General features: G+C 40.5%; 8 protein-coding genes and 1 pseudogene across 10 annotated transcripts in view; 4 read left to right on the top strand and 5 right to left on the bottom strand.

Moving 5' to 3' along the window:
• The window catches only part of zmiz1a (zinc finger, MIZ-type containing 1a), a 125,870-nt gene extending 118,446 nt beyond the window's left edge, over nt 1-7,424 (bottom strand). For both annotated transcript variants that reach the window (XM_034100637.1, XM_034100638.1), the window contains exon 1: nt 7,280-7,424. The gene's annotated coding sequence lies outside the window, so the exon portion shown is untranslated. The remainder of the gene's footprint in view (nt 1-7,279) is intronic.
• A 42,005-nt stretch (nt 7,425-49,429) lies between these two features.
• On the bottom strand, nt 49,430-53,103 carry rps24 (ribosomal protein S24). 2 transcript variants are annotated; one of them, XM_034101439.2, is made up of 6 exons: nt 53,038-53,103; nt 52,285-52,350; nt 51,963-52,172; nt 50,991-51,104; nt 50,000-50,020; nt 49,430-49,508 (listed from the first exon to the last, which is right to left on the bottom strand). In XM_034101439.2, exons 1-5 carry the CDS (start codon nt 53,038-53,040, stop codon nt 50,015-50,017), a joined length of 399 nt encoding a protein of 132 aa, XP_033957330.1. In that variant the 5' UTR covers nt 53,041-53,103; the 3' UTR covers nt 49,430-49,508; nt 50,000-50,014. The 2 variants fall into 2 exon arrangements, with proteins under 2 accessions (XP_033957330.1, XP_033957332.1); XM_034101441.1 differs by lacking the exon at nt 50,000-50,020.
• A 745-nt stretch (nt 53,104-53,848) lies between these two features.
• eif4ebp2 (eukaryotic translation initiation factor 4E binding protein 2) lies at nt 53,849-58,317 on the bottom strand. The gene is made up of 3 exons (XM_034100834.2): nt 57,999-58,317; nt 56,131-56,313; nt 53,849-55,960 (listed from the first exon to the last, which is right to left on the bottom strand). The coding sequence occupies exons 1-3, from the start codon at nt 58,129-58,131 to the stop codon at nt 55,929-55,931; spliced, it is 348 nt and encodes a 115-aa protein (XP_033956725.1). The 5' UTR covers nt 58,132-58,317; the 3' UTR covers nt 53,849-55,928.
• Nucleotides 58,318-59,558: 1,241 nt separating this feature from the next.
• ppa1b (inorganic pyrophosphatase 1b) lies at nt 59,559-65,066 on the top strand. The gene is made up of 11 exons (XM_034100760.2): nt 59,559-59,703; nt 62,424-62,488; nt 62,877-62,930; nt 63,220-63,339; nt 63,436-63,522; nt 63,637-63,763; nt 63,859-63,986; nt 64,203-64,288; nt 64,404-64,479; nt 64,564-64,603; nt 64,709-65,066. The coding sequence occupies exons 1-11, from the start codon at nt 59,643-59,645 to the stop codon at nt 64,738-64,740; spliced, it is 876 nt and encodes a 291-aa protein (XP_033956651.1). The 5' UTR covers nt 59,559-59,642; the 3' UTR covers nt 64,741-65,066.
• Nucleotides 65,067-65,789: 723 nt separating this feature from the next.
• Nucleotides 65,790-70,147, top strand: sar1ab (secretion associated, Ras related GTPase 1Ab). Its single transcript, XM_034101333.2, has 7 exons — nt 65,790-65,873; nt 67,114-67,184; nt 67,587-67,706; nt 67,805-67,870; nt 67,942-68,045; nt 68,141-68,272; nt 68,896-70,147. Exons 2-7 carry the CDS (start codon nt 67,127-67,129, stop codon nt 69,010-69,012), a joined length of 597 nt encoding a protein of 198 aa, XP_033957224.1. The 5' UTR covers nt 65,790-65,873; nt 67,114-67,126; the 3' UTR covers nt 69,013-70,147.
• A 521-nt stretch (nt 70,148-70,668) lies between these two features.
• Nucleotides 70,669-73,854, top strand: tysnd1 (trypsin like peroxisomal matrix peptidase 1). The gene is made up of 4 exons (XM_034100893.1): nt 70,669-71,992; nt 72,633-72,763; nt 72,867-73,052; nt 73,218-73,854. Exons 1-4 carry the CDS (start codon nt 70,905-70,907, stop codon nt 73,418-73,420), a joined length of 1,608 nt encoding a protein of 535 aa, XP_033956784.1. The 5' UTR covers nt 70,669-70,904; the 3' UTR covers nt 73,421-73,854.
• An 836-nt stretch (nt 73,855-74,690) lies between these two features.
• On the bottom strand, nt 74,691-121,766 carry spock2 (SPARC (osteonectin), cwcv and kazal like domains proteoglycan 2). The gene is made up of 10 exons (XM_034100157.2): nt 121,505-121,766; nt 89,943-89,988; nt 83,041-83,155; nt 82,645-82,750; nt 80,875-80,983; nt 79,203-79,337; nt 78,367-78,585; nt 77,826-77,888; nt 76,382-76,513; nt 74,691-75,802 (listed from the first exon to the last, which is right to left on the bottom strand). The coding sequence occupies exons 1-10, from the start codon at nt 121,691-121,693 to the stop codon at nt 75,657-75,659; spliced, it is 1,260 nt and encodes a 419-aa protein (XP_033956048.1). The 5' UTR covers nt 121,694-121,766; the 3' UTR covers nt 74,691-75,656.
• An 11,406-nt stretch (nt 121,767-133,172) lies between these two features.
• On the bottom strand, nt 133,173-134,975 carry LOC139435173 (E3 SUMO-protein ligase KIAA1586-like; annotated as a pseudogene).
• A 7,251-nt stretch (nt 134,976-142,226) lies between these two features.
• On the top strand, nt 142,227-143,766 carry LOC117460024 (DNA damage-inducible transcript 4 protein-like). Its single transcript, XM_034101230.1, has 2 exons — nt 142,227-142,466; nt 142,900-143,766. Exons 1-2 carry the CDS (start codon nt 142,301-142,303, stop codon nt 143,406-143,408), a joined length of 675 nt encoding a protein of 224 aa, XP_033957121.1. The 5' UTR covers nt 142,227-142,300; the 3' UTR covers nt 143,409-143,766.
• The last annotated feature ends 413 nt before the right edge of the window (nt 143,767-144,179 follow it).

Below are 144,179 nucleotides of genomic sequence, written 5' to 3'. Positions count from 1 at the left end.
ATATATGAGTCACACATGAAGCGTGTGATGTCCTCACGTGTATCTTTAACAATATCAACACATACCATTCAGCATCCACCCAGCTCCCACTGGGGAGTCAAGTAAAGGTTACAGGATGGCTGTGAAAGCAATATGGCAGCTGAGATGTGTAATAAGTGTATTAGATTCTGCTAATATATGTAATCTGAACTAATGGGTGCTTGTTGGCATAGGAGCAGACAGAGGAGCTATTAACACAACCTCTTTCTACTGGATGTTTTACTTGGAAATTGATTAATTCTACTACATTTTCTTCAAAATAAACGTTCCCAATGAGTGTACTTAGAATTAAAACAAGACTAGAAGTCCTCAGCCATGCTAGCGGCACTGAGTTCAGCATCGGGAGATTAAGAAATGTTTTCCGCACAGATCATCTCTCTTCTCTTCTTATCACTAAACAATAGAACTGTTGTTTTGGAAGTGCAAACATAAATAGAGCACCAGATCTGGATCTAATTAAATCAACTGCTCCTGCTCTTTCTACAAAATGTGAAGGATTCTAGACGCACAAAAAACATCCCAGTTCTTCTTTCATTCAAATTCATTTTAAAAAGCATGTGATTATCAGTTTTTCTCGGTCAAAACACATTCTTAAGAACACAACACCAAGTGAGCATTTTGTGACAGCAACCCAGCATCCTTTAAAAATCATAAAACATAAGGACCCTTGCTGTTTTGTCAATAGTGTTTGCCAGATAATTAAAGAGCCCTGGGAGACAATGATAAACATTGTTTAGAGGCTGATCCCTGGCAAGCTCCAAGCAGTGTATCATTGCTGTCTCCGGAATACACACGATTAGCCTGGTCTCATTACTGATATGATAAACGACGGCTTCTACTCTGGCTTTGGTTTGCTGGGAGGACGTACTTGTAAGAGGGGGAGATTAGAAAAAAGTGGTGAAACACATTGCCCCTGTAATAGACCAGGGATAAACGAGGGAGATGGGTTATCTGCAGTGAGATTGTAGATAATGCTTGTGATATTTGCAAAGACAGGTCTGCAGCCAGTTATAGTACTTCCAACCATCCATTATCAATAAGATCACTGTTTAATAAAGTAGACTTGATATTTTGTTACACCCCTCATCAAAGCTCGACCTTCCCTATCCCTGTTAAAGCTGTGAAGTTAATGCTGTAGCTCAGCCCCGGCCCACCAGCCCGTCTCTCTTTTCAGTCGGTGTATCCACACAGAGGTTTAAAATATGCCCCTTTATCTGGGCCGCCCAGGCGGGAAAATGAAAGGGATGTCAGTTCTCAGAACCCTGGGAAAGCGCCTGGCTCAACCGCCAGTGTCAAAACCGAGGGGAGGGCACCAGGCGGCCAAACACACTGCACAAAGTAATAGACTTTTTCTGTCACTGAGCAATGTTGAAAGGCAGTAAGAAAACACTCTTAGCGGGGGCAGTGGAGCTCAAGATTATATGGCAATATGATTTGAGGGGCTCTCCATAACAACCATGGCTGGTTTCATTGACGGACACGACCGAAAAATCAACATCTAGAGTACAGCTTTCCCCCTGCCTTAAAACATATTTGTAATATCCTCTTTAAAAGACAACTGAAATCTACTACTCATCATATCCACCATATTTTAGCCTTTGCACTGCATGCATGTGTAGGAATTAATGTTGTGTGAGAGGAAATACTGCACGACTCTCTCTCCGCATCATAACTGACATCGCAGGCAAAGAATAAACGATGTCCCTTTGCATTAGCAAATCCTGGTTAATTTACTTTGTCAGAAAACAAGGAAGTATGTATCCCTGGAGGTCATGTTGGAAACAATTCGACCGCCTTCAGAGAATCTCTGCCATCACTCTCTCCATCTCCCACGCAACCTCTACCAGAAAATCAACATCACCACGCACACTCCGAGAGACTGCCTACTAGACAAGAGACTGTTTATAGCGCAAATGATATTATAAACATAGCATGTGGCATCTTATCTTTAGAAAAAGGATCATTGTAGGCTATGAGCCAGGAGGATTTGATAACATGCTGTGTAGAGGGTAGGTAAAACTAAGAATCTTCTTCAAAATGCATTGCCGTTGTTTGAAAACACAACAGGTTTTAACGTATTGACTCAACACAGCAGGTACCTCTATTTGCTGGGCTGGTTTGACTAATAACTGGCATGAGCTCAAGCACTGGGCAAGCTGCACGAGAGTGAGCATGAGTACAGTCCTGAGTGGCTGTCTGGCAAATGAACCCATGTGGGATGCTGTGTAAGGTGTGAAGACCTCTTGGAGGAGGCTGCAGTCTGCGCTGGCTTGCAGGCATGCTCCAGTATCAGGAGAGACAAGGCAAACACAGCAGATCAGCGCTGAAACCGTAAACCTACTGACCCAGCATGAAGAGGGAGAGGGGACTAATTAGGGACTGTACTTACAACTCAAAAGGAGAAGCAGAGAAGAGGAGGAAGGAGGAGGGAAGGCACACACAACACACACACACACACCGAGGGCACAGTTGGAGGATGTGGACAATGAGTTTGTTTAGCTTCAACAGGATTTACAAGCCAAACAGACACACGCCAACGCCACTCACTCAGACACATACTATCTCTTTTCTTCTCCATCGCTACCCTTTTCTCTCAGAGGCGCCTAAACAACACAGAGCTGAGACAGACTCTGTGAGGATTTCATCAGCAAAACAAAAAGTGAGGGTAATTGCTTGCGATGGTGAGAAGTCCTGAGTGCAGGCGGCAGCGGTGGGCGAATGCATTGATGGATCGAGGGAACATTTTGTTCCTCCTGTGAGGGCTACGACTCTCATATTGTTCCTGGTGAGGCCGGGTTTCATTTATGATTCAAGGGCCCCAGCCTCGCGATGGATGGGAACGAGACATGGACATTGTGACGTTCGATGCACTCGTTTCGCAAAGAACATCAAATCAAACATGCATGAGGCGGTGACAGGGGTGGGCCAGCAACTTCTCTATTCACTTTCTCCCTCCTTGCACTCCGTTTCACTCTCTTGTCTTGGAAAGAAAGCACTTAGAGGACTGCGTCTCCCTGATGTTGGGAGAGCTCAAGGTTGAAGTGACTGTTCTTCAGAAATAGGAGTTAATTTGATGTTGCTTATATTATGCCACTTAAACAGATAGACCATCTCTAAACAACACATAATCCTTTCAATGCAAAACAATGTTTTGCACGATTTAATGCAAATAACTACACACCAAATCAGCCAATGTCGGTTTTTCACTAGTAGGCAGCCCCACTCTGATTGGCTGTAACTGCTTTAAAAAAAAAATCAGTACAGAAGAAGAGATATAGACGTGGTGCAAAACACTCAGATTCTACTCAGCTAAAGTCAAGACGGCACACACAGAAGGGTCTACTTATTCTCATCGGATCATTTCAATACACAAATATTTTGCAACAACATGGCCATCTGGTCAAAAGCTAATGGTGAGCAAGTGTGGTGTTAAAGTGTCTGCAAACACTGCTTTGATTTAATGTAGGCCCTATGTATTAAAACACAGTTGATTAACCCAGTCCTATGTTCCTGGTTTCCATTTTTATGATACATGCTATTTGGCCAATGGCTGAAGTCTTTGCGTTATGTTAAAGCATGAGTTTGATCAGGTGATGTGAGGCGATGCAACACTCAGCGTCAGTCGCTGCTAGTTCTTGATGTGGCTTTAGTTTCTGGGCCTTAACAGCACTGTCCCCGTTTCACCGACCTGATAGTAGCTCAGCACAGCTACTGTATCGTTTTGTACAGTTGGTGAACAAACAATTCTGTTTGCTGCTTCCTTTGAGGTTATATGCCTTGCTCTAGGTCTGAGCATTATTTACAATGCCTCTCCTGACTTTCTCAGCCACCTCGGGAGTCTCAACCAACCCGCCACAAGCCAAACCACAGTGCAAGGTTTGCAGCTTGAAGGACAGTGGTGACAAGCATGTGGCATTGAGGTTTTTTTATCCCCGTGCCTCACGTCGGCCCACTTTGACTCTCTACACCAAACTGATGTCATAACAGTCAGTCGGCTGTATGAGTTACATCTGCTGGGTGCTTCATATTCTCTTTATTAGTTCCACTGCAATTACCAGATTGAAGAGAGCTTAACTGCAGACTTATGGGTAGAATTACAACAAGGTTTAGGAAGTAGTTAAGTATCTGACACAAGGGCACAACCTCAGCGCAAACTGAATGTTTCAGGTTCTAACTCCCTCTAAGCCCTTTTTCTGAAAATTAGTCTTTAAATTGCACTGAGGCAACACTAATTTTTCCTTATTAAAAGACCAAAATAGGCACGCATTGAAAACAAAGGCTCAGTCCAGATGAAAAGTGCTGCCAAGTCGCACCACAAGTGAGACAGAAAGACAGAAAGACAGAAAGAGAGAGAGAAAGAGACAGAAACAAAGGCTGACTTCTGCTCGGGACACAAGTGGGTGGGTTTTGGCTTATGGCGAGACACCAGTCTACTAAAAATCTGTGTCAAGTGAACAGGCTGCAAGTATTTCACAGCGTTCCTCGAACCAACATGAACAGTTAGATGAAATGTCAGGCTGTCAAAACATTGATTAGCGTTTGCCAGGTTTTAAGCACTTAGCAGGCTGCAGCTGTGCCGACACACAGTAAATAGCAGCAGAGACGGTGCAACTTGGTAAATTGCTGAGTAACAAAAGCTAATTACTCAGACACGAGTAATTGGTTGTTTTTCCTGTAGACACTTCTAAGCAGTTTTAGTGTGGAAGTGCAAAGATAGGGAGTGTGTACACTCACTACTGGAAGAAATGTGAAGAATGACAACCTTGAGTTTGGATAATAGCAGCATGTGTTCGAACCTGATACTTGAATTTGTGATTTAACTTGTTGCAGCCTGATTTATTCAAGATAATTGTTTACTGTAACCATTAATTCAAATATTGTACAACCATATTGGCTTTAACTGAGGGCAATCTCTCCATTCTGTTGCCTTGTTTGGTTTAGGCCACAAGCATACTGTTGCATATAAACATACATCTTATTCCTCATGTTTAGCTTTCACTTGTAGCGCTGCCAGTGCATGTGTTGTCTTTTTGTGTCTGATTATAATTTTCGCTATTTTCCCAACTGATTTCTGGCATCATCTCCTACACATTATGCTGTAGAGGGCCAGAAGATCCATTCTCAGTGAGCATACTTGCTTTTGCACCCAAGCCAGCACTTTCTTAAAGAGCCTAAATTTGATTTGAAAGTGAGTCTACTGGAGCCTTTAGCCGGTTTAGTGAATCAGACACTCTTCTGTCTTGTCTCACAGCCTGACTGGCGAGCTGGTTGCAGAGAGGCCCCAGGAGGGACAACAGAAGGAAAGAAAACTCACATACACACACACAAACACACATACATACATCCAAGTTTCAAACAGTTGCAGATGGCTTTAATTCCTTGCTCTCTTTCTTTCACAATTTATCAGGTACACCACTGTGAACGAGTGTGCCTCCTTTTCATGCTTTGCTGAGATGACTTAACACTGCTTTGGTTTGTCAGGGGAATATTAAAAAAAAAGTTTCAAAGCACTAATTAATGTGGTGCCGCTGACAAGTGTTGCTGCTGAAACAATTTCATTACATCACCAATTTACGTTACCAAGGAGGGAGACACTGGAGGGTGCACCCATCCAAAGATCTGTTTACACACTTTCTTTAACCAGAAGCGGACACAATAATGTGAACACCTGCAATCCAATGCAAGACTCTTGCAATAAAAATGCACTGTGTTAATCCCATAATAACTCATTTTTTGTTGAGACTGTGAGATTTTTAAAGAAACTGATTTCTGAGGCGTTTAAACAGATTTCCTGCGGGTGGTGACAGTATCTCTGCTTGTTATCTCACCTGCATAATGATAACAGGATAGTAGCACAGTCACGAAGATATGGATGGAAATAGATATTGCAAAACTCCACGAGTGTTTAACAACAACAAAGGATTGCTGATTTGCTCCTTATCACGCTCCCTTTAACTTCAGCACCTTACTAACAAGGATAGAGGCTCTTTTTTCACCCCTTCCCAAAGTGTAGCTGTCCTGTGGAAGGGTAATGAAAGAGGGGCAGTCTCCTCCTCCTCCTCCTTCTCAACCTCCTCCCGTCAGGAGCCCCTTTTCTGCTGCGCTCTGCCCTGGCTGGCCTCACATCCAGATGGGAGGAATTTTTACGGGGAGGGTCCGCCAAAGTTAGGGCTGTGCTGAGTCAAGCAGCTCATCCACACTCCCCCTGTAGAAGGGGCTAACAAATGTGGTACTGTCAGGGATTCAGATAGTTGCATGTCAGGGAAACCGTGTGTGTGTGTGTGTGTGTGTGTGTGTGTGTGTGTGTGTGTGTGTGTGTGTGTGTGTGTGTGTGTGTGTGTGTGTGTGTGTGTGTGTGTGTGTGTGTGTGTGTGTGTGTGTGTGTGTGTGTGTGTGTGTGTGTGTGTGTGTGTGTGTGTGTGTGTGTGTGTGTGTGTGTAGACTAATTTGTACTGAAGCATGGGGGGTGTGTGCAGTGAATGTTGCAGGACATTACAGTCACACCTGGGCTAATAGTAATATTCACAGTGCATTAAATTCATTGTGAACGTAAATGTGGGTCCCATTATGAGCCCCTGGGGGTCCCATTGAGCTCTCATTGGGAGCCACTGATCTTTGAATGGACCCTGAGAGGATCAAATCAGTGCTATCAGTGCAGGTCAAGGTGGCAAATGTTGCATTACATGGTGTTGTTTCGTAGAACATAACAGAGTAACAAACATATAGAAATGTATGCTAATTGCAATACAACAGGTAGCCGAGTCAACAAACCCAGTCACACTACTGACTGTTAGCTAAGTGACATGTAGTCTCAGTTTAGCATCAACGCAGCCATCAGCTGATCCAGCGAGACAAGACATTCACCCACACATACACACAGAGACCTGCAATCACAATCACATTACTGTCTAATGTGTTCCCGAAATGCATGCACCTATCATGCAACAATCCTGCGGAAACACTGACTGTTTCGCTCCAGCGCAACTCGTCTACACAAGGCAGGAACGTGCAATACCCAGCACACACAAGCCTGGATATCACGCCGCGTAAACCACGCTCCGTAATCGAAATCTGCCCCCTTTTGACACGAGTTCATCAGCGGCTGTTAAAGGTTTCTAGGAGGTCACCCTATTGTTAGCAGGTAGTATCTGTCCAACGGGAGGCAAGCCCCATCTTGAGCAACCCGCACACACATTCAAACCTCGCTTTCCAACAGAAAATAACCAGGCGCGAAACTTACTTTCAGCTCGGACCTCAGTTGCAAATCCGAGTAATGTTTCTCCAAACCTCGTGTTTACGGTGCTCCTCTCTCTCGCTCTCTCCACTTCACAAAGACGACATGAGAGCCCCGGAGACGGTGTGAGTGACTGACTGAATCAACTACCGTAGAGCACGGCAAGTTGAAGTGTCAGATTACACTGGCTATTCAGTTACCAGAGAGCCGTGCTCCGCGGTCGGTGTGAAAATGCGACCTAGATTCCCGCGGAAGGACACCGAGTGTAAAGGTGTAAGTACAAGCTAATGGACTGCTAACAGAACGTTTCACACTGGAGCGGACCGCAGCACACAGCTCCGGCTATTGTCTGCTTCTGCAGCATTACAGCCGTGTTGAACACAGTGTCGTCAAAGCAGCGCCTCTGTGTTAATTCAACAGTAGTTTATATGTTTGTTTTGTATTATTAGTTTAAATAATGGTTAATGATCATTTGAGTATAAATATATTTGGAATATACAGACAAGAGCGTATTAATAAAAACAATAATATAAATTAGACGCAATATCCTATTACATAATTAACAACACAAACAATAATATTGGCTACATCCACGGCAGTATCATATCAATAACATAGTAAACAACATTATGTTCTTATAATGATTAAAATAGGTGTTAGTAATAGTAATTATACATTATTGTTTTATGGTAATGTGAAAATAATGAAAAAAGTGCCCAGATTTTTTTTCTTTACAATTTTTTCAAAACCAAAATATATTTAAGTTTGTATTTTTTTCAAGTTTGAAGAATTATTTGAAGGATTTATGTATTATCAATGTTGTTGCAGGTTTATTTTCGGTCAATCAACTAATCAATTAAAGTGAGCTCTAAACAACAGTAATATGTTTTTATGGTTAATGGATATTATTTGTTCTTATTTTATAGTTAACAAATAAACTACTAATAACTTTATTATTATTATAATTATCATTATTATTATGGTTTTAAGAACTAGTAATATGAACCTATTACACTGTTCTTTTCTGCCCTGACTTGATTGACAGTTCACCAACAGCCTCCCACACAGTGTAAACCTCTGCACCCGGCGCGCCGCTCCAGCAGGTCTGCAGGCGGGGCTCCGTGTTTTGCAGATGGCCGGTCTCCGGTGGAAGAATAACAAAGACGTGTTTGAGAGCAGCGGCAGGCTGGGCTGAGCGGTGACGTCAAGGAACAATGTCTCCCCTCCCGACACGCACGCACACGCACGCACACAGCACACACACGCACGCCAGCACACAAGCTCTTCCCTCTCCCCTCTCTTCCTAGTCAGGCAAGGCTGAACTGCCCAGAGGGAGGGCCGCTCAGCTCTCAGTGCATCAGATAGAATCACTCACTACTCATGCTGTGCCTGCACACAGGATTTCTCCACTGTGTGTTTTTTTTATTTGTTTTTTGGAAGAAGTAAAACAAAAAAACAATGGGGTGGCATATCAGTTACTGCAAATAAACCATCATACAAACAAAAGCTAAAGTAGACCTCTGTGTGTGCTCTACAAGCTTATTTCCTGTGGCTGATCAATTTAGATCATCAAGGAAAAGGTGACGAGATTATGTTTTGCTGAAAGGTAATTCCTGATTTCCCATCACATAATGTTATCAGTCCTGGGGTCAAATTCCTGTCAGTAGCACTAGCTCCTATGGCCCAGGCTCTTCTCCTCGTGGAGAGGAAGGAAGGGGCTGCCATCCTTTTTAGCTTCCTGCCTAAAGGGCTCCTGACACTGATGCAGCGAAGGCCTGAGCAGGGTATCAGCAGTGTGGTGGGGGGGGGGGGGGGATGTTTCTATCAAAGTGTCTCAAGGACACCCCAGCACCCTGGTCGAAGCAGCTATCCGCACTGATGGGGGACAAATGCGGACAGTGACATCACCCACTCCGGCAGTCACTCATTTTTATTTCTGGGTGGTTGCTATTTATCAGATGGATATTAGGTGAGCAGTCAAAGTCACAATGCAGGAGCTGGTGATGAAATTGTTTTTCTCTCGAAATGGCTTGTCAGGATGACCCTGTCTTTGTTGTAGTGCTTCTTCTGATATTGATGTGTATCGATCTGCCATGTTGATGTTGACACTGCGATTCATGAAAGACACATCTCATACTCCGGGTGTTTCCTTAAATCCACCGGGCTTCTTGTTGTCAGGAAATTTGAGCCTCACTTCGGTGTAATAGGAGTCAAGTATGTTTCTCTGTTACTGTTCCCATAGAGCTTAGGATCAACTCCTGACAGATGTATTGTTGCCTTTTGCCCTTTAGGTTTCAGTCCCATCATAATCTCTTGTGTTCTGGATCATCCATCAAGTTTTTGTTTAATACCAACCTAAGGTGACCCGGCCTGTTACGGGTGTCAGGGCGTCCGCAGCCGGTCGGGTCACTCCCCAGTTCAAAGAGTGGTTCGTTGTCAAAAGTCCTCGCTTTCGTGACAAGGCGTGCGCCTCGGCCTCTCAAAAATAATGTGGCCAGATGGCTGCCAACAAGATGGATGGATTATAGGTGGGGTGACTTCAGCTTGACTTAGCTCTGTGTATAATTTCATACACGCAGTATTTTAAAGGTCTGAATGAATGCATCAAAGGAGAACAAAGAGTGCTCTGAATGAAGCACGCTCCGACTAGGTTAATACATATTGCATTGTGTTTGAGCATATTAAATCAACATGTGATAAACAGTTTGGACCTTAGAACATTAGTGACGATCAAGGCCAGATTTGCCATTGAAACGATGTACATGTCTCTCGTTCACGTTGCTGTGGGCTTTCTGCTGGTGGCAGGAGGAGTGATGGATGCTGCTGGGGCCTCATGTAGCTACATGATGGAGGGAGACTTTCAGTCGTGCTGACATCAGCTCTCCCGTTCACACAGAGGTGTGATGGTTGTTTACAGTGCCACCCTGTTGTCGCCGCCATGAGGCTCCTGCTGCTGGAAACACTACACTGATATACTAATAAACACGTTCCTTCTTCAGTAGAGAGTGACTGAGCGACTGACTGAGTGACCCAGAGAAAAACAATGTTTCCTGTTAGCGTAAATGTGTTTGCAGACCCTGTCAGTGATAAAGCTTCTGACCAGGTTTTTACAAAGGTCAAGCAGTGTTGCTAGCCTATTAAAAGGGTGTAATAGAATTACTATGGTAACCAAATGATTGCTAAATGGTAACTATTTTAAAATTGTAATATTACCAAACCTATTTTAACAAAATTGACTGCTATTTTTGAAGCTATTTCTGGCACAAGACTCTTCATTGCACTATTAAGTCCGCATTTTTGAATACATTCCATCCCAGAGTACAGCTGCACAGAGAGATTATTTTGTCAAAGATTTCTTGATTTATTTTTGAGTAAGGTTTAGTTTCATATATGAAATGCCAGATACAAAGTACAAACACCCCCAAACCTTTGCTTTTTTTGAGGAATATTTGCTTTTTAAATGACTTCAATTATGAAGCTATTATCAATTTGTATGGAAACAACACACTATGAAAACATCATCACTTAACGTTTACAAATGGTTTAATGTGGGTCCCATGTCATGGCCATTTCTACTGATCATAATTCCATTGTTGAGGTATACTATAATAGATTTACATTGTGCAATTTTCCAAACTCACATTGGGTTTCTCATACAGCATCTCTGTATAGTATATGTATTCACTAAATGTCACTCTCTGTCCTACACGCCTTGTTGGAGCTCCTGCCCCCCCCCCCCCTCCCTGTGAGCCCAGTGTGCTCTGATTGGTCAGCTCGCCCACTGGCTCGCTGCTGCGAGGAGCTGACAGTGTGAGCTGGCTTACTGGTGTGGTTTCCTGCTCGCTGCGAGACATCGCGAATGGACGCGGGAAGGGGGGTGCTGAGGGAGCTGCAGCAGCCCCATCTGCGAGGCTCCACTAGCACCCGCATTCCCCCCAGCACCCCCAAACGTGGCGCACCGACAGTGTAAGCGCGCCACAGTTTTGCCGCGCTGCGAGGCTCCACTAGCACCCTAAAAGAGTGTGTGTGGGTGAGGAGCTCCACAGATTGGTCCATTTGGGTATGGGCACGTCACTATACCCAGGAAGAAAACAATGGAAAAAGAGAAATCTCCAACGAGGCGTTCTGGGGCATCATAGACAGGTATTTTCTGTGTTAGTTGTACTCGCTACAGGGTGTACTTTGAGGGTTTGTGACTCTGCAGACCGTTTACATGCATAAAAACCTTCATAACACAAGGGGACGGGTAATAACCGGAAAAGCATGACATGGGACCTTTAAACTTGGGTTGTAACTGAAGGAAGAGGAGGGAAAACAAGGGTTAATATTCAAGACAGGCAGAGAAGATGTGGGGCAGTAAATGGATCATCTCCTGTGGAGAAAAGGCAGAAGAGCACTATTTTAAAACAAGACAAGAGGAGTCTGGTTGAGTACACCATTGATTGTCTCTGGCTGCGAGAAGAACAAGGAGCTGAGAGAGGGAGAGAGGGACAGAAAACAGATGACACGACTGCTGGCTTCTGGAAGCTTGGACAGCCTTTCATTTCTCTCTCTCTCTCTCCATTTGTGTACCTCTCTCGATCGTTCTCTCTCCATTTCTCTTCTGTTTCCTCACAGTGTATGTCGACTGAGCAGTGGCAGATAAGGCAGACAGCCGGGGCACCATGCTGACTGGCCCGACTGGCTGTGGGGAGCAAAGAGGCAATCAATGAGTGCTCACAATAGAGCGCCAGCTTCCAGATAGCTAACAGCTCCCTGAGGCCATGGGAAGGAGGTGGTGAAGAGGGGGATGATACAAGAGGGGGAGAAAAAAGCAGAAGAAGGTGCTTGAAGAGATTTTGCACTTTAACACATGGGTGTCAATGGTTGTTTCCGCACCATATAGAGATAATGAACATGCATAAAGCGCTAAAACACATTTTGCTTCATGGCTGTTCATACTCACTAAAGCGTAACATGAGGTCAACATTCAGTTCAGGAACTCTTGGCTGCTTATGAAGCAGGAATCTTCAGTTGTGAGATGTGAAGTGAAGAGTGGTGGTCCGATGCTTGAGGTGATGGCTGCAGTGATGGTGCTATTTTTAGTTGGCTTCTTCTTCGCCTCATTGTTGCGTGTTTGCATGCAGCGTATGTGTGAGCCTATTTTTTTTAATATTATTATGCAATGCAGTATCTGACCTTGGGAAGAACATGTGCCAGGGGGATAGGGAGAGAGCAAATGTAAATGTGTGACCACTTCAACCTCTGTGTCATCCTTGACTGCACAGCTAGCTACCTCGCTAGTCACAAAGCAGCTCTCACGAGGACTCAACATTATTAATTCAGCTTATTCAGAACCATAGGTTAGATGCTTGTTCTGCTACACTGATCCCCAATGTCTGGTGCACAGCTGCAAAGGGGGAGCAGGTTACACTTGTTGTAATATGTTCAATATAACCAATATTTATCATTAGCTCAAACCTGACCATGTTAAAAAATGTCAAACTTCCACTCACCTGCCATTTAAAAACAGCCTTTAGTCAATGTTTGCGTTGTAACAAGAATCTTGTGATTGGAGTTAAAAAGGAAAACAAGCTGGCAGACAAGCCACCTAAGCTACAGCCTATTTCTCAGGATGACATTAATATAATAGCGCTGGTGCCCAAAACAACTTTGTATTGATTCACATAACCTTTTAAGCCAATCGATTGCAGCACTCCAACTCAGAATGCTTAGGCACGGGCATGTTTTCAAGCAAGGATTTGTTGCAGTGTTGCATATTAAATATTGCGTCTTGAGGATGTGCTTATGTGTGAGTAATTCATCTTCATTCATTGTTTTTCGCTTTCTCATGCAGAATAATATGCAGTAACTCTGTTAAAAGTCAGCAATTAATCTCATCTAAGACTCATCTTTATCTGACGTATTTTTCTGTTACTGGATCATAATGTTAAATAGTTGAAAAAGAGGTATAAATATTTTGTCATGACCTATGTTGTAATGGGCTTTCATCCGTTAAATGCTGACTCATGCTCCCCAGGTTTTCAATTCTTTCCAAACATACTGGTTACGGTGACTCATCCTTTCACACAGTTTCTTGAGATGTATTTGCTCATGCTGGAGTTCGTTTTTGATAGCTGAATAGCCACAAGAGTAGACACTGGGGACTTTTGAAATGGTACATTGGCAGTAACCACTCGAGTGTTGCTGCAGGTTTTAAAGTAAATGAATTGTATTTTAGTAGGGTTCAGCCTTTTGTCTGTACTTGCACTTAAAACATTTAAGGTGTACATGAAAACAATGCATGTTCTGAACATGAGATGGTAACCGCCACCACTTTGTTGATATTCCTGTGTTTACTTCTTACAGATGTCAGAAGAATATTTGTGTGGTTGAAAATGACATCCTTTAAAACTGTGAGTGAAACCCTTTCCGCAGTGTGTCTAGTGAGATTTTCCAAGCAGATGTTGGCTGAAAGCCATTTCCCTGCTTTTCACATTTTAGACCATATGATGCGGTTGATTATATTCATCAAAAACATATATTTGAAGGATAAAGGTCGTAAACAAATATGTGCATGCTTGTATCTCGGCCTACATGAGCATATTAATGCGGAAGTTTCACAAGTGCTCTATGGATGTCAAGGTATCACTTTTTAAAGCTTTCTGTACACCATTGTACACGGCTCACCTGTGGAGTAACTACAAGGCTAGAAGCATGCAAAAACTAAAAGTTGCATACAACGATGCTTTACGGTTGCTGCTGAGGGTACCAAGATGGCACAGTGCCAACCAGCTGTTTGTTAACTTGGGGGTACCTACTTGTCAAGCCCTTTTAAGAAAGTTAATGTACAAATTCATGTGTCGCCTTGAAGACTCGGACAATCATGTTATCTCGATTTTAATTAACCCTGTGAAGAGTTCTACCCGGTTCTCTTCCATGATTTGGAGACATTGGCGCAATAGCCTATACAGACAGTGAGCATGTGTGGCTAGCTGTGATTGGACTGATTTTATTTGTTTGTTTTTATCTGTTTTGTGTTTAGCTTTTTATCTTATTTATTGATGTGTGTTTTGTCTTTTTGTATGTGATATGGACCTTGAGTCTGGAATAAAGATTGGATAATAGCACTTTAAATACATTTAAAATGTTCGGAATATAATAACAGTATTTGTTTTGCATGGTTTAAAATCTGCTGTATAACTTATCTCTACATTTAATTTAATAAGTTAGCTTATTCTTTACTATTGCATGTCTTTTTAGACCTGCTATACCACTTTTTCCTGTAACTACATTTACCCGCTGTAAGACTAGGACTAAATCTAAAGGATTTCTGATTCTGATTCTGATGACGAATAAACCCGTAAAATACAAAGAGGTTCTTACATATACAAACCATATGGTATACATAATCCAGAAATGATCATGTTGGGGAAAACCTTGCATGGTCATGTATACGAATTGAAAAACAAAAGTGTTTCAAGACTCCTTTCATATGGATATTGTGGGATTGAAGGGGACTAGAGAGGAAGAGGACATTCATAACACCAACCCTGCAAGGGAACAGTAACAATGACTACTTAGCATTTTAACAAGAGAAACACAGCCTGTAGCCTGGGTAAGAGCCTTAGCCATCCCAAATCTTAGTGATTATATACATTAACAATGACTAATCATGTTATACAACCTACAACTCTCCAGCACTCTCCAAAGCGCTGCGACTGAGCTCACTGCCTCTCTGGAGGGCAAGTGCTTTGTGCCTCAGAGTTCAGGACGGAGCTCTGAGCCACGGAGCAGCAGGAGGAGGTATTGAATCTCCTCCAGAAAAAATAAATAACGCCCTTGTCTGCAAGTGACCGGCGCTTACTCCCAGACTTTCAAGGCGGTTCGAGTTACTGTGGCCCCTGACAGGAGCAGACAGGTTGTGTCTGAGAGAAATACCTTCCCACAGATGACATCATGGTGCCGGAGAGAGAGGCGCACAACAAGACACGAAAGTCTCTGCCACAAGGTCTCAATACTCAAAATCAAAGATCACATCCTGATGTTGAAGTTGGACATTGAATGAGGACATTTTGTCTTCTCATCAGACGGTTTGGCTGCTTGTTCAACAGATCAGGACCCTGATTAGACCTGTTATGTGTCCGTGAAAGGGAAAGCTTCAATGTGCAGTTATTAGTATTCGAGAGGCTTTAAAACATGACCTTAATTCCCCAGAGTGGCAATGCTCAGACAGCACAGTTCTCCATTTAATAATACAGACACACACACTGAGACGGAGAAATGGTGTGATCTAACAAGGCAGTCTTAGAGATGATGAGTCTATTGTGTGGGTTGAAATTAGCTCCCCACCACCCTGCTCCCAATGAGGGTGGTCTCCCCTGGGCGCTGTGGATGACATTACAGGGATTTGTCCGTGAAGATCTGACTCTATTACTGCAGATAATGCTCTGCTAGACAACCGCAGAGAGATCAGAGAGACAGGCGTGTTGCTCACAACTTGTAATCATGTGTATCTCAATTATCTAAAATGGCTTCATCTATTCATCTTCATCTTCGCCGATTGTAGAGCAGCACTGGATGATGGATGTTTACTTTTAAATCTCCTCAGTGGACACATGGTGAGGTGTCCATTTATGGATGGATTTAATGGATTAAAAAAAAAAGGAAATACCACAGAAGACAGTACCACCTGCTGGCTGTGGGCTGTCAGTGTCGAGGGGTAGGAGGGTTGGGGAAGGGCATTAGTTAGGGAATGAGACCCAGCACATCCATGACAATCTCATCCAGATGCATGCTGCTCAACACTCAGTCGCTGTAAGTGTGCCGAGAGTGAATGGGTTCCTAGAGCCATTGAGCCCGAAGGGTGTAGATGTTTGCTTGTGATGAAATAGGCCAGGTTAAATCTCAACTCCATCATATGTGAGCAATGGAAACAACACCCCAAGCGAAAAATGAAAACATAAGGGGTGCTCCTGTTCCTGGACACAGTTTCTCCAGCGGTTATTCATGTCGCTGACACCCCTCTGCGATGTGACGCAATAAGTGGTGTTTTAGCTGTGCAAACATCTCAGTGAGCGGACTCTGGACCTCTATGACCAGCGAGCTGTAAACCTCCCAACCCCAACCACCCCCCCACATGTTGCCACATACGGGACCTACTGTACACAAACACAAAATGACTCATCCTTGTGTAACAAAGGCACCACCCAGGTCCCTGTGAGCGGTATCAATGCGCTGGTATCTGTGTAGCTCCTGACCCCACACTCACCTCACCACTGCTCCCTTGTCCTCATATCCTAATACTGTTTGGAATGTGTTACCGGGCGACGGTCTCCGTAAACACAGCACCTGGCAACTCCAACAGGAAACCTCCATAGCTCTGTGGAAAATGAGATGCCATTACTGCGTGCACACCCATTTGTCCAGATAACTAGATATATGTGCTTTCTCTACTCGTTTGTTTCTACTGTTAAACACTGCCTATCTTTGTAATTGTGAATATTTTCTACCACCGCAGTGATTTTCCTAACAATCAACCACCTAATCTGTGTTGGTTCATGAACTTCCTCCTCATTACTATAAGCAGCCTTTCACCAATTAACTCCCCACTCTGATTTGCATTACAGGGGTGGCCAAGAAAGTGCCATTATTAGACCTCCAGCTGCTTTCTCTGTCCCATCAATTGCCTGTTATTGTTGGCAGTTGAGCTGAAGCCCCTGTATTGATCCCTCACCTCGGGAGAAGATAAGGTGGGGAATCGAGATGGATTCCATATCTATTATCTAATGGAATTCCTCCTCCCAGAAAGGGCTATGGATTTTCTGCCATTGAAGCTGTGAAAATGTGTGTCTATGTGGGTCTCTGCTGTGTCTGTGTGTGTGTGTGAGTGTCCTCTCTCCAAACGCAGAATGACGCTTTTGTAGGATGGATTAATGCGGTAAGCAGAAAACGGTGGAAAGTGGCACTGAGGCTTTACGGACTGTTGAAGCATTCAGGGAAATGTACTCTCTATGAATGTGTATTGACCTGCTGCTCTTCAAATGGCCCTCGCAAGGAAGAGCACATGTATGGGCTCTCAAGTGTGGTGCATTGCATCGAAGACTGACACACAAAGTACTAGTGTGATGGAGATTTTCTTTAGACTGGGGCTTGAATATCAGAGCGATGCTGTTTTTTCCTATGACACATTGCATATAAGCTATAAGCAATGGTTTGTTAATGGTTAAGAAATAAAGTGCATTATGCTTTACAGATTAATTACAAGACATTAATAAAAGCAACGTTTTAGCAGCCCGATTGGGGAAAAAGGCTCATAGCAAAAGATAAGTAACAACATTAGCAATTATTTGGAGGCATGTTTGTGTTCACTTGAATGTAAGTCCAATATTCACTCCACTTTTATCTCTGTTTTGTTCTCTGCCAGCTATTGAGGGAAATATCTGTGTTTTTAGTTGCTAAGTGTTTTACTGTGTTTACCAGATGTCTCCTGTTTAGTGCTGAGCAAGTTGGTACAGTTGGTTTTTAGAGCCTTTTCACTGAAAACAGCTGCATGCTAAAGCTGAGAATGACATTCACATGATCTGCAAGTGAGTCTGTATATCTTTGAGTGACACCTTTAATATTAACTTATCTATTTAATTCACTGGTAATGTAAAAATATTGATTACAGGAATTTAAACAAATGAATTGCAGTCCTTTTGCAGGAGGTAAAAGGTCAAATGGTCAATAAATAATTCTACAAGATTAACCGCAAACTAGAATTACCACCTCACAGTTTAATCATCCTCATCATCATCATCATTTTAATTTTTTAGATTAAAGTAAAATACAAGTATATGAATTCTTGAGTCATGGTCAAATTGTGTTATGTGAGGTCACAGTGCCCTTAAGGCTTTCCTGAGATCAGGTTTGCAACAATGAGACAAGCCTAAGGTCACAGTGGCCTTGACCTTTCTGATTAGTTCACCATTAGTTCTGATTATTGAGTCCAAGTGAACATTTGTACCAGATTTAAAGAAATTCCCTCAAGGAGTTCCTTAGATATCACATTATCGACAATAGTAGGAAGTTGGAACAATCCATCCAAAAACATAATGCCTTAGACCACTGCAGTCACGGTGCTGAGGCTTAAAAAACCTCAAAAACACAAAGTGAAATCAGAAGACAGACTATTTCACAACCAAAAAATCTTAAATGTTGAGGTGAATTTATGACAAAATCAACAAGATCACGGTTTACTTACACCTTTTCATTTTCACTTTCTTTGTTATTTTCTTCTTTTGTTCCTACCGCCATCATCCTATCTTATCAGAGGATCAGATAAGCTGCACAGATCCACCTCTTCACACAAAGGCACAGGCTGACCCTGCACAAAGAGCAGCTCTGATATCCAATAACCCACAAACATTAAGAATTATATCATCTCCCAAACAGCGAGTACACAGGCAAGGCAGAAGATGATGGAACCTATCTGCATCCAATTTTGATATGATCATCTTCTCAAAGAAAAAAAAACGACTCAGTGGCAAAAATGTGTTAGAAATAATGAAGCATCAAGGCCCATCAGTGCAATAGCTGAGTTTCTAGTTGCTCTGTGGCCTCGGAATACACACAACAATATTTCACAGAAGCTCCAATCAGAATGCAAGTGCGTTCAAGGCATGGTCTGGGATGATAAGTCCCTGTGTAATCAAGCTGTGGCACAGTTACACATATGGTGAATACTGTCATTCTGAGCAACTGCTGATAAGACGGTGCCTGCTTTACACCACACAAGGGACGGAGCTGGAGTGTTTTGTGCGTTCAATCAGGGGAACGGAATTGAAAACCTGATTTGATTACTGTATATGAACAGTAGTTTTACAGCAATAGAGTCGCTAGGTACAGCTGGGTAGTGGTGACCATCGTTTACCTTACCCTACTAGACAATATTGAATGGACACACACAAACTAGTCGGCGGATAGATACAGAAGTATGTCCTGTAATGGGGAAGGTGATAGCCTTAGTGGGTAAATTAATGTCAACAGCAATTAGAGGCCAGAGTAATAGCGTCTAACAGAGAGGCCACAGCGCAGCCGGGTCAGGAGTTTACCATGTATCACCAGGATTACATCCACACGGAGGAGACACTTCTAGCCAAGGACGTCTCGAGGGCAGGGAGACAACAGGACACAGTGAGGGGCGACACAATATGAGACAGGCAGACTTACAAAGAGCAGGTGATTAATGTGCATATGGCTGGGGATATATGGTGATATTAAAGCTGGATAATTCCCTAAAGGTGCATGCAATAGCTTGCTGTGTTTCATCTTCAGATAGCCTACAGTGGGCTAATAGTTGTATAAGAGCGCTTGGTGTGTCCATAGGATATGTGTCTACCAACATACAGTGAGTTTGTGGTTAAAATGTGTGTGATGTATTGATCAAATTGTCGAGTAAATAAATTGGAAGATTACGATTTTGGGCCCAACAAGGTTAACCCTTGAGCAACCATGGTGAAGAAGGTAATGCAACCCAACAATCAAACACAATTTCCCAGCTTGTATCTGACCAGGGGCATTTATGTCGTTCCACAATTTAAATGTTAAAAATGCACAAAATAAAAAAGATGTGGCTATTGCAACTGTTAGAATAAACTTCAAATTTGAGTTACACACGTCAATACACTGCATAAATCCCAATCTCATTAGGTTAAAACCTCTTAAGCCCCACGGACCCGCCGAAGGGGCCGAAATCACAACATCTGCAAGCAAAAGTGTCTGAGGGCTTCTTAAGATTGAATAAACTATGAATGTTTCATATCTATGTAACGGGAAGAAACTCAGCTAACTGATCTTTTTTTTTTTTTTTTTTTTTTTAAATAACTCAAAGCTAAGGCTGAGCCTCTAAATTAGCCACGGGCAAAACAATCTTAAGGCCGTTAGCACAGAACTCTAGCTATACCGATCGATATACTTATTGAATCTGCACAAACAATCTTAGATAACATCCTGAGAGTCCACAGATTATAGAAATATAAGGATCATCACTGAGCGATCAGAACTCGTGACAGGGGAAGCAAATACAGACAACACACGAGGTAGCTTTAGATAGAAAAAAACGGAGATATGCTCACCTTAGCTGTTATTCTGATCAAAACTTGTGTTCAATGGCATTAAAACGAGAAAAAACGCGGCTGGAGGTTAATCCATAGGTTAATCCAATGTGTCTGTCACTTTGAAACAATTATTGATAATCCATAATTCAATTTTTATGCAAAAATCGGAGAATCAATGAGCTACTAATGGTAGCCACCAGAGGCTAGCGCAGCTTCCGGTTTTTCTACGCGTCACTATCACTCCTTATTTGGTAACCTGTGTGTATGTGGAACTTTCGGTTGGAAAGAAATGTCAATCATCAAAATCGACCAAGGGGGTCAGAGATATGGAAAATCCACCCAAATGACCCCAGTAGTGTTTTTTTTGTGCTAAATCTCTCTAAAAAAGTCAAATGTCAATTGTTTTGCATCAATCTTGATACAGGGTACTTATTATATGTTGTTCTTTGGATTCCTAAAGCTTTTAGTCTACTAACCCATCATCCAAGGTTAGTTTTCACTATAAGTAAAAAAGAATTTTTGGACGGACACTATAATTTACAGTTTTTTACTATGTTCAATCTGAATTTTCTTTAAAATAAAAAACATCTGTATTAATTCTGACTTTTCTACATCCAGGTTTATCATTACTTTGAGAAAAAAGGTTATTAATTTTCCCCTTTTAGAAGTGTAGTTATGGTCATTTGTTCTGGAAATGTCATTTTCGAGCCTGAGACCTGAAATACAGGCTTGGGAATCCACTGATTACTAGACATCAATCAATCAATCAATGTTTATTTATATAGCCCAATATCACAAATGTTACATTTGTCTCAGTGGTCTTCACAGTGTGTACAGAATATCAGTATGACAATACGACACCCTCTGTCCTTAGACCCTCACATCGTACAAGGAAAAACTTCCAAAGAAAACCCAGTTTAAAGGGAAAAATGGGAGAAACCTCAGGGAGAGCAACAGAGGAGGGATCCCTCTCCCAGGACGGACAGACGTGCAATAGATGCCATGTGTAAATTGAAAAGATAATACATTTGCAACATAGGTAGTCCAAATGTTTGGAAATGCATGTGTGTATAATAGGAAGATGAATCCACGAGGATATCCATCCAGGACCTATGATCCAGGACCACAGCCACGACTCAAGATCCAGCGCTCGCGATCCAGGACACAGGACCGCAGGATCATCCATGACTCCGGATCCCAGCGTATATAGACACCAAAAAGAAAGACATTTGGGGAAGCTGGGTTAATCGGAACATGAGTGTACACGGGTATAGACAGAGAGAAGGAAGAAGTAAGATGTCCCCCGACAAACTAAGCCTATATCAGCAAAACTAGGGGCTGAATCTAATCAGCCCTAACTATAAGCTTTATCAAAAAGGAAGGTCTTAAGCGCACTCTTAAAAACGGATAGGGTGTCTGCCGCCCGAACACAACCTGGAAGCTGATTCCACAAATGTGGAGCTTGATAAGAAAAGGCTCTGGCTCCCATTGTACTTTTAAAGATTCTAGGAACAACCAACAACCCTGCATTCTTGGAACGCAATGCCCTAGTAGGACAGTAGGGTATAATGAGTTCTTTAAGGTAAGATGGCGCCTGCCCATTAAGGGCTTTGTAGGCGAGAAGAAGAATTTTAAATTCTATCCTGTGTTCTATAGGGAGCCAGTGTAAGGCAGCCAGAACAGGAGTAATGTGGTCCCTTTTCCTAACTCTGGTTAGTACACGAGCCGAAGCATTTTGAATCAGCTGAAGCGACTTGATTGACTTCTTAGTACTCCCTGATAATAAAGAGTTACAATAATCCAGCCTAGAAGTAACAAATGCATGGACTAGTTTCTCTGCATCGTTTTGAGGCAAGATATGCCTGATTTTTGCAATGTTACGTAGATGGAAGTAGGCGGTCCTTGAAATTGATTTTATGTGGGCGTTAAAGGATAAATCCTGATCAAATATAACACCAAGATTCCTTACAGTCTCACTGGAGGCCAAATTAATGCCATCCATAGTTAGTATGTCTTTAGATAATTTGTTTCGTAGATTCTTCGGGCCAAGTACAATAACTTCAGTTTTGGTCGTGTTTAACATCAAAAAGTTTAAGGTCATCCACGTTTTTAAGTCCTTAAGGCAGTCTTGAATTTTATTTAGATGATTAATTTCATCAGGCTTGATTGATAAATATAGTTGAGTATCATCCGCATAACAATGAAAGTTTACAGAATGATTCCTTATAATATTGCCTAACGGAAGCATATATAATGTGAACAAAATAGGTCCGAGCACTGAGCCCTGTGGCACTCCATGGCTAACTTTGGTTTGCGTGGAAGATTCATCGTTAACACGTACAAACTGAGAGCGTTCAGATAGATAGGACCTAAACCAGCCTAAAGCAGTTCCCTGTATGCCAACTAAGTGCTCTAGTCTTTGCAATAGGATATCATGGTCGATAGTATCAAATGCAGCACTAAGATCGAGCAAAACAAGAATAGAGACAAGTCCCTTGTCTGAGGCTATTAGAATATCATTTGTGACTTTAACCAGAGCTGTCTCTGTGCTATGATGTGTTCTAAAGCCAGACTGAAAATCTTCAAATAAATCATTGTTTTTTAAGTAATCACACAACTGTTTTGCGACCGCTTTCTCAAGAATTTTTGAGAGGAACGGAAGATTAGAAATAGGTCTATAGTTGGCTAAAACCTCTGGATCGAGGTTGTGCTTTTTAAGAAGCGGTTTTATCACTGCTACTTTGAATGATTGTGGAACATAGCCTGATAATAAAGACATATTCATAATATTTAATAAAGAAGTGCTAATTAATGGAAAAACTTCCTTCAACAGCTTAGTTGGAATTGGGTCTAACATGCACGTTGATGGTTTAGAAGAGAGAATCATTGAATGTAATTGTTCAAGGTTAATGGCTGAAAAGCATTCTAGTTTACTATCTAGTGTAATATTAGAACTTACGATTCCGGGAGCTGTTGATAACACTATACTGGTCGAAGGCAAGAGGTCATTAATTTTGTTTCTAAGAGTAAAAATGTTATCGTTAAAAAAGCACATAAAATCATTACTACTGAGTGCTAAGGGAATAGAAGGCTCAATGGAGCTGTGGCTCTCTGTCAGCCTGGCTACAGTGCTGAAAAGAAATCTTGCATTATTCTTATTCTCATCTATTAATGAAGAGTAGTAGGCTGCTCTCGCTTTACGCAGTGCTTTCTTATATTCATTGAGAGTAATATGCCAAATTAAACGAGATTCTTCAAGTTTAGTGGAACGCCATATCCTTTCAAGTTGTCTAGACTTTTGCTTTATTTTGCGGGTTTCGGCATTATGCCATGGAGCTAATCTATGTTGTTTTATTTTCTTCTTTTTCAAAGGAGCAACAGAGTCTAATTTTATTCGCAGCGCATCTATAGCACTATCAACAACATGATCAATTTGGGGTGGTGTACATTTTGTATAAGTTTCCTCCCCTACATGCAGACATGCTATCGAGTTAAGTATTGGTTGAATCTCTTCCTTAAATGTGGCTATAGCACTAACAGATAGGTTTCTGCTGCAAGAGCTTTTGACTAATGCTTTGTAGTCTAGTAACAGTACTTCAAAAGTTACTAAGAAATGGTCGGATAAAGCAGGATTATGCGGTTCGACTAATAGTTGCTCAATTTCAATACCATAAGTCAGAACAAGGTCGAGAGTGTGATTATAACAGTGGGTTGGTCCATTTACACTCTGACAGAAACCAACAGAATCTAATATAGAGTTAAATGCAACAGTAAGGCTATTTTTATCATCGTCAACATGAATATTAAAGTCACCTACGATAATTACTTTGTCTGTTTTAAGAACCAAAGTTGATAAAAACTCAGAGAATTCTGATAAGAATTCTGAATAAGGACCTGGTGCACGATACACTGTAACAAATAAGATTGGCTGCAAAGTTTTCCAGGTCGGATGCGTAAGACTAAAAACGAGGCTTTCAAAAGAGGTATAATTACATTTTGGTTTAGTATTGATAAGTAAACTTGAGTCAAAGATTGCTGCAACTCCACCTCCTCGGCCCGTGCCTCGAGCAATATGAGTGTTGACATGGCTGGGTGGAGTGGCCTCATTTATGCTGACATATTCTTCATGTCTCAACCAAGTTTCAGTGAGACAGCATATATCAATATTATAATCTGATATTAAATCATTTACCAATATTGCTTTAGATGCTAGAGATCTTATGTTTAAGAGACCACATTTAATCTTCCTGTTTTGTTGCACTGTAGTAGTTGTTACATTTACTTTTATTAGGTTATTATGTATGACACCTCTATTAGGTTTTACCTTAAATTGTCCTTGGGCAGACACACACACCGCTAATATTGGGTATTTTATTTGGTTCGGGATTCCTATGGGTGACTGCCTAGGAGAGAGCGCAGAGAAGCGTGTAAGACTGCGACTCTGCCTCCTGGTCTCAACTAGACATTTTTACAAACAAGAAAATGAAAGAAAGAATGAAAGAAAGAATGTAGTTTTGCAGCATTTTCAGAGGTTTTCCCATGAGTCCGCACCAAAGGGGCTAATCTCATCCAATGCTGACACTGTGTCTACAGCAGAGAGAAGGTGCAGTGATAGAATGAGGAAAGGAGAAGTGAGGCAGGGAGAGGATGATGGGAGGTGTACAAAAAGGGAGGAGGGGTGGGTGAGGGCAAAGAGGTATAGATGAATGGAGGGACAGAGAGAATCAGGAAGGTTGTTAAAGAGCAGTAGCTGATGATTGAGTGGAATGACTGCACAGAGGTAAAATGGCTGAAAGGAGAAAGAAGGTGGTTCAGATGACACATGAATGCTTTCCAAGTTCCTCCCTAATTCAAACCAGGGAACAGCACCTAAAACAATAGAGCACAATGCAAATGCTTTCCAGATGATCAGACACATGAAGGGATGAAAACCTATGGTGCTTTAATTCTGCATTTTCTTTTATTTAACGCCTTGTGGGGTTGTCATCCCAGAAGTGTGTAGCAGGCAGTGGTTGAAGATGGCATCGAGCTTAATTAGATATAATTATCACTCTCTCTGTATCTTTAACCTCCGAGCTAAGTACTGTATACTCCAAACACATAGCACAGCACCCTCTGTTGGCTATAAGTGTCACTGTTTTACTTGCAGTCAATGGGCCATATGGAAAAGTGGAGAGGTTCCCATTTTGACACCATTAACTTTAATAAATCTGTCCCTTGGTGCAAAGTGTCTGAACACACTCCATTCCCTGGCGCCAAGCAGGATAATTTGTCACCTCCCTCAACTTTTAAAGCTGACTGCTGGCTCGGGAGGAGAATACCGTTTGTGAGCTCCAAGTGTAACGAAATGGTATTAAGCTACAAAAGCCAGCAGTGAAGGACGACTAATATGTTGTATACTCAGAGAACAGCCAACCAAATGCCAGAAGGAGGACTTACTAGTGTAAACATGTGATTTGAGAGTTGTAACTCTCTGTAAGTGCTGACAGGCCTGCTGCCAGTCCACATATGACAGGCCTGCTGCCTGTCATATGTGGCCTGCTGCCTGTCATATGTGGACTGGTTTTCATTCATATTTATTACCATACCTAAATGCAGAGGAAAACAGTTGCAACATGGTGTGCTTTGAACTGTGTTAATGAAGCAGATATTATCCCCTGCTTATTATTTATTATTATTAGGATCTTTAGCTCTCATATAACTGAATACATATAATTCGAAAGACACATAAATGTGAGAGAAAAAGCAACCCAGGAAAATGCTTTGCACTGTGCAAGTTGACTGATTGAAGCCATTCATATACCCTATAAGGCTAGTTTAATGGCTCGAATTGAACTTTCCTACATGCTTTCAGATGAAAGTGTTTGCATCCAATAATAATCTTCTGTGTCCATGGCAACTGTGTTTATTCTGGTACCAAAGGGCTCAGGTGCAAGCACACTGTTCCTCAACACGTTACACACAAACACACACACATACACTCAAGCTAACGTCTCCCATGACAACAGAGCACAGCTTGCATGGAGTGAATACAATGATCACCAGAAACACCCAGCAAACTGTTACATCAACCCTTTCTGGCAAAGTCCCCCCCCCCACCACATCTGCTTTTGTTACTGGCTCATGGAAGCGCCCTTCTGTTGGGTTAGTGTTGGAGCGAAATCTGTTTTCACCCTTTTCTATCTGGTTTTTTCTTATCTGAAAAATAAAACATAAAAGACACAAAGACAACCCATAGCCTGACGTCCATTGATAATAATTCCTGTTAGCTATGTTCCGGTCAAATCTGAAGACCAGATGTAACAGGGCATTTGCTGTGAGTACTCCAACACTTTGGGATTAGGTAACCTGAGGAATTTAGTCTAGAAAACGTACTTCCCTCTTTCAAATCATCTCTCAATAATTACTACAATTACTAAGAATCTAATCATTATATCGGTTATTCAATTTATTTTTAAGTTTTTTTTTTTATTGTTGACTGTTTGTTAAGTACTTTGTAACAGAAGTTTTGAAAGGTGCTATATACTTTTTTAATTATTATTTGAATACGCACTTTAATGAGTAAAAGTAAAAACAATTAACCAATCTGTTGTTAATTTTGACAGCTATTCCGATAGTATTACAGAGGATTTCAGGTCACGGTGGAAACAGGACGCTGGTTAGATTGATGTTCTTAGCTAAAAGGCTCTGTCAGAGAATACAGAACCTTTTATTATAATGCTCGTCATGTCCGTTTGCCAATACGACCTTGCCTGTCAAAGACTCCTAAGTGGCATAATTGCTTGTACAACCTTCAGTAGGTTGTGCATGCTTGTCCCCCATTAGATTACAGCATTTCTGGACAGCACATGGACAGTGCACATTAAAAGCAGTGTCTATTCCACTTGTCTCCTCCTCTCCACCTTTAATGTCTCTATCCTTCTCCCTTTTTATGAGAACGGTCACATTCAATCCCCTTGTTCTCCTACCGCTAGTGAAGTCCCAGCCAGCCCAGCCGTCAGTCTTTGCCTCTGGGTATATGATAGAAGAGCTTTCATTTATTAACAATTATATGACTAACACAAACCAGACAAAAGAGCTCATTTTCTGCTGAGTGAAACACAGGAGCAGTGCCGGTCATCAGAGGCAACAATAGACGTTCCCACATGGTTGAGATCTGATGGATTCAGATTAATTCTCTGATCACAGAGGCATTCAGGTCAGAGTCAAAAGGCACACGTTCACTTGCACACTGTGATCTAAATGTGTCAGATGGGTTTTTTCTTGTGCTGATGCATGAGAACAGTCTGACGTGGAATCTCTCAAATCCACTCCAATGATCAGAGGTGGAAAAAGTACTCTCTAGTAATTAAGTAAGAGTACCAGAGTGAGGGAATACTCTGTTACAAGTAAAAGTCCTGCATTCAAAATGTTACTCAAGTAAAATTACAAAAGTAGTAGCATCACAATATACTTAAAGTACCAAAAGTAATAGTATTCATTATGCAGAATGGCCCATTTCAGAATAATATATATTATATGTTTCGATTATAAATATTGATGCATTAAAGTGTTATCAAAGCTGGTAAAAGTGCAGCTAGTTTGAATAACTTTGCATACTGCATGGTAGCATGTGAATGTTTCTCCATGTGATATAAAGTCTTATTTAAGTGTTGATTATATTTCAAATGATTCATCAAAATCTGCAAAGTAATTTAAGGTATGTTTAATAAATATATTGGATTAAAACCTGGATTTACCTCGGAATTGTAGTAGAGTAGAAGTAGTAAGTACAAAGTAGCAAACGATCGAAATGCTACAAGTACAAGTCTCTCAAATTGTACTTAAGTACAGTATTTGAGTAAATGTACTGAGTTACTTTACATAACTGCAATTGCGTTAACCTGTGTTTGTTAGTGTGGCAGAGGTATTCAAACTGACGTATGAGGAAAAGATAGCCTACTACTGCATGAGGTGCATTGAGGTGAAAGGGACAGGTGCCAGCAAGGCCGGTCTTTGGCATAGGCGCCGACATAGGCGGTCGCCTAGGGCGCCAGATCTGGGGGGGCGCTGCTCTGGGAGGGAAAAAATAATTGTTATCGTTGGCGCTCATCCTAATTTTCGTCCTTGATGTAACAACATTCATAATTAAGTAAAGATAACACCCTTTTCACCCCGGTTACACTTTTCATTTGCCATGTTCGATGGGCGCTGTAAGTGATGAAAGTGGCCGTATGTTGGCTTATCAGGCGCCCGCAGCTCACAGCCAAAGTGCCAGCAAGAGAGAGGGCGCACCGGTACCGGGGGCTTGTTGTTATTAGTATCTGGTGCTAGCTGCGCTAACGGATATAAGAATATGTTCTTCTACAAGAAGGTGGAGGAGAGCTCTCTGGAGTTCTGTCAGACTGAGAGGCTCAGTGAGGTAAAGGACTCTCTGAGTGTTTAGATAGTTAACTTTAGTCTAAGTTATCTCAGTGGGTCTCAAACAAATGTATCACAATTTATGTAAACAATATTATTTCCAAGGCACGCCTTTATAATTATTGGGATAAACAGGTTTGAAATCATTCCAATGTATACTATAGGACAGTAAACCAAAAATATCGTTTAAAACTGGAGAGATAAAAAAATAACCATAAATAACTGTTAACTAGGTCAAATAAGATATAAATGAACAACAAATATAAAATACGTTACATATATTTTCTATTGGCTATAGTAGGTTATTGGTTATGTTCACATACTTATTTGATTATTAAAATGTAAAACGATCTTTTTCATATGGGTGTTTAGAGTTGTACCCCCTAGATCAGGTCTCAAGTAATTGTGTGCTCAAAGTGCACCAGATTGAAGCATTTTACTTTAAAATGTTCAAACATTTCTTCCCGGGGGGGCATACCCCCGGACCCCCCTAGAGGGTGAGACGTCCACCCCCAATTATAACATGTTCATACAATACTGAATACTAGGGATGCTCCGATCGCCAATTTTGGGGCCGATCGCCGGAATCAGCCAATCGCCGGAATCAGCCGATACCGATCACCGATCCGATCGAGTGGGTGGGGGCTATGGGGATCTTCCATTTAAAGTGATGTTTAAAACTCAGTTAATGGGGCTCATTCACTGGTGCTTCCACAAACAACAACCAACATAATTATTACATTCAAATGAAGTACATTATTCAAGTTTACATTAACTTTGGATAATAACATGGGAGAAATAACGGGAGCCTCTCTCTTTTCCTCTCTCCCTCTCTCCTGACAGCCTATCAGTATCGTCTCATGCAGCTGACTGATCCAGTAATGAGTGACCCGACAGTGAAGAATAAACATATTTATAACTAGTTTAGCTTGTTCCAGAGGTAGATAAAATAGATAAGTGTGTTAGGTCTAACTCTTAGTGTGTGTTTTGCTCCGCTCACCGGTCCGTCACAGTGGGTGGAACTGCAGGATTTCTGCTTCACACACGTTGCATACCGCTATTTTATTGTCATTTTCGGACACCTTAAAATACTGCCAGACTGGTGAAGCCATTTTGGCGAGCTTGTTTTGCCGCGCACAGAGAAAAGTGTCATGTATTTTACGTCATGTAAGCACCGATCGATCGGCAGAGAGTGAATATCGGCCATTTATTCTTTATATATTCTATTGTGTATTCCTTGGATACTCTATTGATCGTTATCTTTTCTACTCGCCATGGGCAGCAAATTGATTAGAACCGGCCCTGGGTGCCAGTGTCCTCAAAACACATGGAGTAGCATAACTTTATATAGTTTGGCACACTATTTGATCTGTTTACCAAACTGTAAGTAGATGCAGAACTTTGCGTCAGTATCTGTCAGTAGCTCTGAGATATATGTTATAGCGGCTAGAGGCTTTTATGAAATCAGCTAACACCCGATTACCGAAATGTGCGTCTAAAATCGCATTTGTCATAACAATAAACAAATCTGAACACATCAAAATTAAACACAAATTGTTAGATTCAATTGAACTTACCCTTTCTTATGTTCGATCTCATTAGCATCCACAAGTCTGTTTAGAAATAGCATTAAAAAGACGCTCCTTCATTCCAGAACTTGCCTAAAAGCTTCAGATTTGTATTTTTTCTTCAGTATCAAAGTCATCCAGGAACTATTGTACAACCGTTTAATTATTTCAAAAATAAACTGCTAATAGATCATTCGGAATCCTTTTAAAACGCCACTTTGTCAAAATCTCGGCTAAAAGGCCTGAAGTTGTAGTGTGGCAATATTTATTTCCTGTTTACATCCCCCAAAGCATTGTGGGAACTCAAGACAATGATAGTTTTGTCAAATCGGTATAACATTGATTTGGGTTGTTTCATTCTTTAAACAGTAGTATAACATCACTGTCAGTGTCCATTTTACATTTTTACACCAATTTTGGTCCTTTAAAATAAATGAACACCCCATATCTTTCTAATCATCCTGTGTCATACAGAAAGTCCACAGACTGAGAATTCAAACACTTTACTGAAGCCTTCAATTGAGTTCCTGTAACTTTGAGAGGTGTAGTGATTCAGATTAAAATGTAGATGAAACACAGAAACAAGAACTAACCCTGAGCACACATCACCCAGCATGAAACTAATTCCAAACATAACCACTGATGCAAAATGATTATGATGGAGTAAACAAGTGCTTAGTGTTTTGGCGGTCTGTCTGGTCACAATTACATTACTTACTGGGCAAAGGTGCAGCCAACACAAAGACATGTTGGCTCTCTGGCAGAGTGGCTGATCTAATGGCTGCTCTGTTAGTTTGCAGTAATCTCAGCAGCCCTCCATCTGTCATTGGGAAGCTGCAGTGGTCCCCCAGGTGGGAGCGTTGTATCGGCCTGGCAGGGTCATTACTGCGGGGCCTGTGAGGGGCCTCTGGTGCCGCCTGCTCCTCTGCAGTCCCTGCCCAGCTCTAACCCCTGCCAGGTAGCAAGAACTCACACAGACCTAATGTATTCACACTAATTATACTGAGCCAGGCACCGCAAGCGCCCAGCTGCTAAAATAGAAAGACCAACTGTTTGTATCTGAGGTTGGCAATGTCATATTCATGCCCCCAATACCACCTGGATCACCTGGTTCTCAAGGAAAACATAGACTGACATTGTTCTTTTAAACATCTACAAACGTTTTACTGTGTTGATTCCAGTTGTGGGTCCCAAGTGCAGCAAGCAAGCATCAAGGCAACAAGGAGTAACGTCATTGTCACTAATTTTTGCTATTCTGCTGAGTAACAGAGCATCCACGTAGTGTTTGAAGCACACTGCTAGCTAGCAAACAATGCACAAAGATAAATATTCAGAAAGATTACCTTTGCAAATGTTGCTTGAGTATGGAGATGCATCAGACTCACGTAGGCCTCAAGAGAGCACATGCTGTGTTTTGGAAAGGAGCAGTGAGCATAATGTTGTCCCCCACAGGGTGCCTTTGATTTGACGTTGAGTAAAAAAAGTAAATCAGTTCATTAGTGACTAACAAAAGCATAGGCTGACACCACAGGTTATAATATCGACCCATCTTAAAATACTTTTTTGAAATCCCTCAATAGATGATGATAGTTTAAATAAACAGACGATTTCAAAGTACCTGGTTTGGGTTAGTGTACAGTTGAGTCGAGGCAAGAAAATGTAGGAACATGCTTTGGATGCTTTTAAAGGTTTTATGGGCAAAGCAACTTGATGTGAAGTAAACACTGAGAAAACAGGGGAATGGTTTGAGGTCTGAGGAAGGTGAGGAAGGAATGATATGGTTGTGGTTGGAGTGATAGTCGTAGTGGATGGTGAAGTGCAGGTGGGTGGATAAAAAGGAAGACACGGAGCAGTTGCAAACCTGAGTGGTGGAAGTAACGGCCCAGTCCTTTGATCCAAGCCATGTGTGTGAGGAAGCACATCATTTGTAATTGTAGAGTGTTAGGAGAGAGGCTGTTGGTGATGGTCAATTTGCCCCCCTATATATGTTGTCCTGCAAAAGATTTATCAATAACAGTATCAATAAAGTACTTACAAGGAAGGAATGAAGAGGAAGCTCTGTGTCGCTTGGACCCATGCCATCTTCAAATATTGTGTGGCATGATTCATTTAGCTAATCTCTTCATCCACAGAGGTACATTAAGTCATAAAACCCACTCCACTGTGTGATGTTTCCTCCCCATCAAGGAGGATGCACTTCTGTTACATCAATCAATGTGTCTATAGTGAGGTGATTGGGAATAGTTGCTGTGTAGACGTCTGGGTTACACAGAGATGGAGGGAGTTTAATGCAGTAGTCCAATATGTTAGATTGCTTATTAGTGATCTCCTTCCAGAAGTGCTGTACGGCTGGAGAGTGTGCCAAATGTCACACAAGTAATCATCTAAAGTGTTAGGGGAACAAGTGAGCAGGTGTTTGATTGTGAGAGATCCATTAGGGACAGATTCAAGTCCAGAAGTTGGCAACATGCTTGTTTGATGGATTTTTTTCTCATTGTGTCTTCTGGAGAGGTTTGTCTGTGTTCGCTAGTAATATTCTGAATTTATTCTGCAGTTGCAGGCGCATGGAGATCATGTTATGTTAAAACAAATCAGACTTGAAGACCTTTACCATATTTCTGGAGCAGTTAATGTATTAAATGACATAAATACATTACACTTCAGTAACATTTACATTTTTAAAAAGGTTTGTTTTTCCACATATTTTGTTTTACACCCAATTTCAACTTGTATCCTTCAGCTGGTATTTGGTATCGCTGCATCACTGTCTCTGTTGAATTGCCCTTTTATTCTGTCCCAATGATGATCCTACCACATATCGCAGCTGACCCACAAGCCCTTGCCTGCCAATTTGCATAAATCACAGTCTAGATCCGACAGTTACTAGGCAGCACATACGGGACGATTCCCCGTGCAGAAACCAGGCCACCAACCCAGAGAACGGGAGGCCTGCCTGCCAGAATGACAAATGTGTCCACAGCCTACTCCAGCACCTTCTCTTGTGTGTATGTATGTGTGCACGTCTGCATCTGTTGGGACATGTGTGGGTCTGCCCCTTGCATGAAAGACAAATTAAAGGGTAAAAGGTACAAATGATGTAGCTATATGTGGCCTTAATAAAGTGAAATCGACAGGGTTTTTAAGCATTCAGTGTTTTCATGGCTACATCATCACCATGGAATCTAAACAGAGCATATTGTACAAACTATGATAGCGCAGTTTAGCATCAGTCTGTGGGTCTATGAACAATACTGAATAAGAAGAGAGTATCCCAATTGCATACATGGCAGTGACCCAAGGTAACCACCACCCCTAAGGACCTACCTGTGTGGGTCTTCAACCAGAAAGGCTCCTGGTAAAAGAGCGTCAGGCAAATCTTGAACTTTAGAAAACAAAGTGGAAAATATGATGTAAATATTGCATTTATGTGTGCTCAGCGCTACATATTGCTCCTCACCATTTTCATCTCTTCAGTGGAGCAGAAGCGTGACATTTACTCCTTCATGTGCGTCATCATTTATTTTATTAGTCTGTTTCCATTGCATCTTGTCACTTTTTGTTTTTATCAACACACCAACTATTCCAACTCAGCCAAGTGGAAACACTTTTGTTTGCCATATTTCTACTTTTCCCCCCAATTTCTTGCTGCTTTCATCCAAGTTTTTATACACAAATTGAAAATGTGCAGTAAAACAGGTGGATGGAAACAAACTTAACAAGCTCTGGCTCGCAGACGGCATTCCAGTTCATTGTGGTCACGCAGGCCAGTCATGTTCTTTCACACCAAACCAGAAAACAATACTTAGTGGACTTGGCTAAAATATTACTGCATGCCGTACCACTTCCCTTTAATTGGAACAGGCCAAGACCAAACAATAAAATACAGCGCAAAAGCATTGAAAGTTATGCTGACAGGGTTATTCACATTTTTCACTAAATAGTTGCATCAAGCACCAATTGTTTAAGGTTACACATTGCTAAATGCTAACGGCGATTAAAAACTATGTTAATAGCTCATTTTGGGATTGTGATGCCTCATTTTTATTCGAATTAAGAATTATCTTGCCAGCAATACTCACAGATGACTGTCAGCAGTTCAGTTAAGCTATGTTGATGATACTTAACCATGATCTGAAAATGTCAGATGGAGCTAAAGGACTACTACATTGGCAAGTTTAATGAGTTTTTAAGTGCTTAAGTATCTGCATTCTGGGACATGACAGAGCACAATATGTGTCTCTCTTAACTCTCCGATTAGATGGTAGCAGAGGCTCATTGCACTATGAGGCCAATCTAGTGTGACATACAGCGTCTAGATTGAACCAAAATATAAAAGTAAAATCACCAACATTGCTCTGTTTTCAGGAAGAAACCTGATTTGTTTTTCATTATTTCCTCAAAGATGCTTGTTATATTCTATGCCGGCTTGTATTTCTTTTGAACAGACAGAAAACTAACCTGACAGAATACTTGGTCTGTGCCATTTTCACCTTCACACAAAACATTGGCAAGAATATTTCTCCTTAAAGTCCTGCAGGTTATTGATAGACACATCCAACACTCTCCAATCACAACACCAGTACCTGTGAAACCCCATGAGGCAACAAAAAACATCTTCCTCTCTTTTGTTTCCTTTATTTGTTGGCCTTCCTGTTGATTTAAACATGTAGATACCCTCCTGACAATCTTAGACCTCTCAAAGTTTCTTTATACTGCTCACAAGATGGATATCACCATCATCCCACAACAGATTACAATTCTTTGTTGTGCTTGTTTATGTCTTCCTATACAATTATGCACAGGTTCTTATACTGGAGCAAATATGTTGTACACAATTCTATCATAATAATATAGTACAGTTTTCTAAATTAGTTTTGTGACATTCATTCTCAAATGTATTTAATTTCAATGTTTGTTAAATTACATATTTGCTTTACTCCCTGCACTCCTTCTCACACCTCTTTTATTAAATGTCATTGTTGAAAGTAACATTTAATTATATTAGCTACAGTAAACATGTGGTTTAATTTGCAGCAACAACTATTTATGGGGCATATGGGTTTCAAAAATAACATAAATAACACAATAATGAAACATTTATTTTAATCACAAAGCCATGGTTTATGCATCCATAGGTTCAAAACGTAATTTCACAAGGAAAGGTCTTAGTAAGTGTCACTGTGGTTTTCCATGCAAGTCCAGCTATAGGATGCCTTTGATTATTGTGTTATGCTGCGATGATAAAGTGTGGATATTGCAGCTGTTTACACATCCCCTACTGAAGATCACTCTCTCTGCAACATTCAGCCCCTAGGTTTCATAATGTGTTCATATTATGTGAGGAAAAAAAGGGTTGTGGCGTTGGGGGAAGGGGCAGAAATGTACACACTGCTCAAGCTGTGTGCTTGGGCTGCATGATGAGACAATTAGAGATATCCTCCACGTTGATTCTGTTGATCTGATTGTGGATTAATATGACCCTTGGCAAACACAAACACAGCTGTTCACCCTGACAATAAAGGAGGTGTTCTGCCCCCAATTAGACAGTGTACAGCTCTCTGAATGTCTGTAGAGAAAGTGTGTAACCCAATGAGGCACATCCTCTATACATGTAGCAACATGTTCAATCGATCTGTGCTGTTTGGACAGAAACATTATCCAAAAGATTGTTCATCACCTGTACACCAATCAAGATTCAGGTGGAAGTGTTTAGTTGTGGTCCGACAAAACCACCCGCACTTCAAAAGCACTTTTGATGTTTCCTCTCTGTTTTTCCAGGCCACTCATGCATCAGTAGTTTTGTGAAAAACACAGACTCTGAGACAATATTAGAAACGATGCCTGCAGGCAGTTCTTTGAAGCTGAACGCCAGAGCCAGTCGGCCAGTCAGCCCATTGATAGCGTGCTACTCTCCCCACTAGTTTGTGTGATGCTGGTCTTCAGCTGGGCTAGAGGGAATACAAAACAGCTTTTTCCTTCAACCTATATCAGCAGAGATGTTAAATCTTAATATTGCGGTCTGGGCTTTAACAGAGTCCAGGAAAATCTCATAGTCATTTGCTCAACAGAGCATGTAACATTTGGCAGAAAGCAACTCAAGAATCTCATAATGCACTCCTTTCAAGTTAATATATCCAAAATCGACGAGTATCCTAGTCGTTTTGTATTCCTCTGAAGTATTAAGTAAATATTCATGATGGCACTGGTTCACATTCAAGATCAGACTTGCTCTCTTCTCACTGCTTTTCCTTCAGTTCACTAAAAATGCTTAAGAAAGCAGATATATCCCAAGAAGCCGGAAGCAATAATACCATTCAGTGAATAATGTTTCCCTTGTAGTAAACACAAACTCCACAGTGACAATACTGCACCTGCAACACAATCTCTTTTTCCATTTTATTTGATCAAGTTTTATGTGAAGTCTTTGCATCAGATGTCTGAGATTCTGGGTTGAACCTCACTGGGAATAAACATCACCGCTGGGATGCTAATCATAGCTGTTGCTCTTGGAATAGCTTGTACCAGCAGGCGTGAAATCATGCATACGTTACTGCAGCCATTAGGGATTGCCTAGGTGTTCTATTTTATGCCACTTCCCTAACAAACACTCAGAGGATAGTACTTAAAGTAATCTTTCCTCCTGTAATGGATGATAATTAGCCTTGTATTTATATAAAAGACAAGTGATGCCCTGTCAAGACAATTACTGCTGTCCTATGAACATGATGCCAAAGAGAAAGAGAGCATATCAGTGTGTGGTATAGTCATATCAGATGAGTTCAGGCTTTCAGATACAAAAGCACTTCTTAGGGAAAGCTAGGTGGTTCTTGAAGTGAATTTTTCTTGGTCCTACATTGCCTCATTAAACCTATAAATGAGCATTTCCATGTTAACTGTCCTGAACAGCTCCCTTCCTGACATCAATATTTCATAAGGACTTCACACCATCCATCCCCTTCTTCTCCATCCCAGCTCTGTTTTGTGCCAGTGCAGTTGACTGCACAACAGGGAGCAGCTTATATTCTGGGTTCCTCTTAATTATTAATGGGATTCTCAACACGTAGCCTAATACATCTGCACAACTTGAAATACTGACACAGGGAGAAATCACTCTCTCGGAGGTGTCACCTTCCTTATGAGATTAGAGGCTGACCCAATTTCACCAAGTTTTACATTACATACAGTTGCCTCTGGAATTGTAGCAACTTATTAAAATCAGGAAAATGTGAAAATATGTTCGTTATTTATTATAGGGTTATATTTTTTCCGGGGTGATCGATTTTATTTTGAAACACTTCACTTAACGTAATTTAAGGCAGCCAAGGTGAAGCTCTCTTCATTGCTATTCACCTTAAATATATTTAACACATGTAGTCTGATTTCTTTTGTTGAAGTACAGATTTAGGCCGATATGAAATGGATGTGCGTACTTAATAGCACCAGTTTTTTGCTGAATACTAACATAATCATGCTTACAAGCTCATAAAGACAAGTCAACTTTAATGTCAATCTTCCAGTTTGTGTGTACAGACAGAGATCGGAATATTGTTTCCCACAATCCCGAATATAAAAACAATGTATATAGAATATAAAATATGTGTGCAAATATGTATGTATATACACAGTCAGACACATTTTTACATACACACAACCTGTTAAGCCCGAGAGACCCCGGTACCGGGGCCCTCCCGCAACATCTTGCAGGAAACAGTGTATAAATAAACTATGAATGTTTTATATCCATGTAACGGGAAGAAACTCATCTAACTGATTATTTTTATTTATTTTTCAAAAAAAACAACACAATGCTAACGCTGAGCCTCTGAATTAGCAACGAGCGAAAAATGCTAACAGATTTACTGCACCGAAACTCACTCATAAAACCTTATTATTTATCTATTATGCACATCCAACCCATCAATCTGATCGTGAGATGACACAGAATCGATGGTTACAGACATTATCACTCAATGATACGAACTCGCGACTCTATAAACAAAAACAGACATCAAAACATGTGGCGCTAGGTAGCTAAAAACGCTAACATGGTTTACCTGTGTCGTAGTCTAGTCAAACAACCCAGTCTCATGGCATTTCGTGTTCACCAACACGATTTTTAATCTATTGATTCGTGTTCACCAACACGATTTTCCCCTTGTTTTCGTGTTGCACAGCACGATTTTAAAAGCAATGTATTTCTACTGGTAATGTGTTTCATGCCTGCAGCACGTATTTTTCTCCGGTCCGGTCGTGGAAGACCGGAAGCTGTGTGGTTCATAAAAACATGTTCTTACTCAATATCAAGCCACAGTTATTGCTTTTATTTTAAATCGTATAATTTCGGACTTTTGTTGCCGTCTGTGAGGAAAATAAATGGGGCTCAGAGCCTCAGGATACTGAAATCTGTATTTTTTAAATATTTTTTTCCTTCTAATTTGTTATTCTTTTCAAAATAACACACAGTTATTTACTCACCAATAACACACAATTATCATTGCTTTTATTTATTGGTTTAATTCCATAATCTCTGGCTTTTTTGGCGTCCGTCAGGAACTGAATTTCAAAATAAAAATAACCGGAAACAGACGTAGGCATTTCGAGCGATTACCCAAGATCCTCAGCTATGGATTAACCACGCTGATTGGATGTTTTAGCCGCAATGCATGCTGGGATTTGGTGTTTATATTATATGAAATCCGGAAAACATTTTAAAAGAATAAAATAATACTTAATTCCGAGTGTTCTTGCTTTTCTCTTTGAACGTTATCACATAACGGCATTGTAATACACGGTTCGGCTGCATTACATATTACAGATCTTCCGTAGTTCTTTATTTATAGAGCCCTGATGAGAAGACCTTTGGAAAAACTGGAAGAAATGCCGCCGAAACTGAATACTTGACGTGGATCATAAATATATCAACAATTAAACAACATCTTCAATTTCTCTTCACACAATACGTCTCCTTGCAGTATCAACACTAATTCGGCTGACTTTTACATTTGATCTAATTCATAGATAGGTTATATTATTTACACCTTAACGGTGCACAGCTGATATAAAAGGACTTGTAGTTTTTAACGATAATACTGATTTTCTTTGAATGTAAGAATGTAAATACTGAGTCTGAAATAGTATAGCAATATGCTGTAAAATTATGTGAAAGCATGAATAAAACTACACATCTTCAGATGTTGTACATACATAAGTGTCCTACACTAATAATACAAAGTTATTATGGCTGTGTGCACCTTGTGTGCACCTCCTAGTGGTTAAAGCACGTTACTGAATTATTGTTTTTATGTGTTATATTTGATTAAAAAAATATTAAGAGCACATACTTTTATAGGGGGAAAGTATAAATATAGAAATATAGAATATAAAAAATCAAGAAGATACTATAAGTGATCTCTACAATAAAACAGTTTAGTGCAGGATGTACAAAGATATTAATAGGAGGAGGTGCAAAACAGAAAAATGAATTAACCTTTATTTAAACATTAAATAACAGATTAAGGTCTTCTTTTAAATAAGAAAAAAACTTTGGGGGTATCTATCTACAGATAAATATTAAGCCTGACAAAGTACTTAACGTCTAATATATTGCTTTCTTGCAATGTTAACTATGTTGAAGCACTTATTTTAACTGATATTATACACATTAATTATACTCTTATGTATGTAGATAGAATAAGAAATGTGCAGAATATGGCAGTTTAATGGTGGAGGTACACACATATTGATAGATGTCTTGTAATGCACTGTTGAGGAACCTGTGACCCAAGTTTTTCATTCATTGCATAACTACACCGTAGTTATGTATATGATATGTCAATAAACCTTTGAAAATCTTGAAATCTTGAAAGGGATGTGCAAAATAGCCATAATATACAGTCTTTAATTAACTATTAGTAGAGAATAACGAGTAATGAATATACTTTATTACTCGTTTCCATTCATGTCAATTGCAGATACATGTTTAGTCTTCTCAAGCACCAACTGTCAAATATCTCTCCTGATTGTTGGCACTTGACAATCACCTTACCTGCATTTTACTCAGGTGTAACTAAAGTCTGATTTAAGGGTTGTTTATATTTCACATCATTAATCAGAATCTGCAAAGTAACTCAAATAAGTGTAGTGGAGTAAAAATACCAGGTTAACCTCTGAATTGTATGGAGTAGAATTACAAAGTAACAATGAGCTGTCATGTGCGTATTAATGCTGCGCATTATGGACACAAGCGATTTTCACCCATTTATTATGTTTTACATTTCATAACACCAATGTGTTTAATACTGGCAACTTCTAATTGTGGGAAAAACGAAAACGTTCAGTAGAGACGTCCCATAGAACATTTTGCGAAACACAATAGCCAGCATGTGTAGTTCTGGGGGGGCGTTCGATTCCAGTTTTGGATAGTCTGGCGTGGTTTCGTTCCATTTCAAACAGCTGTTTGACGCTCGGCGTAACCTTGGCGCACTGCCACTCCAATCCCAGAGTTTGAAGATTAATCACGGGGACTGTAGTCCTAAACGATAGCTGGGGATTATAGGTAGTGTAGTGTCTTCGGCCATCCTAAACTCAGAAATGTTGACAATCGCAATGATGCTCGAAATGTCCCGTATAGGCCTACGTCTGTTTCCGGTTATTTTTATTTTGAAATTCAGTTCCTGACGGACACCAAAAAAGCCAGAGATTATGGAATTAAACCAATAAATAAAAGCAAGGATAATTGCGAATTGTGTGTTATTGGTGAGTAAATAACAGTGTGTTATTTTGAAAAGAATAACAAATTAGAAGGAAAAAAATATTTTAAAATACAGATTTCAGTATTCAGCATTTATTTTCCTCACAGACGGCAACAAAAGTCCGAAATTATACGATTTAAAATAAAAGCAATAATTGTGGCTTGATATTGAGTAAGAACATGTTTTTATGAACCACACAGCTTCCGGTCTTCCACGACCCGACAGGAGAAAAAGACGTGCTGCAGGCACGAAACACATTACCAGTAGAAATACATTGCTTTTAAAATCGTGCTGTGCAACACGAAAAAAAGGGGAAAATCGTGTTGGTGAACACGAATCAATAGATTAAAAATCATGTTGGTGAACACGAAATGCCATGAGACTGGGTTGGGTCAAAAGTGGTCTTCAATGGCATTAACACGATAAAAAAAAAACGCTGCTGAAGTTAATCCATAGGTTAATCCAATGTGTCTGTGTCCCTTTGAAATTATTTCTGATAATACGTAAGCAATAAAACTGCTTTTCCGTTTCCAGATGTCAGAGCGAGAGATTGGTTCGCTCTGAAGCAAAACTGCATTTTTACGATGTGTGTGTGTGGGGAAATCCCCCTTTGATTCTATTGGCTCTAATGGTCAGAAAGAAATTCCATAAATCGACAAAGGGGGGCCAGAGATATGGAAAATCCACCCAAATGACCCCAGAAGTGGGTTTTTTTTTGCTAAAAAGGTCAGATTTAACTTGTTTTGCATCAATCTTTATACAGGGTACTTATTATGTTGTACTTTGGATTCCTAAAGCTTTTAGTCTACTAACCCATCATCCAAGGATAGTTTTCACTGTAAGTAAAAAAGAATTTTTGGACGGACACTATAATTTACAGTTGTTTACCATGTTCAATCTGAATTTTCTTTCAAATAAAAAACATCTATATTGATTCTAACTTTTCTACATCCAACTCACAGGTTTATCATTACTTTGAGAAAAAAGGTTATTAATTAACCCTTTTAGAAGGAAAGATATGGTCATTTGTCCTGGAATGTCATTTTCGAGCCTGAGACCTGAAAAACAGGCTCAGGGCTTAACAGGTTTTAAGATCTAAATAAAAGCACAACAATCAATATTATACAAAATAACAGTCAATTCAATATTTTGAGAATGTACATTAGTGCAGATTGTCCATTCAATGCTAACATGTTGTATTCAGCAGGCATTGTGTTTATCATGTTACATGTCTTAGTGTAGCATGCTATTATAATAACACCTGAGGCCAATGTAAATGCAGGTATTTGATCATAAACCAAAGTATTGATATAATTACGATGTTATTGATCGACATGATTTTGCTTAACATGTTGGGATTTTACTCAATACCAAAAATATCAAACTGTTGGTAGTCTTGGAAAAGTCTCTTTGCATTTTATTCTGCATGAAGTTTGTATAAAATGTCATAGCATTGCATCCAATCTTAAAGATATTTAATTCTGGACTAAAAAACTTGGACTGACCAACCATCTGATATTGCCCTCCATAAAGTGACGCTGCTTGTGTGGCTAAACTAAAGCAAACTGTTATTTTCGTCAATGTGGAAATGTTTCAATTAAGCTGAGGTAAGTTATACATTTGACAAATGAACTGCTGTGAAACTGGCTAAAAGGTATTATTAACAGGCACTTGACCAGCTGCCACAGGGTTGACTCCTGGCTTTGGTACTTTGGTGTTTGTTCTGAGACGGGGGAGGACATACTGTGTCCTGATGGGGTCTCCGACAGAGGTAAGGTCAGAGCCTATTGATTTTTAACACTGCTCAGTGAGACAGCCGGCTGTACGGTGCAAAAGATACCACTATAGAGCCGGTGTAGAAACATGGCCTCAGCTCAGCTACAACCATTTCATGTAGGTGTACTTTAATGAAAAAGCAATAAAGGGAATCTCTATATGATTGGCTTTCCAACTGGATGCTTTCATCCATTTTTTATCTCTCATATCAGTAATCACCTTGAAGAAGAAAGACAGAAATAGGCTTCCACCACAGCATCATGCAGTACAGTGGAGAAGCAGGGCCCCAGCCTTTATGTGCTCTATCTATATTAAAGGTGGGAGGGAAAGTGGGGCACGGGGTCTTTAATGCACAAGGTGGAATTATATATCCTTTTAATCATGCTCCCCCACCCAGCAGCAGTTTAGGATGAGAGTGACGGAAAGCCAACACAAAGCTAATTCCGCCCCTGTCACATACGATCGTCTCCTACCTTGCAAATGAGCTGCAGTAATGACACTCGCCTGATGGCCCAAGCTCATGAACATTTGCGGGGGTAATGTTTGATAGAAATCAATCCGCGATAATATGGTGGATGGGAGCACCGGGGGGATTTTCTGGAGATGGGTTCTGTGTGGTGCTATGGTTCAGGACTCCGGATGTCTCTTTTTGCTTGGGAGCAATGTGTTCAAGCACGTTTAACCTATAACCCTTCAATAGTCTAAACATATATTCCAATTTATGAAAGTATCATAGAGGAACACTATCCACATTACCAGAATGTATAATTTTTCATATTATTCTTGCAATTTAGGTAATTCACCTGTGAAAATTACATTATAGTATTTATGTCTTGGCAGCAGAGGTTAAAGAACAGGGAGTTATATATGTTTAAATTCCATAAAACCAACCATTATATGGGTTCTTATTGTTTAATTTTTTTTTTTAATCTACTTTGAAAGTTCTATTTACAGCCACACTCAAACAAAGTAATAGTTCATATCAGTGCTGAATGAGGTTCACATTGTTTGTCGAAGAAAACCTGAACTACAAATGTCAATGCTGTACGATTTGCCACAAAATGTACCAGTGATGAGATGATTATTAAAACATGAAGAGAGATAACAACATTACATTTGAATTACCTGGACTAGGGTTAAGAATGGTAAGTAAATCATTAACTTAACATTTTTTTACATACATTACCTCAAAGTTGTTATAACGATGAGTTGATTATATACGGTATAAGCCAAGGTATAAGGTATGTGCAGATACGTTGAGGGTCCCTAACAACACCATGAATTATGCATTTCTCCAGCGATGGAACATATTATGGGATCTGAGAGGCAATATGAGCAAATCTCCCTTTTTATTCATGCCAGTCCTGTTTAATGAATCACTGGGAGATTGCTCTCACTGTTGCCATTAATCAGAGCTCCTCTGCTGCTGATTGAAGAGGGTAATATGAACAGGAATACCAATGAGTGGAGGAATGTGCACAGGCTGAAAAATGGTGGAATAACTCAGCTATACAGACAGCCAAGTGCTGTGTGAAGTCCAAACAAAACCTTGTCCAATCCTTACGAGGAATTAAGTCCATTACAATTTGGCCGTGTTCTCAGATGATATAGAGAGACTATATCAAACTGCTGCACACCCACCAGAGGCTGAGACAATTTGGTTTTAGACTGCTATCGGAAAACCATGCACAACAGTCCTATTGGTGCTTTGGAAGCTGCATGATGCGATGTAAGGTTCTTAACACCATTTTCTTTTCATTGATTGATGAAAAAAAGGACCAGGCTTGTGCTCCAGGGAGCTTTTGTTCATAAATTAAATCTATAAATGTGTCCATATGCGGTTAATGTCCCCACAATAAGGATAAGTTGGAAATCATTTGAGTTTGTTGGATGTAATATCTCGCCGCTTATCATAATTTGTTTATTTTATCATCCCCTGGGTTCACATGGATGTCATTTTAAAGCCTTTACACCAAACTATAGTTGACATTTGAAGAGTGGGACCAAGATATTTAAAGGAATAGTTCCACATTTGGGAAAAAAAACGCTTACTATTAATTTCATTATATATGTTAATATTACACTTTTGCCAAAATATAATATGATCAACACCACTCGCATATCAATGGAGTTGAGCATGTTGATTGGAATAAAAATAAATTGTGCAGCACGTTTCTATTTCAGCAAAAAAAAAACAGTCAGGCTACTCGGTTAATATTAGGCTAACAGTCAGAACGTAGTTAGCTTAGCTTAGTGCAAAGACTGGTAACAAAGAAAACAGCTAGCCTACTCATCGCTAATAAAATATTACATACCACCTAAAAACTAAGATTTCAATCTGATTTGTTTAAGTTTTGTCTGATTATTTGAGCTATCTTAACTTACTTTGGCAAGAAAGTGAAAAGGAAGCCAATGATTAACAATAATATGAATGGTAAGATCATGTCAGGAATAGAGCAGGGCAATACAAGTTTACCAAATGGGCAACATCTTGTGGTGATCATTCTGCATTATAATAGCATTTGAAATTTGAATTTGAATTGCCTGTAAAATGATGTGCATACAATTATTATTTGCACAAACCTAATATCCTTTGTCTAAAACCCAAGGACACACACACACACACACACACACACACACACACACACACACACACACACACACACACACACACACACACACACACACACACACACACACACACACACACACACACACACACACACACACACACACACCGCAGTAGAGTACAGCATGGCTATCACATGGAGCATTCCATCATACTGTCACTCACATCTGTTGGCCTCTCTCATTACCACACCCTCCTGATTCTACCTCTCTCCTTTACCTCCCCTTCTGCACAACCCCCCCTTTTTTCTCCCCTCTCCTACAACCGTCCCCATTATTCTCCTTTTCTTCCTGGTCCACAGACTATCCTTCCATGCCAACCAAAATGAATAGAATTCATGAGGATTCATAGGTCTGGTGGACTGTGGAGGCAGGTGGACATGCTTTCACAGCGCTGTGATGTCCTCGGAGCCTCAGACATCATGTTCGCAGTCTGAAAAAAAGGCCGCAGAGTGGATTCAATACACCTCACATGATTGAAACCGAGAAGTGATTTTTCATATGTGCACACCGGTTAGAGTGCCAGAATTAGACAGCAGGCATGACTCTCTTTTTTCACCTCTCCCTGAACCTGTGAAAATGGATTGGTGGAGAATACCATTGTTGCATTTCAGCGACTATACAGTGTATCCATGGGGGCTCTGTCTGTTTGGGAAGAAGTAGTTTGCTGCAGTCTCTGCCGCTCCCCCCCCCTCTCTATCTGCCGCTTCCAGTGAGGGATAAATGACAAAAACCATGTCAGGCTGCTGATGCAAAGAGGATAATTAGGATTCACGAAACACAGTTTGTCCTCAAAAGCAAATCACTTCCCTGGTGCTCTGGGGCCACCAAGGCACAGATCATTTCATATATCAGCACCTAGCAACTGGCAGATGGAGTGAACTTAGTGCAGGCTGCCAAAGCTGATAGGACACTGCAGGACTGCAAAATGAGCTGTGATGATTCCCCTGCTGAGGCCAACAATAGAGACATACCTCATTAAGATGCAGAGCATCCTCAAATGCTCGGCCACACTTTACAGCACCGAGTTACGCCTTGCAAAAATGTTCACAGTGCCACTGAAAACACACCGTCTGGAGCTCGCAAAAATAAACAGCAGCCAGCTTGGTCATTATACACTTAGTTGTGTTAGAACATTAAATATGAAAGAAATAAAACCCCAAAATATTGTATGCATTGATAAGCTGGCAAAAACACACAGTCAACCATTGGACATTCTGTATGTTTTCTCCTTATAATATCACCATTTCAACTCTGTGCATGGAGAGAGGGAGGCCATTAAAACTGCACCTGTTGTGAGGGCGTAAACATGTGTTCCTCATAACCATCTATCATAAGTCTGACTGAAAAAACACTTTTGTTGTACAAGCAAGCAGAGGAATAATCTCATTACAGAACTCTTGCCTGCCCTAAAGGAAATCAGAGGTGAATATTGTCCTTTATCTGCTTTTATTTGGTATGTACGGGAGTCCCTGCAGGCCCGCACCACAGCCTCCTGATGCTGAAGCTGCAGCTAGCACATTCTGGGAACATACCAGCCTGCTTCACAATTTCACCGCCATACATCATCGTGTGACCAATTATCTCTGATCTCCATCCATCCTCAACCCTTTAGCTTATCGCCCTTCATATCACAAACCCGTCGTCTTTGTCCTTTCTTCCCGTTACTCTCTATAATAATCTCGCGCTTATTTCATTAGCCTGCTACTACCTATCCAACTGATGTCATACTGCTTTTGTGATTAACAAAAACACAGGTGGAGAGAAATTGATTGTTCACTTGTCCAACAACCAAGAGAACAGAGGAGGAGGCGAGATGATAAGAAACGGTAGCGTGGGGAATGAGTGAGACACGGATAAAAGACGCTGCAGGAACAGAAGAGAGAGAGAGAGGAAGCAGAGACTCCTGGGACGGAGCGGCAGGGCTGTGGAGAGGGGCTTAATTTCCCAACACCATCTGTTACCATACCCGGGTTGAAAGCTGCACTTATGTCAAACCTCCCACAACCACACAGCAGTGGAGCTGAGAGAGACCCCACTTCCTCTTTTTCCTCCTCCACACCTATGCAACCCACTCACTGTCGTCCTCCTCAGAGGCACAACACACACTTTAGCTGAGACACATTTTTTCTGGGTCATGGTTGGTTTATGAAAACATAGGTTATAATTATTTTGACGCCAACATGTCATATGGCCCTTTACTTAACAAACAGTATTTGCCTATACAGCATTTCACTGTCAACTTAATCAATGATAGGCCTACAGAACTGTGGTTTCTGTTGTGTTGTAGTCCAAATTATCTTGATACTTTTTTGTTCTTAGCCGGCTAACATCGATTGAAGGGAAGCCCAGAGGCAGCCTGGGTATGGGGCCCTTATAAGAAGGGACCTACAACTTAGAATGTGTCAATGGAAGTGCCTCCCAGCTACTGTTTCCTGGTGGTGTATAAGCACTCAGGAGTGTGACCTACATTCAAGACTTTGTAGAGGCATGGAAATGTGTCCAATACAGGGCTATTTGGCCTTTTAATAATAAAGCTCTTGATGACAGTGTTACCTGAAAAAAAAAGTACAGTCACATGTCATCATTTTGAGCAACACAGTGAATTAGAGTCTGTATTTGTATACATAAACATATAAATGAGCATTATTTCTTCCATTGACATATGTTGATTCTGCTTTTTCACCTTCCTATAGGAAGTAAACATTTCTCCCCTGATACCAAAAAGGAAAATTCCTCAAAGGAAGAGGTGGTTGCAGCTCCTGCATCTACGATGAGGAAATGCTGATATTCATAAAAGAATGGGGAGGCATGCGTGGGGTGGTTGCCCCGAGGACAAACCATACACTGGCATTTTAATCACTTCATTTACACACACTCTCAGGGTACTGGGTAGCTCTATGCAAATGATCTGTAAAGGTCATGATGCAAAGAGGGATATCTATTCTGTTCCAAACAGTGTTTATAAACAGGAAAAGCAATTAATCTACACAGCCAGGCTTATCTGTGTATGAGTACAAGGCAGTCATCAGGGCTTTGCCTCCAAGATAAACTACTGATGAATACCTTATCCAACAGGTGAATACTTACACCATGTGAGGGTATGCAACTAGGTTTGCATTTCAGTGAAGGGAGTCCTCATGTGGCCATTTTGGGTTACTACAGCTACATCTTTTAACTAATTCAAAACCCATCAAATGTAATATGTTGAGATTACATTTGACTGGTCCATGAAAGGAAAAAAGTACCATTACGTGTATAAAAAGTATATAATGTGTGAAATTGGTCCACACATGACTTAAAGATTGAGTAGTAAAGGTCTCACCAGCCAATCAATAGAATATCTTAGTTTTTGGCCAGTGAGTGAAGCAAATCTAACACGGATATGTTTTACAGGCATCATCCCTGATCTTATTTTGATCCATGCCAGTAAATCATAACGAAGCCAAGTATTAAGTGAGGTCACTATAAACGAAGCTCAAGTTTGTGCATTAACAGGGGAAATATTCATAAAAATGAAGTAATTTGAGCAAAAAGTGCATTTAGTCATTTCAATCATACCGATTGCTTACTGACGCAATACGCCCATGTCAAAGCCATGTAAGCTGCTTTAGGAAGGCTTAGTCAGCTGCCTAAAACAACTTGGGATACTTTTTTATAAAAAAAAAAAAAAAGGAAATCCTGGGAGCAATCTAGAGCTGAACAATACAAATGTCACTGAAATGCAGTATAGATCCAGCCACTTTTAAAATGCTAGAAGTGACATTAGCGTTTAAGATCAAGTTTGTTGAGATTAAGTAATAGGGTGCCAGATAGAGGTCCTGCTTGGGATAGGCATTTACAGATCCCCAACATGCCAACCAAATGTCTCTCGAGCCACCAAACCGTACATTCATTTGAAATATAGGCTTCAGAAATAAATGTTTTTTTTAAGAAAATACACTTTGACCAAAACATTTTTTCCAGATTTTATTGGATGACAATATACAAGAACATCTTGAGCACGGAGACCCTCCCTGGCTGTCCGGACTCACTGTAAGGAGACAACAACATTATTAGAAGAGAAAACTTACCGTCTACAGAAAACGCAAACTTATTGACAATATGAAGTCAACAGGGCAACAAATGTTAACACAGTATGTCAGACAAGACAGTTTAAAATCCAACATCATAAATCAAGGTTTTATAAAAACATTGTTATGAGTTGAATAAGCCGGTGTAAAAGAAACACATTTCAGTTCACTGGGAGGCTTTTAGCTCAACACAACACTAAGAACTAAGATCCACATGCTACACTCAGGTTCTATTTACGACAGATCTAAAGCTAAGGGATATGTCCATTATAGCAGACAGGGGTACAAAGGACTGGTGGAAGGTTAACCTGCTAACAGGCTCTTAGAAACAACATGGGAGAGTGGGGTGAACACTGAGGGAAAACTGCAGGGTGACTAAGGTGTGACATGCAGGGCTCAGGACTATTTGCTTTGGATGTGCAACACATTAGCACACCATGCTGTTCTATACCTGCACACTGACACCTCATTTCTGCAAAAGAAATCCATGAGAAGCGAAATCAAGAACAAAACATGAAACAAAATTAAGTTAATGGGACATGGCAAATAAAAGATCTGTGAATTAATTTGTTGTGGCTGTTGACAAAGCTGAACAGAGTCCATGTTTAAAGCCAGTTGGGCTGAAGACATTACAGATGCAGCTGTGTGGTATCAACAGGCTATGCTAGGTGACTTTAGGTTAGAGATCGGTGCCACAGGGTTCAGGTTTTACTTTGAATAAACTACACACATTCTTAGTGGACTAACACTCACAAGATCTTCGGAGCTCATTGATTTAATTGCAAACTATAAAACTGTTTCTCCAGAATCACCTGAAAGCACTACCAGAGACGAGCTCACATTTTATTTGGGTTAAATCATTCAGAATTAAGTTTTAGTCGTCATCTTAAACTATTACAACCAAAATGACCATTTAGCCAACTTGGACTAAAAAGGGGCATTTGGTTTCCAAGACAGGGGTTTACAGAACTAATATTTATCAGCTCAAACTAGTTATTATTAAAAGCCTAGAAAGTATTGGCCAGTGGGTAAAATACTTTCACACAGGATGCCTCGTGTACATCCAGGGGGAGTGCATCGGGGCTTGGTGCGGGGTAAAGGGAGGACTTAGCGGGGATTCAGCACTCCTTTATATGCACACTGGAGTTAGTCCATCTATGAACAACATTTACCTTCTACGGTTCCCGAAGAACATTTGATACGAATGGAAAGATGGCAAAGGAAATTAAAACGGTAAAAGTTGTGAAAAGAGATCAGCAGTGTAGGGAAAAGAATATGTAAGAGATGATAATCAAGAAAGAATAAGTTGGACTAGATGAAGCCTGCTTTGGCTTTTCTGTTCTTTGCTTAGATTAGAAAAGACAAATTCAATGTTTACAAATCATACTATCACAGGAGAGGAGTTTTAGTGACCATACAAAGGATAAAAATGGTTACAATACCTTTTTGCCAGCAGCGCCAACACTGGCCTTCTTGGTGCCTCGTACTTTCTTCATTCTGTTCTTGCGTTCCTTGCGCTGTTTCCTTGAGGTCTTCTTCTTCTCATAGAGACCATGCTAAGAAAAAAAAAATTAGCACATTTTTAATCTAAATACTTAATTAATTGTGATCTATGGATTTTAATTATGTTTTCGCAATGACTTCATGCATTTGTACTACCCATGCATGTTCATGGCATCACAATGTGGATTGATGATAATATGAAAGCTGCATAACAACAAGCACTGAATGATGCGCTTTAAAACTGTAGGGGGGGGGGTTAAAATTTAGCCTTGCCTATGTAGCTTTTGATAAAGATGACCTAAACTGCCTCCACATGAAAGGCCATTTCAACATTACCCACCAAGCGTGTTGATTGAAAATAAGGGAAACCTACTTGCATTTCATGGTACATCTTCTCAATTGTACCCGTTCCAGCAATTTTAACTGATGAGTGTTCTTCAAACTACTTAACATGATTTACATTCAAAAATTGGGTATATTCAGTGGGCAACAACTCGGTATATAAGAAATGTAATCCCAAAAAGGTTTGAAGGGATTTTTCATTGAGAGAAAAGTTTATCTTGCTGCTTCTGATTAAGCTCACAACATGTATCTGCTCTATGCACCTCATGCTTTTGCAGGAGTACCTAAGGGCCTCCTGTTGAGAAAATGGGTGACCCTTGTAGTTTATGTCCCCCCCCCCATTGTCTGATCAGATGAATTCAGGACGGGTCAGTACTTGCCGGGCATTAGGTTGAATAGAAATGCAGCATGCTGCTCTTTTTAAAATAACATAGGATGCAACAAAATGTCAAGTTAAGTGCAACTCATGTTATGCAACTTCCAAAAAGCAGTTTGATTGGGGACAAAGGGGGAAAGAGATGCCTTCTACTAAAACAAACATTGTGAATAAAACTCAAAGCAAAACTCACTCTGGCCAGTCTGTGTTTGGGTTCATTCTTCTTTGCATAGTCTAAGGAGTCGTAAACCATGGCGAAGCCTGTTGTCTTGCCGCCACCAAACTGAGTCCTGAAGCCAAATACGAACACAACATCAGGGGTGGTCTTGTACATCTTGGCGAGTTTCTCCCGGATTTCAGTCTTGGGGACTGTGGCCTTGCCGGGATGCAGGACATCGACGACCTACAGAGAGAGAACAGGCAATGAATGTATGAATGCAAGACAAAAAAAACTAGCTTATTATGTTATTAACACATATACATGCATACAAGTGCAGTGCTGTTTGAAACCTTACCATTTGCTTCCTCTGAAGGAGCCGGTTCGTCATGAACTTTCGGGACCTGACTGTCACTGTGTCATTCTGAAGAGAGAAAGTAGTACAACTTGAAAATGTTCAAACGTTTAACTACTATTCTCAACACATACAACTAACATTTTGATTCAGCCATTACCAGGTACATGCTGTCACAACATTATCGTATAGCTTCTAAGCTAACATACTGGCTAAGATAGCTTACTAACCAGGCAAATGTAAAGCTTTTAGAGCCTCAATGCCGCCTCGTTTTTTTGGATCAACTTTTTACCAGTCCAATACATTTGAGCATAACTAGGGTTCTTTAATGTTCCTGTTCACAAACATGAGGGCCCGGCCATGGCTACCTGTATAGTGAATGCTAACATTAGCCGCTCGGAGCAAGCATTTCGTGATTCTTTATAGACTTCTAAACAAAGCCCAAATACTTAAATATTTCTTTGAGAGACAGAGTATGTTAAAGACATATATTGCTTAGTAAAAGCAAGGTATAAACTGTATAGGCTATCCCAAAGGAGGTATATACAGAGTGTACAACGTCCGGGCAGGCATCAGTTAGGTTAGCATTTGGATGGTGGCTGATTTTATGCTTGGATACTTTTATACCACATCAATATTGACATTATACTGTAGCTAACACTTAAACGATCACATTATGGTCATGATAAGTGTGCAGATAGAAGGATGGCCTCGATGATCAACGGATTTTACTTGATATTTTATCGCAAGACTCACCATCTTGACGCCGGCCTTGCTCAGGGACGTAGAAAAGGAGGAAGGACCAGCAGGCGGCCGAATAAATGCCTGCAGAAAAATTGAGCGGGCACGCAGTTATGTTGCCTGATGTAAAAGCGTAAACAAAAATAAAAAAACTCGCGGAATTAATTGTTCTTAGTTAACGTTAGTTATTTGATGAAATACAATCATTGTTCAAATATGTAACAATGAATTTATAAACATTAGAAATGTCTTCTTTCGTCGCCACAAAAGCAAACATATTTTCATATTAGCGTTCATACTGAAAAATCTATAGATATTAACACACACACTTTAAAGAACAGAATGGGCCGTGTGCCTGGCAAATTGGAAAATGTAAAAAGTACTGAAGGTAAACCGTAGAGACCATGAAACAGGGGTAAACTTGGGGTAAACTGACATTTAGGTGGAAAACACCATCTGCGGTTCCTCTTTATTCCACTAGACGTCAGACAAGCAAACGTCTATTTATTATTACCCAGTCAATAATCACAGTTTTTATTAACAGACTATTATAAGAGGGACATGTAGGTATGACCATGTATAGAGTAATACTTTGCCTAGAAGGAAATCGAACTTGGGTGTGTACTACAATTGAACAAATATAGTCTTGTGATTTGGAAAATTAATTGATGCAATAAGACATTTGCAAAGACATATTTATAGTTAAGTACTTTTGAGGTGACATTTCAGATGAGAATAATGCTCCGCTCTTAAATAGCATGAATCTGTGATATATTTTTGTTACATTCAAAAAAGCAGATTACAATTAAAAACACAACATCTTAACTTCTTTCTTACGGAACTTTATTGATCTTTCAGCAAAAGTGTCCACTGGCATTGGAGTTTCATTTAAAATAAAGTTACTTAAATTCAGAACAGAAAGTTACAGTAAGTTTATTTCAAATCTCTTTCAACACACAATGTTAAGCCCTCATTGTGAAACCAAACGGATTTGAAATAAATCTGCAATATGAATTATGATGCCGTAATAGAAAGCAAAAATGTGCAATGCAAATTGGTTTTCAAGCAACTCCTCAATGTGTTTATCACCAGAAATAACCTGAATGAACTAAAAAGCCTAGAAGAAAAAAAGAAAATCCTTGATAGACATAATTTCAGCCATTCTGTGGTTCCACTCATAGAAACAAACTTGTGGTGGGAATACATTTGAAAATAAAAGGGGAACTTCATGATGATAAAGTTAGGAGTCGCTACTTGGAAAGTGTACAATTAGCAAACTGATTGTGGTGCAAAAGAAAAAAAAATAAACTATTGGGACTCAAACAGCAAGTGGCATTATTTTAGCCACGTTGCCACCTGGAGCTCAAAACCCCAAAATGGCACCATCACACTTTCAAAAACTTCACAGCTGCTTTAGGAAGAAAAAAATAAATAAAATCAAAATCCATAAAAAGACGTGTTTTTCGTCTTAAGTGCCAAGTACAATGTTTCCTGTTCAATGTTACAGTGAAAAAATAAACATCTGTTGGAAAGTACAAATTGATGACTAGGAACCTAGTTTTAGTTACTGCATTTGGTGTAAAGTAAGGCATGGACAGACATTAAAATAATATGGTAATGTATGATGATTTAAGGACACTGGGTCAGATTTGTAGATTATGGGACAACATCTATCAAGCCTGACGCAAACAATGTCTTCTGGTTCTCTGACACTTTTTACAAATCCAAAGGCTTGACAGTGCTGATACCCAAACAAATACCTCAATACTAAGAAACTGTATTCAAAAATAAAATGCATATAAAATATGTGGATTATTTAAAGTTTTTCAAAAATCTTGTTGTATTTTACTTAAAAATTACCATTGGGATATTCACCATTATCACATTAATTGAAATGTGTATCTGGTGTGGACACAGAAGACGTATTCCTCCCTTTCTTAGATTGACCTAACACCAACACAAAGATCTTGTCTACAAACCTAACCAGTTAGGTCAAAGTCACATCAAATCTGGAGAAAAGGTATTCACTTTTCTCAGCAGGAGAGAAACTGTAAAGCCAGATCGTCATAGTGATGAATTGAAAGGCTTGACATTGACTTTTAAATTAATTGTTAATAAAATGCTTGTTTTTCAGTATTATAAATAATTTTACATCATAGTGAGAAATACAATAATTTGATGATTACAAAACATTTAAAAACAGCCTAAAATTCAATTTTTAAAAAATCTAAAACTCACATGGGCTTGTGGTGTTAATGGGAACTAGAGTCTTGGAATGGCATTAAATCTTCATCAAATTGCAAAATAAAAACAACACAGCGTCCCTTTGCATACTATCGCAGGAAAGGTACCAGACCAAACAATTGAGAATATATTATGGAGATTTGAAGTAGAACCAAATAGCAAACACAAACTAAAATCACTTAAATAACATGCGTCTTCAAAACCAAAATATGTGATGAATATCAAAGCTTTTGAATAATTCTAAGGCCAGTACTAAAATTACCACTTCCTCCCTCAAATTATCTTGGAATTGTGTCCGTTTTACAGTGTGCTCTGTTAGAGATCATGACTCACAGAAAGCTGGAAGATGAGTGCTAAAATCTGCGGATTAGACAATGTGTTTGGGTACACCATTTTGAGGCCCGCTCCTTCAATGTGTGTTTTTTTTACAGTGACTGGTATCAATGGAAATCTATACAAATGAACGTAGTTTCCAGAGTTGGTGACACTGTACCGGTTTGGATGATACACTGATTTCCCATGGTTTACACACATTACATCCAGCAGCGAGACAGAGAGCTAAAGAAGATGCCATGAGGGCTCACAACATTGGTTTCTACAAGCCAAGCCACTGACACGGGTGATGCCAGGTCATATTCTTTTGCTGGTGGAGTTCCAGTCTGTTAGATGTCCATTTCAAACTGAGCATCATCACCTTGAAAAGAAGAAACAACACATGTATTGAGAAAGGTATGTTGAAACAGGTTGTGCTTCTTTAATATCATAATGGGTATTAAGTGGAATAATTACAGCTTAACAACAGAGGGTGTGTTGGTTAAATGTTTGAGAAGAAAGATGGTTACTCAGACCTATTGTAACTCTTACCGGTTATGGGCTTGCCATCATGTTTGTTTTTGATGTGGTTGTTGGCTTCGTTCTTCTTGTTCTCTCTCAGGACATTTGGGCTGGTCACTCCAGGAATGACAGGCAGGTGGGCCGGGGGAGTCTGGGCAATGGGAGAGTTACGTCTGTCCAGTAGGAACTTACGGTCATAGATGATCCGGGTTCCTGAAACACAACACGTATTAAGTTACAGTTATCGTGCTCTATCCTGGGAAGCATCTCATGCCGGTGTTATCAAATGAGCCGTGAGTCAAAGGGCTTGTCATCATCAAGATAACCCAGATTAAAACCCTGTCAAAAGGCACCAACATCTTAAAATAAAATACACATTTTAATAAGATGTAACTGCATCTTTTGACATTATTTATCTAGATCTCCATCCTGATGGTTGTATTTTATTCAAGCCCTTTTGCTTAAGGGTACTCTGCATGTTTTGATGTGTTAAAAAATATATAAAGAGATCCGTTTGGCTGTGTTTTACTGCTTCCTGTTGATCTATATGTCTTCTGCAGTCGCTCGAGAAAGCATTGTGTTGCTGTCTTTATATTGTATCGCTGTCTTCTGTAAATATCATCACCTTAACTGGTATATAATATCTCACTGAGGTAACCAGCTGACTAAATACTGGCACATTTACAGACATTTTAATTAATGTCAATTGTCCTTGTGAATAAATGAAAGGAAATGCAACTAAATGGGAACTATAAAAAGCAAGACATGGAGGAAGATAGACCTAACATCGAACTTGATAGCCTTGCTTTCATAACAGTATTTATCGCTCACATTTAATCAGAGTCACTGACCTTTTTCCGAGTACACACTTTAACGTGTCACGGCAGAACTGCACAGGTGGAACTAATAACGATATCGGTGGCACAGTTCCAGCAATAATTGCATGCAATGCAGTGATTAATCTGATATGCAGTATGTGTTTGACAGGTCAAGATGTACTGTGACCAAAGGCCGTTTAGTTTTACTTAATATGTTTTTCTCTGGCTATGAGAACCCTTCAGTGGTCTATTTGCCCCCTAGTTTTTAAACCACAGTTTTAAACAATAATTCCATAACATTCTCAAATATGATGGTGGTTTATATGTGAAATGGTCAGTCAATAAGCTGATTGACATCAAATATACAAGCAAATATGATTGATTCTTAGTTTTAGTCCTTTTCAAGCTAAATGCCAACTAAAAAATGTTGGCTCAAGCTTTGGTAATATAAGATTTTCTGCTTCTCTATTTTATATTATTGTAAACCATGCAGGTATACTTTGGGCTTTAGAATGTTGTTGGAATAAAATAAGATGTCTGAAGAAGTCACCATGGACTGTGATGGATCATTTTCACTAAAAAATAAAAAGCTAAAACCTTTGTCAGAAAGTCTATATTACATTGCTATGCTGAGTGAATCTGTTTATAAAGCAGATGCGTACAGTACAGCATCCTTGGTGGATGTATTGCACATCCTTATCTGAAAGGCCTCCAAACTCTAAGGTAAATACAAATACAGCTATGCATAGCTGACGCACAGTAAATGCCTTAAACTGTAGATTATCACAGTCGTGTTATTCATAAACATAGGTGGCAAAGAAAACATTTCCACCTTTTTTAAATATTACTGCACAATGCCATCATCAGAATCTCTGCGCTGCAAATCAGCCAATCACACAGCCTGGAGAGAGCGAGGGGCGGGGCTTAGCTTTGTTTTTGTTTTGATCGGGATGACACGGCAGCCTATAGGCCACTATTACATGAGCAGTGAAAGGTTTTGTGAGAGTACAAACACCACAAAATGACAATTATCCTCCATTTTCTGAATAAAGACTATGCGTAGTCGGGATATCCCCTTACCTCCAGGAGTGGTAGAGAATAAAGTGCCTCCAGGGGTGGTACAATAGTCATGAGGTAGCTGCGTTGTGTCGTTGATCAACACCGTCCTGGTCGGGATGGCCCTGCTCTCGCTAAGCTGACGACTGGTCGACATCTTCAGTTCCGATTCGATGACAAATCAAACCGTTTCAGAAAATAGGGGTGTTTATTTCCCGACGGACGGTGGAAACCTGGGCCGTTTCCCACTCTAATATCTCCCCAAAGCTTTCTTGTCTCTCCTCTCGTCCTCCCAGCCGTCAGCACCGTCCCCTCCCTCAGCAAAGGCAGGAAGGACGACAGGCAGCGGGCGGATGTGTAGTCAGCATCAGCATGGTGCCTGCCTACTTTCTACACTCAGAGAAACATTAGTGTGTTTACAATATCTGCAGTTTTGGTACTCAGATCCTTTAAAAGTAGCATTCCTGCAGTGTAGAAATACTCAGTTAAGTAAAAATCCTGCATTCATAGTCTTACTTCAGTAAAAGTACAACAGTATTATCAGCAAATAATCATCTGTTAAAAGTAGCTAAAGCTGTTAAATAAATAGTGGAGTACAAACATTAGTTCCCTTTTAAATGTAATGGAGTAGAAGTATAAAGTAGCATAACATGGAAATGCTCAAGCAAAGTACAAGTCCCTCAAAATGATACTTAATTGTACTTGATTACTTTCCACCTCTGAATATCTCCAGGCTTATAGAAAATACAGTAGGCTACATTTAAATGTGCTGATTTGTGTGACCTGTCAGATTGTCATTTCCCCACCACACCTACAACTTTATCAATATATAATTGGTTTATTAAATCCTAATAAAAATGTTTAAGGCATGAATATTTTTCTCATATTTTACTAAAAATTCAAATGGTTATCTAGCCGACTGTATGTACAGCAAACAGTTCAAGTAAATACATACATAAATGTATATACATATAGGTGTATTTATAATATTGAGGTTTGGACTGTTGGTTGGACAATACAAACTTTGGGAAGCTAATGGCAGTTCTCACCATTGTCAGAAAACTTTTTCAAACCATGTTTGTTGAGTCTTTGAGTACCAGGACGGATCTATTACTTGTATTTTCCCAACTTTTTTTTATCTTTAAAGTCTCTCTGATCGGATTTCATGCGAGATCATAGCCACCCTCGGCAGCTTGTAATAATGAAATAAATGGTAGCATAAAAACAAGTATTATTAACTCAAGACATAGACTATGTTGTTATTATTAACATCTTCAGTATTTCACATATAGACAGGCAAATAGTTCAACACATACAGACTATTGCAATACTGCAAAAATAAACTATATTTAGATAATACTTTGATAACTACTATAGATGACATTGTGTAGTGTGGGACATTGACAACAATGATTGTTCCATTCATCCTTAAGCCTTATTCAGTTCTGCTCGATACTCAATTCAAACTCCCACTTATAGTTGTGTAGCCTACATGTTTTTTCTATTTTCATTTGTCGAGTTAGATATTTCCGATAGCTTCTGAAGGCATCATATGCAGACTGCGCATGCGCGGTGCCCTCTCTCTCGACACTACCTAAAGCGCAGACGCTTCCTTCCGCCGCCATCCTCCATCCCAGAGCCAGACAGCAACACTAACCTGCACTAAACATGAGCTACACACTGGAAGAGAGGGGGAACCTGCACTCCCTGAACTACCGGCTGTTCTTCAGTAAGTACAAACTCACTTTAAAAGACAGAGTTGTGTCATTGTTTGCTACTTTTATGTCTTTTTACAAACCCTTCTAGCTGGCTACATTATCCACGTGTCACTTATTCATTCATTGTTGCTGGTTTGTTTAGTCCTTGTGTGTTTTAGTGTTGACATTTGTCTTACTCTGGAGGATTACAAGCAAATCTTAACTTGTTTGAACAGTCATAATTTCTCGGTTTGAGCCTTTACAAGTCGCGGTAGCCAGTTGTGCCCGGTTTCCCCGTTCGATGACTTGTTTTCTGACATAACGTCTCAGTTTGTCACACAGTTCACATTGTATTCTTGAGTGAAATTACTAGAAGGAAGTTGGTTATATTAGAAAATCGTGCAAGCCGTCATAAACACGTCACCCAGCACAACATCATGAAGGCTTGCCGTATGTGAGGCAACGGCCTCTCTGGTTGTAATGTAACAATACTGTCATTGATAAGGCAAAGGTGGGGGTAAATATTGAACCTGTTGAAATCAATGCTCCTTTTCAGTAAGTTTCACAGACCGATTATTTATCATCCTTAATTGTTATATTGCTATGTCATAGTCATAGTTTTTATAGACAAACCCAGGTCAATTTTGGAGCTGTCAGAATAAATCCAAGTCACTATCTTCATCATCAAAATGCAAGAGTTTAAGGAATTTTAATGCAGAACATGTTAATCTCACAGTGAGTAAAATAAGCCTGTGTACTCCGCTAACTTTGGTTAAGTAATAGTGAAACTGCCAGGCCTAAGGCTGCATCCTGCCAGCCTTAGGCCTGGCAGGATGCAATTCAATGTTTCAAGCAGCTGAACTGGCACAGCCTGCTCTATTGCGTTCACTTGCTGTCCGATATGTCATTGAACCATTAATGGGCAAAGAGGTCATGATATACAGACACAAAATCATCAACCTTTAGCAAACAAGAAACTCAATGATTACAGTGTGCGAAAAAGTACACGTCCCACCGTCCGGGACGTGTTATTTACAATATCGGACAAGTAGATCTTTCAATTGACTTGTCCGGCGGACAAGTGACGCTTTTCGGCCTGATTTATTGACAAATTATTGATACATTCAGTTTACAAAAGGCAGAACTCATTCGCAAATTGTACGTGCCCGCCATTATTCGTTTAGAAATGTTAGTTTCGGTTCTGCTTGTCGATTCCTAAGGAAATGCATCTCGCCGCTTTCTGTACAGTTAGACGGGGGCGGGGCGGAGCGGGGTGGGAACAAATAACAATTGTCCGGTACCGGGATTAATAAGAGTTGTGAGGACAGGAGGCGAGGCCGAGCCCCGCGGACCGCAGCTCTCTCTCTCTATGCTCCGTATCAGCTGATCGCTGCGCGGTGCAGCTCAGCGTCTTTCTCTCTCTTTCTACACACACTCTTTCTGCCCGTTTAACAGCCTAATCTTTGTCAAACTTTCTTATGTTCTTTCTCTAACACATAATGAAGGTTATTAAGCAGGGATGTCAGTATTGTTTATGAAGCAGGGTATAGAAAGTACATTATTGAAATGAAAATACTATTTATTTACTTTTACAAACAGTGAGCAGCTGCAGCATGTGTATTGCAGGCAGGGCCGCCCCTGGCCAACTTGGGGCCCCAAGTGACATTGTGAGATGAGGCCCCCCCCCCCCCAACCGACAGGAGTTAACTTTTTTTCTTTTCTTCGAAACAAAGTAGGCTAATATAATAATATAAATATAATTCCTGTTTATTATTATTATCAACACTTTTTTATGCAGTGAGGTAAATGGTTGTGCATGTATGTCGTTCAGTATGCGTTTACAGGTGAATACGTCTGCATTTCCTGCCAAATACTATTCTCAAAAAGATTAAAATATAATTAATGCAAATAAACAACTTCTATTAATAATAGCGGCCCTGATTGCAGGACATGTGTAAGCGTGCAAGCGTCTTTGAGTTGTAGAAAAGCGCTAGGCCTCTAGGCTATACATCTAATGTGTCATTATTATTATTATTATTATTATATGTCCTATGTGTTGGACATGTGTGGTTGGACTCTGTCTCACAGGCAGGTTGCAGTGTAACATCAGAGGAGACTGGGCCAACTGTACATTCTCAAACTGCACCACTTAGAACTAACTAAACAATGCAGAGATTATTTTTATATAATTGTATTCAATAACCGAAAGAAATTAAACAGTATGAAGTGATTTGTAAATAGGAATACAGATTTTACTTAATGTTTTCATAAATATATTTTTCTCCCAGTTTGTCATGGGACTTATTTTTACCCTCTCAAAGAACCGGAATCGAGAAACAAAAATAACCGGAATCGAAAAGCAGAACCGGAATCGTTAAAATCCAAACGATACCCAACCCTATGTGTGATGCATTAAAAGCTTACCGCTCACTTACGTTAGCGGTGTCGTAAAAACCGTGGGAAAATGTAAAATACGATGGCGAAGAAGAAGATTCCAGGGGCCCCACATTTTTGTCCATTCTGGACAAGTGAAAAATGTATTCGGACAAGTAAATTGCCAAACTCACTTGTCCATGGACAAGTACTCTGTAAAAACTTTTTCTCACACTGCAATGGCACACCTACAACCAGGAGTGTAAGTAAGCATTAATGAAAAGCTATGTACTGTCTTTGCAATCCACTGGACACTATGATGATGATGATGATGATGATGATGATGATGATGATGTGTTTTAATCAAACTGTTTTACAGAAAATGCTGAGGGAAAGTACATCTCACCATTCCATGACATACCAATGTATGCAGATGAGAGTCAGGTGAGGCTCAATCAATCACCTTTACCCCAGTTAATATATGAGTATAATATATGTATTACCATTTATCAACTGCTGAAACTGTAGAACTGCCATGGACATTGTGTGGACAATGAACTGGTTGTATTAATGCTCTCTTGAATAACAAGGTCATTAAGGGAGGCCCTGGCCTTTTGTAATAATTGTAGATTATGGTTTATTTTATCTTTATGACACGACAAATCATTTTAATGGAAAGGTTATGACCCAAGCAATGCAGGTCAAAGCAGCCATAATGATGCACATTATATAGGCATTTTTGTGGTTTCATACTGCGTCATCTTCAGTAATGTAATAAACCATTTCAGAATAGTTTAACATATATATAATGATGGCTTTGTGTCTCTTACAGAACATCTTCAACATGGTTGTTGAAGTACCAAGATGGACTAATGCAAAGATGGAGGTATGAGTCTTACATACTTTTGCAGCTTTGTTTTTTGATCCCTATACATTTGTGCAATCTTTCTTCTGAAGAATAAGAGTTTATTTACATTTCTGGCATTGTTATTATTAAAATAATGTGAATATTTAATTTGATTTCCAGTCATCCATAGTATTTTATTGCAACTGGGTTCACATGTGAAGTTTCTCTGTTGCAATAAGAATTTACAAAATGCACTTAAACATGATGAAATTAACTTTTTGTAATTTTAACGCTTATCACTTCTTTCAAAATAACAATTTATTTTCAGATTGCTACAAAAGAACCCTTGAACCCTGTGAAGCAAGATGTGAAGAAGGGTAACGTGAGATACGTTGCCAATGTGTTCCCACACAGGGGCTACATATGGAACTATGGAGCCATTCCTCAGGTATGTGTCTTGAAACTGTGATGGTGTAAGATCAATGCTGCCGAGTGTTTAAAACGTGCCAATGTTGAACTCGGCTTTGTTCTGTGGTGGTTGCAGACATGGGAAGATCCCTCACACAAAGATGAAGACACTGGCTGCGTCGGTGACAACGACCCCATCGATGTCTGTGAGATCGGCACCAAGGTACAAGACTTAATTGTTTGTCATCTCTGTTGTCAAGGTTGATATAGATTTGAAAAAGGATAATACTGCTGATGATAACAGAAAATAAACTGCAAACTCAAACGTTGTCTCTAGGTGTGTTCCCGCGGGGAGGTGATCAAAGTGAAGGCGCTCGGGATCCTGGCCATGATCGATGAGGGCGAGACTGATTGGAAAGTGATTGTAATCAACGTGGAGGACCCTGAAGCCAAGGACTTTAACAGTAAGCACGTCTGTTATTTTTCCCTTTGTCTGAGCATCCGAGCAGTGCTGCGTCAGTCATACTGAACTTGTTTTGTTGTCCCAATCTCTGTTTAGACATCAGTGATGTCCGGCGGCTGAAACCCGGCTACCTGGAGTCCACCGTCGACTGGTTCAGGATGTACAAAGTGCCCGATGGGAAGCCAGAGAACGAGTTTGCGTTCAACGGCGAGTTTAAGGACAAGGTCTAACACACTCTTATTTTTACTCTCACAAATTATTTTTCTTCCCTGTCAGAGTTGTTTCTGTCTGCTCTGCTTTGGAAGGTTAGACTTTCAAGGAACTGCAGTTGGCACACAAGACTTTAAATTAAATGATTTACAGATTGTTCTTGTGTGAAGGTTATTGTTAATCTAATTCCTTACTTTTCAATTTATCACGTGCTGTTTTTTGTGTTTCAGGACTTTGCCATTCAAATAATCAAGAACACTCACATCTTCTGGAAAGACCTCATTGCCCAAAAGACCGATGCTGGTGAACTGAACTGGTAAACACGGTTCTTACTGCTTTGACCCCAGCTAAAAAAATACAATAGAAAATGTAAACTAAAATGTTATGATTCATTGATTCTAAACTATGAATGTCTGTGTCTTGCAATACAGCAAAAACACGTGTGTCTTGCCCAGCGGCAGCCCTTACTTCTGTTCAGCAGATGAGGCTAAAGCTGTGGTTGCCGGGGTAGGTTATTTGCAACATGACCTCTGTCAATTGAAGGCCTTTTAGCTTCTTGATTTCATAACTGATGTTTCATTCTGTTTTCAGACAAGTCCTCTTGGAAAAGAAGAAACCATCCCCTCATCAGGTAGATTTAAAAATAGAAAATCTTTATATAATGACTTGATTGTTAGATTCCTGCTGAATTGTTTCATCTGATGTGAGACTGACTGTGATGTTTTTTCATTTGCAGTGGATAAATGGTTCTATTTCCAGAGGAAGTAAACCAGGAGTGGTTTTGACTTGAGTAGAGTGAAAGGCTCCTCGTATAAATACTTGATCTTACCAATGGGAACCAATGAAGTAACGGGACGTGGATGTTTTGGTTTGGGCTGTCTGTTTCTGTGTAGATGGAGAGGTAGTGGTTAGATACTGTAGAGAAAGAGAGAAAGTGAAAAAAAAGTACTAATTTCTTGACCAACAAATTTCACATATTTAAATCTCTTTTGACACGAGTTGTCATTAACAACGTAAAGGTGCCGTGCCTTTAGATACTTGTGCCATCATGTATGAGACTCTGAACTGCTTTAATAAAGCTTCTCTTTAAATTATCATCAAAGCGTGATATCTTTCTGCATGCCACTTCTATGCAACGTCATTTATTCTAGATTAGGAGAAGAGCATTTTAGTTTCTAATTTAGGAAGTTCAAATTTGTTTTACTTTGTATTAAAAACTGATTTTGACTGACGTTTTCATTGTTATAATGCTGCCACCTAGTGTGCAGTACTCCACACTACTTTTCTTTTGCAATGTAATAATTAGTATACTTATTATTCTCACATGAATATTTGTGATGTGTGTTTGGTCATTACTTTAGATATAGTATTTAGATATGTGTGCACTCTCAGGTGTTCAAATCTTCTCCGATAACATTGGTTGTAAATGTTCAAAAATGTAGGTATAATCAGAGTTTATATGGACCAATAAGACTATAAACCCAGACAAAATGACAAGTAATTTAAAGAAATTGAGAATTTGTTGTAGTAGTGCATATGTGGAATTCTTCAAGAAATGTGTGAGTAAAACCTGCTCAACATGATCTTAAAATATACAATGACATTGGTATTTGGGTCAAAACCATTTTTAATTTACAAATAGAATATTGTTAATATTGTTGTATTATTAAATATAACCCCTTCCAAAGTTAATGAAGTATAACTCCTATATTAGAAGAGTGAGAAGAACAGTATTTTTGTTTAAGAAAAAACATCTGGCATGTGGGCTGCTACCATGGCTGCTACCGCCCTCCCTGTGACGTATTTCCGGTAAACTGTCAAACTCTGCTACATGTCAGTCGACGGGACAGGCTTGGACGAAAAACCAGCGGACGTGCAGCTTGTACATTTGGCAGATCCAGGTAAAATCATACATGTAACAACAAGTTGACTTAGTTACCTTTTCCCACTTAGTTTTAGGTGTATTGTTCTGCTTGTTGAACCACTTTTCTCACATTTTAAAGGTTTAGTTTAGTCATTTTGGTTCACTGCGCGTTGTTGTTTTTTAAATGTATCATTGTTTATTGTGTGACAGCTGATGTCGTTACTACAAGCTACACGTGATAAGCCGAACTGTGTCGATCATTGTAAAATCACTGGAACAAGTATTTCTGATGAGCTCCGTCATTAGTTTACTCTCCTGTCGTGTTTTTATTTATGTATATTTTTTAAGGATTACCGATTTGAGATTTGCGTGCGAAAACAGCTGTCATGACTACGGACATGTTTAAGGGTTAACGCAACACAAAGTCCCTGTTGTGTCCCAGTGTTAAATCCACAGACTTAATAATTAAACGCCACCTTTTATGAATGGAGTTTGTTGTTTACAAATGTCTGAAACATGATTGTATGATAACGTAATTAACCGTTGGGTAATTTCCCAAAGCCCTAGTCACTGCAGGCCTCACTATTCACAGCAACAAGCACATCAAGTATCACGAAGAGTGACAGGTGTGTGTGTGTGTGTGTGTGTGTGTGTGTGTGTGTGTGTGTGTGTGTGTGTGTGTGTGTGTGTGTGTGTGTGTGTGTGTGTGTGTGTGTGTGTGTGTGTGTGTGTGTGTGTGTGTGTGTGTGTGTGTGTGTGTGTGTGTGTGTGTGTGTGTGTGTGTGTGTGTGTGTGTGTGTGTGTGTGTGTGTGTGTGTGTGAGAGAGGGAAGCAGGGGAAGCCTGCATAGATCAAGTGTCCTTGCCACAACTTGCCATAAAAATAGTCAGAGGAAGATCAGTGTGACTTAGTTGAACAGTTCTCAGAACAAACCAGCATCTAAAAATCCTCTAAAGAGTGTGTATTGCTTAGTTTGCCCCCCCTTTCCATTTATGATTTAAAGCTTGTGTGATTAGAAAGTGATTACACATACCAGCAGGGTAATCCAGGGTCATGAATATCGATTAACAATAAGCTTCTGTGCTGGATTCTGTTGTTTCGCAACTGTACATTACTTGAGTGATTGTACATTTATTTGCAAACGTGTTCTTTCTTTGTGCTGTTATATGGGTTTTCATTTACCCGTGAATTATGACACCTTAACAGCAACTCAAACATGAACGTATTGCTGTGCTGTGTTGTTATTTAATGTGCCATAACAAATCACTTTGTTACAGGCAGTCCAGAGAAATGTCTTTCATATTTGACTGGATCTACAAGAGCTTCAGCAGTGTCTTGCAACTATTAGGTAAAGTAATGTTGGACAGAAAATGAGCAGTTTTTAGCCAGTCTGAATGAATGTCAGTCGCTTTGTCAGTAGAAATCAACCAAGCTTTGGGGCGAAATACCTAATCTATTAATACCTAATAAAATGACTACTAAAAAGTAGTTGTAGTGTGTTTCCTGTAAATATATTCACCAATTCCTTCCCAAACACTAACAACTGTGCACATCATTTATTTGTGTTATCTATATTTCTCAAAAACAGTGTGCCCCCCCCCCCCCTCCCCCCTGGTGTTTGTTATGACTGTGGGACCTTCCTGTTCTCTCCTCCTGCTCATCATCATTGAGATACAAAATAACATCCAAAATGTTACACCGTTATTAGTGATTTTATATGACTTATTGTTTGTTTTCTTCTTGTCCTCAGGTTTGTACAAGAAGAGCGGCAAGCTAGTGTTCCTTGGACTTGACAATGCTGGAAAAACAACACTCCTGCACATGCTCAGGGACGACAGGCTGGGACAGCACGTGCCCACACTGCATCCAAGTACATTCACACATTTCACATGTTGTCAGCTCAGCAATTGGCCTTGTGTTACTTGCTTCAACACTTGTCTAAAGTTAGTGCTTCCCCTCTGTCCTCAGCATCTGAGGAGCTGACCATAGCTGGGATGACCTTCACAACGTTTGACCTCGGTGGTCATATACAAGGTAGGAACAGGTCGAAACTTACGCTGACAGATGTCTGTTACATAAACGCTGATGTTGTGTTTCCCTCACAGCACGAAGGATCTGGAAGAACTACCTCCCAGCCATAAACGGTATAGTCTACATGGTGGACTGTGCTGATCATGAGCGACTAACAGAGGCCAAAGTTGAACTGGATGTAAGTTACTTGTGATGATTTCATTTGTGTATCAACGCACAACAACGTTTTTTTTAATGACCTCTTTTATAATATTTCACTCTTTCTGTCTGCAGGCCCTGTTGACAGATGAAACCATCTCAAACGTCCCGGTCCTCATCCTGGGGAATAAGATCGACCGTCCAGAGGCCATCAGTGAGGACGGACTCAGAGGAATGTTCGGTCTTCATGGACAAACAACTGGAAAGGTGATGAACATGATGATAATTAAATTATTTAAAAGAATGATAATGTCAGTCAAGTTTATTTTGTATTTGTACACTACTGAAAATAGTAGAATTTTTATTTTATTTTCTCTGTTATTGCTTTATGACTTGAATAAGTAGCATGTTCCTTCAAGGATTTGTGGAATGCATAATAACAACAACAACAACAACAACAGTGAGCTTCACAAATCACTCAAGGCTAGACCTACATTGCTTTCAGCTCCTGAGAAAATTGTATATGAACTCACTGTTGCTCTGAGATAGTAGAAAACGCTGTGTTTCTAATACAAATCTGAATAGCCATGGGCAGGCATGACAGTGCTGTTAAGACGCAGTTGGCATAGTACTGGCTCATGATAATTTTTCATCATTAGTGTTAATCGGGTTAACCACTTGCTGTCTCTCGGCAGAGGAAACAAGAACAGAGACAGAAAGGAAGTAGGATTCAAAAGTGAGGAATGATTAATGTCATTGAGTCAGACCGCAGCCCTACAAATATCCCACTACAGCATGCAGACATGTACAGGTTTAAAATCGTCCATAGGAAAGGTTATTGCCCTTTTTTGGGTTGTGAATTATAATCTGTGTTTTTTGTTTCTTTTCAGGGCAAAGTGTCACTGAAGGAGGGGAATTTGAGGCCAATGGAAGTTTTCATGTGTAGTGTGCTGAAGAGACAAGGATATGGAGATGGTTTCCGCTGGCTCTCCCAGTATATTGACTGATGCGCGTTCTTTAAATAACCTTGTTTACCATGCTACCTGCGCACACAGACATGTGTTACACAACACTACCTGCCGTAGAGCGATGTTTTGATAAATATACTTTATTTACGACTTTGTTTGTGCCTGTAGGAAATGTGTTTCAAGTAGTGTTTTGTGTTAATATACCATGTATTCTTTATGAGTTTGAAGAAATCTGTATGTCATATCAATCATACCACAGCTAGTCAAACATTAAGTTAGGAATAATCAGTCTGTGTTGTTCAGATTGAGTGTGGAGAGTGATCTTCATGGTGTGGTACTCTTAAGAATGTGTCTGCCATATAGAACATGTCATCGCTGTGAACCAGTTTCTGACCCTGGTTTATTTTTAGCGACTAGTGTAGACTTACAGTGAAGGTCAATTTGGTTAACATTTTGTACTGGGAGTTACTCTTCCTTGGTTGACGATTAATATTATTATTATATCTTTATATTTAGCTGATTTTTTTCAAAAATAATGGGAAGTACTCTAGGTTTTGTCCAAGAATGTAATATTTCTTCTGGAAAATGCTGCAGAGATTTGGTGCCATATTTCCTAATAAGGAACGTGTTAATAGTGAAGCTTGCTACCTCCAAGAACACAGACGGTTCTAATGATAGTAGGTTTTTTCAACCATTACAGGGTTTACCACTACAGGCCATATATGTGACCATAAGTGCATTAACTGACATTTTGCTGTGAGGAGCTTTATCTTCAATGGTTCAGAATATTGTTAAATAATTGCAGTATATCTTAACTGCATCAGCACAGCCAGGTGATGTAACAAACTCATACTTGGATGACAAACTACCTGTCTCATGAAGAGTTAGTTGCTTTGTAACAACTTGAGTACTTTGTGATTAGTAGCTGTTCACAACATGCAGTGATACTATGAGAGTACTTGGGCTGTGATTAAAAATAGAGCATGAAAGGACTTAGTGCAATACTATACATTATTTTGTATATAAGCTCTTATATATATTTTGCAATACAAACATTGGCTTTCCTTATGTTACATTAAGCACTGAAGCAATGTATCTGGTACAAAAGATAGGTCTTATTGTTATTCTATGTGTGAAGTTTGAGCATAATAAATATGTCTGACAATCCTTTAAATCTGTCTCATTTTTAAAAGTATAGTAAATTGTGTGATTCAACCTCAAACCAAACAATACTATTATAACTTTATCATTTTCTAGTTCTAACTGGTTTTAAGTTAAGATTATTAAAATGCAATAAAATGTACTGTTAAACACAATTAAACATTTAATAATAAACGTCTAATCTGTCCTTTTTGCCTGATAATTTCCATCAGCTGAACAGCCCGCCCATCCGTACATAATAAGTACTTTTTGAAAATATACAAAATACAAGTACACGAGCCATTGAACTGACTGGTTTTACAAATTACAGTGAATACAAATGGAATTAAGGCCTCCATCCTTTCCCTTTTAGATATAAACCTTTGGAAATGATTCCCAAACATGTCAAAGTTTAATTTACAGTATCAAGAACGTGTGGGATATGTGTAGTCGAAAGACCAACTAAGTTCCCGCCCTCTTGTTTCCGATTGGCTTAGAGCTGTTTGTATTCACATTCTGACCAATCACAGTAATCGTCAGGGGTTGTTTTGGTGGTTGACCAATGATACTCAACCAGGAAGCTAGAGGACAGAATTCACGTTATTAAATAGAACGATGCAATAAAACAGTAGTTACAACTCGGTGTCAGGTTGCTATTATCCCTGTCAGTATGGATGTTTGTTTTATTGTCTTACCACTGATGTCTGTACTGGATTTCTACGGGTTTTCCCTGTCTGAAAGTTGCTAAACCACGTTATCGACTATATGGTTAAAGTTCACCTGCTAACAGCATGGAGCTAAAGGACATAGAGAAGTGTTGCTGTGTTGTCAATCTGTTTGAGGCATTTTCAGCAAAGAAACATGTGAGCTGCAGCGGAGTTATCGTCCATCCTCAAAGTGGATTAATAATATGCACCGGCGTCCCGTTTTCCCGTTTTGCCACCGACAAAGATCCCCTCTCCGCGGACCACAGGTTCCTGCCACCGCACAGCTTCAGTGAAAATCTGAAAATCCGCGTCAGCTTTTCCACTGAGCGAGATCTGGACTCCAGCCATTCTGCACAGGGAGAAGCGTCCTCCTCACACCCCAGGAGCAAAGCAATAATTCAACGAGAAGTTGCTGCAGAGTTGCTGATGCTGGTGAACTGCCTGGAGTTCAATCAGGCTTTCCAGGCAGTTTTCCAAGATGCTGACCAGTGGCGTTTCCATTGTGATGATGAAGAGGATGAGGGGCTGATAAGAGATGCTCACTTCCTCAGCTGGTTCGCTGTGCTAAAGGCAAGTGATGTGGCAGAATGCAGCCCAAATGCAGGGGCTATACCCTGGCAGAGCAGCTCATCCCTCCATAAAGGATGCCCTGTTGTTGCATGTGGCTCACCCTTTGGCTCCCTCTGCGTGGATCTCTTCATCAGCACCCTCAGCAGAGGAATCATCAGCAACCTGGCCGGAGAGGACAACGCCATCATCCTCACAGACGCCCGGTGCTTGCCAGGCACAGAGGGTGGAGGGTTGTTTGCGGTGAAAGGCAAAGACAATGTGCGTCTCCTTGGACTGATTGTGTCTCCATTTGGTTGGAAGGCGAACGAGTGGATCGGCCTCACTCTGGTCTGCTCCGTCCACCTGATCTTCAGGAACATCATCCGCTGCATGACAGTTCAAGATCCGCTCAGAGATGTTTGGCTCCATCCAGGAGAGGAAGGCGTGATAATGTCAAATGCCGCCCATGAGTCGAAAGCTGTTAAATGCCCCACTGTGTGCTTTGTGGAGAGTGGACAGGTCTGGGGCTCGGGGGTCGTTGTCGCCCCTCAGCTGGTTGTGACCTGCCGCCATGTTGTCAACGGGAGGTCAAAGGTCACCCTGCAGTTCCATAACAGGGAAAGGTGACAGCACATCAAGGGGGGGATATCTAGGCGCCCAGTGTCCTATGCCACATTACAACAAGGCCTTTCAAAGGATTTTATGTTCCAGCAATGTATGTTTCTTTATGTCTAGTGTTAAATCCCCCACCTAGAGCTTATTCACAACCTACACGCTATTATTTTCAGGCACGACCCTGTCCAAAGATCTTTTTTTACGATTCAAATTGCAATTAAAAGATCCATCTCCCTTTGTTTGTTTACAGCCAAATCATGCAAAGATATATGAAGAACATACCATTCAAACATTATATATATATATTTTCCCATTCACGCTGTTCTCTCTACAGGAAAGGATTCAATGGGGGAAATGTATCCAAAAGCATTTTAATACAGTTCTTACAGCAAACCTTTTTGTCTACAGCAGGAAAAGCCCAGATGGGACCCATAACAGTAACGATGGCTCTGTGTCCCTGAATAGAATACAGCTACCATCGTGTTTCTCCTACTGTGACAGTTTAATTTGAGCACTGAGTTGCATTTAGTTTGTGGTTCTTCAAGGGTTTTTTCAAAATCAGCTGTAAGGATTTAGGATCTTTCAGTGTTTCTGATTTGGCACGAACAACTAAATGTTAGCTGATGATTTTATTGATTTCTTTTTCAGAGTCCATGATGTTATAGGTGATGTGCTGTTTTCCACTAAAGCCTCTTCACCCTATGATCTGGCTCTGGTGCAGATGAGGGACCCTGCCACAGGGGCTGTGGTCCCGACAATGGCTCAGAGTTACAATCCGGGTAAGATTTGTGACTTGTTTCGTGGTAATGAGTTACACATCGCTTCCAGAGGAGATCTTTGCTCACTATAAAACAGTTATGAGTTAATCTTCTCTGCCTGCAGGTGAGTCTGTGGTTGTAGTGGGATACGGGGGCCTGGGTCGGAGATGTGGTCCGTCCCTGACCTGTGGTGTCCTCTCCAAAACCATCAGCTTGAACGAGCAGCCGGTCATGCTTCAGACCACTTGTGCAGTACAAGCAGGGACCAGCGGGGGGGCTGTGGTGCGGGCACGCTCAGGGGAGCTGCTGGGTAAGAAACTACAAAATCCTGTTCTCTTTTTGATCAGTGGGGGGCATATGGTGACCATGGAAGACTTCACTGTAACAAAGCAGTATGCATAGAGATACAGCTATACTTACCAGATACTCTTTCTGCACTGTTATGCAATTTGAAGGATTATTTGCTATTTTGCAGGTATCGTTTCCAGCAACACGAGGGACTTGGCTGCGAAAGTGACCTACCCCCACCTCAACTTTAGCATCCCAGTGACTGTTTTCCAGACAGTGTTGCAGAACTTTCACGAGACAAAGGATCTTAATGTGTTTAATGTGTTGGACAACTCAGAAAAAGAAGTTGAAACAGTGTGGAGACTACAGGGTGCACAAAGCAAACTATAACAGAGGAGCCCTGCACTTTAATATATTAAACCGAGATGGATTATTTGCAATATTAGATCATGTTAATATTATGTGACATTTTTAAACAAAACTGGTATTTTCTAATTTATTACCAAACCTCCATGTGTTATTAAAACAGGCATAGATCTAAAGGAGTTCATTTAAATAAAACAAGAATCATTCATTACTAATGTTGATACGCTCACCCAGAATTATGCAGTTACCTGTGAAATATTTAGAATGCTATTAGCCAGTTGAGGTTACTTTAATATCTGCTGATATTGTTTTAGTGTACTGAAATGTAATTATATTAATAAAATATTTTATTCTGGTAACAATTCAGTGTACGCTGGGTATATTTCTGTCACAAATTATGACAACTAAAGGAATATAAATAGAGCTACAAATCTTAATAAAGCAAGATTTAATACCCATATGTATCAGTGTGTTAAATCATAATGAATCAGACAGAACATACCTGTCGAACATCTATAGTAACCCTTTGTCTTACAGCAACAGCACAAAGAAAAGACATTGCAGAATGTGTTATTTACACCGGGATCCATTTCATATGGCATGTTGTCGCCAAGCAGGAGGAATATTCAGCATAACGGGCTGACAGGTTGCTGGAAATGATTGATCCCTGTGGGTGGCCAGAAGACTTGCTGTCGGTATCAGGTATTCAGACATCTGTTGGCAGGCACTTCCAGCTAGCACATTTAGGATTTCACCCACTGGGACATAACTGGTACTGATTTCCATTATCACCGAAATGTGAAACTGAGAAATGTTATTTAGAGGATTTGTTACTGTCAGTTTTTACAATGCTAAGACAAGCTTTATTGGTCTTATCTTCCAAGAATGTGCATACACCGAAACGTACTGTAAGGTCTCTATTTCACTGTTCCCAGACTGCATAGTGAAGAGACTCCAGTAATGTCCAGAGGATGCTGCCGAGAGAGGCATTGTGCTGATATGCAGTCTGTATCTCATTTCTGCTGCTTCCCCATAGCTATAAGCTCCACTGCTGCAGAGCAAGAGGTAGCAAGAGGAAAAGTGAGCTGGCAATGAGCTGTCCTGCTCAGAGGGGAGCATTATGTCTTTGAAATGGTAGTTTTTAAGATGGCACCGATGAGATGTTTATTATAATCTTTTTACCTATTTTCTATAGTGTTTAACTTGTAGTTGAAGGCTTAAAATGATCCATAAATAATCCAAATAGAAGCTTTTACTTTAATTATCAGTGTTTTAAGACCTTTAATGAGGAAACCACAGATATACAGACATTTGTTGTACTATGAATGGCCATGATTACTGTAAACTGTATATATTTATATGCTGCATAACACTGCTGCTTAAGGATTGTGTGTGAGAGTTTGAGGAGGAATAAAGAGAAAACACAAACATTCAGACACAGATATACGGTGGCCAACTGGGCCACATAGGCAAGTTTGTTTTATTTAGATTTTTTTATTAAACACAGTAATTGATCCACATTATGATACGATGTACACTTGTCAACCAAGCAGTATATTCTGCTAGTTTTTCGAGGCATTAATAACAGGACTAATAGGTGACTCTTCTGATACACACATTATATACAAGCTAAAGAGTGATGCGTGAGGAACATTTATATTTTAGTAAGTCATGAATGACTACTGTCACATATGAGCTGAAGCAAATGACATGAAAACGGTAAAGTCAAAGGTAGCTTTCCAATAATCCAACGTGGCTTCCTGTCTTTATCACCGTTTCCTGCCCTGAAATCTAAATGTTGTTAATCTGCAGGAAGAAAAGATGAAAACGGCCAATTTGGAGTATTGAAATGCACCCAGTCAATTTCCTTTTTTAAATGTTATGCAAGCACATGACGAGCACCTGCAGCCGCTTAAAGTATCCATTATGCATCAGCTAAAAACTGCTCAAAGATAGTTCAAAGGACTTACAACATAAGAGAACAAAGATTCACAAGTATGAAGGACAATATTCTCCAGACTCCATTTCTTAGTAGTGATATGCCCCCTCCCCCTGCCCCTTTAAAGTACATCCTGTAACATTAAATACACCCATTACATATGCATCTCCCCTCCACCAACCCTAGAGGCCCTTTGCTTTTTCCATAAGCCAGTGTTGTTCTGAGTGTGATAATTTCACCACCTCCATCTTTTTGCAAAATCTGTGTGTGTATGTATTCAAGACCATCGAGATGCTCCTGTAGAGAGGCTGGACTGCACATTTACCAGATATAACCCCCATCATCCACCTCCCCCACCTCGCCCTCTTCCTCCTCAGCCTCCTCTGCAGTCTCCTCAGCCCCCTTCTCTTCCTCGTCTTCCCATCCAACCCCGCTGCCAGTATCACCTGAATATGCCATTTCATCATCTGTTGAGAGAGGGAGAAAACATGCAGGGCAGGAGGGAGAGGGGGGGGGGGGGGGGGGGGGGGGGTAGAGGGGGAGATTAAATTATCCACTGTGGCAATCTTAAATTCTGCAATCAATTCTGTTCAGCATGTCTTCCTCTCAACTTTGACAGAGTCCTTTCTATCAATGAGAAATCAATTAAAAAAACATTGACTGCAATGGCAAAAGGGGGGCATGCGTTTGACTTTGTCTGGGTTTTAATAGCTATTTCTAAACCTTGCCAGGGGAGCCATTCTTATCAGGAGCAGGTTCAGTCCAACCAGCCCTCATTTATCTTGAAAGACTTTTCTCACAGCGACAAGCGGCGCTTTGGAATGCAAATGACTCCGGACACATGAATGTGGGACTGGTCCCTGCAGTGAGTTATGTTGCAGTGGGCCTCAGGCCTTTAACATAAAGAAAGCCTTGTACAGAACGCATGTGGGGCGATGTAGAGAAGCAGGCCATCTGCAGCAGAAATGTAAAGAAAATGCGTCGCTACATTCAGCTTTCAAATTCTATTCACTTTTATATTGACAGCTGAATCCTACGGGGCTTACCGCAATCTGGCTTGCCGCGCATCCTGGATCCGGCTACTTCTCCTCCGTTTTGGTCCACACACCAGCACTCTCCCCTGTCACACTGCTGCTTCCTGTAGTAGCCGTCCTCGTCGCAGCTTGGGATGAATCGACCTGGCGTTCACACGTAGAAAAACACAAACAAATAAGAGTCGGTTCTGGTAAAGCAACCTTAGCCTGCAAGGAGATAAACACAGCCTGCATCATGCTTCACTACACATGGCGCCGATGCCAAGTGAGAGTGTAATGCATGCAGCATATGTGGCAGTCAATTCCCTTTTCCATGAATACAAATATGTTCATGGAGAAAGATAGGGGTGAATAAGTATTAAATCAGCATATTGGGGTGGTGTGAGAGGTAGATAGCTAATCATAATGGGATGAGCAAGGGACACAACATTGGAAAGTTCTCAATTTCTAAATCTAAACTGAATATGAAATACAGCTTGTGTTCACACACTACAGTGTAAAACACGTTGGAGCTGCATTATCACCTTCATGCTTGGAGTTTTCCTTAAAGGTGGGGTAGGTAAGTTTGAGAAACCGGCTCGAGATACACTTTTTGTTATATTCCATGGAATGCTCTTAACATCCCGATAGCAATGAATATCTTAAGTGCTTTGACAACAAATCCATTAAAAAATGTCATCAGTGGAAGCCGTAATACTGTAAAAAGCACGACCAATCATCTGAGCCGGCCCGGCTAAAATAACTGGATGGCCTACCTGCCTGTCAGCCTTCCATCGGGGCACAAACTTATCTCGTGCCCTCATTGGTCATGTGCACGTTCGTGTGTGTTGGAGGAGGGGCTCTGTAAGGAAGTGGCAGATTTTCTCCGGTTGTGTATTTTCAAATTCTTGCGATCTCGAGCCGGTTTCTCAAACTTACCTACCCCACCTTTAAGGAGAGTTAACTGTCATACTGTATAGAGATGAGGGATTTGTCATGATGTCCCAGAGGCTAGTTTCATATTAATGTAAAAGCTAGAACGGGACAAAACAAAACTGTCCTTCCAGTCTTTCGAGGGAACATCTGAGTGCGGGGCTGGCTCGCCACTCTGTGTCCTTGGAGAGTCCTGACTCAGACACCAGTCAACCAGCCAAAATCTGCAGCACACACACACACACACACACACACACACACACACACACACACACACACACACACACACACACACACACACACACACACACACGCACGCACGCACGCACGCACACACACACACATCTTCACCGGCTCACACATACATGTATGACACACTGATGTCTGCTTTCCTTTGCCGTCTGTCAGTATCGAGTTCTAATCCAGCAGACTGATCAGAGACTAATCCCGGCCTCCTGCTTGTCATCTGCTGGATGAAATCCCCCCACCAAGAAAGACAGATGAAATTGGGCTGAAATGCTGTCACGAGATGCCAGATACCTACCAAACTTTCTTTTGCCGCCGTATAGCACTTGGATCCTCTCGAGTTCAGTCAGGCAGGAGGGCTCTTAAAAAAGACAGGATATATTATCTTACAAGAGAACAAAGCACACTCTAAGGCACAATAAGACAATAATGACGAGCTGAAATCTGCCAAAAACAATCAACAGTCAAAACAGACAGCTGTCAATGTTTCCTAACAACCTCAAATCAATTCCAGTGTGTCTCCTTCCAAAACAAGAAAACATATGAGCTTGTGACAGAGACCTAGTTTCTGCTCAGCTGGTTCTCTGACAGACTGAGTCTCTGAGAGCTGTTGGAGAATCGAGCTGTCAACAAGCAGCAGGAATGTTTTTTAGCTCCTTGCAGTGACCGTTTCAACCCCTAGGGGGACGAGAGGATGAAACGACAAATAGTGATGGACCAGCACACAACAGAGAGCTGGCTACACCTGGGGGCAGCTGAGCGGAGGGAAGTTTGAATGCCAAGGGTAATATGTCAGCGTGATTGTGTGAAGACATTCACATCCTCCCCAGAATACTCACTCTCTCTCCAGAAGCAGAGGCACCACTCGGCAGTGGAGACCTTGCCGTCCCTGTAGGAGTCGCAGGAGTTGAAGAAGGGCCGGATGCACACCTCGTACTTGTCCAGGTTGATGGCAGCCAGCTCAGTCTGGTCCAGGTAAAGGTCGCCATTGGTGTCTAGCTTGGAAAACATCCAGCCTATGGAGTCCCTACAGCTGGCCACCAGGCTCCTGTCCAGCACTGCAAACACAACAACACAGACAAACAAACATTCATTGTTTTCAGAGGACAGCTGCACAAATGAAAAATGAAACCATGCCAGCAGAACATTTTCCTAATTATGTTGCAATTTTAAAATATAAATGGGTTTAATCTATAAAACCTGCATTTCAACCTTTCATTTTTGACCAATTACTTCCAATTTTCACTTTACAGCCCAGTTAAGACTTGGTGCTTATCGGGCACTAACTTGTGGCCCGAACATGTCCCGAGGTTCACTTCCTGTTGCTTTGAAGTACAGCACGCTCCTCTATGTGACATATCTTGATCAATCCACCCAAAAGTGGTTGAAGGCTCTCTGCCCTGCAACTATTATCAGACAAGTTTGCTATCTAGTAATAGGTTGCATGCTGTATCCAGTGAGAGCTGCAGAAAATATACAAGTGGAAGCAGATCCAGTAGAACCATTAAGCTGAATTTGTTGGATTTTATTTTCCCCTTGGACTTCGTTTTGCTTTTCCATATAACACAAGACTTAACAACTTGTTTGGACATTTTATAGTACCTGTAGTGCTTGTAACAATAGTGTTTTTACTCCCTCTTAGTGCAGTATGGATTCATTAAATAGCAGCTCTGACCTGATGTGGTGCTAGCTGCAGTTGTTTTGGCTCCGGTCTTGCTATTGTTGTTCTGCTTGGCATTAGACTGCAGGAGCTGGAACCAGTCCCTCAGACGCTCCCCGAGATCAGCCAGATCCTGCCCGGTACAGCTCTCTGTGGGCAGATTGAGAGGAAGACTATGATAATCTTTTGCGCGTTATCATTTTTCTATGATAATTGTTAGGTGTGTGAGAGACAGATACAAAATAAAATAAATGGGAAGCTTTGTATTCAAGTGAATTCACGTTAAAAAGGAAAAATGTTACACAAGGTTTTGCAAAAGATACTGAGATATGAGGTTCCTATGGACAACATACATACATTACATATCTTAGGGGTAATATTTGACCAATCCGCATCGTTTGATACCCATGTTAAGCAACTGACGAGATTTTGTTTCTTCCACCTATACGAAACATTAGTAAACTGAGATCTGTAGTTTCAACACCCGACCTAGAAATGATTATACATGCGTTTATTTCATCTCGCATTGACTACGGCAACGCACTGTTCTCCTCTCTCAGCATGTCTGCCCTTGGTCGTCTGCAGGCAGTCCAGAATGCAGCTGCAAGACTTCTCACCCGGTCAAATAAACGGTCCCACATTACCCCACTACTCAGATCTCTTCACTGGCTCCCTGTAGCTTATAGGATACAGTTCAAAATCCTCACTCTCACCCACAGAGCATTGCACGGTCAGACTTCTGCATATGTGGCTGACCTAATTCATCCATATACATCAGCCCGCCCACTCAGGTCACACATGCACAATTTACTGTCTGTCCCACGCACCCACCTTAAGACCCGCGGTGATCGTGCGTTCGAGGCCGTGGCTCCTAAGCTATGGAAGGCTCTGCCCGCTCATCTACGGTCTGCTTACTCTGTTGACTCCTTTAAAACTAATTTAAAGACATTCCTGTTTGGGCAGGCGTTTGGGTAACCGGTGTGCTTGATTTTATTCTCTTTTATACTATGTTTTTATTTAGTTTTTATAGTGTTTTTATAGTGTTTTGATGCTTTTATGACTTCTTAACACGTGGCTTGTGTGGTCATTTATCATTGTACGATTCCTATGATGATGTTTTATTGTTTTGTCAAGCACTTTGTGACTTTGTGAAAAGCACTTTATAAATAAACTTTACTTACCGGTACTTACTTACATGGTACTCTATCTGGGTAATTTTACAGAAGAAAATGTTCACTACATAGATAGATATCTTGTAAAAATACTGTTGATAGCTGGCAAGAAAGCCATAACTAGGAAATGGTGCACGCTGGAGCCTCCTGGCTCCTACTATGAACAATGGATGGAGATCGTGGAGGAAATTCATATAATGGAAAAAATGACATATCAACTGAGACTGCAAGAAACACAATATGAAGAGAAATGGAAGAAACGGTCAATGTTTAAGATTCAAACCAGCGACAAGGAACACTGACTGACTGTCCTGACAAATGGTCAAATTAGAATGTGACTCCCAACTGCATTATTCTTTTATTTATAAAATGTTATATTATCTCTGTATTTGTATCTATAGATGTAGTGCATTATTTATTTTGTTTGTACACAGCTGTTGTTGTAATGTTTTTATATAATAAAACTAAAGTGAGAAAAAAAACATTTGGCATAGCTGCGCAGTGTTTAATCCTACCATGTTTGCTCTCCATGGATGTGGGGGCAGCAGTTGGACAAGGACACAGCCCAGGACACTTGAGAGTAAGATCCTTCCCGGTAAGACACACCTGCTGCTCCAGCTTGCACTGCAACACACACACACACACACACACACACACACACACACACACACACACACACACACACACACACACACACACACACACACACACACACACACACACACACACACACACACACACACACACACACACACACACACACACACACACACACACACACACACACACACACACACACACACACACACACACACACACACACACACACACACACACACACACACACACAGAGAGAGAGAGAGAGACAACATCCACAAGGGGACACAAAGGTGAAGAGAATGAGTTATTGCTGCTACACAGATCAAATATTCATGGGGTGTCTGACTGTACGCCTTAATTTAAATCAGAGCCTTCTCATGAATGCGCTCTATAACCTCTGCCTGCACACAAGGTCGGGAATAGTGATCCAAAAGACAAAGCATAAATCAATAAACACATTGTGTCACCACAGGCCACCAATTGGTCCTTCTGAGGCTATATATCATGGCTCCTTGTCTCGGTTTCCCCCCCTCCCTGAGACTCTGAGTGTGCAGGGTGAACGTCACCATTTACCGACAATGCTCAGTACATTATGTTAGCATGAGTGTAACACAAAGCAAAGCCGTGAATACGATTACCATCACCTGACACTTTGAATCGCCACGTGCTGAAAAGTGCTATATAAATAAAATTGCCTTGCCTTGCCAGATGCACATATTGTTATACATCCTGTAGACGTGTCTGTTTCTGTTAGAAAGCTTCACTTGTACAAGGTGTCAGGACTATTTGAGCAAATGTTATTAACACTATTATGCTATGGTAAAGCATGCAGATGATATGCTATTCGGAGGCCACATTGTTTCACTGCCAATGATTCCCAACCCTCCACCCCCAGAGTGATTATTTCTACCGTCTTTTATTTTCAGAGAAATGCTCATTACATTGATGGAGAAAAGGATGTTCTTCTCTGTGTTTAAACCTATTCTATTCATTTTTCTGGCCGATTAGGGGCATCAGAAAAAGGCTGTAATCATGATATTTACATAGTAAAGCCACAGTTGGTGTCTTTGATAAAAAAAAAGCTTTCTTTCTGTCTTCTGTCACTATATCCCTACAGGAGTGCACAAGACAGACAACCAGTCTGTGAAGTATATTCTGTTTACAGTGTACAGTAGGGTGATCAGCAGTGATGATTTAACTTTATGGTTATATAAGGCTTCAATGTGTGGTGCTGTTGAGTTATAGTGTGTTATACTGAAAGGTGTTTCTATTATTTGGTTTACGCCCATTTATGTAAATGTGTTGCACATAATATAGCACCTGCCATTGTGATTCAACATAATGGAACAGCACCACTAAGTACAGCCTCGTTATCATAGTGACAAAATAAACAACTATCAACTATAAAACGTTTATAAAGGTAGACATGGACTAGGATTGTTTGATTTGACTATCAGTGGTCCTAATAAAGTGGCCACTGAATAATTAAAGCAAACAAGCATAACTAATTTAGTTATTATTTAATTTATGTGTTAGTCAGCTTAAAAGTATTCGTTTGGACCCCAAATGGTGGTCCAATGGTTGGATAATACAATTATTTGAGAGACACAAAACCACTTTAGGAAAAAAAACTGCTCGTAAGGATTTGCTGCGAAGCCCTATAGGTTCGTTTTGCTTTAGTGTACCTTTGAGGCATAGTTGCGTCCGTCTGATCCGCACACAGGCCCAGAGGAGGAGATGGGACAGGGCAGACAGTTTCCTTCAGGAGACCTGAGAGCGGGCTGCTTCAGTCTGCAGGACAGAGGACACCAAAAACACTTCAGCCTCGCAGAGCAAATTACACAGCAGCGCCGACCTGAACATGGAGCAAACAGCCCTCCTCCCTGGTGTCTGAATGTATTAGCTTATCATTAAACAGCAGGCAGCGCTACAGCACTCAGACAAGCTTTATTATTACCACATTGCAAAGCAGCACATACTTAATGTAAACTAGTTGGTGTCGACCTCGTGTTAATGTGAGAATTTTTAACAATGTGTTTTGGGAATTAGTCAGTTCTTGCTCAGGGGCTACACACACTCACCTGTGTTCAAGTTTCTTGCGATTGACGCACACTGCTCTCTGGTAGCCCTGGGCGATACACACCTTGTGTCGGCTGCACTTAACCTTCTGACAGGGGTCCTTGGTGGTGTCTACATCTGGGAGAAAATAGAAACATGTGATGCATGCTGTATATGGCCACTGCTTCCCTTTCTACCTTTTTCTCTATCTTTCTTTGCCCATCATCCTACTATTCACTGGCAGTCTCAAATCCCAAATCTCTCTGCTGTATTTGCTCAGCATAACCTGAGTCAGTTTAAATTAATAGAGCGCTGCAGAACTGTTGGTCTTGCACTAGTAACAAATATGCATCCCGAGGCAGTTTGTGCTTCATTGAGGGTAGAAAAACTCTCAACCAGCAAAAAACCCCAGAAAAATTAAAGTTGCATTGCAGCTGTATGTAAAAGTAGCCACAAGACAATCTATTCCATTCCCTTAAAATGGTCTGGAGGAAGTCACATCTCACTGAGATTTCTTATATTTACTACTTTAAGATTGTTTTTAATATTGCGTTTTATACTGTATATATAATATATATACAGTATATTTTTTGTTATATACTTTTTCCGCAATGTAAGCTAAAATGTGCATAGCGAGCTCACTCATCCACCACACTCTCTGCTAGCAGCTAATGCTGGAGCGTGTGTCAGCACCTCACACACACTCATCATATGTCACTGTTGTCTATTCCTAGCAGGCTTCCTGCAGCCGACCTGGATGTCACACTCTTTTCTCTTCACTTCCACCGACCTTTATTCACCTACACTATCCATCATACATGGGAATACCGGTTATTCACTGACTGCTATTGTGGGTTGTAATCTACATGAAGGAGGTGCTTGTGTTCATCCCCTCCTCTTACTGTATCCTGTTTTATGGCACTATTATAATTTCACAGACTGGCTTATGATCTCCTCTCTTGTCCTTTCCGCCGGCTGAATACATGAATGCTGCCAACATCCCAGGATTATTGAGGAGAACCGACAGATATCTGATTTGAGAAGCAAATCCAAAACAATACACCCTCCTGTCATGGCTGAGCTGGTTGTATAACTGACTGACTGAGACACAGTGAGGCTCCGAGGCATTAATGCCTAGAAGCAGACTCCTCATCCATTCAGACTGTCAACAGTGGAGCCTTATTCTCTGGTCGCTCAGTATGTATCGAGAGTATCCCTGTACAGTACCTCACACATCTCCCAGCTTTTCTTGCTCTTTCTCAACCCTCTCCTGCCTTCTTTCTCTTTCGATGCAGGTCCCCTCTGCCGGATTCACACCAGTGCATCAGCAGAATCAGACAAATCAGAATCAGCCAATTAAACGCTTACGATAACGCCTAACACAAAGGATGACAAGGAGATTAAGGGAATAAAGCACAGTGGCTAAGATGGCAAGTAAGGAAAACAATGTACTGTGTAATCCAACCAGTGAGAATTTCACAAATACCTAGGCGTAAGATGTTGAAGAATGCGAGACACAGCGTACAAGAAGAGAGCAGATAATCCTGCCTTCTAATGGCTAAACATTTGTAAATAAATCTTGTTGGTAGCGAGCGGCTACAATGCTGGCACGGCGTTGTGTTGCGAGTACAGAAGCATAAGGTGGCTGCCTGAGCCTCATGTTAACTTAACAGGCTTCCACGGATTAAAGCAGTGCCTGCGATGATGACGTTTCCATAGCAACAGGCTTTCCGTGAACCGGGAATCATTTCTGGTTTGACTGTGATTTGCAGCTCAATCTGGTGTTTCTGAGAAATCTCTGCCTCTCTCCGTCTCTACAATCCCCCCGTGGTGCAATCATGTTTATCAATCTTCCTTCCTTTCACATTCCTTTGTCTCCATAAATCTGACATCCTCACTCTCATTCATGTTCTGCCTGCCCTGCGTGTTTATTGTTTTCCTCCTCACATCCACACATCTCTATTCAACCCGAGATGCACCTACTTCCATTTTTACTTTCCGAAAGTCTCTCCTTTGGTATTAAACTAATGCCCGCAGCAGTAAACCGCTCGTAATTAGGCCCCCTGTGCTTCTGTTTAATCCAATCCAGATTTGCGCGAGGTTTATCCCTGCCGATTGAGGATAACGGAAGCAGAGCTCAGGCCTCATCCTCATCATCAACCCTCTTATCTACTATTTACACACTCAGTCTCTAACATCATGCGTGCTATCTTGTCTTCTAGGTTTACAATGAAGCCAGACATTTCTAGCAGTTGATGCAAAAAAGATGCTTGAGTTCCCACAGGAACACAAAATAATCAGACAGGCAAAAAACTAAAACTAAAGGTCTAAACTTTAACCAGCATTCATTGATTTTTTTGTAACTATAGTGGGCAGTGCAACAAGCTGAAAACACAAACATTTCATTTAGTTGCTTACTTCCATATTTAGCAGGTGTGGGTGCTGACTATTCAAGCTAAATGTAGACAAAACGTAAAGGATTTATTTTAGGGCGTATTTAGAGGATGTTTAATGGAGGAGATTTAGTAGCAAGAAGATAATAAATACATGGGAGGCTTGTCTCTCCACTGGAGTAACATGCCGATCCCTTCACAGTCTATATGTTGGGTTTAGAATGAGTTAGAAGCAGCCCCAGGTGGCCGGAGGAGGGAGAGCAGTAAGGGGCGACACTGGACAAATGTGTGGAGTGTGACGGTGAGGAGGGCAGCGGTAGACCCTGGAGGATTGTAGATGCTGCTTTTAAAGTTTGAGAGTTGCTTAAATCCAGACACAAGGTGTGTACAGCGTTTATAAAGAGCTGTGCAGATTCCCTGCTGGGGGAAGGGTCTGGTTCAGTGTAATATAGTGGAGTTAAAACGTGTTAATAGCTGTGGAAAGGTTTAGCAGAGGGCAGGATTTGAATAAAAATGTCTGGCGGGCAGACATCCAGCGGAAGGCTTTAACATGACGTTTGATGGCAGTGTTTAAAATATGTGTGACTGTGTGAGCAAGCGCTAAGCAACAGGATGTATCAATAGCATCAAGAGGTATCAGACTCTAGACCTTGTGGAGTGTGGACTCAGCGTCTTTTCCTGTCTCCTTAGTCCCCCATTGATCTGACACCATTGATTGGACAGAAAGTATCCATCCATCCACCTTTCACCTGGCCTATCTGGCTGCCTGTTGGAATCCAAGGTAGCCTACTCTTAAAACTCTTGAAAATAAGGTTTTCTGTGAGTGCTGTAGACAAACCGTTGAGTGTGTGTGCAGGTGTATTTGTGTGTGTGCAGTTGTTTGTTCTTACAAGTCCAAATTACAGCCACTCTCCTGCAGTGTTTACGGTGTTTAGTGAGAGGAGAGTCAATCAGTTGGATGAATTGACTGTAGAAATCGACTACAAATTACCCTGACCTCTCCCTCACTCTGCTCAGCGGAGTCAGCCGCTGCGGGGCTTGAATGCAGATTTCCAGCCCAGTCTGCTGTCGCCACTGATTGTCTGTGCTTTAGGAAGGTTGACAGTTCAAAAGCCTTATCCTCCTCTTCACGCACTGCAGCAGTCTGGCGGAGAAATGAGGCCTGCAGGCTCATCTGAGCTCCGGAGTAAAGACATCACGCTGATTTAGTGATGTCTCAGAGGGACTAATCTCCCGTTCTTTCTCCTTCGCTTCATTAGGCCACTCATAAAGGAAGGCAGATCAATGGAGGGAGATAGTACACTCATGTCAAAAACCAGAGAAAGGGAAATAGATAGATGAAGGGCTTTATACCGCGTGTGGAATGAAAGAAGCAGAGTACTTTCATTTGGCAACCTAAGGCAAGCATATGGAGCTTTGCTAAAGTGTTTAAGAAGCTAAGCACACATATTTGAATTCCTGTCATTATAGCAATGCCACTTTTGAATTTGACAAATCTCCGTTAGGTTAACTAAAGTTGGGGTGTTATTTCAACTCATTTGCCAGTGTACTTCAATATGTGATGGTTCTGCAAAACCTAGGACTACATAGAAATAAAATGGCAAATGACTGCAATGAATTCTACCACGAAAAAATCTAGATGCAGAATTGTCTGATGATGATGCAGTTGGTCGGACACTTGGCTAGTTATTTTAAAGCAATATGAATTACATTACATTAAGCTGACGCTTTTATCCAAAGCGACTTGCAATAAGTGCATTCGACCAGGAAGATACAAACTTGACGAAAACAGAATCATATAAGTACATCAGGTTTCAATGAATGTTAATAAGGTGGGTCAGATGGCTCAAAACCTTTCATAAAAAATATAGAGCTCACATTTAACATCAGCTCAGATCACCATCTCGATTTTGCACATTATTATAGTAGTTCAATAGAGTTGAATACGGAGAATATAAAGAACATGGAGCCGCAGATTATTGGACGATGCAATCTGATTCTTCTGCTCTGCAAAAAATGTATTTCAACAAAGTCTCAGTCAATACTTTTAGCAACACGAGACAAAACTACAGCAATATTAAAACAAGTTTACTACACCTACATTTTCTACCCTCAACCAGACCGCGGAACTGCTGAAACTGAAATACATCTGAACAAAACCTACAGAAATCAAAGCAACTCTTCAATAGCAAGGAGCCTATTCTAAGATGAGTCAGGTAGTGAATATTTCTGTAAAAGTAAACGACGGTTTAAGGATGTGTTCACATTTAAACTACTTGCGAAGCACTTCAGACCCACATGTGACGACACACAAAAGGGTGACAGCTCATTACAGGTGTATTGTATCATGCTTTTGGGAATGGGATGTTACAGGCTAATGATCCCTTCTTTGTCTTCTTCCTGTGGAACAAACAGCTTCCTCTTGACAGATGAACAAAGTACAAAGACGTCCTTTCACGTAACACTTTTTTCATTTTCACCCTATCATGCTCTCTTCCTCCCCCTATTTCACATTTTTCTCCTCACCATATGCCTTGGAGTTGGCAGGAATAATGTTGATGATGTCACTTTACACTAAATCAAGGCGAATTAGCTCCCCATCTCTGTCTCTCTCTCCTCTCATGCTTTTACTTCTCTCTCTGGCCTTTCATTACATAATTAGTCCTTCATTAAGCCCTTTGGAAATTGCGCTAATGGACTCTGCCATTCAGCCGACTTCATTTAAGCTGCAAATCAACCGACAATGGTCAAGGACACGACTCTGTCATGACTTCATCTTGCATAGACTCAATTAAGTCTCAGCAGGAGTCCAGGGTAGACTTCCGACATCAGCATGACAAGACTGCAGCAGGAAAAAGGAAATACACGAGGAAGCAGGATAAAGTAGCGATATTTTGAAGTCGGATCCATTCAAGCAGATGAAACAGAGTGCTAACATCTTCCAACCTTTTCTTTTGCTGAGGAACTCACAACAAGTGTGGACAGCGAGCGGATTACCCCGGAGTACAAACACAGAGCGTACGCAACGCTGTCTAACACAGTTCAAACACAGGCCACAGATTAAGTCCAAATGCTACAGCACAGGCTAATGGCAGTTCGTTTTGAATAAATCATGTGGCTTTGCTTTCACTGCATCATCATGCATCCCCGGACGTCATACCATTTTTTGTTGTTGTTGTTGCGTACATGTATAGGATGTTACGTTGGTGTCTATATCGAGAGCTGTGGTGAGGCATTTTGAGCACAGAAAAAAAAGTTTTGCACGTAAATAAACTACCGGACTGGGTTCCATTAGAATTGTTTGCCTTATTTTTTTATCTTGGACTGATTTGGATTTACTTTAGATTTGGCTATTTACCCTTGATTATCTTTAAGATCCTTTAAAACATAGACTATATAAAAAACACATCTTACATGATAATGGACTAGACATTTCAAGAGTAGCAAATGTTTTGTTGTTGTCTCTTGTGTCGTGCCTATCCCTGTGTTACATAATGAGCATTAAAACAGTGTTGCATTATGGGTTGTTCATAGTCTTATTGTTGCTAGGCTAGAGACTTTCTCAATGTCTGTGCGAAGTGTTTTGCTGCCACTGAAGAAATGCATTCCTGACGAGTGAGGTGAAATCTGCAGGGCTGGGAGTCAGCTGTCAGGCCGCCAAGATTTTACAGAATTGTATAATGGTGAGCTCAAAAAGAGAGTCTGAAATCTGCCCGACAGGAGAGGGTGAGTCAATGAAGAAGAAACTGCAGCTAAAACGTACTCCAACAAGCTACACAACTGTGGATTTACATTATGCTTTAGTGGAAGTATTCCACCTGTATATTTAATGAGATAAAAAAAAACATTGAGAGAAAGGACTATCTTATTTTTTTATTAATAGTGTCTCAGGGAAACTTTCTTAACGAGACTATTACAAAAATATTTTTCGAAAACCAGGCATTTTTCGTCATTATAGAAATGTTTTGTACTGCATATATGGTGTATATTTTGTAAGGAGACATTTTTAATATGCACTAACATAATTTGTATCGCACTATTTGTATTCTAATATATTCTACTGTTTCTTCTTACATTTTGCATTTGTTTTATTGTTTTATGTCCTATATAACTATGTTGCAATGTTGGAGGAGCTTGGGACTTAAGATTGTCATTGCCATTTCTACACTGTACTGTAACTACTGTGCATATGACTAAAGCCTTTGAATTTGAATTGAAATAATGATAGCAAAAAAGAACTATGGATCTTTAATGAGGTTAATAAAACTAGATTATGGTTTTAAAAGAGTACACAATAGCTTTTTGATTGCTCAAGTTAAACTATTCTGAGCATGATAATATATTATTTTCAAAATATAGTTTTAGTGCTTACTCAAAATGTCTTATTGCACGCTCAGGATTAAGACACAATTATAATGCAATAAATGTAAAACTGTATTAAACTATCAAAGATCAACACAATAGATGTATGTTAAATGGCATTGAGTGACTTAACTAACAACGCGGAGAGAAGGAGATGGTAGGACACTTACTCCCATTAGAAGCTTGATTCTCATCCCAGGTACGAACATAATCATCCTGCAGAAACACAAAGAGAAAATAATCATGTATTAGCATCTGAGGAGAATGATGAGACACGTAGTTCACACACTGCAGGCCTGAGTGCACAGCGTTGTTGATGGCACAACACATCGACACTCTGTCACCTTCATAGAGGAGAAGTAGTTTACATTATCATCGTACACTGATTATAATGTGTACATTATTCTTGCAGCATGATAATTAGTGCGTCAAACAGACGGGAATGAACTGTATGGAAATGAGCCCAACAAATGTGCACCCAGTGCCTATATGTGAGGCATATGGCTCTTCTTTAAGTGCTCCTCCCCCTCCCCAACTTAATTAGAACATTAATCGTTCAATTTCATAAAAGGAAGTTGAAGGAGATTTTTTATTTAGAAAGAAGAGTAGGAAGAGTGTCAGAGAAGTATAGATAAGACACACAAAAAGAGAAGGAAATGAGACATGAATGAAAACGAGATATGTACAAAAACAGCTGAAAAATCTGAAGAGAACTGACCTCTACCTCCTGGTGAAATGACAGCAAAAGGAGAGAAAAGAGCCAATATTAGTGAGGTACAGGGTATTAAGTTGCATTCAATGACATTTGAAGAACCAAAGAAAGACTTTTCATGTACATTTAAAACCTCTCTTCTAACATGTAACGTACATTTAAAAGACATCCTTATTAAGTGTCCCAGAACTCTGATCGGTGCACGGAAATACATGACATAGCAAAAAATGTAAATACACAAAATCTGTCCAAATCCAAATTTCACTGGTGTGTACGGTGCTACATGTACATGAGTGTAACAAATACAGAAGGTTTTATTTTGATTGAAAAAATATATTATTAGGGTTTTATTATTTAAAAAGATATAGAAACAATTTGGAAAGATCACATAATGAATATTATTTTCTTGCATAATCATAAACATAGAGTACTTAACTAGACACTTATAAATGGTATTTCCTTCACTCATAAGGGAATACGACAGAAGATATGTACAGATGTATAGCTCTTGTAAGCATATTGCTGTCTGAAATAATAAACATGAATCAAGATATTTACAAATCCTCCGCCCCCCTTTTTTCCTCAGAGATGACTTACTCATCACCGTAAACATTAACTGTACTGGAGGCAGTGGCGGATCTAGACAATTTTACATGGGGTGGCAAAGGGGTGGCAAGAGGTTTTGGCAGGGGGGCATGGGAGGATGGATGAATCCACTACACAAAACACTAAAACACAGACATACATTTAAACTATTTATTGTTATAGTATCCCAAAGATTAACATGCCTAGTAATCAAACAAAACAAGACTGTGCATAATTTTGAAACATAAAAGTTTCAGCAAAATTTAAATAATACAAGAATTACAATAATTTCTCAATAAAAAATATACAACGGCAGGCAAAATTTGACACAGTACACACAACAGTGAAATTACTTTTATACAACTTAAGTCCTTGGATGTAAAGACATCACGTATCTATTTTAAGATAGCTTGAGGCGCCGGTTGTTGTGCTGTGCAGCAAAACGTTTGACAAAAATATCCATGTCTATTGCTTTTGCACGCTCTTTCTCAATGCTGAGAATCGCTAGATTCCTCAGTCGGTCCTCTGCCATGGTTGTGCGCAGGTGATTTTTTACAAGCTTCAAAGTTGAAAAGCTTCGCTCACACCCTGCAGTACTCACTGGCAAAACAATAGCAATCTTACATAAGCGAAAAAGTTCGAAGAAAACCTCTCGAAAAGGTTCCAAGAACTTCACAAACTCAGTCAGACTGGACGGGTTTACTTTGCCATTTGTTCTGTTTCTTTCCAGAAGTATTTTTGCCTGCTGTATCTCAGTTTTCAAGTCTTGCCAGTCAGAGCCATATGCCTCAGCCACCAACAAAACAAATTGTTCCTTTAAGAAACCATTGCTTGATGGGGTTAAAGCTTGTATACTCATTATGTTGCTGCTAAACTTTGAAAAGCGCCTGTCCATCTCTCTGATCATTGAGTCAACGACGGGAGTGAATATACCTATTCTGAAGGAATCTTTGCTGTCAATATGTGTTCTCTGTCCGACTGTAGATGTTACAAGACTATCATGTAGTCTGCTAGATGTGTGTCTGGTTCTTTTTGATTTGGAAATGATAGAAATGTTGCAGTCATTGCATGTTTTAATGACTGTATTCCACAGCTCATTAAAGCTCTCTTCTTTGCCATATTCTTCAAAGGTCTGTCTGAGGGTTTCAGTAAGGTCAGCTGCTTTGGTAAGGTCAACATTAGGTGACTGGAGCATCTCAGATAAAAACTTTGCTTCACCTAGCACTTTTCTGAAGACAGCTAGGAGACCTATGAAATTAAGGTCAATTTGAGAACGTAGCCCTCTTGCGTCTACAGCTCTCTGTGGATTGGCCTCATCTGAAATGTCATCCAGCACTCTTATGACTGCAGTCAGCCTGTCCATGAGGTTTCTACATGCAGCATAGCGACAGGCCCATCTAGTGTCACTAAGTCTTGGTAGTTCCCGTGGGGCCCCAGTGAACATTTCTTTCTGGACATCCATCCACTTATTGTGAACATATGAGCCTGACATGAATGTATACAGTCTTTCCAGCAACATGAAAAAACAGGCAGCTTCTGGGACACTCTTCACACAGTCAACAATGACAAGATTCAAACAATGTGCATTGCAGTGAACATAAAATGCATATTTGGCCACTTCCTTAACCCTTGTTTGCACACCAGAGCACCTGCCACTCATGACTGCAGCCCCATCATAGCCTTGGCCCACCAGGTTCTCTTTGTATTCCAGCCCATACTTCTCAAGACAGGAAATGATTTTCTTTGTCAAACTGGCTGCATCCAAGTGCTCTGCTTTTTGGTACTCAAGGAAGCTCTCCTGAACCACACCATTATAATAATAGCGTACGATCAGAGACAGCTGCTCAATTTTTTTCATATCTTTAGTCTCATCTGCTAAAATAGAAAAGTGTTCACTTTCTTTAACCTCTTTTATAATATCCTCTCTTACAATTTCTGCTAAGCATTCTAACATTTCGTTTTGTGTGCCTTTGCTGATGTACTTTGCATTCCTGGGACCCTGTGACAATCGTCTTTTAACTAAGGGATCATGTTTACTGACAACATCTAAAATCTCAAGGAAATTTCCCTTGTTTTTGGAAGTTTCAGACTCATCATGGCCACGTTGGGAAATGTTTTGAGTAGCTGTCAAAAGTAAAATCTCGGCCAAAGTTTTTATGTATTTTTGATTTTCGGTTACTTGTTTTTGATTTTCATCTCCCATCACTCCAAGAATAGTTGTATTTCTCCCGGCCATGCTTTTGTATTCTGTCCATGCAATCATGGCATTTACATGTGTGTCTGATCTGGCATGTACACTGAACCCACTATCTTTGGAAGTGGCCTTCTTCCAGTTTGAATAGCCATGTTCTGCTGTGAAAACACTTGCTTTTGCAAAAGCAAAATGTCTGCATGCAAAACAGTATGCTGCATCTTGAGAGAGGGAATACTCAAGCCATGGCCAAGAACTGTACCACTCCTTGTGAAAGCTTCTCTTTGCTGCTCCATGTAGTGTTTTGGGAAATGTCTTAAGATTGGGCTGCACAGCTGCATCACCTTTGCATTTTGATATATCTAAAAGAAAGATATATAATTGGTCAATATAATTATCTAATGCAGGCGTAAAGTTGTTCTCTATCATAGCATTTGTTTTATATATTTGGTTTGATCATAATCACTAATATAATAAGATGCATTTGTAAATCTTTACGCAAGTAATCCTATATAACACAAAGAAGTAGGAATGAACATGTTATTTTACATTATGTTGTATGTGAGGGACATGCCTTGCTATGATACTGTAATGGATGGGGAATAAAAACATACCATGTGGTCCAGCTAGAGTGGTAACTGCCTCCATGCCATCTGCCTCAGCCTCCTTCTCACTTCCTGCCTCTGTCCCTCTTTCTGAGTCTGAACCCTCTTCTTCATTTCTCACATCCACTTCCTCTCTATCCATATCTTCATCTCCTTCTGTGGCCTTCTCATGTTCTGACCCTCCTGGCCTCTCCACTGTACTCTCCTCTCCTTTTTCATTTCCCTCTCTCTTGTCCTCATTTTCAGTTATCTGACTTGTTGTGTTAAAATAAGTGATATTCCCTTTTCTTTTCATTTTTATTCAACTCCAACAACTCCAGGCCTGCAAAAGTCAAGATGTGAAGCACTGGTTAAAATCCTCGTAATACATTACACTGTCTGGCCTTTAAGAAATTCAAAAAAACTTAAATTAAATCAGAAAAGTAAAAATCATTAAAGCATTTTTGTTCAGACTATTTACTAGTTTGACGGTACACCTCTATTTACAGTCTATGCCGTAAACATTTGTGATGTAACTTGTTTTAATTTGTTAATTCATTGCTGTGACATGTAAGGGTAACCTACGTATCTTTTAAACTGCTTAGCTAACAAAATTAAAATGATCGATCACCTAGCTAGCTAGCACAGTCAATGTGTAATGTGTTGTTGGCTAACGAAACAGCCTGAAAAGGAGACCGTCTTTTAAACACAATACAAACACGCCGTTTTGAATAGTGTGTATTAAACTCTTTGTGTCTTTACTTACAATAATACAAGATTACAATACAAGGACAAAATGGTCTGACGGGTAGGCTACGTAACGGTCTTCACCTCCAGACGCTGCTCTCTCTCTCTGCAGCTGTGTCACCCGGAGTCTGTGTGTGCTGCGCTACGCTGTGCGCGCATGATGCAGGGCCGTACCGAATGTTTTAGGGGGTTTAGGTTACTCATTATTAAAATAGGTAAATGAATTGCTTGTTATAATGATTTGAGAAGGTTGTTGTGGACATAGTGGTCTTTCGATTTACTAATAACAGTTTTAAGAACCAAAAAGTTAGGGGGGCAGCTGGGGGGGCAAAGCTCTTTAGTGGGGGGGGGGGGGGTCAGCTGCCCCCCCTTGCCCCCCTTAGATCCGCCCCTGACTGGAGGAGTGTGCCAAACAGCTCCCTGGACAACACACTCTCACTCCCTAAGCGTCCAATAGCGACGTTTGGTCAGTGTCCGTGGCGTCCAATTGTGACGCTCCTAGGCTCCTTCAGCGTCATAAAGGGACGCAAATAGCTTTCAACTGATTGCAATGTATTCCCTTCTGCGTCGGGATTTGACGCTCATGGAAGCACGGCATTCGTTTGTGTCGGCTGCCCTTAAAGGTAATGTGAGCGTCCATTCCCATTGGATAACTGAGAATTGTACACCCGGATGTAAGTATTCCTCTTACTGTCGATTGATTTTACAGTGATATCTGCACTACTCATCGACTAAAAAACACCAGATTTTTTTTGATTTTTGATATACTTTATAATCCCCGTGGGGAAATTTTTTCTCTGCATTTGACCCATCCTAGTGTTAGGAGCAGTGTGCTGCCATTTTGAACAGCGCCCAGATTATCCTTGTTAATTACACAACATTGATTGGCTTAAATTGTGTGCAATGCTTTTGTATTTTTCCCCTTCGATTCGGAGAAACAAATATTTGTTCTGAGTAAAGGATGGCAGAAGACACTACACTACCCAGAATCCCCAGCTATCGTTTGGACTACACCATGTGCTCTGTTTGACAAACCCCGTTTTTTTCAGCATTCATTCCGATGGCTGGCGTCTATGTCACATGATCTTCAAATTTCTCCCTGCAGAAAAAGAAAACATGGCCGAACTTTGTTTTATTCTCGTTGGAAAATGCCTATTTTAAAGTTAGTTTGGCCATTAAAATGCGTTTTGATGTCATTTGATGCGAGAAATATGATTTGTTATTTCAGATTATGTGTGCAGTGGATGTACATGATCTTTAGTTTGCTAGTTATTATGAAGATTAATTCAGGAAATCGCGACGTTTTCATTGTTACCAAGGTGGTTGCTAGGGACGCTGGTATCGATATTATTTCTGTTATGTTGTGTAACTGTTTAATGGTGTTATCTTTATTGCTACCCCCTTCCCCGTCAATGTATAGTGTTGGTCCACAGCGCAAACATATTAGTTTAACAAAATCCGCATCTAAAGATAGCCTACGTTATTTTCCCCTGTGTAATTCCAGTCTCACATCTCACAGCACATCATTATTAACAAATAACGGAAACAGACCGAAAACATTTAAAAAAAATAATAATACTTTATTCCGAGTGCGTTTGCTTTTCTCTTTAAAAGTCATCACATAACGGCATTGTAATACACGGTTCGGCTGCATTACATATTACATATCTGCCGTAGTTCTGTATTTATAGACCCCTGATGAGAAGACCTCTAGACAAACATGACGAACTGAAAACGTGATGTGGATCATAAATATATCAGCCATTAAACAACATCTTACATTTCTTTTCACACAATACGTCTCCTTGCAGTATCAACACTAATTCGGCTCACTTTTATATTTGATCCAATTGGTAGATAGGCTGTATTTACACCATAAAGGTGCACAGCTGATATAAAGGGACACCTGGTGGTTAAAGCATGTTATTGAATTTCATTATTTTTATTATTAGATATTAATACGATCCCTATAAAGTATATTCATTACTCGTTATTCTCTACTAATAGTTAATTAAAGACTGTATATAATGACTATTTTGCACATCCCTTTCAAGATTTCAAGATTTTCTAAGGTTTATTGACATATCATATAGGCCTACACAACTGTGGTGTAGTTCTGCACTGAATGAAAAACTTGGGTTGCAGGTTCCTCAATAGTGCATTACAAGACATCTATCAATATTTGTGCATACCTCCAGCAATGTTAACTATGTTGAAGCACTTATTTTAACTGATATTATACATAATGTATTATACTTTTATAAGATGTATGTAGATATTTCATCTCCGGCCTTGTCAGGTATTGAACAATCAATAAATAAAGAACACAGAATTGTTGAATATAAAACACAGAATTTGTGTGATTATACTAAATGATTTTCAAATAAACACAACTGCATATTTAACTGTTACACATGCTGATGTAACGCAAATGTTCCAACTTGGGATCAATAAAGTATATCTTATCTTAAGCTGATCGATGGCTACTGCCACACAAGAGCTTGCAAAAAATATGATGTGTTTATTATGCGGTTACATGCTACTTTACAGAAGCACGTTGCCAAAAAACTACATGTCCCACAATGCATCTCAGAATTTGAAGAATGACTTTTCTTTTTTTAAATGTAACTTCTTTCAAAATGTCACTTAATTTTTTTTATTTTGACTTTTCTTTTTAAATCATTTTGTGACATTCTCACTGAAGAGACTTGCAATTATTTGCCCTAGACTTCTGCTTTCAGACGTAGTTAATTATGAAGTTATTACCCTATCCGATAATAATCCAATGCAGAGGCAATAATGTAATATATAATACATTATTTGATATATATTAAATATTCATATATGTATTTTTATATAGTCTTAAAGTTACAACCGGCCCTTTGAGTGCAACCATAATGCTGATGTGGCCCGCAATGAAATTGAGTTTGACCCCCCTGCTCTAGTCGCTGCACCGCTTATCTCACCCCCCTGCTCAATGACAGAGAAATCACTCCCAGTAAACTGGCTCATGTCTAGAATTTAACTCAACACTCACTTGAGCTTAATGAATGATTGCTGGTTGTGTGATTTACCCTTGTTGGGCCTGATGAAGTCACACATTAGCAAGGCAAGGCCTCAAAGAGTTGACGACCTGGCCATTAATCTGACGCCTCCCATGTCTCCTTTTATTGATGCCTCAGCTCCTGCATTATTTAGCAGCCTTTCTGTATTTGTGTTTCTGCCAAGACCGATGAGGGAAGCGTCCTACCGCGCTGACAGGACTGGAAATCAATGATTTCATAAAAGAGAGGCTGCAGAAAATGTATTCGGGAAAAATAAATTCTCCTGAGTGTACAATGGAAGTGAGAATGAGACGCAGAGCACGGTGACAAGTTTGGCACACGGCAGTGAAGTTATATCACCAGAAAATCTGACTCACGAGAATCATTTTTATGAAAAACTGTCGTGTCTTTTTTTTAATACACATAAGTGATTAGAGGAGTGCAGAAAACACAGCTCTGTAATCTACCCGATAACATCAGAAAGATCTCCTCTTGCTCTCAAACATGGCAGATTGTTCACCCCACTGCTGATGTTCGCAATAATGATGGACAGTCCACAATCCCTCATGAGCTGTACAATTGGGTTCAGCTCAAGTGGAACTCTAAAAAAGCTTGAAAAAATCCTGGTAGATGGAAACAAAGAACAAACAGGAAACAGGTTGAAATGATTGTGTGCCAGGTGTTTCTAGGTAAATGTCAGCTGTCAGATGCACTCTGTGTTCACTGTGGTTACATGAGGGGTTCGTTTGTGGTGACAGCGCATCACTGCCTTAAGTTACAAAGCAAACACAGTACACTCATTTGGAGATGAGTCCGCCGGATGATGGTTTATACTTGAGTTGTCTCAAAATGAGCGTTAATATCTGCCTTCAATGGATTCATCAAACCCACGCAGAACAGCCCAGGGCGACAATGTCCTCACCACCCTCTGTATCAAACTCATATTACTGCTTAGCCGTTGCTTTTGCTAACTAGTCCATTTGCAGTTTACATCCAGATCTGACCGAAATGTAATCACTGTTCAATTGTATCATATTAAGACATCTGGTGAAATTGTTACAATATTCATATATTGTCACTGACACCTTGAGCTTTGACGCCTAATCAGTCTAAGTTGACATTTGAAATTTGAAGACATTTCCTCAAGACGTTACTGAAATATCACAATCACGATAATGTGATGAAAAGTTTCTCCAGCTGTCACAGCGGTAACAATGCATTAAGGGCCATGAATTTCAGCCCATACCGAGCCCAACCTTAGGCTTCTTTGCATTACAGAGTCTATGTGGCCAAAACCTTTTTATGAGTGACATCAAAAGACTAAGAAAATGCTGCAAAGTAACAACAATAATCGAGTTTGCACTTTGTTTACAGACAATTTTTAAGAACAGATGTTCTATTTTATATACATGAAAGCATGTGGAGGCACACTACTGTTGAATACTGTTGTAGTATAAAATATAACCCACAATATGATGAAATAGAGGTGTCATCAGTAGCTTTGCTACATACAGTATCGTTTCATTTCCTCCCACCTAGAGATTCTCATAAAGGCTCACAACCTCTCAGCTTGGGTTTACAGATCACATGAGACACGCATGAGATGAAACAAAACCCCCATAACAATACTCTCATCCTATATGCTCTCCTCTTATCTTCATGCACACTGGGCTGCGGGGCACGAGAAGCAATTCTGCTGATTCCTGTATTGCTGCATGCTCACAGGCTGTAAGCTGATGCTTCAGGATCGCAGAGCAGAGGCAGAGCATCAAACGCTGTTAGTCTGGTCTGCCTTGCTTACAGGAACGCGTCAAGAGGGAGCTTATGTAAGAAATCTGGGAGGACTGGTTAGGTAAAAGGTGAAGCGAGGGTCAGTACTTTTTGGATTTATAACATTGGACAATCTAAGGTTGAGGACGAAGCATAGAGCAGCCGTTCCCCTTGCATCACAAGATTGATCTGCTGGGGGATGATGTGGAAGAAAGGAGAATAACTCAATTGTATGCCGGCCAAAACTATGCTTACTTTTTCTGAGTGAAGTGTTTGATCATTTCAACTTTCAAGGCCTCTACATTTATTCCAATAAATGAAAACAATTTCCGGAATCTTAAATTCTATTAAAGTATTTGAAAATGTGAAATTGCAAAGTGCGTTATTACCTCTAAGGATGGAAGGACACATTCCCTTTACTTTTCAAAGTTATATATTTTATATTTTTGTTGCTTGAGGTTAATTTTCTTACTGACGTTTCTCTGATTATTGTCCACTAACTGTATTGCCATCAAAGTCTAAATGAAAGAGGATCTGAGTTAAATAAATGTTGACAAGCTAAGCTGAGTGTCCTTCAATGTATAACCTCTGGAAACTGAGTTTAAGGAGCAGTATTTGAATTTCTGCCCCCTATGGGTTTAAACGTAAACTTTGATATACAGTATAAGCATTTTGCCATACGTGGCGTTTGTTGGATCAATATTTACAATACATGTATAGTTTTATTCATATTTTGACATTTCTGTATTGATTTGTTTTTGTTATGTTGTATTTGCAGAACAAGCCTCTGGTATATTTTCACTCTGGGAATTACAATTGTAAACAGCATTTCCTATGTATAACTGTACTCTATTTGAAATCATAATACCAGAAACCATATTGTGGTCAGATTTGTGTCTACATAAAGAAAATCAGATGTAATTTATAAACCAAGCTCCTTCCAAATAAGGATTGTGTGAGTCATACAAAATATTTGGGCAATACAACTCAAAACTTTAGCCATATTTTGTGCTTTAGGTGGCTGATAGATTTCCATTTATATCGTTAAACATACTTGAAACAAATGAATAGACTTGTTTTATGCTTTTCACTTTGCCTTACTGTTTTATACATGAATAATTTCTTCCTTTTATGCTGGAGCTGGTCGAAAAAAAGTATTAATTTATGTCTGCACTGAAGTGTGTCACACTTACAGTTATTATGCTTTATACATAGAAAGGCTCTAATGTCACTCTTCCATGCTCAAGTAGATATGAGCAACGTCAGAAATACTGTGACAGCAAAGGATGAATAAATGTCAAATACAAACGCTGGCTGAAGTTTTCACTCAATTATGTAAGCGGTGAATTGCTTTTTCCATTTCACTGGATACATATTCAAAGGTCCAAGACAACAAATTGACTGGTTCTACTGAGTTGCCGTTCTCAAACTTTCACGCGTCATCCGTTGCACACATGCACACACAACATACACACACAAACAGTTACAGCTAGACTATCACACTTAGTCCACAAAGTCTCTGTGCACTCATGCCAGCCCTGTACTCACTATCTATAAATAAAATCAGCCCTTGTGCCTTCAGAGGCCCCGCGGGGAATAAGAAAACAGTCTGCAACTCACAGGAGCTGGTACAAGCAGCGAGAACCTTCACACTTGACTGAAAACATCGGCCCCAACTGAAAAACAGACATGTACAACAATGGAAAATCAATAAAGTTACCTTGGTAGGGCATTCAAGAAGGATAACAACCAAGGGGAACTGAAAACAATAAAGGCTATTCGAAAAAGAAAGTCACAACAAGATTAGCAACAACAAACCTGGTCAAGGGGAAAAGGCAGACTTGGCGTGCCTAACGGCCCGTCCACACTACAGCTTCGACAGCTTCAAAAACGGTTTCCAACGCGTCTGCCCATTCACTTTGAATGGGGTGACGTCACTTTTCGCCGAACTGCATTGTGGGAAGCAGAGCGGAGCTTTCCTGGCGTTTCAGGCTGCAAAAGTTGAGCAATGTTCAACTTTTGAAGCTTCTGAAGCTTTCGGTGGAAGCGTCAGCCAATCAAATCATATGCCAGTACAAGCTCTAGCCAATCAAACCGCTGCTTGTGTGTCAGGGGCGGGAGATTCATGTGATTGGTTGTTGGTCGAGCTTCCCACATGCCCAGCTCCAAGCTTTTTTTGAAGCTGTAGTGTGGACGGGCCGTAACAAGTTATCAAGCTTACTCATCAGCGTCCACACGGCGGCGTGCGTTGAAGCTTGCCGGCGGGCGTGTCTGAAGCTCGACCAACAACCAATCACATGAATCTCCCGCCCCGGACACACAAGCACACGGTTTGATTGGCTAGAGAGCTTGTACTGGAATATGATTTGATTGGCTGACGAAGTGAGCAACGCCAGCAACGCCAGCAACGCCAGCAACGCCAGCAACGCCAGCAACGCCAGCAACGCCAGCAACGCCAGCAACGCGACGCTCCCATAATGCAGTTCGGCAAAGTGTGACGTCACCCCATTCAAAGTAAATGGGCAGAAGCGTTGAAGCTTCAACGCACGCCACCGTGTGGATGGGCCGTACGCTCCTACAATCCTATAGAACAAGTTAGCCTACTATTTTCTTATTTGTGTAATTGTAAGCTAAATTCTTCTGAACATCTATAGGTTCGCCAATAGATTTAAAGACAAACCCCTTCGTTAGCATACTGTTGCTATACCAGTTAAGCCTTCCATTAGTTGTTATTTTTTTAACAATTGGAATTAAGTTTAAGACAAAGGTAGACAAAACCAGCCGTCTCCTTTCTAGCTGGTGAGAGTCAATTTTGCTGGCTGAACTAACTTGCTAGCAGATTTGATCAGCTATAGCTAACAATGAAGCTAATGAAATCTTTAAAATGTTTCAAATTGACCGAGAACAACGCTAATAAGGTAATTAATTCACTTGATAACGATAAGAACAACTAAACCAGGAACAAACATTAATGTCAGGAAGAACACTGGCAGAAAATCCACGAGGGAACACGAGAAAGGGACAAGCACCGAAGGACTGACTGACCGCACTAGAAAACATTGACAACAACTCACAGGGAACACCGTCAAACTCACAGGTATATATTATGTACACAATCAGAACTAATCATAAACGAGACACAGGGGTATAAAGGCAAAAATACAGGGGAGCGACACAAGGTGATTTTACCAAAATTAGACAGGAAATTGAAAAACCAAAAGCCCAGATCACGACACAAGTCGGAGATTTCGCTTTTATGTTCCTATTTTCCATCATGTATGTTTCACTTTGCAAGACAGTATTAATGTAACAAATTGTTGTGGGGAACACAACAATAAAAACAAAATAAGGTTAATAAGTTTTTCTTAGTTGGATAACAGCTTATCTTTTCACAACAAGTCTCTCAGGTCAACAGTCTCATGGCATTTCGTGTTATAGTAACGAAATTAATCTATTGATTCGTGTTCACCAACACGATTTTCCCCTTTTTTCATGTCACACAGAACGATTTTAAAATCAATGTAAATAATAACAAATTAGAAGGAAAAAAAGATTTTAAAAATACAGATTTCAGTATTCTGAGGCTCTGAGCCCCATTTATCTTCCTCACGGACGGCAAGAAAAGTCAGACATTATACAATTTAAAATAAAAACAATAATTGTGGCTTGATATTGAGTAAGAAAATGTTTTTAGGAACCACACAGCTTCTGGTCTTCCAAGACCTGACCGGACAAAAAGACGTGGTGCAGGCACGAAACATACTACCAATAGAAATACATTGCTTTTAAATTGTTCTGTGTGACACGATAAAAAGGGGAAAATCGTGTTGGTGAACACGAATCAATAGATTTCATGACTATAACACGAAATGCCGTGAGACTGGGTTGCTCAGGTACTCTCAGGTGCTAAAACATCTGAATTTGCACTGCTATTTTTAACCACTTCTAACTTTTTCTAATCAAATTCTCTTGTATCAGCTACTTTGTCTATGAAAGCTCATATAACACTTGCTGTGACTCAGTCTGGCTCGAGCCCAAAGGTAATAACACTTGGGTGGCATTTACTGTAGGGACAGCCACTACCACTTAGAGTTATTGTTCATTTTAAAAGAAAACATTTGATTTATTGAACCTGCCTTCTGGAATCGCAAAGCCACTGTCTCGTGATAATTTAAGAGGCGCAGTGCATTTTCAAATGAAAGTTAAATAAATGTCCTTTTTGTAGGCCTATCTGAATACAAACATCACGCTGTCACATCATTTACACTATTTTGGGACTTGTACTGCCGGGCTAATTACTGTACATACAGGTTTTTAACTTCAGGAGGACTTGGAAATATCCCACAAAGAGCTTATTTCAGGCAGATTTCTGGATGTTGGCTTTTCTCTGCAACAAACAACCTATTTGGCATACCGAGTCCCAGGTTTAGCCAACATAGATGCAGGTCACTTCGAGAGTGCAGAGATTTTTATCTGCAAGGAAACATGTTGAACAAAAGAATGCTTAACAAAACGTGTGTCTGTTTGGAGAGTGTTGGATGATATTACATTTATTAAATTGTGTTTACAAATGAATGTACAAAAAAATGTAATAATCATATCCTTTCTTCAATACTTAGGAAACCCTCTCCCTGTCTCTCCGCTGCACCTGTGCCCTTCAGCTGTGGCTATTGTACTGCAGTGGAGAGCAGCTGTGGCTTTGCAAGCAGGGCATGATGAAAGGCTGTTTCTTTTTTCTTCTTCTACTCAATTACAGCCCACCTAGGCCTCTGGTAGCCAGCCAAGGCACCCCACAGCGCACCAGTCGCCAGTCCAGACCCTGAACAAACGCGCCATCCAAAAACTGTTGGAAGAGATCGAGATCCATCTGCATCACCAACACAGCTCTGGACATTTGCAGCCTCATAAAGAATCTGGAGTATGATAAGGAACAACTCGTGACAGAACAAAGTATGACTAATGGATTTTTTACAAGCTGTTATCATCATGCATAGCTTTAATGCATCAGTGGCAGTCTATTCTAACATTGGGGAGTATGGAGTTGAGCTGCTCCGTGATAGAAAAGCAGGACTAAGCGCAGGGTTGGTGATGAAACTACTGTTCATCTGGATAGTGTTTAATGGAGTATTTGGCTCCGGTGTTACAGATGTCATTACCCACAATTATGTTTTGTATATAGTGAAATGATAAAAAGGAGCATTAATCAAAGTGTTAAAATTGTGCTGGTCAAAATTCAGGGAGGTAAGTAGAGATTGTTAAGGTCAATCTATTTTCAAATGTTCTTGCCATATTGCGAGATTGACTACTCCCCCTGTTTTGCATATTTATCAAGTGGCATCATGAAGGAATCTGATGTTTTTTTTGCAGGTGCTGTTTCTTAAAAATGTAATGAATGATATCAGGTTCTGGCAGGATTGGTACTGGGTGGTCCAATGCTGCCTGAGTGGAGAGGCATGTGTTTTTAAGATAAGGATTTACCAGGCACAAACAACACTGGATGGAAAGCAGAGAAAATATTATCCCAAAAATCACATCACAAGTCTGATCCCTTTCTGCCATGTTCATACAGGCATGCGTAATGGATGCCAACAATAAACTGCCTCGTGCTGGGTGAGCTAAGTCGTAATCATCATCCATTTTCAGGCACATATCTGAGTTTATCCTAAATCAGCAGAAATAAAATATACCAGACCAATTTCATGGCTTGGCAATTTCATGGACAGCATCATTTTTACAAAAATAGAATAGAATTTGTTGTTGATTTGCCTTTGGTAAACATTACAAATTAGATCCGCTATGAATACAATGCAGTAGTCTCCCCAACCATTTCATTTCACACTGAAATGAAAATAGACATTGCTTTGACTGGTGAGATGAACCCTTGACATGTAATTGTCCCTATAATTGAGTCTCAGTTTGAGTTTCTGTGCAAGGAACACATTTTATTCAGCATTTTAAAATAAAAGTCAGAACATGATGGATGTTCTTTATGAGATCTGCAATTTATTTCTACTGTATGATTCCAGCATTTAATCATCCCTTATATAACTTTCTCATTATAACAAAGGTTATTATTAGTTATATCTTTCGGGTTGTATAACACAAAGATAATAAATGAATTAAAAAAATCTAAATTGCACACATTATAATTGCAACTTAGGCAGTAGTAGTACAAATGCCATATCAATCTCATTAGTATGCAGAAAAAGTGACAGGTCGCCCCGCCCCCTTTTGACCGGAAGTCCCGCCTTATTTGACCGGAAGTCCCACCTTTTTATTTAGAAAACCGGAAGTCCCGCCTCGTTCGACCGGAAGTCCCGCCTCGTTCGACCGGATGTCCCGCCCCCGCTTCCGGCGAATGTCCCGCCCCCGCTTCCGGTTTACAAAATAAAATAAAAAATTAATTTAAATTTAAAAAATGAGAAAAATAAAATGCCGTTGTTTTCAATCAATTAATATGTCTAGGATATATATATCCCGCCTCCTAACCACTTCCTGTGTGGTTAATCCTGTATACAGTATCGAATGTAACTTACAAATACTAGCAAATAACATGAAATTAATCAAAAGTAAAGCATCTTAAAAAAAACATATATTTAAACCTCTCTGTTTTTGCAAACAGGACATGACAGGACATGAGGGGAGAAAACATATGGTGAAGGAGGGGGAACACACACACACACACACACACACACACACACACACACACACACACACACACACACACACTTTCCCCGCCCCTCACCCCTCTCGCTTTAGGGCTGTCTAGATAAAAAGCCAGCGTCACTCATTTTTCAAGTCGAGAGAAAATGGCCAAGAGACGTTTTGATATGAATTTAATCAGCGAGACACCGGTGACAACTTACAGCCATCCGTTGGGTGCTCCAATCAAGAAACGAATGCAGTTTGTATGCCGGGTTCAGACGCCTACAGCCGAAGAACTTCACGAAGAATGGACTCTAAAAAATGGCGATGTTTGGGGTTATATATTCAACTATATGGCTAATGAACTACATTTCTACAATCTGAAGAATGGAGAAACGTATGGACCTCGTAGTGTTAAAGCGACACTGACCTCAACAGATTGGGCTGTGTTAACTCTGGTGTCTTCCCGAGATCTACACGCAACCATTGTATCGGAAGAAGTAGTGCATCAGGAAACCATCGTGGAACCAGAGGTGTACAAGATATTTGCAAAGAAAAGCAAAGAAACACAAACAGCATGCGAGATTAAAGAAGAGTTTGCATCGTTACCCCTCAATGTGAAGGAAGAAGAAGGAGATATTCCCACACAGCCAGAAGGGAGAAGAGTCCTGACAGGCACCGTCTGGGAAACTAAAAGCGGACCCTCTGGGCGTTGGTATTACCGCTCAAGCCGTTTGGTGACGTTGGGTAAGGACCCCTCTGATGATTTTGTTATGGAGTATTTTAATTCTACCTGCGGGGTATTTCAAACGTCCTTGAGGGTGCCTCTGACTGCATGGCTGGAAATGATTGAAGGAAAAGCTACAAAGCTTAAAGAACTTTTTAAACAGAGTCAGACATCGATGGACATTATACTGGTGAAAAAGACCCTCACGTTTGCAGAGGACTCCGCCCCCCAGTCAACATAACAAGTCCCACCCACCTCAGCAGATCATTTAAAAAGTAAGGACCTCGCAAGGACATTTTTAGAGAGCAGCAACCATGGATCTGAGAAAAACCAAGTCTCTCCCCACGATATGCAGCCTGGATCAAACGCCTACAGGACCGCCATCCTCACCAACATTTTGGACACCAGATCTGGACAGCGCTATGGCTGACATTGATATCACGGGGTGGCTGGATATGCCTCAACCAACACATCCTCACTCCCAGGTCGGCCTATGTTGACGTTATGTCAAGTCCCCTGCCGGCTTTTTCCAACGCAAGGGGGGGGGGCCTTAGCGTCCATTTTCAACGCGAGGGGGGGGGCCTTAGCGTCCATTTTCAACGCAAGGGGGGGGGCCTTAGCGTCCATTTTCAGCTTTCCGGGATGTCCATGTGCTTCTATGGACGCTCATGGAAGCACGGCATTCATTTGTGTCGACTGCCCTTAAAGGCAATGTGAGCGTCCATTCTCATTGGATAGCGGAGAATTGTACACCTGGAAGTAAATATTCCCCTTACTGACGATTGATTTTACAGTGATATCTGCACTACTCATCGACTAAAAAACACCAGATTATCCTTGTTAATTACACAACATTGATTGGTTTAAATTGTGTGCAATGCTTTTGTATTTTTCCCCTTCGATTCGGAGAAACAAATCTTTTTTCGGAGTAAATGATGGCAGAAGACACTACACTACCCAGAATCCCCAGCTATCATTTCTCCCTGCAGAAAAAGAAAACATGGCCGAACTTCGTTTTATTCTGGGTGTAAAATGCCTATTTTAAAGTTAGTTTGGCCATTAAAATGCGTTTTGATGTCATTTGATGCGAGAAATATGAGTTGTTATTTCAGATTATGTGTGCAGTGGATGTACATGATCTTTAGTTTGCTAGTTATTACGAAGATTACTTCAGGAAATTGAGTCCAACGTTTTCATTGTTACCAAGGTGGTTGCTAGGGACGCTGCTATCGATATTATTTCTGTTATGTTGTGTAACTGTTTAATGGTGTTATCTTTATTGCTACCCCCTTCCCCGTCAATGTATAGTGTTGGTCCACAGCGCAAACATATTAGTTAACAAAATCCGCATCTAAAGATACGTTATTTCCCCCTGTGCAATTCCAGTCTCACATCTCACAGCACATCGTCATTAACAAATACCGGAAACAGACCGAAAACATTTAAAGAAAAGAAAATAATACCTTATTCCGAGTGTACTTGCTTTTCTCTTTGAAAGTCATCACATAAAGGCATTGTAATACACGGTTCGGCTGCATTAAATATTACATATCTGCCGTAATTCTGTATTTATAGCCCTGATGAGAAGACAAACATGAGGAACTGAAAACGTGACGTGGATCATAAATATATCAGCCATTGAACAACATCTTACATTTCTTTTCACACAATACGTCTCCTTGCCGTATCAACACTAATTCGGCTCACTTTTATATTTGATCCAATTGGTAGATAGGCTGTATTTACACCATAAAGGTGCACAGATGATATAAAGAGACACCTGGTGGTTAAAGCATGTTATTGAATTTCATTATTTTTATTATTAGATATTAATAGGATCCCTATAAAGTATATTCATTACTCGTTATTCTCTACTAATAGTTAATTAAAGACTGTATATAATGACTATTTTGCACATCCCGTTCAAGATTTCAAGATGTTCTAAGGTTTATTGACATATCTTATAGGCCTACACAACTATGGTGTAGTTCTGCACTGAATGAAAAACTTGGGTCGCAGGTTCCTCAACAGTGCATTACAAGACATCTATCAATATGTGTGCATACCTCCAGCAATGTTAACTATGTTGAAGCACTTATTTTAACTGATATTATACATAATGTATTATACTCTTATGATGTATGCAGATATTTCATCTCCGGCCTTGTCAGGTATTGAACAATCAATAAATAAAGAACACAGAATTGTTAAATATAAAACACAGAATTTGTGTGATTATACTAAATGATTTTCAAATAAACACCACTGCATATTTAACTGTTACACATGCTGATGTAACGCAAATGTTCCAACTTGGGATCAATAAAGTATATCTTATCTTAAGCTGATCGATGGCTACTGCCATATTTGCAAAATGTGCCTCTGAACCTTGACAAGTGCATGTTTCAGGCTTATCAATTAATGTAATGTAATGTAATGTTATCAATTAACAACAGGAGGGGTCACAAACATAAGTCCAGCTGTTAAATAAAGCTCTTCTGACCTTAGCTGGCGTGTGGGTATATATATTAATACTGCCCATTATGGGCACCAGCAATTTCCACCCATTTATTAATTATATGTTTTAAATGTGAGTGTTTCCTGTCCCCTAAACCTCCAGGGATGTACACAGTTTAATACTGGCAACTTCTTATTATGGGAAATACGAAAACGTCTTTTAAAACTACAACTCCCAGTAGAGACGTGCCATAGAGAACATGTTGCGAAACAGAATAGCCAGCATGTGTAGTTCTGGGGATGGGGTGGGGGAGGGGGGGACGCGGTGGACCCGTTCAAATCCAGTTTTGAACAGTCTGCCGTGGTTCCATCCCATTTCAAGTGCTGTTCGAGGCTCGGTAACCCTCGGAGCACACTCTCCAATCACAGAGCTTGAGGACTATCACGGGGTTTGTCAAACAGAGCACATGGTGTAGTCCAAACGATAGCTGGGGATTCTGGGTAGTGTAGTGTCTTCATTGCCTTTAAGGGCAGTTGACAAACGAATGCCGTGCTTCCATGAGCGTCCATAGAAGCACATGGACATCCTGGAAAGCTGAAAATGGACGCTAAGGGCCCCCCCCTTGCGTTGAAAATGGACGCTAAGGCCCCCCCCCTCGCGTTGAAAATGGACGCTAAGGCCCCCCCCCTTGCGTTGGAAAAAGCCGGCAGGGGACTTGACATAACGTCAACATAGGCCGACCTGGGAGTGAGGATGTGTTGGCCTCAACCTCCATGTGAATTACACACAAATCTGCAGAGTGTCACTAATATATATATATATATATATATATATATTCTTTATTTAACAGGTAAAAAAAAAACCTCATTGAGATTAAAATCTCTTTTCCAAGAGTGACCTGGCCAAGAAGGGCAGCATGTACGAAGTTACAACATATAAAACACAGACATGAAAGGCAGACAAATACAGCTGTAAAACACAAATAAAATGGCACATTAGCCAGTCAATATAAAACCTTTATTTAACCAGATGGGTCCCATTGAGATCATAGATCTCTTTTTCAGGGGAGACCTGCAGAAATATGCAAAGTAAAACAAACTATTAAAATCATTCAAAAACTGGCAACATTTTTAAAACGATTTCAAGATATACGAGCACTCACATCGACCAAAACTAAAAAAGTGTTACACAGTGACTGACATTCTGTACGGGAGTTCACACCCCAGCTGCTGTAGGGAGTTGAAATATGTTATGGCTCTCGGGGGATGGTGGTTAAGAGACAGATTCTTAGTTTTTGGACTGCCTCAGGGGGTTAACGACATCTACTAAAAACAAAGTACTTCATTATCTACTTTTTTCAGCTTTTATACACAAAAGTGCAGGGAAGGTAGGCAGATTTAGTGTTCCCTGCCCTTATCCATTTATTTTTTCTTTATTCAGCAATCGGCAATTGTGTCAGCTTGTTTTTCTTGTTAATTAGGAAAGTGCTTGCTTAAATGTATGTATTTTAAGTGCATATTATAGAACAGGTATAGGGCAATATCAAAATTAGCCCAAACTTTTTTTTATTCACAATGTTTACTGATAATCATCAAAATATGCAGGGGGTCCAATTCTTAACTTTTCCCTAAAACATTCTAGAATTTCTTTATCTAACATTTGACAACAATAGATACGTTGTTCCTGTTTTTATTACGATTATTAGATACAAAATGATAAGTATAAATAAATCTATGCTTTCAAATGCATTATTCAGAGATATTAGGCCTGTCAAATCAAAACTGGAGCATGTGAATAAGAGAGAGCAGAGTCCTAACCAGCTGATCCAAACCAAACTCTGAGCAGCCGGCGGCTGAGACGGAGCCAACCAGCATGCGGACCAAACTGCTGCTAAGAACTCATGTTTAAATGAAATAGCAAGCAATGAATTCAAAGTGTGTATTTACTACACTAAGAGGAAAAGGAGATTTATCTGAGTTCTGTTGTGAGAGATTCGTGAGTAGAGAAGCGGCATCAGGTTTACAATCCCTCCTGCTAGGACGAAAACACAACTGCAGGTAAATGTGATGATGATGTGTGACAGGTTGAATGCAGCACAATAATCATTTTATTTTCTGAAATCTTTGGTATCGTAATCGTTTAACCAACATTGTAGTTCAAAATAAAATTTGAATAATCACCCTATGCTCCAACCAAACAAAAGAGAATACAAAATACACTCATGTAATAACAAAAAATAAGTTAATTTGTCATTTTAAAGCAAATAAGACAAACTCTACGAATACAGACTTTACATTTTCCAACATCGACATAATACAATTGAAATGTAACCATTTAACATATAAAATCGCTCATGTTTTCATCAAGGGTATCTACAGCATTACTATACTTTAGAGAAGATTGGTACAGTATATGATGATGTACATTATATATATATATAAAGCTTATGTGGGATACACAAATAAATATCACCCAATGGATGTTATCTACATCTCATCACATTTTAACTCCTCAGAGTGATTGTGTCTTGATATTTGTCTATATTGATGTTAAACATGGAGCTGCTGTGATGCAAGTCAAATTTGATCTGACCATTAAAGTATTATCGTATTATCGTATCGTATTTCTGCAGGAGATCCACACATAGACAACTCAACATCACAAAGAGGTCAAAAACTTCACAACAGCCCTTTCAATTGGGACAAAATGTATCGACAGTCATTTAAAAATGACCCCTCTCACAACTAAGAAGAAGTTAAGAAAATGGACACTGCAAATATAGCTAGGTAAAATGCCAAGTGGGTACAGCTCATTACAAATGTTAATCTTGGGTTTGCTTTCACTCGATGAAGCTCAGTGCAAGTTCTTTCATGAAGTGCAGGGTCTTTCATGAAGACTTTCACCTTTCCTAGTCGGATTCTCGTCCCCCTAAATCTATCACAGCACGATGGAGTCTAATCGCCAAAGTTTAATATATATTGCCCTTTGTATACACAGCAATAAATATGTTTATCGCACTAAACAAACTTCAACTGTCAATCATTCCAAACACTCTTTAAACCGAGGAGGAGGGGCACACTTAAAATATTGTAACACAATTTAATCACATTACAAAGTTTGACCCAAAGTTGCTCCCACGCGGATGTTCCCCATGAATAGAATGGTTTTGGAAGAGCAAAGGTGGCAGATAAATTGGCAAGAGCTACAAGTATTGCACATATAGTGTTCGCAATATGATAGCAGAAGAGATAATATGCATATTAGACTGACACAGTGAGTGAAAAGAGGAAGAAAAAGGTTTGATTAGCAGCATTATATTCTCGTTCTGTTTTCAATCGTCCCCATCATCACACTTATTAAACGGGTAATGACTACATTCTGATCAATATATACAGAGTGTTTTGCATAGTAGTTTCCCATTTTTATTTTACTTAAAGAAAAAAGTCACTGCATCGAACAAGTCCCTGGCTTCTTCTCCATCCGACTGCTGTTTGTTAGTCTTCTTCTTCTCCATCCAACTCTGTATGGATATTTCAAGTCTCTCCTTGAGGCATCTGCATTTTACAAGCTTGTGCTGAAAGGCTTCCGAAGCGCGTCCTGGAAAAGTCATTGTGTACAAATAGTATGTTGAAAATCAAAAAAGAAAACTCAATTCAATACAAATTAATGAATATTTTACCCTGTTCTAAAGTTTTGCACCCTTAAAGAAAAACCCCTTCCTTACCAACTACTTCATATTATACCCTTTGTTAAGTGTTGCGTACATCAGGGTGTATCTCAAAGTATCTTGGTAACATAAAATAACAAAAATATGTAAGTTTATCAGAAAAGAAAAAACCTTGTTTATCTGAACAAGTGTTGCATACACCAAAGTGTGTTTAAAAGTATCTTAGTAACACAAGAAAAGAGAAAAAAGCCTTGATGTCAACAAAACTGTATTTTTCCACTGAAATAGCGTTAAAATAAAAAAAAAGTGCCTTTAAAGAAAATGTATTCAGACAAAGTATTTTATTTTCAAAAAAAAAAAAAGTTTAAGGTTTTGCATACATAAAAAGTGTATCTTACAGTTCTTTTGTGAGAGAATTACACACAAATCTGCCAAGTGTCAGGGAAAATTGTTAAAATCACAAACTTACCTTTTAGAGAAACAGTCTTTAACATTACCGAATAAATTACACTTACTCTTTTTCTTGTGTTACCAAGATACTTTTAGATACAGTTTGGTGTCTGAAAACTGAAACTGGTTGAATATGAAGTACTTTATAAGGAATTCGGATTCTTTTAAAGGCAGATTTTGGCTTTTTTTTTCTCTTGCCAAGATACTTTTAGACACACTTTGAGGGATGCAAAACCTTAAAACTAGAAAATGAAGTACAGTCTGATTAGATTTTTTCTTAAAGACTGTTTCTCTAAAAGGTAAGTTTGTGATTTTAACAATTTTCCCTGACACTTGGCAGATTTGTGTGTAATTCTCTCACAAAAGAACTGTAAGATACACTTTTTATGTATGCAAAACCTTAAACTTTTTTTTTTTTTGAAAATAAAATACTTTGTCTGAATACATTTTCTTTAAAGGCACTTTTTTTTATTTTAACGCTATTTCAGTGGAAAAATACAGTTTTGTTGACATCAAGGCTTTTTTCTCTTTTCTTGTGTTACTAAGATACTTTTAAACACACTTTGGTGTATGCAACACTTGTTCAGATAAACAAGGTTTTTTCTTTTCTGATAAACTTACATATTTTTGTTATTTTATGTTACCAAGATACTTTGAGATACACCCTGATGTACGCAACACTTAACAAAGGGTATAATATGAAGTAGTTGGTAAGGAAGGGGTTTTTCTTTAAGGGTGCAAAACTTTAGAACAGGGTAAAATATTCATTAATTTGTATTGAATTGAGTTTTCTTTTTTGATTTTCAACATACTATTTGTACACAATGACTTTTCCAGGACGCGCTTCGGAAGCCTTTCAGCACAAGCTTGTAAAATGCAGATGCCTCAAGGAGAGACTTGAAATATCCATACAGAGTTGGATGGAGAAGAAGAAGACTAACAAACAGCAGTCGGATGGAGAAGAAGCCAGGGACTTGTTCGATGCAGTGACTTTTTTCTTTAAGTAAAATAAAAATGGGAAACTACTATGCAAAACACTCTGTATATATTGATCAGAATGTAGTCATTACCCGTTTAATAAGTGTGATGATGGGGACGATTGAAAACAGAACGAGAATATAATGCTGCTAATCAAACCTTTTTCTTCCTCTTTTCACTCACTGTGTCAGTCTAATATGCATATTATCTCTTCTGCTATCATATTGCGAACACTATATGTGCAATACTTGTAGCTCTTGCCAATTTATCTGCCACCTTTGCTCTTCCAAAACCATTCTATTCATGGGGAACATCCGCGTGGGAGCAACTTTGGGTCAAACTTTGTAATGTGATTAAATTGCGTTACAATATTTTAAGTGTGCCCCTCCTCCTCGGTTTAAAGAGTGTTTGGAATGATTGACAGTTGAAGTTTGTTTAGTGCGATAAACATATTTATTGCTGTGTATACAAAGGGCAATATATATTAAACTTTGGCGATTAGACTCCATCGTGCTGTGATAGATTTAGGGGGACGAGAATCCGACTAGGAAAGGTGAAAGTCTTCATGAAAGACCCTGCACTTCATGAAAGAACTTGCACTGAGCTTCATCGAGTGAAAGCAAACCCAAGATTAACATTTGTAATGAGCTGTACCCACTTGGCATTTTACCTAGCTATATTTGCAGTGTCCATTTTCTTAACTTCTTCTTAGTTGTGAGAGGGGTCATTTTTAAATGACTGTCGATACATTTTGTCCCAATTGAAAGGGCTGTTGTGAAGTTTTTGACCTCTTTGTGATGTTGAGTTGTCTATGTGTGGATCTCCTGCAGAAATACGATACGATAATACGATAATACTTTAATGGTCAGATCAAATTTGACTTGCATCACAGCAGCTCCATGTTTAACATCAATATAGACAAATATCAAGACACAATCACTCTGAGGAGTTAAAATGTGATGAGATGTAGATAACATCCATTGGGTGATATTTATTTGTGTATCCCACATAAGCTTTATATATATATATAATGTACATCATCATATACTGTACCAATCTTCTCTAAAGTATAGTAATGCTGTAGATACCCTTGATGAAAACATGAGCGATTTTATATGTTAAATGGTTACATTTCAATTGTATTATGTCGATGTTGGAAAATGTAAAGTCTGTATTCGTAGAGTTTGTCTTATTTGCTTTAAAATGACAAATTAACTTATTTTTTGTTATTACATGAGTGTATTTTGTATTCTCTTTTGTTTGGTTGGAGCATAGGGTGATTATTCAAATTTTATTTTGAACTACAATGTTGGTTGAACGATTACGATACCAAAGATTTCAGAAAATAAAATGATTATTGTGCTGCATTCAACCTGTCACACATCATCATCACATTTACCTGCAGTTGTGTTTTCGTCCTAGCAGGAGGGATTGTAAACCAGATGCCGCTTCTCTACTCACGAATCTCTCACAACAGAACTCAGATAAATCTCCTTTTCCTCTTAGTGTAGTAAATACACACTTTGAATTCATTGCTTGCTATTTCATTTAAACATGAGTTCTTAGCAGCAGTTTGGTCCGCATGCTGGTTGGCTCCGTCTCAGCCGCCGGCTGCTCAGAGTTTGGTTTGGATCAGCTGGTTAGGACTCTGCTCTCTCTTATTCACATGCTCCAGTTTTGATTTGACAGGCCTAATATCTCTGAATAATGCATTTGAAAGCATAGATTTATTTATACTTATCATTTTGTATCTGATAATCGTAATAAAAACAGGAACAACGTATCTATTGTTGTCAAATGTTTTTAAAATTCATGTTTTTTTGTGTTAGATAAAGAAATTCTAGAATGTTTTAGGGAAAAGTTAAGAATTGGACCCCCTGCATATTTTGATGATTATCAGTAAACATTGTGAATAAAAAAAAGTTTGGGCTAATTTTGATATTGCCCTATACCTGTTCTATAATATGCACTTAAAATACATACATTTAAGCAAGCACTTTCCTAATTAACAAGAAAAACAAGGTGACACAATTGCCGATTGCTGAATAAAGAAAAAATAAATGGATAAGGGCAGGGAACACTAACACTATCTCATAGATAGTGTTCTAAATCTGCCTACCTTCCCTGCACTTTTGTGTATAAAAGCTGAAAAAAGTAGATAATGAAGTACTTTGTTTTTAGTAGATGTCGTTAACCCCCTGAGGCAGTCCAAAAACTAAGAATCTGTCTCTTAACCACCATCCCCCGAGAGCCATAACATATTTCAACTCCCTACAGCAGCTGGGGTGTGAACTCCCGTACAGAATGTCAGTCACTGTGTAACACTTTTTTAGTTTTGGTCGATGTGAGTGCTCGTATATCTTGAAATCGTTTTAAAAATGTTGCCAGTTTTTGAATGATTTTAATAGTTTGTTTTACTTTGCATATTTCTGCAGGTCTCCCCTGAAAAAGAGATCTATGATCTCAATGGGACCAATCTGGTTAAATAAAGGTTTTATATTGACTGGCTAATGTGCCATTTTATTTGTGTTTTACAGCTGTATTTGTCTGCCTTTCATGTCTGTGTTTTATATGTTGTAACTTTGTACATGCTGCCCTTCTTGGCCAGGTCACTCTTGGAAAAGAGATTTTAATCTCAATGAGGTTTTTTTTTTACCTGTTAAATAAAGAATATATATATATATATATATATATATATATATATATTAGTGACACTCTGCAGATTTGTGTGTAATTCACATGGAGGTTGAGGCATATCCAGCCACCCCGTGATATCAATGTCAGCCATAGCGCTGTCCAGATCTGGTGTCCAAAATGTTGGTGAGGATGGCGGTCCTGTAGGCGTTTGATCCAGGCTGCATATCGTGGGGAGAGACTTGGTTTTTCTCAGATCCATGGTTGCTGCTCTCTAAAAATGTCCTTGCGAGGTCCTTACTTTTTAAATGATCTGCTGAGGTGGGTGGGACTTGTTATGTTGACTGGGGGGCGGAGTCCTCTGCAAACGTGAGGGTCTTTTTCACCAGTATAATGTCCATCGATGTCTGACTCTGTTTAAAAAGTTCTTTAAGCTTTGTAGCTTTTCCTTCAATCATTTCCAGCCATGCAGTCAGAGGCACCCTCAAGGACGTTTGAAATACCCCGCAGGTAGAATTAAAATACTCCATAACAAAATCATCAGAGGGGTCCTTACCCAACGTCACCAAACGGCTTGAGCGGTAATACCAACGCCCAGAGGGTCCGCTTTTAGTTTCCCAGACGGTGCCTGTCAGGACTCTTCTCCCTTCTGGCTGTGTGGGAATATCTCCTTCTTCTTCCTTCACATTGAGGGGTAATGATGCAAACTCTTCTTTAATCTCGCATGCTGTTTGTGTTTCTTTGCTTTTCTTTGCAAATATCTTGTACACCTCTGGTTCCACGATGGTTTCCTGATGCACTACTTCTTCCGATACAATGGTTGCGTGTAGATCTCGGGAAGACACCATATAGTTGAATATATAACCCCAAACATCGTCATTTTTTAGAGTCCATTCTTCGTGAAGTTCTTCGGCTGTAGGCGTCTGAACCCGGCATACAAACTGCATTCGTTTCTTGATTGGAGCACCCAACGGATGGCTGTAAGTTGTCACCGGTGTCTCGCTGATTAAATTCATATCAAAACGTCTCTTGGCCATTTTCTCTCGACTTGAAAAATGAGTGACGCTGGCTTTTTATCTAGACAGCCCTAAAGCGAGAGGGGTGAGGGGCGGGGAAAGTGTGTGTGTGTGTGTGTGTGTGTGTGTGTGTGTGTGTGTGTGTGTGTGTGTGTGTGTGTGTGTGTGTGTGTGTTCCCCCTCCTTCACCATATGTTTTCTCCCCTCATGTCCTGTCATGTCCTGTTTGCAAAAACAGAGAGGTTTAAATATATGTTTTTTTTAAGATGCTTTACTTTTGATTAATTTCATGTTATTTGCTAGTATTTGTAAGTTACATTCGATACTGTATACAGGATTAACCACACAGGAAGTGGTTAGGAGGCGGGATATATATATCCTAGACATATTAATTGATTGAAAACAACGGCATTTTATTTTTCTCATTTTTTACATTTAAATTTATTTTTTATTTTATTTTGTAAACCGGAAGCGGGGCGGGACATCCGCCGGAAGCGGGGGCGGGACATCCGGTCGAACGAGGCGGGACTTCCGGTCGAACGAGGCGGGACTTCCGGTTTTCAAAATAAAAATAAAAAGGCGGGACTTCCGGTCAAATAAGGCGGGACTTCCGGTCAAAACGGGGCGGGGCGACCTGCCACTTTTTCTGCATACTAATGAGATTGATATGGCATTTGTACTACTACTTTAGGCTGCCAAATGACTTAAAAGAATGGAGCAAATAACACCAGGTCTTTGGGTTTAAATAACAATTCTGCATTGACTGCCTTTACCCGTTCCCCTGTATTCTCTCTTTTTCTGGATTTGGTGCATTAGCGAAATGAAATATTGAGTGCACCTGTCAGATTAAAGGATTGAAGGTATCCCATTCTATTATTTGTTGACTGTAACTGTTAAATCTAATCGCCTTGTCTTCCTGAGAAATAGATTGAATTGAAGTGTGGGAGCTATTTGTATTGAAAGTGAAAGACCCTCTTATCCAGATTTGGCTTTTACATTTCATAAGAGTATAAATATGAAATATTTACAGAGAGCGTTCTGCAGCCTATGTATTGTGTGTGTTTATGCGTGTGTGAGGGTTTGTGTGCATCTGTTTGTGTTTGCGCGCATGCAAATGGGAGAATGAAAGAGTTAAGTCTTTCATGTTTTCGCAGCTTTGATTATTGCTTTCCAGTGTCGGATTAATATTCAACATTCTGGTCTCAGAGGACTGTGCAAGTCAGCATCAATTTATGTAATCTGAATACCTATAACTGTGTAATTGGCAGTCCTCTATACATCAACTATACATTTTTCAGAGACTGAACTGCTCATTTTCTAGTTCTGATTTTTTGTTTTGCTCAAAGACCAACATGAAGCAACACCATTTAAATGTTCATTATATTCAATATTCAGCAGCTCTCATTAAGAATCATCAAGGAAATAGGTGGTTGCAGTAATGGTGTTTAGCTGGAAGAAATTTGAACGATACCAAAAGATCCTAATAGGGATGTTTCCACTTATTCCTCGCACCCAAAGCAGGACTGGTGAGGGGGGATAGAGTCATCAAACCTTCAGTGATACATGCTCCCTTTCAACACCATAACGCCGAGACTGCTGTTGCTACGGCAGCAAGCTGGAACCAAAGTGGTTTCCATTGACGATTCCACAGGGACTTTCAGTGGTTTCGCTTCTCTGATGTTTCTCCTGTCATCATCACCAGAGACACCAACACTGCTGCCCTTTAGCACGCTAGCAAAAGCACGCGCAGATACAACAGCCTTGAAAAGAATCACGCCTGTGCACTTGCGGGAGTGTGGAAGCCAACACACACTTATGCACTGGAGGCTTGCAAATGCACATACACACATTAAGACAGTCACCTCTGGGAATAATGGTCATGAAAGAGACACTGTGGAACTGGATCTGTTGGTGTTTCACAGCAGCTTTGATGTTCAATTGAGGGAGGGAAAGGGAAAGCAGAGCATGTGACATCTTTATACTAGATGGTAACGCCTTGAGCAATGTCAAGAAGAAGCCTTTATATCTTGGGATGCTCCACACATTCTGGTTGTGTGTTTTGTTTTTCACAGCCAATCATGATGTGCCAAATTCAGAGTGAAGTTGCTGCTCTTACTAACAGTTTTGGATGTAAGCTGTGCAAATATAGAGCAGCATCCAGCGAGTTATAATCCCACAATAATTCTGACTTAATCTTTCCATGCACACAATTTCATTACTTCCCTAAGTACAGTTCCCGAGGACATTCTCCTTAAGTAATCACAGCCAAAGTCATCTGATATCCAGAAGGGGCGGCTGCCAATTTCACCTTTTCTTCAGGGACGTCCATAAGGAGGAGTATGAGTGTGGATAAAAAATGACAGCGCAGCTTCTCTGCTATGGTTACTACTTATAAAGGCTTTTCTTCCTGTAAAGATAGGGCATTGTTCTCACGTGTATGTTCGTGCTCAAGCCAACCGCTCACATTTCAAATCCAATAATGATACTTATCACGTGCTAGTAACCACCCTGGATCAATTAAAACCCAATTAACAGAAGTTATATGGAACATTATCCAACTGCACTATTGTCCAAATCCTGCTGGGATCATTATTAATAATTTCACAGAGCCTGGAGACAATATTAAGTCCATACATTCACAGACACAGCAATAGATCACTGTGTATAGCCTGCAGGCTTTAATCAATCCCTGCAACCCAGTTCAGTCTGTTCGGTAGGTGAATGTGCACATCAATCAATCCCCGCCCCTCTGCTCTAATTGCTTAATTCTCTTGTTTGTCAAATCTCCCGGGACACGTCTGGAAACACATCTGAGGTAAGGGCAGTATTAACGGCAGTATGATGGAATAGGTCTTTAATGTTCCTGCTGTGCAAGTGGGACCAACACATAATTTGCCTGGTTAATAAAGGAAACCATCTGCTGTAGGCCTACTATAATGTGAAGAGTATAGCCTATATAGAGTCTAGTTTGTGTTTGCCGTTTGGTTTCATTTAGATGTTTCCAGGTAAAGCTGTCGTGGAAGCTCTTGACAAAAATATCAGTTGAGACATCCTGAATTTTGAGGAGGGGATCAGAAAAGTGAAACATCAAGTCTGTGTTTGGCGTTATGAGCAAAGATATTAAATTCACATAAAATATACAATGTATTTTTGAGCTATTTGTTAAAAAAACAAGCACAAAATAGAACGAAATTTTTCAAATAATTATATAAATAACACTGTAAACAAAATACAATGTGCAGTTTCACATTCATAGTCCACTATATATATATATATATATATATACTATATTCCATAAATGTGTATCTTAACAGTGATTATTTTTGAATTGTTTCCAATATTTTTTCCAAGTGTGTGTTTCCACAGTGTTGCCATATCCTAAAAACAGCCCCAAGTTTGTATCACCCGGGCGAGAAAGTGTGCCCTAACTATTATCACTGTTTCCAAATGACCGTGCGTGTTTGCCCATCAGCGCATCGTATACCGCATTACCGCGCATCTCTCAATCAACACGGAGGACTTACGTCTCTGAAGCGATTCCAGTGCTTGATCTTGCGGCTGTACTGTGAAATGGTGGACAGCCACGTCTCGTCTTCCATGAAATTCCCCGTTTTTTCTGCCTCTTTGCCGCTCTTCACCTCGGTCTGCAAGGTAGACCCAGCGAACATCACCAGCGGGACGAGAAGGCACACCATATCTGTAATTTCCACCATGGTATAGCGGACAAAAACACCTCGCACACACCGGCTGTCGGCTTTCCTCTTCTGGGAGGGGGAGGATGCTGAGGCTGGATTGAAACTACCAGCTGATTAGCCTATAGGATGCTCCTTCTGCTGAGGGAGGGAGAGAGGGGAGAGAGAGAGATTTGATAATAGTATGCAGGGTAAGTCCTCGTACTGTGTGACGCTTTGGGTATGTTTACATGTTTGCACTGAAGGTGGTGTTTACTGTGTTTACATGCTGCACTTCCAAATTATGCTCTGCAGCCTCACGCAAGGTGCACCGTTTGGTATGTAGGGCAGTCTAAATAAAGGGCTGCAATTAAGGGCTATTTCCGTTTTCTCAATTATTTGATCAATCAATTGGTCAATAAAATGTCAGGAAGTAGTAAGAAATTCCGAAATTCATCACAGTTTCTCAAGTTGTAGATGGAGCTCAGTTGTCATGGAGACAGATCTATTGCCAAGGCTGCTTGGATTCATCTTTAGCAATTGAATGATTGAGTGTTAATCAAAATATGCTGAATCAATTAGGAAAACTTGCTTTTAAGTTTGATAGTAAAGTTTGCAAATATCAAACATAAAACATAAAAGTCAATCAGTGACATTGCTGACATCTATCAGAGCTGCAAATCTGATTTCATTTCAGTTATTTTATAAGTCTAAACATAAACATTAGGTAAATGCTTACAGCATGAATGAAAAGTGCCCAAGCTAACATAGCATGAGCAAAGACAAAACAAATGTTTTCTTTCTGTCTATGACTTTTTTTTCCGTAGATTGTAATATAATATAAAAAGCTTTGTGTTTAATGTGTAATATTTATCAGACCAGTTGAAAATCCTTGTTTTATGAATGGCCTCTGAAATACACCTTAGTTCCAATCAACCATTTTAGATTTGTGATGGCAGAAAAGGTGCAACTACATAACGCTGGCGCTGCTCCATGATGGTCCCAGAAAGCCGTGACAGTGAGCCGGTGTACATGCTAACAGAGCGCTAGAACTGGAACACCTAAATGCAACGCAACCATAATTAATGTTGTTAATGAGGTTACACGTGTGCTATTCCTGCCATCACATGCTATGAAAAAGGCCTGCATTATCATCAATGAGCTGAACCAACATGTCTTTGACACATCTGAATTTGAACATTGAATGGCTCACATATTCATTATCAGGGCTTTTGTTTCTGACTGTGAACGGTTTTGAATAAACTAAATTGATTGTGAAAAAAGCTTAAAAAGTTTTGCCTCAGAATACCCCTGGATTGATGAAGAGAAGAGAAGGTTAGTGGATTTCTTTGCTCTGGATCTCTGTTCTGTTGTGTTCAGATACGGCCCACAGATAATGTGTGCTGATAAATTACCGAGAGAGATGAACTGGATCACAGCTTGTAATTGAAAAGCTGTATTAACTGATGCCATCTTTATTTTGCCCTGATAAAAAGACATGCACGAGACAGGGCATCAGAGTAATACAATTTACAAGCAAAGATAAAGAAAGAGGAAGTTGTTTAAAAGAAACACAGTGCAGACATTTGGATGTGATCAAATCAGTGTCCTAGAGCAACAAAGCATGCTAACTCAAGTATATTTGAACCATACTGCAAGTGTGATGCTACCTTTTGTAGGCTTAACACTTAGATTGGTAAAAATTATTTATGTGCGCAAACAGCAAATCTGCATAATGCAGTTGGTTTGAACTGGGCTGTGCTCACAGTGTGCTCTCAGCTATAAACCATAATATGTGTACTCATACAGATGCATTTTAAAGTAGTGCTCTGCAGCAGCTGCAATCAGCCCGCTTCATTCACAGGGACATTAATCCAACTAAGAGCATTGAGTCAAATTAAGCAAAATGGCATTGTGATTAACGTTATGCATCCTTTAAGGCACATAGGTGAAAGCCCACACTGCTGCATTGGGAATCAGGCATAGGCACGGTCATGAACCCAGTGACAGATGTGATGTGACAGTCACAGTGCAGAGATTCAGAGAGAGAAGGGCAGAACATGGCAAGCTAACAATGTGCATCTCATTTATTGGAGCAAGTTAAAGAAAAGATGGCTGAGTAATCCTAGAGTCACAGAGCCATAGGGGGTTTCAGGTAATCCCTTTATAAAAGCCAGGGAAAATATCTCCCTGTCAGTCATGTGAGCATAGTTCCCTAAGGTCTAATGCTTTATGGAGCAAAGGGAGAGAGTAACATGGCAGGAAATTGTAAGATCAGGTCATACTCAATGACTCATTACGAACAGGATCCTCACATGCAGAGGATAAATGCTTGGTATTCATGGTCCACTAATGAAGTCTCTGTCAACATTAGACTACAAAGACACTGCTTCAATTAAAAAGTGGTAATTATTTTAAAGCATCCCATATTGGGAAAAAGACATTGCACAGTACAAGTCATAATTGAACAAGGTCTGCATGCCAATTCAACGTAGACCTTTAGATTTGCTACCTTCGGAAATATTTTCTATTTTGCAGGTATGTTCGTTAAGCTTTTTGTTTCAATTTGAAAGTAAACATTTATTTTCTGTGTGTTCTTGCATCAGCAGCTTACATCTTGGGTTGCCAATACTTTGATTTATGATCAATTCTCCCTGCATGCCTAATACAATTCCCATCAGCCTCAGCTGTAGTGCTAACAATCTAAATGTAGGATGCTCAGCAAATAGTAGTAGTAGTAGTAATTAATTGAATAGAGAGTAGCCAATCATTTGAGTTAAAATTAAAAGCATTGGAGCAACAGTTTGGCATTATTATTATATTTGTTATATTGAGTTGTTAGTAAGCTTTTGGCAGATTTTGTTGGACAGATCGATGGTAGCTTTTTAAAAACGCGGTTTCCACTCTTTTAGGTGCAGCTAAGCTAACTGAGTGCTAGCGCTAACTTCATATTATAATAATAATAAATTATATTTCTATAGCGCTTTTCTTGAACCCAAAGACGCTTATTATATATATATATATATATTTATATATATACTTACATATAATATTATGGGGGGTCCCTCTCTCTATCACTATCAGAATAAGCAAAAAATACCCAAAACAGCTGCAGTTTAAAGCTTGATACCAGTTGTATCACATAACTTGGTATTTCCTTTAAGGTTAAATAGTTATAATGTGTTTTTAATAATAGTATGTTTTGTATTAGATGGTATACATGCAAGTTATCCATAATACTTCAAGATTGAAAAAGCAGTGACAACAGCCTTACAAGTCTTGTTTAATTCAAAACCAAACACAAAAAGCAAACCATTGGCAGCACTGCTAAATAATGCACAGGGTTCTAAAATGAGAGATAGCTTCACTCAGGGACAAGCCACGGTAAGAGTACTTATAAATAATGATTGGATATATCTTCTTTGTCTAATGTCATATGGTTCATCATGTATGCATTGTCTTTCTCACTCCTGCAACCATCACTTAGAAATGCAGCTTCTGTGTAATGACATTCAATCAATATCAATCATAAGACATGACAAACTGGAAATGACAAACTGTTCAGGGACCTTTTGTTGTTTTATGTGAACTTAGTAGTCAGTGAAAGGAAACATGGAACACATTTTCTAGGGTAGATTGTTGCAGTTGGCAACAACAATAAAAACACCTGATTTAATACTGTAAAAAGGACAGAATGTTAATCTGAAATGAAAAGACATCTTGATATGACACATAAGACAAGGTGTATGTGTGCCTTTGTTCAATCAATCAATCAATCAATCAATGTTTATTTATATAGCCCAATATCACAAATGTTACATTTGTCTCAGTGGACTTTACAGTGTGTACAGAATATCAGTATGACAATACGACACCCTCTGTCCTTAGACCCTCACATCGTACAAGGAAAAACTTCCGAAGAAAACCCACAGTTTAAAGGGAAAAATGGGAGAAACCTCAGGGAGAGCAACAGAGGAGGGATCCCTCTCCCAGGACGGACAGACGTGCAATAGATGCCGTGTGTAAATTGAAAAGATAATACATTTTCAACATAGGTAGTCCAAATGTTTGGAAATGCATGTGTGTATAATAGGAAGATGAATCCACGAGGATATCTATCCAGGACCGATGATCCAGGACCACAGCCACGACTCGCGATCCAGGGCTCGCGATCCAGGACACAGGACCGCAGGATCATCCATGACTCCGGATCCCGGCGTATATAGACACCAAAAGAAAGACATTTGGGGAAGCTGGGTTAATCGGAATATGAGAGTACACAGGTATAGACAGAGAGAAGGAAGAAGTAAGATGTCCCCCGACAAACTATATCAGCAAAACTAGGGGCTGAATCTAATCAGCCCTAACTATAAGCTTTATCATAAAGGAAGGTCTTAAGCGCACTCTTAAAAACGCATAGGGTGTCTGCCGCCCGAACACAAACTGGAAGCTGATTCCACAAATGTGGAGCTTGATAAGAAAAGGCTCTGGCTCCCATTGTACTTTAAGAGACTCTAAGAACAACCAACAACCCTGCATTCTTGGAACGCAATGCCCTAGTAGGACAGTAGGGTATAATGAGTTATTTAAGGTAAGATGGCGCCTGCCCATTAAGGGCTTTGTAGGCGAGAAGAAGAATTTTAAATTCTATCCTGTGTTCTATAGGGAGCCAGTGTAAGGTAGCCAGAACAGGAGTAATGTGGTCCCTTTTCCTAACTCTGGTTAGTACACGAGCTGCAGCATTTTGAATCAGCTGAAGCGACTTGACTGACTTCTTGGTACTCCCTGATAATAAAGAGTTACAATAATCCAGCCTAGAAGTAACAAATGCATGGACTAGTTTCTCTGCATCGTTTTGAGGCAAGATATGCCTGATTTTTGCAATGTTACGTAGATGGAAGTAGGCGGTCCTTGAAATTGATTTTATGTGGGCGTTAAAGGATAAATCCTGATCAAATATAACACCAAGATTCCTTACAGTCTCACTGGAGGCCAAATTAATGCCATCCATAGTTCAAACCGGAGAGACGTGATGTAAGAATTACATATTTATTGTTTACACGTCATATGAATGAAATGATTGCCATGATAATACAACAGGAGAATGTAATGGTGTTTGGCGATTAGGCCCCGGTTTGCAGGATAATCATTCAGGAGGGAAAGCACCGCTCCGATGAAATCCCCGGGGTCTAGACACTGGTGGTGGTGCTGAGTAGGTGAGACCGGTCTGAAGAAGGAAGGTTTAGCTTTGTCCTGGAGGAGACTGGAGGCGAGAGGGGTGGAGGCGGGTTGCGGTCATCTGCAAATGACAACTGACAGGGAGGAAGAGCAGGCATTTAAGGAATTTAGCATGTGCAGCTATTGGCTGCTGAGGGGTGACGCCCTCATATTTAATGAGGGAGAAGGGAGCCATAGAGTGACGTGTAAGTGACTCGTGTTAGGTCTTCCTTATTGAACTTGCGCTAAGCTTAATTTCAAACCGGAGAGACGTGATGTAAGAATTACATATTTATTGTTTACACGTCATATGAATGAAATGATTGCCATGATAATACAACAGGAGAATGTAATGGTGTTTGGCGATTAGGCCCCGGTTTGCAGGATAATCATTCAGGAGGGAAAGCACCGCTCCGATGAAATCCCCAAAACCAGTGAAGTATGAAATACTGAGATGAACTGAGTTGCTTACCTTGTGGGGTGACTGGTGATCTGGGAAGGAAAGATAATAGATTAACACATATATGAGCGACATAGTGCCGGAATCACTGCCGGAGCTTACGGGTCATGCTGAGACTCTGACTGCCGAAATCAGTGCCGGTCTTACCTGAAAACGACCTGCGGGTCGCATGCCTGGCCAGCAGGGCTTGACTACGCCGAGGAGCGAGCGGTTTCGTTTTGTAACGGTGGCCCAACGTCCACGACACCGAAGTGTACGGTAGCCCGAAGCTACGACACCGAAGTGTACGGTGGCCTTCCGCCACGCCTGACTTCGCAGGCTATATATATATATATATATATATTTTCTTTACTCTTTTCTCTTTCTTTCTTTTGTAACTGACACCGGAGTGTACGGTGGCCTGAGTCCACACCTGACTTCACAGGATATCTCTTTCTTTTCCTTCTTTTATTTTCTTTGTTTTGTAACTGCCACGGGGGTGTACGGTGGCCCGAGTCCACGCCTGACTGCAGGAAATACATTTTACACTGATACGTTTGAGCAAGGCCTGGGAATGAAATACCTGTGTGCCGGAGATGAAGCCCGTTACATGTAGTTGCAGCGTGAGACGAGACATTATTCCCTGTGGGCGGGGCCCGCGGAATTAGGACAGGAATGCAGTTTGAATATCAGGTACCTCAGTGAGACATGTATACTTGTGAATGTGTTTATGAGCCACCACCAGTTATATGCATAGATACCATAGTTAGGGTCTGAGAGATCTTTGGGAAGCCAGTACGGCGCTGATGTCCGGGCGAATGTAGGTTGTGAAGGCGGAGGAGGACCACCGTCCTAGTTGTTGTAGGGATGAGGTAGAGAGACCTTGATTAGCAGCAGAGGTGGCTGCACCTATCCTGAAGGAATGTCCCGGGTATGATATAGGTGATAGGCCGGATTTAATGAGAACTTGCTTGAGGTGGAAATTGACGGGGGCCATGACCCTGCGAACCACTCTCCATGGAAGAAACCCCCAAAACCCACGGATGGGGCGGCATCCGTGAAGAACCTCATTGAGTCAGAGGAACGCACAAGGTCATCGTAAAAGAAAGTAACTCCGTTCGAGTGGGCGAGCAGGAGGGACCAGAAACGTAGGTCTGAGCGGCAGCCTTTGTCTAAGAAAACGCAGTCATGGAGGTTGTCGACTGCTGATGCTGCGTCCAGGAGGCGGGAGATGAACGAGCGTTTTGTGATGATTTGTTGCTCGCAGTATGACTTGGTGATGTCCCGGATGCGCTGCAATTTGTCGGAGGGGAGAGACGCCTTCATGTCTATGGAGTCGAGGATGATGCCTAAGAACTCTAAGCGTGTGTCGGGACCTATCGTTTTCTCTTTGGAGAGAGGGACATCTAACTCCTGAAGCAGTGTTTAAGCTTGGCCAGTGAGATCCCTGAGCTGTCCTGTGGTGGGACTATGGGGAGGAGTCGTCCAGTAGGTGAAGGACGGAGGGGATTCTGACGATGTTCAGCAGGATCCAGCAGAGCGCTTCCGAGAAGGAATTGAAGATGCAGGGGCTGCTTCTGCGAACGGTGAAAATAGAGTTTGGACTCCCACTTAATACCGAACGAATTCCACTGAGACGGATGAATGAGGATGATTTTGAAGGCATCGGTAATGTCCGCTTTGGAGAGCCGAGCTCCGTGCCCTGTGAACTTGATCATCTTTATTGCATTATCCACTGAGGCATGGTGAAGGGAGAACTGATCTGGAGGGATGATGCTATTGACGCTGCCGAATGGCCAGAGCGGGGAGCGGACAGATCGAAAATCAGCCTTTTATTTACGTGTGGCTTATTCCGATGGAATTTGAACGGAACACTGAGAAGGGGGAGGAGCTAAAAGGGCCGATTATATATCCTTTGAGAAGTTCTTTGTCGATGAGCTGGGAAACTATGTTGGGTTCTTTAGCGGCTGACTGTAAGTTTCTTGCTATGAAAGTCACTGTGGCAGATGGGAGGACCCCTACCCTGAAGCCTTGGGAGAGCCCTGACAGGAGATAGTCAACAAACACGGAATCTGGGTGAGTAGATAGCGCAGCTGCTAGCTGAGGGATGATAATGGGAGTGGAGGGGTGATATTCCAATTTTTTATTTTTTTTTATTTCCCCCTCCACGAGGTTTCTGGCGCAGTGCTACTGTGACGGCCCGTCCACACGGTGGCGTGCGTTAAAGCTTCCAACGCTCCTGCCCATTCACTTTGAATAGGGTGACATCACTTTTAGCAGAACTGTATTTTGGGAAGCGACGTGGAGCGTTGCTGTTTTTTTTTTTTTTGGCGTTTATGCAAATCTGCCAGTACAAGCGCTAGCCAGTCAAACCGCGTGTATGCTGGGAGAGACTACGCAGGTCATTACCTCATATTCCGAAAAATGGAGAGAAAATTCATTATAGCGGTAGTGAATCACCCGGTGCTGAATGATCGGTCTCTGTTCATCTACCGGGATACAAACCAGAGGAGCGAGGCATGGAGGGAGGTGGCAGAGACAGTGGGTGAAACTGGTAGGTTTTCGCCTGTAGGAGAGATTTTTTATTTTTTTTTCAGTTTACTTCGTTTTAACATTGCCATTGCTTTGTATGTCGGGGGAAAGAGATTCATGTGATTGGTTGTTGGTCACGTTGCTCGCAATTTTTTTTTTTTTTTTTTAAATCCCCAAGCTACAGACACGCCGACCGCCAACGTCAACGCACGCTGCTATGCGGACCAGTAGCGTAGGCAGAAATGTACTTTAGGGTGGGCCTGTAAAAATATAGGGTGGGCCAGATTTTTCTTCTGCGCATCAGAAGCTAACAACAGTCCCCGCCGGTACCAGATTACTTTTAGAATACTTCCTTTCTTCTCTTTCCTCTTCTTTTCTTCTTTTCTTTCCTTCTTCTTCTTTTTTCTTTGGAATACTTTCTTTTCCATAACAGATGGGTATGTTTTGGTGAACGGGAGACACGTATTTTACTGTTTTAATGGCTTATCAAGAGCACAACACAACATCTTAGTGTCATTCTGGACAGCTCTCTCATCTGCACCACACATAAAAACTCACCCATACTGCATTCTTGTACCGTCTTAAAACCTTTCCTTGGAATATGTTATGCATTGTAAGGTGTCCTTGGGTGCTTTGAAAGGCGCCCCTAAATAGAATGAATTATCATTATTATGTATTATCTGAAACGATGTAATAACTTTTTCCAGTCACTTGCCCTATGCATTCAGCCAAGTGACATTGTGAGATGAGGCCCCCCCCCCCCCCCCCAACCGACAGGAGTTAACTTTTTTTTTTTCTTCGAAACAAAGTAGGCTAATATAATAATATAAATATAATTCCTGTTTATTATTATTATCAACACTTTTTTATGCAGTGAGGTAAATGGTTGTGCATGTATGTCGTTCAGTATGCGTTTACAGGTGAATACGTCTGCATTTCCTGCCAAATACTATTCTCAAAAAGATTAAAATATAATTAATGCAAATAAACAACTTCTATTAATAATAGCGGCCCTGATTGCAGGACATGTGTAAGCGTGCAAGCGTCTTTGAGTTGTAGAAAAGCGCTAGGCCTCTAGGCTATACATCTAATGTGTCATTATTATTATTATTATTATTATATGTCCTATGTGTTGGACATGTGTGGTTGGACTCTGTCTCACAGGCAGGTTGCAGTGTAACATCAGAGGAGAATGGGCCAACTGTACATTCTCAAACTGCACCACTTAGAACTAACTAAACAATGCAGAGATTATTTTTATATAATTGTATTCAATAACCGAAAGAAATTAAACAGTATGAAGTGATTTGTAAATAGGAATACAGATTTTACTTAATGTTTTCATAAATATATTTTTCTCCCAGTTTATTCGAGCCCGGTTCGGCTTCCCACAGCGGCCTATCACCAGAGGCAGACTTCCTCATCGCCCGGCTCCTGCAGCAGGGCATCCCCACAGCCCCAGGCCTCACTCTCTCGCAGCTCAGAGAGCTCTCGGATCAGGTCTCCAGCACAGCTCCCCAGTCCGGGGCAGCAGCTCCAGTCAGCTCCCCAGAGAGCAGGGCGAGGACGCGGCCGCAGCCGCGGAGGTAATAATAAATAAGGGCAGGAAGTCGAGCCCTCCAGGATCCCGTCCACCTCCAAAATCCACCCCTTCCCAGGCTCGCCAGTCCGGGAGCGTCACTAACACACCCCTCATGGAGAGTAGCGTGGCCGGCTCCCTGCAATCCCTGGTTAGCTCCATGATAGCTATCGATGCTCGCCTCCAGGCCCCGGAAGACTCCGTCAAAGGAGCTTCGACTTCCGTGGCACTCAGGTCAGGTACTAGTGTTAACGAAAATGTTTGCACTCACCCTTACACAGGATTGGGTTGTAACGGAATACATGTAACGGCGTTACGTAATCAGAAATACAACAAACAAAAAAATCAAGTATATTCAGCGGGCGTTACATTTGAAAAACGAGTAATCTGAGTCAGTTACTTTCGTAAACCTGAAGTGAATACTTATTGGAATTATTGGTTGGAAAGTTTCCTCACAAAATGTAATATTCATTAACGGCAGAACCGTGTGCACACTGCACAGCGCTGCAGCGTGTCTGTGAGCGAGAGATGCAGCGTGTCTGTGAGGCCCCGCCCCCGCACGCAGATGAGAGAGAGAGAGTTCTCTTTCAAAATATATTGAAAGGTAGAAACGGAGATGGTTAGATAAAACGTGGAAGATAACGTTTATGTAGCATTTATTTATTGTCGAAATGATGACATTTATAACGGGACAAGTTGGCCAGGGGCGGCCCTGCCTGCAATACACATGCTGCAGCTGCTCACTGTTTGTAAAAGTAAATAAATAGTATTTTCATTTCAATAATGTACTTTCTATACCCTGCTTCATAAACAATACTGACATCCCTGTGCTCCTCCGAGTCTGGGGGTCCGGGAATGTGAGGACAGGGCGAGGACACAGACAGGGAGGCTACTTCATAAAGGAAATGGCGGGCAATATTAACAACATAGGAGTTAAAACGCTTAATAACCTTCATTATGTGTTAGAGAAAGAACATAAGAAAGTTTGACAAAGATTAGGCTGTTAAACGGGCAGAAAGAGTGTGTGTAGAAAGAGAGAGAAAGACGCTGAGCTGCACCGCGCAGCGATCAGCTGATACGGAGCATAGAGAGAGAGAGCTGCGGTCCGCGGGGCTCGGCCTCGCCTCCTGTCCTCACAACTCTTATTAATCCCGGTACCGGACAATTGTTATTTGTTCCCACCCCGCTCCGCCCCGCCCCCGTCTAACTGTACAGAAAGCGGCGAGATGCATTTCCTTAGGAATCGACAAGCAGAACCGAAACTAACATTTCTAAACGAACAATGGCGGGCACGTACAATTTGCGAATGAGTTCTGCCTTTTGTAAACTGAATGTATCAATAATTTGTCAATAAATCAGGCCGAAAAGCGTCACTTGTCCGCCGGACAAGTCAATTGAAAGATCTACTTGTCCGATATTGTAAATAACACGTCCCGGACGGTGGGACGTGTACTTTTTCGCACACTGAAAGCTCTGGTCAGAAGCATTTTTTATAAAAAGCTTTAACAAAATTAAGGATTTCTGTACATTTTGAATGCAATCTAACTTTCCAACTCAGAAAACGAAAAACGAAAAAGTGCCAAAAGTCTTCTCACATGGCTGAGCTGCTTTGCAATATACTTCACCACTGAAGAATACAAATATGTATAAAGTAAACTATGATGCAATCTAACTTTCCAACTCAGAAAAATGATAAAGAGCATGAACAAAGAACATGTAACTAAAAACAAAAAATGAGAAACTGTAACTGCAAGTAACAAAGTCTGAGCCATGGTAAAGAGTTACATTGAACACCAAGCTGATCAGATAACTCCCTGGTTGGTCTGAAGTCCTTCTATCTCCAGGATCTGTACAAATCGGCACATTATGCCAAAAGTCTTCTCACTGGGTGAGCTGCTTTGCAATATACTTCACATTGTTAGAAAAGGCTCCAGAAGGCCTTGGGGACATCAGTATCAGGGGCTGGAGCTGGACAGGCTCTTTCATCAGCACTTCTCCTTCCCTTTGCCAGCCAGGACCTCACATACTGTTCCGGATTGAACTGTCCTAGTGATGGTCCATTACATTTAATGAAAACCAGGCTGGACAGTCGGCTGACAGAGAGAGCATTCCTTTTTGCAGTAAGGATATCGTTCATGCAGCTGAATGCCCGCTCACACTCACTAGTGGAGACAGCGATGGTTCGGACTGCTTTCAGTAGAGGCTCCATGGCAGCAGGTGTACGGGATGCCCTGGTTTCCTTGTATTCGCGAAAGCCCTGAACAGTCTCTCTTCTGTCCACTTTCAGCACTTCGCACAAACGTAGCACCTCTACATCCCCATACTGTACGTCTAACTCCTCTTCAGGCCAACTTCCAGGATGGATAACTTTCATGTCCTGGATTAGCTGATTGTCCCGGGCCTCCCGGCCATGTAATGGCATTTCTCTTGTGCTGATATGAGAGGAGGTTGTGGAAGTCATTCTGTGTCTCAGATTCTCTACCATACTGCGGAAAAACTGACCTGCATGAATCTGTACAAGCCTGCCATTCTCACGCAGGGGCAGGGCAACACCCTTGAAGGACTTCTCAGCTAGAGCTGTATGAACTGTAGTCATGTGTGGGCCAGGCATGGTGACCATGGATTCAAAAACTCGTATTTCTCGAGTTAAGAGCCTATCTGCTGTAGGCAGTGTCATCTCTCTTTTTTGGAGTTGCTGAGAGAGGTCGCTGAGCTCTGTGAGCGCATCGTACATCAGTCCCAGATTGCTGACAAACGTTGCAGATGTGAGCACATCATCCAGGCCCTTGTACTTTGCTCTGTCTCTGGAATCCCTGCTCGTGTCGTTTGCAGCATTTGTGAAGTGATCATGAAGCACTCGGTAGTTTTCCCAGACTGCTCTGACGCTCCTTTCACTTGAAGCCACCCAGCGGATGGACAAAACACGCCCTATCACCAGGAGACGCTGTCCGATTGCTTGCGCATACTGCGCTAACTGCCTCTGATTTTTGGGGGAGGCATGGAACAAGGAATAGAGTTTGTCAAAAAAGATCTGGAAATGATTGAGCCCTGAGACCTCCTTGACCACATCCCCAACTGCCAGCTCTAGACGATGATTGGAGCAGTGCCAGACAAACAGGCTTGGGAATTTACTACACAACTGGGTAGCAACGCCTGTTCTCTTCCCTAGCATGACTGAAGCCCCATCACATGCAAAAGAAACGAAACACTGACCTAAAAAGTCCTCGTTAAAATCTCTTCCAATACACTCCATTAACGCCTTTGTGATGTCATCAGCCGTTGTTCCATCCAACTCGATCAGCTCCCAAAAAAACGTTTCGGGCTCAGCATCAGCTAATGCTGAGCGTACACACAACAAGCACCGTTTTACCACTAATAGTGGTAGATTCATCGACCAAAACACAGAGTTTTCTTTGGTTTTCTGTAATGTCTTTTGCCATTTTTTTCTTCAGCTCATGAGCTATGTGGTCGATGATTTCTCCACAGGTTTTATTGGAGTGCAAAACCCTGCCCACGTTCAGCCCATTCAGTTTCTGTACATTCAAATCAATTGGCATGTCTGTGAATGGTCGGCTATGTTTGCCAATTTTATATACCGTTCGAGAAACTCTGATAGTGGTGTCTAATTCAGATGTATGCATAGACTGCACTTGATGTTGAATAGTTTCACGTGAAGCAGATGTAAGGATGTCAGCAGCTTTTACATGGGCTTGTGATTCTTTATGTTCTTTGATTTTTTTTCTCAGGCTAGCTTGTTGTTTGCCCTTGTCAACACCGAAATGAGACACTGCACACTCACCCCATTCAGTTGACAGTTTCAGTCCTTGTCCAGTGTGTATTCCCAAAGATTTGACATCTCTGCATATCCGACATCCTAGCTTCTTATCTTTAAGAAGGAGCCATGCATTGGTCTTGCAAAAATATTGCACCTGGTCCGTTGTCCAGCAGTCAGGTGCATCGCTTTGCCCGGTGTTGGTGGTGGCAGTTGCGCCAGCAGCAGCTAACGTTAGAGGCTCTGGAGGAGGCGGCGGAATGCACTAGAACTTGGAGCAGGAGGATCAACCAAAGAAAGCTCCCCATCAGACACAATTTCCAACACAGGCACAGCATTCTCTGTATTTGAAGTTTCTTCCGGCGACAACCGCTGTCTTTTTGCACTTTTATTAATCCACGCTAACATTTTAGAAATGCTAATTTGTGACGTGACTTGCTTTCCTTCTCTCGGGGGCGTGCCTGCTCTGTTCTATCACTCTACATAGCCACCCACTGGGTGGGAGTTGCACTGCATAAACACAACACACGTGCATCTAGGTATGTAAATTGTAAAGCATTAAAACATGATTTTACTAACAGTTTTCAGTATGTTGTTACTTCGGCATTATTATTATTATTATTATTATTTTGAAACGTGTATTACTATTAAATCACGGTCAAATAGGTTAATTTTGACATAGTCGTTTCCACCACAGTATTTACATGGAGAAGATAAGCCCCGCCCCCTCTCCAGCACGTTCTGTTTGAATGACAGGAGTAAACAGCTGACAGCCGCTGTGAAACTCCAGCGGTTAGAGCGATGAGAATGTCCGTTCGGCACCTCATGACGCATCTACTGAGTACCGGGCGGCTGGATGTATAATAAGAACGGCGGGAGAGTGTTGAGTACTTGCACGGTGCATGAGTACCGGAGTACCGCCAGCATGCCGGTACTTAGCAAGAAGTGCCGGTACTCCATGGGTCAGAACCAGAAGTGCCGGTACTGCGTACCGGTGAGTACCGGCCCAATTCCAGCACTGGGTGTAGAGCTATATTTGTTTAAGCACCGGATTGGCAAAACAGGAGAGTGTGTGCACTGCAGCAGTCTGCCTTGATCTATGAATTCATGTCCGTGACACTCACAGTATCTGCTACCCACAGCTGTTTTATAGAAGGAAAACCTCCTTCACTTCATGAAATCTCTGCAGCACCAGGAGACAGCGGGAGGGTTAACTCAGCCTCTAAAGACGCACCGCCTTTCACGCACCGCCTTCGCTGTGTTTACCTTCAGAATCATTAGAAAGACTAGGGTGCGTTCACACCTAATAGTCCGCTCTCTGGTGCGCACCAGACGACAGTTTGTTACATTGTTTCATTTTTCAGAAGGTTCGGTTTGCGTTCACACGGGCAAAACTCAAACGGACTATAAACTTTAAACACAAGTCATGTGCTCGGAAATGCTGTTCAACCATTGGTCAGACATTAAGGGGGTACAAACGCAATCCCGGCAATTTCTAGCGGAGCCTCCGCCATGGAGCATCGGCACTTTCGGCAGGTTATTCTCATGCTGCTGTTAGTCTGGAGATCAACAGACATATGATTATAATCAGACAACGTCCGTTAAAAAACATTATTACATGGCTTTGTTGACTGTATACAGTTTGGCTGAAACTAACTGACAAGACAAGAGCGACAAGAATACAGCGGTGCAGTAACGGGCAGAAACCCTCCTTTTTACGCAGCGGTCCAGACATAGACATCAGACGGCGAGATTCAGTTGCCAGTTACTTACTGGCAGTAGGGCAGGGATATCTAGATACTTCCCAAGGTTTGACATAATGAATTGTGCTACTTTTAAAGCAAGCAACGATTTTTTCAAATCTGTAATCATGAAGCTCCTCAAAAACGCTATCGAAGCAGTTCCTGCCGGACTATTTTTCTTAGCGGATGCATGTAAATGTAAATACATACAACTATTTTTTAAATCAATAAAATCATTTTATAAATCCACAAAAGCATTTCAATTAATATTGGGAGTCATGTCGTTACTTTGTTGAGAATGTGGCCATGTAATAAGCCGCATAATGTGCAGCAGCGCGGTCATTATGAGGAAAATAACACCTTCATGCCGATCTAGATCCCTCCGCTTCGCGTCGGGCTCCTCAGCCTGTCGGTGTTCTTTTCATGCTTATCCATGAGAGACGTTCTGCAGTCTGCAGAGGAGGGAGTTTCACCGACGACAGGTGTTCTTACTTTTATGTAGCTGACGGAGAATTGTTACTTTACACGTCACTGTTCAACACTTCATTCTGTTTTACTCTTTAACTAAACAACCGCGGATGTCTTGAAAGACTCTTTCGCTAAAGATTTTTGAAGATATCTGCGTTCTTGTGACACGTAAATACTGTGCTTCCTATGTTTTGGTGCGGACTGCGTTCACACCAGCGATGAACCGCTCCAGAGTTCGCAAGCAAGCGCTCCGAGACCACCTATTTTAGCGGACCAGAGTCCGGTTGTTTAGTTCACTTCAGAGGTCTCGGACTGCGTTCACACCGACCCAAATGAACCGCACCAAGCGGCTAAACGCACCAGGGTTCGATTCAACCGGACTATATAAAGCAGGTGTGAACGCACCCTAAGAAATGGTCGGATAAAGCAGGATTATGCGGTTCGACTAATAGTTGCTCAATTTCAATACCATAAATCAGAACAAGGTCGAGAGTGTGATTAAAGCAGTGGGTTGGTTTATTTACACTCTGACAGAAACCAACATAATCTAATATAGAGTTAAATGCAACAGTAAGGCTATTTGTATCATCGTCAACATGAATATTAAAGTCACCTACGATAATTACTTTATCTGTTTTAAGAACCAAAGTTGATAAAAACTCAGAGAATTCTGATAAGAATTCTGAATAAGGACCTGGTGCACGATACACTGTAACAAATAAGATTGACTGCAAAGTTTTCCAGGTCGGATGCGTAAGACTAAAAACGAGGCTTTCAAAGCAGGTATCATTTAATTTTGGTTTAGTATTGATAAGTAAACTTGAGTCAAAGATTGCTGCAACTCCACCTCCTCGGCCCGTGCCTCGAGCAATATGAGTGTTGATATGGCTGGGTGGAGTGGCCTCATTTATGCTGACATATTCTTCATGTCTCAAACAAGTTTCAGTGAGACAGCATATATCAATATTATAATCTGATATTAAATCATTTATTGCTTTAGATGCTAGAGATCTTATGTTTAAGAGACCACATTTAATCTTCCTGTTTTGTTGCACTGTAGTAGTTGTTACATTGACTTGTATTAGGTTATTATTATGTATGACACCTCTATTAGGTTTTACCTTAAATTGTCCTTGGGCAGACACACACACCGCTAATATTGGGTATTGTATTGGGTTCGGGATTCCTATGGATGACTGCCTAGGAGAGAGCGCAGAGAAGCGAAGACTGCGACTCCGCCTCCTGGTCTCAACTCCAGTTTGTCATGGATTAAGTCCACAAAGCCCTGAAATGTTTGCCGAAATGAGATCTGCACCTTTCAAAGTAGGATGAATGCCGTCTCTCTTAATCAGACCAGGTTTTCCCCAGAAGGCTGTCCAATTATTTACGAAGCCCACATTGTTTGCTGGGCACCACCAAGACAACCAGCGCTGAAATGATGACATGCGGCTATACATGTCATCATTGATCAGATTGTTGCACTGTATTGTTTTTGTATTGGCTATTTTGAAGTCAACCCAATATTGATCTGAGTTTCTGATGCAATTCTCTTATCTCGGTATAACTTGGAAGCATTATTTTTATGTAAATGCGAGAACAGAGTTGTATACTCTGAGTTTAAGGGTTTCCAGATGACACTGGGCTCAGAAACACTGCATTAAGAGACTACATGCTGTATACCTATTACTGAAAGATTTATCTCTTTTTTTCCTTACAATAATGTTGACAAAGTGACATAAATAAACATGAGGAAATCAGAACTATTGAACTGTGGCTTGAGCAAAACATTTCAGATATACCCTGACTACAAAAGCATGCAGTTGCTATAGCTACAGTCTGGCAAACACATTCAAGGATCACTTTTACCCCCTCCTGAATTAATTAACACTATACGAGCATATTCTAAAATGTCTGGAGACAAAGATTGTATCTGAGCTAAATCAGCTGTAATGTTATGCATTCTCCATTTAAATGGCTCATAAATGCTCAAGTTTCTTTCCCAACAATTACTGAAACAAATGGTTCTTTGAAGACTCAAATATAATGGTGTTCCTTTGTGATTCACTGAAATTCACCTTCATATTGTTAGAGAGAAAATCCATTCTTGAGAATGCATTTGGTAGTAGATATATTATACATGAATACATAGCCTGAGGCTGGCTAGCCTAACTGCTCTCTCAGGCATGTTTGGACTGTAAAACACAACGTCGGTCACGCTTTATTTCCTCTTATCCATTTGACCTCCCAAATAATGGTCATCCCCAACAGTGTAGGAGCTTAAGCTTTCTTATAGGGACAGTTCAGAGAAGCAGAGAAAGACAGTTTCGACCAAGAATGCACGCGCGCACACACACACACACACACACACACACACACACACACACACACACACACACACACACACACACACACACACACACACACACACACACACACACACACACACACACACACACACACACACACACACACACACACACACACACACACACATTGAAGCCTGCTTCTTCAGTGTCTGTCATGTACAGGCGTTGCTGTGGCGCCACCTACTGCATCTGCATTGTATTACATCAGTTAGGGCTGACTCACCAAAACTGTTTCAACAAAGGCCTACCAATCCGTGTTTCTACGGACCATTTGTTTTTCTTTATTAAACAAGATAAGATAAGATAAGATAGAGCTTTATTGTCTCCTTTAGGAGAAATTTGTCTTGGGCATCGAGATAATATACATTCAGGTCAATCAGTCTAGATACAGAACAGAGATTACATATCACGGAAAAGAAACAAACAAGAAACATACAGGTACAGAACTTTCCCTATTGCACATACATAATCAAATTGCACTTTCCCTATTGCATTCATACATAATCAAATATTGCACTTTCCCCTATTGTATTCATACACAAATCAATATTGCACTTTCCCTATTGCACCTATGCATAGTGTCCGTCAAATTGCACATATCCCTATTGTGTCCATACCTATTTACACATAATGCACTTCCCCTAATTAACCTTCTCGATTGCACAAACTAGCCTACACTGTAAACATTGCACCTCCCAACAACTCCTAACACAGCATAATCACAATTGTTTCTGACTGTTCAGCAGCATGATTGACAGTGGAATAAAGGAAAATGTATACATGTTCAATTTACAGTTTGGTAATCTATACCTTCTGCAAAGGTAAACAAGTAAACGGAAGAGCGTCTGAGAGGCGTTTTTGCTTTTTAGCTTACTAAATTGTCAAATGGACGGTGCGGGGCGAAACTCACGGAAGTGATTTAAAAAGAAAAGCACTCGTTTGCTAAAATACACTTTATACAATACAATTATGTATCAGCTCGCGCCTTCAGCTCTCTACCCTGCCTGGTAACATTTTGCTGTCCCTTTGATTAGTCACGGATTACACGGAGATACATACACGGATTCCTACCGAATGTAAATTCACAACTAATCTAACATAACTTTATTAAGCTAAATTTGTCTTATTCTTTAATTTATACTAATCAGTTTCACTTTTATCAAATGGTTCTATAGTCAGTCAGAGTTTTTGGTGAATTGCAATAACATTAAATGGGAGTTTGACTGAGTTTTACCGTGTGGAAAGCCTCACTTATTTGAATAAATTATGTTGCATGTGAACAGCACATAGTAGGCCTTTGTGTGTATATCAAGCTGGAAACACACACACAAAACAGCTTTAGGAGTCCACAGGAGGCTGTAGGCCACAATGGATTAAAACAATCAAAAAATCTAAAAGACATGACACCTGATGGTGATCATGTTAACTTTGATCCTGACAGATGGCTCCATGTGTGTGTGTGTGTGCGTGTGTGTGCGTGTGTGTGCGCGTGTGTGTGTGTGTGTGTGTGTGTGTGTGTGTGTGTGTGTGTGTGTGTGTGTGTGTGTGTGTGTGTGTGTGTGTGTGTGTGTGAAACCAGGAGCCATAATAATTGATTATATTGTTAATCTTTGGTTACTTTCAATTTCTATAATAAGAACACTTTTGGAAATAAGCTTATAAAAGAAACTGAAGCACAATTTAACAAAAGTATTGAGTGTAGCTACTTCAACAATCTCTGTCAAGAAAATGTATATATTTATCCTTTTTTGAAGGGAGAGAAGCTATTATTTACTACACTGCTAAATTCACAGTAAATGAAACTAACATCTAGAGTTTTAGTCATGATCATCAACATGGGCTTTGAGAAAACACAAACTATGCATTGGTAATAATTTAACTTTTTTTGAATCCACAAAATCCATGTCAGCTGTCACGTTTCCGACCAGAAACACTTATGGCACATAGGCCTAGACCTCCGAGCAGTCCTCCCTACAGGCCGATCATGCAGATCCCTCCCACTCCCCGTCGACGCTCGCGAAACAGAGGGCCCCATAACTTTGCGTGGGGCCTCAAATTGGCCGGCCCTGCCTCCTAGGTCTACGTGCGATACGTGTCAGTCCCAGCTGCCGTAGGCAAGAATGGATCTTTTCACAGCTCTTTCATCATATCTGTTTTTTGTCCAAAAACTAAGGGGTGTGTCTTCTCATTGTTTCTGACACTCTGAAAACATGCGATGTCGAATTGATTGTTGAATGTCATATTTCGACAGTGAAATATTAGAAAAACAAAAAGCTATGAAGTTTGGTTGGGGGTCGGTCGCCTGCAGGGTCAGCCCTTGAGTCATCAAAGGGACAACAACATGTTACCAGGCAGGGGGTAGACAGCTGAAGGCGCGAGCTGATACCTAATTGGTTAAGAAATAAAGAGGGCGGAGACTCCCGGCTTGGGTATTTAAAGCTTTGTTCCATTGTTGCGAGTGTGTTTTCCACCTGATTCTCTCAGTAGGCAGGTCCCACCGGAGGAGGATACCACTGCACTTTTTTTTTGTAAAGATGTCTTTTTCTTGCAATCATTCCCTGGACGGCAGCTTTCCTCCGTCCCCAACGGAGAACAGGGCTTCAAAGCGGCTGTCATGGGGCAGCCTGCTGCAGAGGCTGACTGAGCTGAAGGGGATCAGACACAGGGTCCCAGCAGATTATGGCAGCAGGAGTGAAACTGGTGAGTGCTGCAGCCTTTTGTCTTAGCAGGGTCCATTGTGTTTGGTTTATAACCAAGGTGTATTTAAATGTTAGTTGACTTGTTAAAGAGAGAGCTTGAACTGACAAAGAACAAAAGGGTTATAGAAAACGGATGCTTTTCATACCTATTTTTTTTTGTTAGTCCTGCACATCTGTTTGCAACTCTTATATATCATATCAATATACCAATTACTGTATATAGACTATTCTGCAGTTTCTATTTTCTGTTTCCATTATTATATTTTATTTACTTGTAGCCTACTATTTTATCTTTATTGTGTTGCACTGTTGAAGGAGCCTGTGACCTAAGATTTTCATTGTCCTAACTACACTGTAGCTATGCACATGACAATAAAAGCCTTGAAACCTTGAACTATGAGATAAGATTTTAACTTTAATTATCTTTATTTCAGGATCTGTGGCAGACTTGTCCCTGTCAGAATCGGAAAGCAGTTTCTTCTGTTACCCCCTGGAGGAGACGCTGGCTACTGAGGTTGTAGCAACAATAGCACAAAGTCTCAACAAAGCCTCACGCATCCTGGGCTACTCCAAACTGATCCTTCCAAACTGTCTACTGCTCAATATCAGCCTAGAGCTGCTGCACCTGGCTGTGAGCGAACCCTGCGGGCTCAGGGGAGCGCTCATCGACCTGTGTGTGGACAGGGGGGACCCGGGCACAATATGTACCCTGGACCAAATAGCAGTGGATACCACCCTGATTTCCACCTTCCAAGTAACCCTTGTCCTGAGGCTGGAGTCCAGTGGATTGTGGCCGAAGGTTCAGAAGCTCTTCAAGGGAAACAGGTCACTACAGACATCTGTAAGGCACCAACGCTCTCTGAGGCTTAGTTCGAGTTTTAGGGCGATAAAGAGGAAACTGTATTGTTCAGCGGAGCTGCTGATTGAAGAGTGCATTAATTAACTGACTCAGCATTAATAGCTGAATTGAATTAATGTGTACTGCAAAAGGATATTGGGTTAACCATTGCCTTTCTTAAAGGCATTATATGGCTCCAAATGGCACTAACAATGACTGCACTTAATTCGCATCAAACTGTCTTTGTATGTGTATATCAAACTTTCCCAGGACCCAACTTATGTCTCATGGCAGCTACTCACCTGATTGCAGGTGACTCAACAGTGAAGACTCATGTTGGAACATGGATCAACTACTTTCCTATGATTGTAAAGTCACAGCCGCGAGGGAATGACCTATGTATTTGATTGTCAAATATTACCTGAAATGTGCATTTGTTTTTATACCAACTTAAGAACATACAAAATAAATAATTTTCTATGATATCTGGTAAAGCAATCGATGAATCCTCATAAAGCGTGTGTTTGTGTTTGGAGCTGACCATTTGACCTTTCATCTCCCATCAACAGCAGGTCAAAGGCATGGTCAAAAGCTGTCCAATACTCAACTGCAAAACTAGTCACATTCAAATCTACTTTGTGTTTCATGCTTATTAGCACATGCTAGCAAACTAACACACTGTACTTAAAGGTCTCATGACATGGCCATTTCCACTGATCATAATTCCATTGAGGTCTACTAGAATAGATTTATATTGTGCAATTTTCCAAACTCACATTGGTTTCTCATACAGCATCTCTGTAAACTACGTGTATTCACTGATTTCACTCTGCCTTTAACGGCTCGTTGTAGCTCCAATAGCTCCAGCCCCCACCC

Source organism: Pseudochaenichthys georgianus, chromosome 15, assembly GCF_902827115.2.
Source record: "Pseudochaenichthys georgianus chromosome 15, fPseGeo1.2, whole genome shotgun sequence".
Taxonomy (NCBI): Eukaryota; Metazoa; Chordata; class Actinopteri; order Perciformes; family Channichthyidae; genus Pseudochaenichthys; species Pseudochaenichthys georgianus.
The sequence above is the reverse complement of the archived record's forward strand: the minus strand, read 5'-3'. Positions and strand labels throughout refer to the sequence as shown.

What these genes read in the sequence shown, in the direction of transcription:
- rps24 (XM_034101439.2), bottom strand. An exon ending in TCCTTCAGAGGAAGCAAATG is followed by an intron (nt 52,173 to 52,284) that starts GTAAGGTTTCAA and finishes CTCTCTCTGTAG; the next exon opens with GTCGTCGATGTCCTGCATCC. An exon ending in CCAAACACAGACTGGCCAGA is followed by an intron (nt 51,105 to 51,962) that starts GTGAGTTTTGCT and finishes TTTTTTTCTTAG; the next exon opens with CATGGTCTCTATGAGAAGAA.
- LOC117460024 (XM_034101230.1), top strand. Translation starts at nt 142,301, where the DNA reads ATGTCTTTTTCTTGCAATCATTCCCTGGACGGCAGCTTTCCTCCGTCC. An exon ending in TGGCAGCAGGAGTGAAACTG is followed by an intron (nt 142,467 to 142,899) that starts GTGAGTGCTGCA and finishes TCTTTATTTCAG; the next exon opens with GATCTGTGGCAGACTTGTCC.
- sar1ab (XM_034101333.2), top strand. Translation starts at nt 67,127, where the DNA reads ATGTCTTTCATATTTGACTGGATCTACAAGAGCTTCAGCAGTGTCTTG. An exon ending in CGTGCCCACACTGCATCCAA is followed by an intron (nt 67,707 to 67,804) that starts GTACATTCACAC and finishes CTCTGTCCTCAG; the next exon opens with CATCTGAGGAGCTGACCATA. An exon ending in AGGCCAAAGTTGAACTGGAT is followed by an intron (nt 68,046 to 68,140) that starts GTAAGTTACTTG and finishes TTCTGTCTGCAG; the next exon opens with GCCCTGTTGACAGATGAAAC.
- tysnd1 (XM_034100893.1), top strand. Translation starts at nt 70,905, where the DNA reads ATGGAGCTAAAGGACATAGAGAAGTGTTGCTGTGTTGTCAATCTGTTT. An exon ending in CAGTTCCATAACAGGGAAAG is followed by an intron (nt 71,993 to 72,632) that starts GTGACAGCACAT and finishes TTTCTTTTTCAG; the next exon opens with AGTCCATGATGTTATAGGTG. An exon ending in GGCTCAGAGTTACAATCCGG is followed by an intron (nt 72,764 to 72,866) that starts GTAAGATTTGTG and finishes CTCTGCCTGCAG; the next exon opens with GTGAGTCTGTGGTTGTAGTG.
- eif4ebp2 (XM_034100834.2), bottom strand. Translation starts at nt 58,131, where the DNA reads ATGTCGACCAGTCGTCAGCTTAGCGAGAGCAGGGCCATCCCGACCAGG. An exon ending in ATTCTCTACCACTCCTGGAG is followed by an intron (nt 56,314 to 57,998) that starts GTAAGGGGATAT and finishes GTTGTGTTTCAG; the next exon opens with GAACCCGGATCATCTATGAC. An exon ending in TGATGGCAAGCCCATAACCG is followed by an intron (nt 55,961 to 56,130) that starts GTAAGAGTTACA and finishes CTTCTTTTCAAG; the next exon opens with GTGATGATGCTCAGTTTGAA.
- ppa1b (XM_034100760.2), top strand. Translation starts at nt 59,643, where the DNA reads ATGAGCTACACACTGGAAGAGAGGGGGAACCTGCACTCCCTGAACTAC. An exon ending in GGACTAATGCAAAGATGGAG is followed by an intron (nt 62,931 to 63,219) that starts GTATGAGTCTTA and finishes ATTTATTTTCAG; the next exon opens with ATTGCTACAAAAGAACCCTT. An exon ending in TCTGTGAGATCGGCACCAAG is followed by an intron (nt 63,523 to 63,636) that starts GTACAAGACTTA and finishes CGTTGTCTCTAG; the next exon opens with GTGTGTTCCCGCGGGGAGGT.
- spock2 (XM_034100157.2), bottom strand. Translation starts at nt 121,693, where the DNA reads ATGGTGGAAATTACAGATATGGTGTGCCTTCTCGTCCCGCTGGTGATG. An exon ending in CCTCTGCTTCTGGAGAGAGA is followed by an intron (nt 77,889 to 78,366) that starts GTGAGTATTCTG and finishes GTCTTTTTTAAG; the next exon opens with AGCCCTCCTGCCTGACTGAA. An exon ending in CGGCGGCAAAAGAAAGTTTG is followed by an intron (nt 76,514 to 77,825) that starts GTAGGTATCTGG and finishes TGTGAACGCCAG; the next exon opens with GTCGATTCATCCCAAGCTGC.